The 144,179-nt window shown below is 47.7% G+C and overlaps 5 protein-coding genes and 1 long non-coding RNA gene across 8 annotated transcripts in view; 3 read left to right on the top strand and 3 right to left on the bottom strand.

The window, feature by feature from the left end:
* KIAA0753 (KIAA0753 ortholog) overlaps positions 1 to 14,417 on the bottom strand; it is a 164,617-nt gene extending 150,200 nt beyond the window's left edge. The window contains exons 1-4 of the mRNA XM_075335277.1: positions 14,248 to 14,417; positions 5,140 to 5,704; positions 4,727 to 4,833; positions 1,995 to 2,057 (exon numbers count right to left, since the gene is read on the bottom strand). Coding sequence (XP_075191392.1) covers positions 1,995 to 2,057; positions 4,727 to 4,833; positions 5,140 to 5,704; positions 14,248 to 14,271 — 759 coding nt within the window. The 5' untranslated portion in view covers positions 14,272 to 14,417. The remainder of the gene's footprint in view (positions 1 to 1,994; positions 2,058 to 4,726; positions 4,834 to 5,139; positions 5,705 to 14,247) is intronic.
* A 546-nt stretch (positions 14,418 to 14,963) lies between these two features.
* Positions 14,964 to 38,817, top strand: TXNDC17 (thioredoxin domain containing 17). Its single transcript, XM_075333205.1, has 4 exons — positions 14,964 to 15,165; positions 27,021 to 27,102; positions 36,727 to 36,802; positions 38,564 to 38,817. Exons 1-4 carry the CDS (start codon positions 15,021 to 15,023, stop codon positions 38,630 to 38,632), a joined length of 372 nt encoding a protein of 123 aa, XP_075189320.1. The 5' UTR covers positions 14,964 to 15,020; the 3' UTR covers positions 38,633 to 38,817.
* Positions 38,818 to 43,947: 5,130 nt separating this feature from the next.
* On the bottom strand, positions 43,948 to 58,825 carry MED31 (mediator complex subunit 31). The gene is made up of 4 exons (XM_075335276.1): positions 58,737 to 58,825; positions 56,151 to 56,225; positions 47,863 to 47,959; positions 43,948 to 46,959 (listed from the first exon to the last, which is right to left on the bottom strand). Exons 1-4 carry the CDS (start codon positions 58,759 to 58,761, stop codon positions 46,767 to 46,769), a joined length of 390 nt encoding a protein of 129 aa, XP_075191391.1. The 5' UTR covers positions 58,762 to 58,825; the 3' UTR covers positions 43,948 to 46,766.
* Positions 58,826 to 68,202: 9,377 nt separating this feature from the next.
* Positions 68,203 to 106,501, top strand: LOC142284546 (coiled-coil domain-containing protein 63-like). Of its 3 annotated transcripts, none has more exons than XM_075333204.1 (11): positions 68,203 to 68,286; positions 73,318 to 73,493; positions 75,082 to 75,271; positions 82,596 to 82,700; positions 84,998 to 85,179; positions 85,803 to 85,987; positions 87,734 to 87,957; positions 88,826 to 88,900; positions 94,059 to 94,248; positions 99,853 to 100,047; positions 105,997 to 106,501. In XM_075333204.1, the coding sequence occupies exons 2-11, from the start codon at positions 73,327 to 73,329 to the stop codon at positions 106,131 to 106,133; spliced, it is 1,650 nt and encodes a 549-aa protein (XP_075189319.1). In that variant the 5' UTR covers positions 68,203 to 68,286; positions 73,318 to 73,326; the 3' UTR covers positions 106,134 to 106,501. The 3 variants fall into 3 exon arrangements, with proteins under 3 accessions (XP_075189319.1, XP_075189318.1, XP_075189317.1); XM_075333203.1 differs by having other exon boundaries at positions 73,282 to 73,493; XM_075333202.1 differs by lacking the exon at positions 68,203 to 68,286 and adding an exon at positions 68,886 to 68,980.
* A 12,640-nt stretch (positions 106,502 to 119,141) lies between these two features.
* Positions 119,142 to 126,846, bottom strand: LOC142284535 (uncharacterized). Its single transcript, XR_012746038.1, has 3 exons — positions 126,658 to 126,846; positions 119,734 to 119,824; positions 119,142 to 119,357 (listed from the first exon to the last, which is right to left on the bottom strand). It is a non-coding gene; the product is annotated as an uncharacterized LOC142284535 (long non-coding RNA).
* A 9,815-nt stretch (positions 126,847 to 136,661) lies between these two features.
* Positions 136,662 to 137,963, top strand: LOC142287286 (protein kinase C delta type-like). The gene is made up of 4 exons (XM_075333434.1): positions 136,662 to 136,864; positions 137,059 to 137,121; positions 137,270 to 137,821; positions 137,939 to 137,963. Exons 1-4 carry the CDS (start codon positions 136,662 to 136,664, stop codon positions 137,961 to 137,963), a joined length of 843 nt encoding a protein of 280 aa, XP_075189549.1.
* Positions 137,964 to 144,179: the final 6,216 nt, after the last annotated feature.

The following is a 144,179-nucleotide window of genomic DNA, read 5'->3' as shown; positions in this document are numbered from 1 at the left end:
AGAGAACTCCTATCCTGGAAATACAGCGCTGAAGTCAACTGTTACAACCGCACTCATGCAGTCAGACAGAGGGGGTTACTAATGACCCCAGAAGCATCCCAAAAAGTACCAATGGATTGCAACTGTACCTGTCAGCATAGAAAAAGGACCCATAGGTCCACTATGTGTATATGCCATAGGCAGGGGCTAAAGGCCATACATCACTTATAGGCACAGTACACCGCTATACAATGTGTTACAGTAGGGATTAAACAATCACCATTCATCTTTTGTGCCTCCCCTATTTCCTCATAGACTGTAAAGGCCCCGTCACACTAAGCAACATCGCTAGCAACATCGCTGCTAACGAACAACTTTTGTGACGTTGCTAGCGATGTTGCTGTGTGTGACATCCAGCAACAACCTGGCCCCTGCTGTGAGGTCGTTGGTTGTTGCTGAATGTCCTGGGCCATTTTTTAGTTGTTGCTGTCCCGCTGTGAACCACAGATCGCTGTGTGTGACAGCGAGAGAGCAACAACTGAATGTGCAGGCAGCAGAAGTCGGCTTCTGCAGAGGCTGGTAACCAATGTAAACATCGGGTAACCAAGAAGCCCTGTCCTTGGTTACCCGATATTTACCTTCGATACCAGCCTCCTCCACTCTCACTGTCAGTGCCGGCTCCTGCTCTGTGCACATGTAGCTGCAGCACACATCGGGTTAATTAACCCGATGTGTGCTGTAACTAGGAGAGCAAGGAGCCAGCGCTAAGCATTGTGCGCTGCTCCCTGCTCTGTGCACATTTAGCTGCAGCACACATCGGGTTAATTAACCCGATGTGTGCTGTAACTAGGAGAGCAAGGAGCCAGCGCTAAGCATTGTGCGCTGCTCCCTGCTCTGTGCACATTTAGCTGCAGCACACATCGGGTTAATTAACCCGATGTGTGCTGTAACTAGGAGAGCAAGGAGCCAGCGCTAAGCATTGTGCGCTGCTCCCTGCTCTGTGCACATTTAGCTGCAGCACACATCGGGTTAATTAACCCGATGTGTGCTGTAACTAGGAGAGCAAGGAGCCAGCGCTCAGTGTGCGCTGCTCCCTGCTCTCTGCACGTGTAGCTCCGTGCGGTGGTAACCAAGGTAAATATCGGGTTGGTTACCCGATATTTACCTTAGTTACCAAGCGCAGCATCTTCCACGCTGCGCTGGGGGCTGGTCACTGGTTGCTGGTGAGCTCACCAGCAACTTGTGTAGCGACGCTCCAGCGATCCCTGCCAGGTCAGGTTGCTGGTGGGATCGCTGGAGCGTCGCAGTGTGACATCTCACCAGCAACCTCCTAGCAACTTACCAGCGATCCCTATCGTTGTTGGGATCGCTGGTAAGTTGCTTAGTGTGACTGGACCTTTAGCTTACGAGCAAGGCCCTCACTCCTCCTGGTATCTTAATTTTGTTATTTTGTATTGTCGCATATTGTCTATACATGTCCCCTCTTTAATTGTAAAGCGCTGCGGAATATGTTGGCGCTATAGAAATAAAACATAATAAATAATATTATTATTATTTATTATTAGAAGGTCAAATGCCCTAAAGGCAAGTTACACCTCTCAATGAGGTTACACAAAAATAATTAAAGAAAAAATAAATAAATAAAATCTATGCATTTGATATCGTTATACACATACCAACATAGAAAATATAGTAAAGTCATTTATACCACAAAAAAAAAAAAATAAAAAAAAATCAATGTTTGAGCGAGGTGCAGTTCTTTCCAATTCCCTCCTCAAGCAAAACAAAATGCAAGCTTTTTAATATATGTTAGCTCTACCTCAAACTAAAGCTATAAATTTCATATTGTGACGGAAAAATAAAAGAAAAAACTCATTAGTACACAGAAAATAAGCGTGACCTCGATAGGTTAAAGGAAAACTTTACAAACAGAAGTGGTACAATGCTCATTTGTGTGGGCCCCAATCCTAAAGCTTGACCACCCCAGCGTACATGTCAGTCTCCGCTCTACTTACCTTCTTTGCGTGTTTAATTTTCTGGGGGCTCAGCTTCTCTAAATCCTCTTGAATTTCTTTCACCTATTAAAACATGAAAGTTACAGTATCGCCATCAAGATGAAAAAAAAAAAAAAAAAAAAAAAAAAAAAAAAACAAACACACCAGGACCTGCACATTTTTAGAATTAAATGATATACAGTTGTGCTCAAAAGTTTTCATACCCCGGCAGTTTTTTTTGCTTTCTTGGCCTTTTTTTCAGAGAATATGAATGATAACACAACAATCTGTCTCCACTCATTGTTAGTGGTTGGATGAAGCCATTTATTGTCAAACTACTGGGTTTAATCTTTTTAAATCATAAAATCACAACCAAAAACATCCAACTGACCCTGATCAAGAGTTCACATACCCCAGTTCTTAATACTGTGTATTGCCCCCTGTAACATCAATGACAGCTTGAAGTCTTTTGTGGTAGTTGTGGATGAGGCGCTTTATTTTCTGAGATGGTAAAGCTGGCCATTCTTCTTGGCAAAAGCCTCCAGTTCCTGTAAATCCTGGGCTTTCTTCCATTAACTGCGCACTTCAGTTCTCCCAGAGTGGCTCAATGATATTGAGTTCAGGAGACTGAGATGGCCACTCCAGAACCTTCACTTTGTTCTGCTGTAGCCAATGACAGGTAGACTTTGCCTTATGTTTTAGATCGTTGTCATATTGGAACGTCCAGGTACGTCCCATGCGCAGCTTCCGGGCTGATGAGTGCAACTTTGCCTCCAGTATTTGATGATAACGTGCTGCATCTTTCCTTCAACTTTGGCCAAGTTTCCTGTGCCTTTGTAGCGCACACATCCCCACATCAGCGATCCACCTCCGTGCTTTACAGTAGGAATGGTGTTCTTTTCATCATAGGCCTTTTTGACACCTCTCCAAATGTAACACTTATGGCCAAAAAGGTCGATTTTGGTCTCATCACTTCAAATTACCTTGTTCCAGACGTTTGGAGGCTTGTCTCTGTGCTGTTTGGTGTATTGTAGTTGAGATACTTTGTGGCATTTGCGCAGTAATTGATTTCTTCTGGCAACTCAACTATGCAGTCCATTTTTCTTCAAGTGCCTCCTTATTGTGCATCTTTAAAACAGCCACACCGCTAGTTTTCAGTGAGTCCTGTATTTCAGCTCATGTTATTTGTGGGTTTTTCTTTGCATCCCAAACAATTTTCCTGGTAATTATTGCCGAAATTTTTGTTGGTCTACCAGATCGTGGTTTGGTTTTTACAGAACCCCTGATTTTCCATTTATTAAATCACAGTTTGAACACTGCTGACTGGCATTATCAATTCCTTGGATATCTGTATCCCTTTACTGTTTTATACAGTTCAACTATCTTTTCCCATAGATCCATTGACAATTCTTTTGCTTTCCCCATGGCTCACAAACGTCAGTGGCTGGATGAAAGATGCAAGAGTGTCTGGATCCCAGAAACTAGCTCAGCTTTTATGCACAAACACGGATTACAAGCAAACAGGTCACAGGAGAGAATGTTACCTTTATTAGCCATTCAAACCCATTTGTGTCAACTTCTGTGCATGTTATCAGGCCAAAATCACCAGGGTATGTGAACTTTTGATCAGGATCAATTGGATGTTTTTGGTTGTCATTAGGATTTAAAAAGAGAAAAAACACAGTAGTTAAACAATAAATGGTTTCAACCAACCACTAACCATGGGGGGGGGGAGAATTTGTGTTATCATTCATATTCTCTGAAAATAAGGCCAAGAAAGCAAAAAAATCTGCCAGGGTATGTAAACTTTTGAGCACAACTGTACATACAGGATGCATCAGCACACTGAAATTAATTAACACATGAACTCAACTATTGCTGTAAATATTGAAAATGCAAGTTTACATTTCAGGTGCAAATTCCATTCACGTTCTAGATCAGTGTGATACAGTTAAAGGGAATCTGTCTCCAGGTTTTGCTCTGTCATCTGAGAGCAGCATAATGTATTGACAGCGATGTGTCACTTACTGAGCTGTTTTCTGTCATTTTGATAAAATCAATGTTTTCTCTGCTGCAGATCTAGCAGTTATACAGAGCTCATGATTATGCTGGACTACCTGCAGCACGCCAAGTAGTCCTCCAATGATAAAAATCACTGTTTAATCAGCAGTAGATTATCAAAACTACACTAAGCAGCTCAGTAACTGACACGTGGCTGGAATCAGGGTCTTAGCAGCATAAAGTAGAGACAATTAAAGTAGGCAGCAAAAAACTGGTGATAGACTACCTTTAACGGATTCTTCGGGCTTAGGATAATGATTGATGCAGGCTCCGACAATCCCAGGATGAGTGGTTTTCAGTTCCAGTGTAAGCTGCAAATCAAACATGCACGTATCCAAACAATACCGCTCCATAGACTGCAGCTCAGATCCTATTCACTTCACTAGAAGCTGAGCTGCAGCATCCAAAAGCAGCCACTGCAAAGTGAATGGAGCGGAGCTGCTCGGTTACAGTCATTGTTTACATCCGGCCATCACAAATGCTAAAAACAGCTTTTGTTGAGAGAGCCAGAAGTTGGATCCCTACCGATCTGATACTATATCGGTATAGTATAATGTTATGAATGGACAACCCCTGTAATATTACCAAAACTGACGAAAACCACCTGAACGTATTGCACAGAGTCATGATTGCTCATGGTTATTACCATCCTCCGCTGAACACTTCTCAGCTCCACCTGTAGATGCCATTACCTGCTGCTGTAAGACGTAGAGCATCCGGGCCGAGCGAGCGGCTCGCTCCTGCTGACGTATGCGGCCTCGGACTTCTTCTAATGGATCTAACAAGTCTCTGTGGCGTTCTGGAAGAGGTCAGAAAATAACAGAAAACATAAAGGTCATGTATCATAAATAAATACTTTTAACTATTCAGGTCTCATGCAGAATTTGGAGCAGTTTATTTGCATTTTATTTATACACATAATATGCATCCATTAAAAAAAAAACAAAAAAAAAAAAAACAGAGCATCCATCCTTCTCTACACTGAGATGACCCAGTGAAGAGGATCTCTTCACATATGGAGCAGCTGGAAGGTGGAAGTATTTTAGGCAGCTGCTTTATATGCGCCATTTTTGTATAATCCAGCAAAACATTAATCTGTGCTGACCTTTCTTAGCAAGTTCTTCAATTTTCTGCATGTAAGAGTGCAGGTCTTTCTGGAGCCGCTTCACCTCGTGCTCGCTGGGGTCCATTCCTTTTATAGGGCCTTCTCCAGGTCCAGGATCCTGGGTCGGTGGAGAGTCTGAGACGCCCGTGTCCATCTTGCTTCGATCTGGGGTGTACACATACACTCTGGCCCCAGATCTGGTCACTTCAGGATGTAGTGAGCTGTTCCCCTCCGCCTCTCTGCTCGCCCTCTTCCTCTGACCCATGTCAGTGCTGTCTGACAACCCATTGGATTTGGGATGTGTCTGCTCTTTAGACACCACCTTGTGTCGTAAATGCTTCCGCTTGACATCCCGCTTTGCAAGCTGGACAGCGAGGTTCAACCGTTCCTCAGAGACGACACTCAGCACAGGAGAACGGGAATTCTGGAGCAGGTTTACAGCCGCTAAGTGGTCGGTGTATCTGTTCTGGGGTGTGGAAAGCTTCTCTATTACGATGGGGGAGGGGTTTGTGTACTGGGCGGCTAAATTAGTCGGGTTTGTGAGGACATCCAAATTAAACCGAAGCTGTGGGAAAATCAGAAGAAAAGTAATGTTTTAGAATTGTCCTCTATTTCAATTTTATAAGGAAAAGCGAGAGGACTTCCAACATGGCGGCCACAGGAAGCGATGTCCGACCCAGCCCTTACTCCATTACAGAAATTGATCTTATCAAAACAAGAAAAGGTCAATGTACACGACCAATTTACACATCCCACCGGATTTAAGGGGAATCTGTTACAAGCCATTGTTTCACAGGACCGACAAACATGGCTGCTCAGTGCATCCCAAAGAGATGACTTGAGGGGCGTTTACACACGTGACCGATCAATCCAGATACAATGGGATCTTTAGGAACCCTGTTATCTGTGGGGTGCTCCTGTGATCATACACTTATCAGCTACACTGTGGAAAGGTGATAATGGTTTGTGCCACAAGTCCTTAAAGAAGGTGTGTGTGTGTGTGTGTGTGTGTGTGTGTGTGTGTGTGTGTGTGTGTGTGTGTGTGTGTGTGTGTGTGTGTGTGTGTGTGTGTGTGTGTGTGTGTGTGTGTGTGTGTGTGTACCCTCACCTATCATTGTCTTCTCTGGGATCCAACTCTGTTCTGCTCCTCTTCTCGGTGACATCACCAATCTTCAGACTCTCTGGGTCACTCTGCACTCTCCAGGACCCAGATGCCAAGAAATCACTTTTATAATGTAAGTCTATGGAACCTCAGAACGAGATTTCATAGACTTACAGTGTAAAAGCAATGTGTGGCTCAGACACAGATGACAGAGTGATCCACAGAGACTGAAGAGCGGTGACGTCACTGAGAAGAGGAGCAGAACGCAGATAGGTGATTATATTAACACACATGGAAATATTTTTAATGCAAGTATTTTTTAACCATTAGTTAAGTAAGGACCATGTAACATCGAGAGTTTGTTTTCATCATATTTCCTTTTTGGTAGCATCCTAACTCGGACGCTCCTCCCTCCTCAAAGCATCACAAGACAGCATAGATTACACGTGCCACAGAAACCCCACGAGACCAATAGGGTAAGTATTTTGGAGTGACTAATTGAAGGTTAAAGAATCTGCCAGTACAAAACTAACATACCACTTCTGACAGCAGCTATAGTGGTACGCTGGAGGCAAATTGCTTTTTAAACCCATGCAGAAGTCTACTTGGAATTGCAGCTGCAGGGAGAAAAAAAAAAGGGAATTTTGTTTACTTACCGTAAATTCCTTTTCTTCTAGCTCCTATTGGGAGACCCAGACAATTGACATTGGGGTGTATAGCTTCTGCCTCCGAAGGCCACACAAAGTATTACACTTTTAAAAAAGTGTAACCCCTCCCCTCTGCCTATACACCCTTCCGTGGACCACGGGCTCCTCAGTTTTGGTGCAAAAGCAGGAAGGAGAAAACTTATAAATTGGTCTAAGGTAAATTCAATCCGAAGGATGTTCGGAGAACTGAAGACCATGAACCAAAAGAACAAATCAACATCAACAACATGTGTACACAAAAGAACAACCAGCCCGAAGGGTACAGGGGCGGGTGCTGGGTCTCCCAATAGGAGCTAGAAGAAAAGGAATTTACGGTAAGTAAACAAAATTCCCTTTTTCTTTGTCGCTCCATTGGGAGACCCAGACAATTGGGACGTCCAAGAGCAGTCCCTGGGTTGGTAAAAGAATACCTCAATAAAGAGCCGAAAACGGCCCCCTCTTACAGGTGGGCAACCGCCGCCTGGAGGACTCTCCTACCTAGACTGGCATCTGCCGAAGCATAGGTATGCACTTGATAGTGCTTCGTGAAAGTGTGCAGACTAGACCACGTAGCTGCCTGACACACCTGCTGAGCCGTCGCCCGGTGCCGCAAAGCCCAGGACGCACCTACGGCTCTGGTAGAATGGGCTTTCAACCCTGAAGGAAGTGGAAGCCCAGAAGTACGGTAGGCCTCGAGAATCGGTTCCTTGATCCACCGAGCCAAGGTTGACTTGGTGGCCTGAGAGCCCTTACGCTGGCCAGCGACAAGGACAAAGAGCGCGTCTGAACGGCGCAGGGGCGTCGTGCGAGACACGTAGAACCGGAGTGCTCTCACTAGATCCAAAGAGTGCAAATCTTTTTCACACTGGTGAATTGGATTAGGGCAAAAAGGAAGGTAAGGAGATATCCTGATTTAGATGAAAAGGGGATACCACCTTAGGGAGAAATTCCGGGACAGGACGCAGAACCACCTTATCCTGGTGGAAAACCAGGAAGGGGGCTTTGCATGACAGCGCTGCAAGCTCAGACACTCTCCGAAGTGATGTAACTGCCACCAGGAAGGCCACCTTCTGAGAAAGACGGGAGAGAGAGACATCCCGCAGCGGCTCAAAAGGCGGCTTTTGAAGAGCCGTCAGAACCCTGTTAAGATCCCAAGGTTCCAACGGACGTTTGTAAGGTGGGACCATGTGGCAAACCCCCTGCAGGAACGTGCGGAAGCCTGGATAGACGCTTTTGAAAAAACACGGAGAGCGCCGACACTTGGCCCTTGAGAGAGCAGAGGGACAAACCCTTGTCCATTCCAGATTGTAGGAATGAAAGAAATGTGGGTAAAGCAAACGGCCAAGGAGGAAAACTGTTATCAGAGCACCAGGATAAGAAGATTTGCCAAGACCTGTAATAGATCTTGGCGGACGTTGGCTTCCTGGCTTGTCTCATGGTGGCAATGACATCCTGAGATAACCCTGAAGACGCTAGGAGCCAGGACTCAATGGCCACACAGTCAGGTTGAGGGCCACAGAATTCAGATGGAAAAACGGCCCTTGTGACAGCAAGTCTGGGCGGTCTGGAAGTGCCCACGGTTGACCCACCGTGAGATACCACAGATCCGGATACCACGACCGCCTCGGCCAGTCTGGAGTGACGAGAATGGCGCAACAGCAGTCAGACCGGATCTTGCGTAGTACTCTGGGCAGCATTGCCAGAGGGGGGGAACACATATGGCAGTCGAAACTGCGACCAATCCTGGACCAGAGCGTCCGCTGCCAGAGCTCTGTGATCCTGAGACCGTGCCATGAAGGCCGGGACCTTGTTGTTGTGTCGTGACGCCATGAGATCGACGTCCGGTGTTCCCCAGCGGCGACAGATCTCTCGAAACACGTCTGGGTAAAGAGACCATTCCCCCGCGTCCATGCCCTGACGACTGAGAAAATCTGCTTCCCAGTTTTCCACGCCCGGGATATGAACTGCGGAGATGGTGGAGCCTGTGACTTCCACCCACTGCAGAATCCGCCCGACTTCCTGGAAGGCTTGACGACTGCGAGTGCCGCCTTGGTGGTTGATGTAGGCGACGGCAGTGGCGTTCTCCGACTGGATTCGGATCTGCCTGCCCTCCAGCCACCGATGGAAAGCCAATAGGGCTAGATATACTGCCCTTATCTCCAGAATATTGATCTGAAGGGACGATTCTATTGGAGTCCAGGTTCCTTGAGCCCTGTGGTGGAGAAAAACCGCTCCCCAACCTGACAGGCTCGCGTCCGTGGTGACCACGGCCCAGGTTGGGGGGGGGAGGAAGGATTTTCCCCGAGACAGAGATGTGGGTAGGAGCCACCACTGAAGTGATGTTTTGGTTGCAAGGGAAAGGGAGATGTTCTTGTCGAGGGAAGTCGAACTCTTGTCCCATTTGCGAAGAATGTCCCATTGGAGTGGCCGTAGATGGAATTGCGCGAACGGCACTGCCTCCATAGCTGCAACCATCTTCCCCAGGAAGTGCATGAGGCGCCTTAAGGGGTGTGACTGACTCCGAAGAAGTGACTGCACCCCCGCCTGCAGAGAAAGCTGTTTGTCCCGCGGTAGCTTGACTAACGCTGGCTGGGTATGAAATTCCATCCCGAGGTAAGTCAGTGATTGGGTCGGCGTCAACTTGGATTTCGGGAAATTGATGATCCACCCGAACTGCTGGAGAGTCGCCAGAGTGACGGTAAGACTTTGTTGACACGACACCCGAGAAGGAGCCCTGACTAGGAGATCGTCCAAGTATGGGATCACCGAGTGGCCCTGAGAGTGCAGGACCGCCACTACTGATGCCACGACTTTGGTGAAAACCCGTGGGGCTGTCGCCAGACCGAAGGGCAATGCGACGAACTGGAGGTGTTCGTCCCCAATGGCGAAACGCAGGAAACGTTGATGTTCGGGTGCGATCGGCACATGGAGATAAGCATCCTTGATGTCGATCGATGCTAGGAAGTCTCCTTGTGACATCGAGGCGATGACCGAGCGGAGAGATTCCATCCGAAACAGTCTGGTTTTCACATGTCTGTTGAGCAGCTTGAGGTCCAGAACGGGACGGAATGACCCGTCCTTTTTTGACACTATGAACAAGTTGGAGTAAAATCCGCGACCACGTTCCTAAAGGGGAACGGGAATCACAACTCCTTCTGTCTTCAGAGCGTCCACTGCCTGAAAAAGTGCGTCAGCCTGTGCGGGGGGTGGGGAGGTTCTGAAAAAACGAGCCGTAGTTCGAGAGCTGAACTCTATCCTGTAACCATGAGACAGAATGTCTCTCACCCATCGGTCCTGAACGTGTGGCCACCAGGCGTCGCCAAAGCGGGAGAGCCTGCCACCGACCGAGGATGTGGCTAGATGAGGTCGAGAGTCATGAGGAGGCCGTCTTGGAGGCAGTGCCTCCTGCGGCCTTTTGGGGGCGTGACTTGGACCGCCACGCATAGGAGTTCCTCTGGCCTTTCTCCGGCCGGTTGGACAAAGAGGATTGGGGCTTGGCGGAGGGACGAAAGGACCGAAACCTCGATTGGATCTTTCTCTGCTGAGGTCTCTTAGGTTTGGACTGGGGTAAGGAGGAGTCCTTTCCCGAGGATTCCTTAATAATCTCATCCAACCGTTCGCCAAACAAACGTTCGCCAGAAAAAGGCAAACCAGTTAAGAACCTTTTGGAAGCAGAGTCTGCTTTCAATTCGCGCAGCCACATGGCCCTGCGGACTGCCACGGAGTTAGCGGATGCTACAGCCGTACGGCTAGCGGAGTCCAGGACGGCGTTCATGGCGTAGGACGAAAATGCTGATGCCTGAGAGGTCAAGGAAGAAACATGTGGAGCAGAATTCCGCGTGACGGCATTAATCTCAGTCAGACATGCCAAGATTGCTTGGAGAGCCCACACAGCCGCAAAGGCCGGGGCAAAAGACGCGCCCGTGGCCTCATAAATAGACTTCACCAAGAGCTCTGTCTGTCAGTGGCATCCTTCAGGGATGAGCCATCGGCAACAGACACAACGGACCTAGCAGCCAATCTAGAGACTGGAGGATCCACCTTGGGAGAGTGTGCCCAGCCCTTAACGACTTCAGGTGGAAAGGGATAACGCGTGTCAGTGTGCCGTTTAGCAAAGCGCTTGTCCGGGACCGCTCTGGGCTTCTGGACAGCGTCCCTGAAGTTAGAGTGATCAAAAAACGTATTGCGCGTACGTTTGGGGAATCGAAATTGGTGTTTCTCCTGCTGAGAAGCCGACTCCTCTACAGGTGGAGGCGGGGGAGAGAGATCCAACACCTGGTTGATGGACGAGATAAGATCATTTACTAAGGCGTCCCCCTCAGGGGTTTCAAGGTTAAGGGCGAAGTCAGGGTCAGAGCCCTGAGCTCCCACGTCCGCCTCGTCTTCCTGAGAGTCCTCAAACTGGGATCCAGAGCAGCGTGAGGAGGCCGGGGAAGAGTCCCAGCGAGGCCGCTTAGCAGGTCTGGGGCTGCGATCCGGACAGGAGTCCTCCGCCTGGGACCTAGGGGCTATCCTGGGAGCGCGCTGCGGCGCGGACCGAGAAGGGCCTGGAGGAGACAAATTAACAGGGACCGGGGCCTGTGAAGAGCCCGGTCTGGACTGTAATGCCTCAAGCAGCTTAGATGACCATTTGTCCATAGACTGTGCAATGGATTGAGAAAGTGACAGAGTTTCTCAGCGAAAGAGGCCAACACCGGTGACTCTGTCCCTGCAGCCTGCTCAGGGGGAGCAGGGGGATCTACCTGAGCCGAGGGGCCCACAATTACCCTAGGCTCCGGCTGAGCAAGCGTGGCAGGAGTCGAGCATTGATCACAGTGAGGGTAGGTGGATCCCGCAGGCAACATAGCCCCACAAGAGGTACAGGCCGCGAAAAAAATTCTGTGCCTTAGTAGCTTTGCTCCTTGTGGACGACATGCTGTTGTCTCTTAGGAGAGTGACCACTGAGGGTATATGGGAAAAGGGTATACCGCCTTTCCAGAGGATAGAGATAGAGATAGAGATAGAGATAGAGATAGAGATAGAGATAGAGATAGAGATAGAGATAGAGATAGAGATAGAGATAGAGATAGAGATAGAGATATATATATATATCCATCCCGGCACCTTAGGGGGACCAGCACCGGGTGACCGGTGTGGCTTACCAACCGCTCACGAGCGGAGTGTGTCCTCCAGATTCCCTGTCGTGGATCCCCCGGAGCTGCAGAGCCTTGCTGCTGAATAGCATCCACCAGCAGAATGCTAAAAATGGCTGCCGGAGCTCTCGGGGGGGTGGGGGGGTGGGGGGGGGTTGTGGAGTCGGGGGCGGCGCTAGCAGAGAGCGGGAATCTGGAGTCCCCAAGTGGTCAATGAGGGGGGAGGGAGACATGCAGGATGCTCCAGCCCTCTGTCGGTAATCCCGCCCTTACCCCTGACAGGCAGGCTTGGGGGCGGGATTTTTCGGACTAGGCCGCGGCGAAGCCGGGGGCTAAATTTAAGGCCGCGCCCGACAAGCAGGCACGGTCGGCGCGGAAGTCCGCCGAAAAGATAACGGACGGAACCACCGCGGCTTCCAGGGAGCAGGTGCGACCCCTGTACAGTCCCCACATGAGGATACAGAGTACCTTCAAGTTGCAGGGCCCGGTCCCTGGGGATGAAGAAGCTCCGGTCCGGCAGGTTCCACCAGGGGCTGCGGAGGGAGCACGGTCCCAGCACATGGATGACCGCATAGGATCCCACTTCTCCCAGAGCCGCATAAGGGATGGTGAAGGAGACGGCATGTGGCTCCAGCCTCCGTACCCGCAATGAGTACCTCAACCTTAACAACACCGCCGACATAGTGGGGTGAGAAGGGAACATGCCAGGGACCCCATCGGGGACCTCTTTTCTTCCATCCAACATAGCTATGTATGAGAATGCATGAGTGGATGTGTGCCTCCTTCCACACAAAGCATAAAACTGAGGAGCCCGTGGTCCACGGGAGGGTGTATAGGCAGAGGGGAGGGGTTACACTTTTTTAAAAGTGTAATACTTTGTGTGGCCTCCGGAGGCAGAAGCTATGCACCCAATTGTCTGGGTCTCCCAATGGAGCGACAAAGAAAATAAGGTTATATTCTCCCTGCAGGTGCTCACTCCTCCTCATCAGGGGGGTGCAGGAATGGAGACAGTCACTGCTCACTACACAATGAGCGCACTGTACTCACTCCCGGCTCATTGACAGACATCCTGCCCCGCAGTGTGTATATAGTGCAGGCTGTCAGCAGAGAGCGAATACAGCTCTTTCCCCGATTTATGAGCTCTAAGGTTATTAAAAGGTTTTTATGCCAGAATCCTGAAAAAAAAAAACCTTAAGTTACAAAACTTTGGTGCAACACAGGGTGCTATATAAATGTTGCCACTTTTGCAGTTTTTCATTCAAGTTTTGGCAAACTAACAAAGTGTATATAGCTGAAGCGGGACAACAGGTTCAGGATCAGTTGTAGAGCATCACACATCAGATATTCTTACCCCGGTCAGGGACTGGAGTAGGCTTATAAGAAACACCACTTGTAAAATGTGCCCGTTTTAGTAAGTGATATGAGTCTTTTGGCTCCGCCTTCAATTAAAGCGGTGTGTACAACGCAAGCATTAATTACTCGGGGGCTATATGCTCACATCCCCCAGCACAGCCTTGGAAGTGAGTTGTTATAGGAATAGAACTTCCTTTTCTCCCTGCAGCCGCACTTACAGACACATTGTGAAAAGGGAATCTGTCAGCAGTTTTTGGCTTTGTAATTTAAAGACAGCATGCTGCAAGGATTAACAGATTTCAGTGATGCCTCCTTTCTCACACTGTGTGCCCTTGTTTACCTGCAATGTTTATTTTAGCGTCAGGAGATTATCATTGCTAGGTTAGACACTGTGGTTAGCAGCTCAGTGTCTAGAGACATTGTATGTAGAGAGCCTGGTGTAGGTGTGGTCACCTCTCAGCTCTGCTGCATTAAATATAAAATCTCTGATTGTGTAAGAATGGCTTCACCCAGCAATTAAGTGATACATAGTTGGATTCAGGAATTCTTTCCCTATATCATGCTGCTTTCAGATGCGGTAGAAAAAAACCTGCTGACAGATTCCATTTAAAAAAAAAGGTGTTGACTATCTTTGGAAAAAATATATATATATTTATATTACAGACACACGTATTTTGAGCCAAAATCTCCAGGATGATAAATGAGCTGAGAGGAGTTCAGACCTAAAAAAGGTGCACACTTTCCTATCAGACTCTCAGGAGCTCACCGACAGCTGCTCGGGGGCAGAGGCGGCCATGTCTTCCTGCCATTGCCCCTTCCCTCACACTCCGCTCACCTGAGTCCCCCGGTGAGGCTCCATGATGCGGAGGTCACTCTCCCCGCCGCTCCCCCACTCCGGACCTTCCCATCTCTCTTCCTCCTGAATCTCACGTAAAACTCTCGTTTCTGACTTTCATTTCCTTTCTACACATCAGTTGAAAGCGGCGCCATGACAACTGCTGACCAACTACGGGTCCCCACCCGGGCCAAACCGGCTCGTGGCGGGAGGATCGCGAACATACGCGGGAGCTTTTCAATAAAGCTTTATGTGGAGTTTGAATACATTTATAATAAAAAAAAAGTGACGTCGTGCTGCTCGATTGAACAGAATGTGACGTTTGTAGCGTCCATTTATAGAAATGTGTATTTTATTTACAGCGCTACTTGCCCATAGATACCACAATAAAGATGGCCGCCGGTGCGTCACTGGCATAGTAAATATTTGTATATTGCTGCTCGGCCGATGTCGTGTGGTAAAAATATAAGCACTAAAGTTTCCTGAATAGTTTTATTGATATACAAGTCTTGCCCTTACATACAACACTAAAGATGGCCGCCAGCGCTTCACCGTTATAAGTTTTACTGACTCCAATAGACCTAAATTATATTATTATTATTATATGGTAGAGATTGTTTATGTAGACTGGTTTCCTACTATTGAGCTTGGTGCCGTTATTAGGTGGTACTGGCCCTTTAAATGTAAAAGAAGGAAGTGAGTGTTCTCTGTATTCACTCAGTGTAGGAACGATCCGCCCCCTCCGGTCTCATTCAGTGCTGCGGTCTGCTGTGATGGAGCCGTACACGGAGGTGAAGGTGCGGGGCTACGAGGAGTACTGCCGGGAGGTGGAGAGACACCGGGGGAAGCCGCTGTTCTCTCTGTTCTGTGGTGACAAGAACGAGCAGGGGGTGAGCTGGTGCCCGGACTGTGTGCAAGGTACAGACCCTGCCAGCTATAGTCATGGGTAATGTCTGAGGACAGAGCGTGGGGGGCGACCGCTGCTGACTGACGGAGCATAGGGGGGGACGACCGCTGCTGACGGACGGAGCATAGGGGGGGGCGACCGCTGCTGACGGACGGAGCATAGGGGGGACGACCGCTGCTGACGGACGGAGCATAGGGGGGACGACCGCTGCTGACGGACGGAGCATAGGGGGGACGACCGCTGCTGACGGACGGAGCATAGGGGGGACGACCGCTGCTGACTGACGGAGCATAGGGGGGACGACCGCTGCTGACTGACGGAGCATAGGGGGGACGACCGCTGCTGACTGACGGAGCATAGGGGGGACGACCGCTGCTGACGGACGGAACATAGGGGGGACGACCGCTGCTGACGGACGGAGCATAGGGGGGACGACCGCTGCTGACGGACGGAGCATAGGGGGGACGACCGCTGCTGACGGACGGAGCATAGGGGGGACGACCGCTGCTGACGGACGGAGCATAGGGGGGAACGACCGCTGCTGACTGACGGAGCATAGGGGGGACGACCGCTGCTGACTGACGGAGCATAGGGGGGACGACCGCTGCTGACTGACGGAGCATAGGGGGGACGACCGCTGCTGACTGACGGAGCATAGGGGGGACGACCGCTGCTGACTGACGAAGCATAGGGGGGACGACCGCTGCTGACTGACGGAGCATAGGGGGGACGACCGCTGCTGACTGACGGAGCATAGGGCGGACGACCGCTGCTGACTGACGGAGCATAGGGGGGACGACCGCTGCTGACTGACGGAGCATAGGGGGGACGACCGCTGCTGACTGACAGAGCATAGGGCGGACGACCGCTGCTGACTGACGGAGCATAGGGCGGACGACCGCTGCTGACTGACGGAGCATAGGGGGGACGACCGCTGCTGACTGACGGAGCGTAGGGGGGACGACCGCTGCTGACTGACGGAGCGTAGGGGGGACGACCGCTGCTGACTGACGGAGCGTAGGGGGGACGACCGCTGCTGACTGATGGAGCGTAGGGGGGACGACCGCTGCTGACTGACGGAGCGTAGGGGGGACGACCGCTGCTGACTGACGGAGCGTAGGGGGGACGACCGCTGCTGACTGACGGAGCGTAGGGGGGACGACCGCTGCTGACTGACGGAGCGTAGGGGGGACGACCGCTGCTGACTGACGGAGCGTAGGGGGGACGACCGCTGCTGACTGACGGAGCGTAGGGGGGACGACCGCTGCTGACTGACGGAGCGTAGGGGGGACGACCGCTGCTGACTGACGGAGCGTAGGGGGGACGACCGCTGCTGACTGACGGAGCGTAGGGGGGACGACCGCTGCTGACTGACGGAGCGTAGGGGGGACGACCGCTGCTGACTGACGGAGCGTAGGGGGGACGACCGCTGCTGACTGACGGAGCGTAGGGGGGACGACCGCTGCTGACTGACGGAGCGTAGGGGGGACGACCGCTGCTGACTGACGGAGCGTAGGGGGGACGACCGCTGCTGACTGACGGAGCGTAGGGGGGACGACCGCTGCTGACTGACGGAGCGTAGGGGGACGACCGCTGCTGACGGACGGAGAGCTGGGGGGGGGCGCTGCTGACGGACGGAGAGCTGGGGGGGGGCGCTGCTGACGGACGGAGAGCTGGGGGGGGGACGCTGCTGACGGACGGAGAGGCGGGGCGCTGCTGACGGACGGAGAGCGGGGGGGGGGCGCTGCTGACGGACGGAGAGGCGGGGGGGGGCTCTACTGACGGACGGAGAGCGAGGGGGGGACCGCTGCTGACGGACGGAGAGAGCGGGGGGTGGGGAGCGCTAGCGCTGCTTTTTTTTTTTTAAAAAAAAATATATTATTTTCTTAATTATTTTGTATATACAAATCTCTTGTGCCTGTCCCCGGGTGTAGCGCTGTCTTTGCAACTACTGATTGTATACGGGCTGCACAGTGGCGCTGCAGCCGATCACTGTTGCTCGTGCCGTCTGATTTTAATATTTTTAATTCAGTGACAAAGAATTCATGTAAACAAAGTGGTAAAGTGTAAGGCGTTTACAATCAGTGGCTCTTGTGCGGTTCCGAGCCTGGAGAATCTTGTTTAGCACCTGAAGAATGTGACGAAGTTCCCACGGATCGCCGCCACATCATTAACATTAATCATTGGCGGAATGTCAGCGCTGATCCAGGTTTTCAGTTCTATTTTTCGGATCAGCTAATGTCCTCCAAAAGGAAAATGCTGGAGCACAAAGGTCATGAATGGAGGATTTGGGGAATATTTTTAGATTGACTTGTTTTTTCTTTAACATTTTTTTTTTTTTTTTTTTTTGAAGAGCCTGCGGGAGTCACAGTATTAACCACAAGCATTCCACAATAACTAATGGTTAGATAGATGCTCTGTATGTTGTGACTGATGAAGTAGAACCTCTAAAAAGAACTTATTTCCTGCTGCATGGATATTACTTGAAAAGTGTCAGCTGGGTGTAGACACCATGAGGAAATGTGGAAGAGTCGGCTAAGAGAACCTGATGTCAGCAATGCGTCACTTACTGGGCTGCTGGGTGCAGTTTTGCTACAATCCCAGATTTCTCTGCTATAGATGTAGCAAGGCTATAAATGCTGCGCTATGTATAACCACGCCCACGCCTGTTGATTGGCAGTTTTCTGTGTACACTGTGCATTGTGGGCAAGCTGCCAATCAGGTGTGGGCGGAGTTACACAGATTAGCTGGACTGTATGAGGTTTTCTCAGGCCATTGCAGGGACGCACACACAGGAGTGTGTATGTGTGGCTGCTGGCACAACCAATAGGGGATGTTATGTTCTCCATTGAATGTGCCAGCGAGTATGGGATTGACGTGGGCACCCCAGATTTGGATTACGGCAGACCTGGATTAGGAATTTGACAGGGAATTAAATTAGAAAAGGGGGTGTCTTTTGTGTTTAATTTCTCTTTTTATGTCTTTTATGGTTCAACTTTAGAGAATGTCAGGGGACATCGAAATGGGTTACGGCGGACCTTTTGTATTTTAATACATTTTTAAATAAATTGATCAACGAGGGATGGAGTTGGGGGGGTGGTGAAGGGTTGTTCTAATAAATAACAAAGTATTACTTTCAAATAATGGAATTCGTAATGGATAGACGCTCACCCATTACTAATACCAGGGCTTGATGCCAGCTGGCAATTCACTGCTTGCATCAACCCCATTCATTACCCCCTTTCACACCACACCAGGGCAACAGGAAGAGCCGGGCCCAGCGCCAGAATTGGAGCATCTAATGGTTTCGCCATTTCTGGGGCGGCTGCGGGCTTCTATTGTTAGGCTGGTAAGGGCCAAATAACCATGGACCTTCCTACTCTAGTAATATCAGCACCCAGTTGTCTGCTGTACCTTGGCTGGTTTAAAGAAAAAAAAAAATACATGGGGGGGGACCCCACATCAATTTCTTTCTTTTTTTTTTTTTTTTTTTTTTTTTTTTTTTTTATAAATCAAATAATGGAAAAAAAAAAAGTGAGATCCCCCTCTATTTTTCATAACCAGCCAAAGTACAGCAGATAGCTGAGGGTTGCAGCCTGCAACTGCTGCTGTTCCTGTGCTGGATATGAAAAATGGTGGGGGTGACCACGCGTCTTTTTTTTTTTTTTTTATACCAAAAAATAATAAAAAAAATGAACCAGCTGTCAAAGCTAGCTATCCCTGTATCTATCGAGCGATTTTATTTCTTTCTATTTATATTAGCTATATATCAATTATCCGATCATATTTTTTTTTCTATTTTAAGAAAATGCATTAACAAAAACATGGTAAAACCCGTGTGTTCTTTCATGATTTTTTTTTGGGCTACAAGTGGTGTTTGTGCTTCCCTGCAATGACCTAAAAAGACCTCATAAAGTCAGGGGGCACTCTCAGCAGTGTGCGTGTGTCTGCAGGGGCAGTGACATCACAGGGTCAAGTGAGTTCATTCACTTGACCCCGTGATGCCACTGCCGTGTGATATCGTGACTGGGTCATGGAGCACTGACGTCACGGGGTTAGGTGAGTCCAGTATTACCTTGCCTCACCTGAACCCCCGCCGTGCGATCCGGTGCCGAGTTTGCGGGTCGCTCAGTAGTGACGTCATGGGGTCAGGTGAGATGAACGCTGCTGTCCTGTTCTGCAGCTGATCCGCGTCCTCTGACCAGCTGTTCCTGGGGGCCGTCTCCACTTCTGTTGTGACCGCGCGCGCTCCCACGGTTACAACAAAAGCAGAAGATGCGAGGGTGCATGCATTGCCCTCACATCGGCAGCAAGTAAAGCATAACGTGAGGTCACACTATCTTCACAAAGATGGCGCCGGAGATGAGCGCTATGCATAGGCACCAACTCCAGTGCCATCTTAGTGAAGAAATTAGTAAAACTCTTCTATAATGGAATTTGCATAAATAAATGATGGGGTGGAAATCAATATCAAAACCCAGCTATTAGATATTCGGCAGCTGCTGCCAATCAAAAAGCTGTACGTTTCTGTAACTTGCCTGTATTTCAAAAACTATACATCCGATCTCACAACTAAAGCTATGTATAGAATCCGCATGATTGCACCAGTATCGCACAGGCTGTAGTTTATATAGGAAAATCCTGGTGATTGGCGCTCTTTAAGTGAACTTCACTTGGTTTAATCTTCTTTTTTTTTTTTTTTTCCTTCTTTCTTGGAAATGTGGTTTAGGCTGCATGCGCACGCTGCTTCTTTTTCGTGTTCACAAACTGCAGCCAAAACTGCACCTTGTCAGAGAGAGCCTGGAAATGTCACAAAAAATGTAGGTGCTTTTTTGGTGCATTTTTGCTGCTTTTTTGGTGCGTTTTTGGCTGCAGTTTTGTCAACAATTGTTTCATGTATTTTTCAGTTCAAACAAGCCCATAAAGCTTGTTGAATTGAAAAAAAAAATTAGAAATAAATAAATAATTAAAAAAAACTGGCGTGCGGTCCCCCCCAATTTTAATGCCAGCCAGATAAAGCCATACGGCTGAAGGCTGGTATTCTCAGGATGGGGAGCTCCACGTTATGGGGAGCCCCCCAGCCTAACAATATCAGTCAGCAGCCGCCCAGAATGGCCGCATCCATTAGATGCGACAGTTCTGGGACTGTACCCGGCTCTTCCCGATTTGCCCTGGTGCGTTGGCAAATCGGGGTAATAAGGAGTTATTGGCAGCCCATAGCTGCCAATAAGTCCTAGATTAATCATGTCAGGCGTCTATGAGATACCTTCCATGATTAATCTGTAAATTACAGTAAATAAACACACACACCAGAAAAAATCCTTTATTAGAAATAAAAAACACAAACACATTCCCTCATTACCAATTTATTAACCCCGACAAACACTCCATGTCCGGCGTAATCCAGCATGCTCCAGCGTCGCATCCAGCGCTGCTGCATGCAGGTGACCGGAGAAGCAGCAGACACAGCCGCTCCGGTCACCTCCATGCAGCTAATGAAGGCAGCCGCGCGATCAACTGAGCTGTCACCGAGGTTACCCGCGGCCACCGCTGAATCCAGCGGTGGCCGCGAGTAACCTCAGTGACAGCTCAGCTGATCGCGCTACTGCGTGGAGCCGGCGGCAGGAGCGTGGAGCCGGCGGCAGGAGCGTGGAGCCGGCGGCAGGAGCGTGGAGCCGGCGGCAGGAGCGTGGAGCCGACGGCAGGAGCGTGGAGCCGACGGCAGGAGCGTGGAGCCCGGGACTTTCAGTGGCGGCGGCGGGTGGCGGTGAGAGGGGTCCATCATCTCCCCTGTGCGTGCACGCTGGGGACCGCGGTACTTCGGGGAACACGTGGAGGACGGGACTAACGGCGGCGGCAGCGAGAGGGGGATGGACGTTAGCAGCTGAAAACATTGATTTTTCCCTCTCGCTGCCGCCGCTGCTGATAGTCCCGTCCTCCACATCATCTCCCCTGTGCGTGCATGCTGGGGACAGTGGTACTTCGGGGAACACGTGGAGGACGGGACTATCAGCGGCGGCAGCAGCGAGAGGGAAAAATCAATGTTTTCAGCTGCCAATGTCCATCCCCCTCTCGCTGCCGCTGCTGATAGTCCCAGTCCCGTCCTCCACATCATCTCCCCTGGGGACAGCGGTACTTCGGGGAACACATGGAGGACGGGACGGGACCACTTGCCTGACCTCACTTCCTGACAAATCACCTGCGTTTTTGCTAGCAAAAACGCAGGTAAAAGGCAGGTAAAATGCACCACTTTTGATTAGCATGCATTTTTCCTGCGTTTTTGATGCCCTCATTGATTTCAATGGGTGACAAATGTTGACAAAAACGCAGGAAGAATGAACATGCTGCATTTTTTTTGTCACAAACTTTTGACAAAAAAAACGCTGACAAATAAACTGCAATGTGCGCATGACAAATCTGACTTCTCATAGACTTTGCTGGGAAGTCAGATATCAGAAAGTTCAGCTGACAAAACTGCAGCCAAAAAAGCAGCAAAAAAGCAGCGTGCGCATGTAGCCTTATGCCTTGTGCGCACTAGGCGTTTTTGCCGCGTTTTTAGCGGCGTTTTTTACCGCGTTTTTGTGCTGAAAACGCAGTGACATTGCTTCCCCAGCAATGTCAATGGGTTTTCATAAGTGCTGTCCGCACACAGCGTTGTTTTTTAGCTGCGTTTTTGTGGTGACCACAAAAACGCAGCATGTCAATTATTTCTGCGTTTTTCACCCATTGAATTCAATGAGACGTTAAGGGTATGTGCGCACTAGGCGTTTTTTTCACGCTGCGTTTTTATGTGCGTTTTTGTCTACAAAAACGCACCCGCGACTAAAAAAACGCGGCAAAAACGCATTTGTTTTTGCCGCGATTTGGTGCGTTTTTTGCTGCGTTTTTAATCAGTGCACAATGCCATTAAAGATTGTTGATGAAAAAAAAAAAAAGGGTCTGATGTCATTTCCTTCTTCAAAATGTTCATTGTATGCAGGAGAGCAGACAGCTGCAGAACTAGTGTATGCAGGAGAGCAGACAGCAGCTGCAGAACTACAAGTCTCAGCATCCTCCATTCACTAGTGTATGCAGGAGAGCAGACAGCAGCTGCAGAACTACAAGTCTCAGCATCCTCCATTCACTAGTGTATGCAGGAGAGCAGACAGCAGCTGCAGAACTACAAGTCTCAGCATCCTCCATTCACTAGTGTATGCAGGAGAGCAGACAGCAGCTGCAGAACTACAAGTCTCAGCATCCTCCATTCACTAGTGTATGCAGGAGAGCAGACAGCAGCTGCAGAACTACAAGGCTCAGCATCCTCCATCCAGGACTGTATGCAGTTTTTTGCCCAAAAAGAAAAAAAAAATGACATGGGCTTCGCTATATTTTTGTATGCTAGCCGGGTACAGCAGGCAGGTACGGGCTGCCCCCAACCCCCAGCTGCCTATTTGTACCCGGCTGGGAACCAAAAATATAGAGAAGCCCTTTTTTTTTTTAATTATTTCATGAAATAATTAAAAAAAAAAATGACGTGGGCTTCGCCTAATTTTTGAGTCCAGCCGGGTACAACTAGGCAGCTAGGGATTGGAATCCACAGTGCAGGGTGCCCATGCTTTCTGGGCACCCCCACTGCGAATTGCAGTCCGCAGCCACCCCAGAAAATGGCGCTTTCATAGAAGCGCCATCTTCTGGCGCTGTATCCAACTCTTCCAGCTGCCCTGATGCCGGGTGGCTAGCCGGGTAATAATGGAGTTAGGGCTAGCTGTATATTATCAGCTGGCCCTAAGCCCGAAATTCATGGTGTCACGCCAATATTAGACATGGCCACCATGAATTTCTAGTAATGATAAAAAAAAACCACAACACACAGAAAAATATTTTTATTAGAAATAAAACACAACACAATTAGTGACTCCATCTTTATTGAAATAAACCCCCCTCCGCAGTAATCCTGGGTCAGGGTCCCACGCCGTCCAATCAGGATCCAATATCATCTGATCGGTTGCTGGAAGGCAAAGCGATCAGATGATGTCAGGTTAAACTATGTGAATCCCATCACACATCAGCTGATTGTATAAAAGCCGGTTATACAATCAGCTGATGCATCAGTGCAAAAAAAAAAAAAAAAATAATACTCACTTAAGTGCTGTGCTGATTACCGGCAGCTCCTGGAGCGATCGATTGGACAGGAGTCTGATCCTGTCCGATCGCAGCAGGAGCTGCCGGTAATCAGCTGATGAAGTCCCCTGACGGCAGGATCAGCTGATAGCCGGCCGGGCGCGAAAAAGCCGGCGAGACTACGATCAGCTGATGCGTCAGGTGACTGCATCAGGTGATCCACCGCCAGGTCCTGCAAGCAAGGTCCTGCCCCGGGGAGACTGCACACAGCCAGAGCGGCGGTACCGGGAGGAGCTGGGAGCGGGCATGGCACCGGGACCCTGCAGACAGGTGAGTATATATGACATTTTTTTTTTTCTACTGTTCACTTTGGTTTTCGCCGCTGCCTCCACCTCCCGCCCAGACATGGCGCCGCACGGAGCTGACATGCACAGGACGGGAGGTGGAAGCAGCGGTGACGGTACCGGGAGGATTCCTGCTTCTGTGTTTACCAGCAGAAGGAATCCTCTTCCTGTACACGTCACTGTAGTACCCACCCCTTGCGTTTATAGCTGCGTTTTTAGTCATAGAAACGCGGCTATATGCGTTTTTCATTGCGTTTTTAACATCTCATTGAATTCAATGGGTGAAAAACGCAGTGAAAAACGCAGAAATAATTGACATGCTGCGTTTTTGTTGTCACCACAAAAACGCAGCTAAAAAAAAACGCTGTGTGCGGACAGCACTTATGAAAACCCATTGACATTGCTGGGGAAGCAATGTCACTGCGTTTTCAGCACAAAAACGCGGTAAAAAACGCCGCTAAAAACGCGGCAAAAACGCCTAGTGCGCACAAGCCCTAAAAATGCAATGAAAAACGCATATAGCTGCGTTTCTATGACTAAAAACGCAGCTATAAACGCAAGGAGTGGGTACTACAGTGACGTGTACAGGAAGAGGATTCCTTCTGTTGGTAAACACAGAAGCAGGAATCCTCCCGGTACCGTCACCGCTGCTTCCACCTCCCATCCTGTGCATGTCAGCTCCGTGCGGCGCCATGTCTGGGCGGGAGGTGGAGGCAGCGGCGAAAACCAAAGTGAACAGTAGAAAAAAAAAAATGTCATATATACTCACCTGTCTGCAGGGTCCCGGTGCCATGCCCGCTCCCATCTCCTCCCGGTCCCGCCACTCTGGCTGTGTGCAGTCTCCCCGGGGCAGGACCTTGCTTGCAGGACCTGGCGGTGGATCACCTGATGCAGTCACCTGACGCATCAACTGATCGTAGTCTCGCCGGCTTCTTCGCGCCCGGCCGGCTATCAGCTGATCCTGCCGTCAGGGGACTTCATCAGCTGATTACCGGCAGCTCCTGCTGCGATCGGACGGGATCAGACTCCTGTCCAATCGATCGCTCCAGGAGCTGCCGGTAATCAGCACAGCACATAAGTGAGTATTATTTTTTTTTTTTTCTTCTACTGATGCATCAGCTGATTGTATAATCTGCTTTTATACAATCAGCTGCTGTGTCATGTGATTCACGTAGTTTAACCTGACATCATCTGATCGCTTTGCCTTCCAGCAACCGATCAGATGATATTGGATCCGGATTGGACGGCGCGGGACCCTGACCCAGGATTACTGCGGAGGGGGGTTTATTTCAATAAAGATGGAGTCACTAATTGTGTTGTGTTTTATTTCTAATAAAAATATTTTTCTGTGTGTTGTGGTTTTTTTTTATCATTACTAGAAATTCATGGTGGCCATGTCTAATATTGGCGTGACACCATGAATTTCGGGCTTAGGGCCAGCTGATAATATACAGCTAGCCCTAAACTCCATTATTACCCGGCTAGCCACCCGGCTTCAGGGCAGCTGGAAGAGTTGGATACAGCGCCAGAAGATGGCGCTTCTATGAAAGCGCCATTTTCTGGGGTGGCTGCGGACTGCAATTCGCAGTGGGGGTGCCCAGAAAGCATGGGCACCCTGCACTGTGGATTCCAATCCCCAGCTGCCTAGTTGTACCCGGCTGGACTCAAAAATTAGGCGAAGCCCACGTCATTTTTTTTTTTAATTATTTCATGAAATAATTAAAAAAAAAAGGGCTTCTCTATATTTTTGGTTCCCAGCCGGGTACAAATAGGCAGCTGGGGGTTGGGGGCAGCCCGTACCTGCCTGCTGTACCCGGCTAGCATACAAAAATATAGCGAAGCCCATGTCATTTTTTTTTTCTTTTTGGGCAAAAAACTGCATACAGTCCTGGATGGAGGATGCTGAGCCTTGTAGTTCTGCAGCTGATGTCTGCTCTCCTGCATACACTAGTGAATGGAGGATGCTGAGACTTGTAGTTCTGCAGCTGCTGTCTGCTCTCCTGCATACACTAGTGAATGGAGGATGCTGAGACTTGTAGTTCTGCAGCTGCTGTCTGCTCTCCTGCATACACTAGTGAATGGAGGATGCTGAGACTTGTAGTTCTGCAGCTGCTGTCTGCTCTCCTGCATACACTAGTGAATGGAGGATGCTGAGACTTGTAGTTCTGCAGCTGCTGTCTGCTCTCCTGCATACACTAGTGAATGGAGGATGCTGAGACTTGTAGTTCTGCAGCTGCTGTCTGCTCTCCTGCATACACTAGTTCTGCAGCTGTCTGCTCTCCTGCATACAATGAACATTTTGAAGAAGGAAATGACATCAGACCTTTTTTTTTTTTTTTTTTCATCAACAATCTTTAATGGCATTGTGCACTGATTAAAAACGCAGTGAGCAAAAACGCAGCAAAAAACGCACCAAATCGCGGCAAAAACGCATGCGTTTTTGCCGCGTTTTTTTAGCCGCGGGTGCGTTTTTTTAGACAAAAACGCACATAAAAACGCAGCGTGAAAAAAAACGCCTAGTGCGCACATACCCTTAGGCTTTTCTTATCCAGATGTTTTATTCTAATTTGTCATTTGTGATATTTTGAAAAAGCACCAATTTTTACGCAATTGTAATTGCATTTTTTTTTAATTTTATTTTATTTTTGCAGTTGAAGATTTAATGTGAAACCTTTTGAAGGATCATGGTACCTTTTTGGCCACATTCACATGTTGAATATTTGAGTTTTTTACCTCAGGATTTGCAGCCAAAACCAGAAGTGGTGCCCGCGTCTCTATTATACTTTTCCTCTGATTGTCCCACTCCTGGTTTTGTCTTGGGCTGTGTGCGCACAGTGCATTTTTGTTGCAGATTTGGTGCAAAGAGCATCATTTGATTTTGTGCCTAACGTATCTCCCCACTTGCACCTCTTTGACGAATTTGGCACATAAACCGGCAACCACTGTGACAAGTCAAAAAAAAAAGTCACTTCAGAAAACCCCCCCACAAATGTTGATTCGGGGGCTTGGTGTGATGTGTTCTTGGCTTTCTTGAAGCCCCTCAGGAGGAGAGGTGACCGGACGTTACAGTCCAAGCTGTGGACGTCTTGTCTCCTCAGTGTAGCTGAGCGCACCTGTTGTGTTCTGCCGATAATCGGGGCGGCGGGATGTGTGAGGTGGCTCCTCGGATGGGCCCCGGACCTGACCCCATAGCTTCTGTAGCATCGCTCCGTTATCTGAGGCGTCACTGCCTGTGCTGCTCTGCTCCTACACAACATGTAGAGTAACAGCGGATATAAGGGGACCCACCTGGATAACCGGGTCACTGAAGGCCGCGCTCTGTGTTACATGTTAGCTGGTATACATTTTTTTTTTTTTTTACCATATAATTAGACTTATTGGGGCTGAGGTTTTATATTTATTCCCTATATTTCGTTTTCTAGCTGAACCAGTTGTGCGCAAGGAGCTGACACATCTTCCTGAAGGGGCCGTGTTCATATACTGTCTGGTAGGAGAGAGAGCCTAGTAAGTAACACTCATATCACTGATTCCTGCCAGCTATAGCTTTATGTCCTGTAGGCTTAAAAAATAAAATGGCGGTTACACTTTATTTCATAAATCAATAGTCCACATGAAAATAAACAACTCTGTAATATTTCTTAGGCAAATCTGGTTCTTCCTCTGCCAGAATTGATCAGTTATTATCAAAACTCAATTCTGAGGTAAAATTTGTATTCAGTGAAGACTTTCCCATTACTGAGAGGAGATGGTAGATGGGGCTGATGAGATTCTATGTAGATAAGAGTGGGGCGCTGGAGGCAGGGGAAGGTGTTGGAGGCAGGGGGAGATGGAGGGGGGAGGAGCTGATGGCAGGGGGAGATGGAGGGGGAGGAGCTGGTGGCAGGGAGAGATGGAGGGGGGAGGAGCTGGTGGCAGGTGGGATGGAGGGGGTTGAGCTGAAGGCAGGTGGGATGGAGGGGGGTTGAGCTGAAGGCAGGTGGGATGGAGGGGGGTTGAGCTGAAGGCAGGTGGGATGGAGGGGGGTTGAGCTGAAGGCAGGTGGGATGGAGGGGGGTTGAGCTGAAGGCAGGTGGGATGGAGGGGGGTTGAGCTGAAGGCAGGTGGGATGGAGGGGGGTTGAGCTGAAGGCAGGTGGGATGGAGGGGGGTTGAGCTGAAGGCAGGTGGGATGGAGGGGGGTTGAGCTGAAGGCAGGTGGGATGGAGGGGGGTTGAGCTGAAGGCAGGGGGGGGATGGAGGGGGGAGGAGCTGAAGGCAGGGGGAGATGGAGGGGGGAGGAGCTGAAGGAAGGGGGAGATGGAGGGGGGAGGAGCTGAAGGCAGGGGGAGATGGAGGGGGGAGGAGCTGAAGGCAGGGGGAGATGGAGGGGGGAGGAGCTGAAGGCAGGGGGAGATGGAGGGGGGAGGAGCTGAAGGCAGGGGGAGATGGAGGGGGGAGGAGCTGAAGGCAGGGGGAGATGGAGGGGGGAGGAGCTGAAGGCAGGGGGAGATGGAGGGGGGAGGAGCTGAAGGCAGGGGGAAATGGAGGGGGGAGGAGCTGAAGGCAGTGGGAAATGGAGGGGGGAGGAGCTGGAGGCAGGGGGAAATGGAGGGGGGAGGAGCTGGAGGCAGGGGGAAATGGAGGGGGGAGGAGCTGGAGGCAGGGGGAAATGGAGGGGGGAGGAGCTGGAGGCTGGGGGGATGGAAGGGGGTGCTGAGCTGGAGGCAGGGGGGATGGAGGGGGGTGCTGAGCTGGAGGCAGGGGGGATGGAGGGGGGTGCTGAGCTGGAGGCAGGGGGGATGGAGGGGGGTGCTGAGCTGGAGGCAGGGGGGATGGAGGGGGTGGAGCTGGAGGCAGGGGGGATGGAGGGGGGTGCTGAGCTGGAGGCAGGGGGGATGGAGGGGGGTGCTGAGCTGGAGGCAGGGGGGATGGAGGGGGTGGAGCTGGAGGCAGGGGGGATGGAGGGGCGGAGGTGGGGGGGCGGAGCTGAAGGCAGGGGGGATGGAGGGGTTGGAGCTGGGGGCAGGGGGGATGGAGGGGGCGCAGGTAGGGGGGCGGAGCTGAAGGCAGGGGGGATGGAGGGGGCGGGGATGGAGGGGGGTGCTGAGCTGGAGGCAAGGGGGATGGAGGGGGTGGAGCTGGAGGCAGGGGGAGATGGAGGGGGTGGGGCTGGTGGCAGGGGGAGATGGAGGGGGTAGAGCTGAAGGGAGGGGGTGGGGCTGGTGGCAGGGGGAGGAGCTGATGGCAGGGGGGGAGGGGGGATGGAGCTGGAGGCAGGGGGGATGGAGGGGGTGGAGCTGGAGGCAGGGGGGATGGAGGGGGGTGCTGAGCTGGAGGCAGGGGGAGATGGAGGGGGGTGGGGCTGGAGGCAGGGGGAGATGGAGGGGGTGGGGCTGGTGGCAGGGGGAGATGGAGGGGGTAGAGCTGAAGGGAAGGGGTGGAGCTGGTGGCAGGGGGAGGAGCTGGGGGGAGGGGGGATGGAGCTGGAGGCAGGGGGGATGGAGGGGGGTGGAGCTGGAGGCAGGTGGGCATGGAGGGGGTGGAGCTGGTGGCAGGGGGAGATGGAGGGGGGAGTAGCTGAAGGCAGGGGGAGATGGAGGGGGGAGTAGCTGAAGGCAGGGGGAGATGGAGGGGGGAGTAGCTGAAGGCAGGGGGAGATGGAGGGGGGAGGAGCTGAAGGCAGGGGGAGATGGAGGGGGGAGTAGCTGAAGGCAGGGGGAGATGGAGGGGGGGGGGGAGCTGGAGGCATAGTTCTGCCTCCTCCTCCTCCTCGCTTTTCTAGCTCCATACCGCGTTTCACCCTACAATAAACCCTACCCATAAAATAAGCCCTAGCGGATTTTCCGAGGCAAAAAATAATATAAGACAGTGTCTTATTTTCGGAGAAACAAGGTAGAATCTCAGTTCTGATCAAGAAACAAACTTCTCTGATAAGTTATTACAGAGTTGCTTATCCCCATGTGTACTACTGATTTATGAAATGAAAATGACAATTGCACTTTAATGAAGACCTGTCACCAGATCAAAAGTGGTAATGTTTTTGCTTTCATCCTATTTCGGCTGTTCCCCTGACTAACAAGTATATCTGTCCACCATTGATCTGGAGATGAGATCTATGGGACACATTTACTTTATCTAAATATCTCTGAAATTGCACTGACTTCCATACAAACAATGGCAGTTCTGCCTTATATATTCTGCCCTAAAATAAAAATAACCAAGAAACACTATATTTTTATTTTTTTTCCCCCCTGATCACTGTGACCTCAACAGACCGAGTACTTGTCACAGCTGAATCTCTACACATTTGTATACATGTATGTAACCCTGTACATTAACACATATCCTTGTCCTGCACAGTATGGTAATGGCCCTGTGCACACTGGTCTGTAGTTAGCCGAGCTGCCGCCTTCAGCAGGACCTGCCCACCATCTAATGGGGCTCCTGACTTTCCTGACAGATGATGATGGAGGAGAGGAGACTGGGCAGTGAGTGCCGCCTTCCTCCTAGACTCTGCTGATGGAGGAGCGTGTGACCAGACATTACCGGCCTGGTGAGATGCTCCTCCATTAGTAGACGTTCTTGGTACAGGAGCTCTGTGCATACTGAAGATGGCAACACAAACAAGTGCAGGAGGAGGACCTGCCTTAAGATCATGACACATTTCTTAAAGGGAACCTGTCTGGTCCAATATGCACCCAGAACCACGAGCAGTTCCGGGTGCATATTGCTAATCCCTGCCTAACCGACCCTGTATACACTAGCATAGATAAAGAGAGCTTTAGAAAAAGTATTTCTAAAGATCTTTTACCATATGCTAATGAGCGGGGGGATTAGTCCCCTTGGCATTAGTTCCCGGCCAGTCGCCCCCATTAACATGTTAGTACACCCCTATGGGTGTGCTATCATACTAATGAATATGCTGCTTCACACGATGATCTTACTCACCTCTCCACTGTCATTGCGTCTGACAGGGGATTTCGGCTCAGTGCGCATGACCCCGAAGTTTGGGTCATGCGCACTATGAAACCGGGTGTACGCATCTTGGCTTCAAAGTAAAGTAGTGCGCATGACCCAAACTCCGGGGTCATGTGCACTGAGACGAAATCTCTGGCGGCGGAGAGGTGAGTGAGATTATCCTGTGATGCTGTGTATTCATTAGCATGATAGCACGCCCACAGGAACATACTAACATGCTAATGGGGGCAACTGGCCGGGAACTAACACCCAGGGGGCTAGTGCCCTCGCTCACTAGCATACGGGAAAAGATCTTTAGAAATACTTTTTCTATAGATCCCTTTTATCTATGCTACCGGATGCAGGGATGGTTAGGCAGGGATTGGCAATATGCATTCAAAAGCAAAAAGGGAACCCCAATAAAATATGACTTTTAATCTTATTTAAAAAGTCAGAGACCAATTCCCAAACAAACATACAGTGGCACCTTGGTTAACGAGAACAATCCGTTCTGGGACTGTGCTTGTTAACCAAGTTACTCGTTCAGCAAAGCAAGATTAACCATAGGAAATCATTGCAATGCAGACAATTTGTTCCACAACTTGTTAAATGTCCCATCCTGGTCTTCTATTCTATCATTATATACACACACACACACACACACACACACACACACACACACACACACACACACACACACACACACACACACACCTTACCTTTCGTTCCTTCGCCGCCCTCCTGGTTCTTGTAGTTCGCCGGTACAGAATGTGTATCTAGTAACCATCGCGACCGATGCTGGAGCTTCCGCTGCCAGAGCATTGATGTCAAAGGCAGGAGCCGCTTGCCTATGATTGGTCAGCGCGCTGCCTTTGAGTAGCGGCTGACAGAGGAAGTTCCTCCCTCGTCACGATGGTTACCGATACACATCCTGTACCGGCGAACTAAAAGAACCATGAGGCCGGCGATGGAACGGAAGGTAAGGTGAGCATATGATGTGTTTGTTTGTGTGGAAAGCAAGAGCGGGTTAGAGCGAGGTGGAGGTACGGAACCGGAAGTGTGTGCGGTGAGTATTTTGCTCGTACAGCAAAGCTTCCTCGTAAACTGAGTTACAAATTTACAGCAAGTTTTGCTCGTTAAGTGAAATACTCGCTAACTGGGTTACTCGTTAACCGAGGTTCCACTGTATATCGGTAAAGTGCCGAAAGTGTAATAGGAAATGCTCAGAGGGAGGATGAGGATCTTTTCTGCACCTCTAGTTTGACTTCTTAGGGAGGCTCCTGCATTGGCGGTCTGCTCCTTGCTTCTCCCCTGATGATCCCCTGGTATCGGCGAGATGAAATGCGTCATGACGTCTTCTTAAGGTACCGTCACACTATAGCGACGCTCCAGCGATCCCACCAGCGATCTGACCTGGTTAGGATCGCGGGTGCGTCACTACATGGTCGCTGGTGAGCTGTCAATCAGGCAGATCTCACCAGCGAGCAGTGACCAGCCCCCAGCCAGCAGCGACGTGTGGAAGCGACGCTGCACTTGGTAACTAAGGTAAATATCGGGTAACCAAGGGCTTGGTTACCCGATATTTACATTTGTTACCAGCGCACACCGCTTAGCGCTGGCTCCCTGCACTCCTAGCCACAGTACACATCGGGTTAATAAGCAAACCGCTGTGCTTATTTACCCGATGTATAGTCCAGCTACGTGTGCAGGGGTCAGGGAGCCGGCACTGGCAGCCTGAGAGCTGCGTACGCTAGTAACTAATGTAAATATTGGGTAACCATGAAAGGGCTTCCCTTGGTTACCCGATATTTACCTTGGTTACAGCTTACCGCAGGCTGCCAGACGCCGGCTCCCTGCACATTCAGATCGTTGCTCTCTCGCTGTCAAACACAGCATGTGTGCTTCACAGCGGGAGAGCAACGGCAAAAAAATGAACCAGCACTGTGTGTAACGAGCAGTGATTTCACAGCAGAGGCCAGATCGCTGCTCAGTGTCACACACAGCGAGATCGCTAATGAGGTCACTGCTGCGTCACAAAAACCGTGACTCAGCAGCAATCTCACTATGTGAGAAGTACCCCTTAGAACAACATCTCTAAGATAGATAAGTAGATAAGTCTGTTTGGCTCACCATCTGATTGGGATGGAGGGTCTCCATATATTTCAAGTGGTGTTTTTTGTGCTGTGCAGGCCCTATTAGGGTTATGCAGGGTTTCCCGTCGGTGAAGTGAATGGGGGCGCCATAACCCTAGGGCAGGGGTGGGGAACCTGCGGGCCGTATGCGGCCCGCCATGACCTTTTCTGCGGCCCCCGGGCACATTCCACAGTCCACAGAGCTCGGGAGGCAGCAGCGTCTTGCTTGCTGCTGGCCCTTTAAACCCTGTATGGCTTACGTCCTCATGCTAGCGTGAGGACGTACTTTGTGGGTGGAGTAAGCGCTCAACTCGCTCTTTTTCCACAGAAGAGAAGCTACTACCTCAGCGTCCGACAGGTGTGTTTGTGCTCCCATGCCTGTGTGTGCCCCTGCACATCCCCACTGCAGCCTGTGCTCCGTGCAGCGTCCCATCCACCTTGCGCATCCCCACTGCAGCGTCCCGTCCTCCTTGTGCATTCCCACTGCAGCCTGTTCTCCGTGCAGTGTCCCGTCCTCCTCGTGCATCCCCACTGCAGCCTGTGCTCCGTGCAACGTCTCATCCTCCTTGTGTATCCCCACTGCAGCCTGTGCTCCGTGCAGCGTCTCATCCTCCTTGTGTATCCCCACTGCAGCCTGTGCTCCGTGCAGCGTCCCGTCCTCCTCGCGTATCCCCACGGCAGCCTGTGCTCCTCACTCTCCCCCCCACGGCAGCCTGTGCTCCTCACTCTCCCCCCCACGGCAGCCTGTGCTCCTCACTCTCCCCCCCCACGGCAGCCTGTGCTCCTCACTCTCCCCCCCCACGGCAGCCTGTGCTCCTCACTCTCCCCCCCCCACGGCAGCCTGTGCTCCTCACTCTCCCCCCCCCCCCCCCCCACGGCAGCCTGTGCTCCTCACTCTCCCCCCCCCCCCCCCCCACGGCAGCCTGTGCTCCTCACTCTCCCCCCCACGGCAGCCTGTGCTCCTCACTCTCCCCCCCCACGGCAGCCTGTGCTCCTCACTCTCCCCCCCCACGGCAGCCTGTGCTCCTCACTCTCCCCCCCACGGCAGCCTGTGCTCCTCACTCTCCCCCCCCCCCCCCCCACGGCAGCCTGTGCTCCTCACTCTCCCCCCCCCCCCCCCACGGCAGCCTGTGCTCCTCACTCTCCCCCCCCACGGCAGCCTGTGCTCCTCACTCTCCCCCCCACGGCAGCCTGTGCTCCTCACTCTCCCCCCCACGGCAGCCTGTGCTCCTCACTCTCCCCCCCCACGGCAGCCTGTGCTCCTCACTCTCCCCCCCACGGCAGCCTGTGCTCCTCACTCTCCCCCCCACGGCAGCCTGTGCTCCTCACTCTCCCCCCCACGGCAGCCTGTGCTCCTCACTCTCCCCCCCACGGCAGCCTGTGCTCCTCACTCTCCCCCCCACGGCAGCCTGTGCTCCTCACTCTCCCCCCCACGGCAGCCTGTGCTCCTCACTCTCCCCCCCACGGCAGCCTGTGCTCCTCACTCTCCCCCCCCACGGCAGCCTGTGCTCCTCACTCTCCCCCCCCACGGCAGCCTGTGCTCCTCACTCTCCCCCACGGCAGCCTGTGCTCCTCACTCTCCCCCACGGCAGCCTATGCTCCTCACTCTCCCCCACGGCAGCCTGTGCTCCTCACTCTCCCCCACGGCAGCCTGTGCTCCTCACTCTCCCCCACGGCAGCCTGTGCCCCTGTGGCCTCCACACTGCTGCCTATGCCCTTGCGGCCTCCACACTGCTGCCTGTGCCCCCTGGTATGTCAGAACCCCTAGCAATGTCCTTATATTTCTCCCAGCCCTCCCAAGTGATATATAATCCTCCCCAGTGATGTCTAGTCCTCGCAGCCCTCCCCAGTGATGTCTAGTCCTCGCAGCCCTCCCCAGTGATGTCTGGTCCTCCCCAGCCCTCCCCAGTGATGTCTGGTCCTCCCCAGCCCTCCCCAGTGATGTCTGGTCCTCCCCAGCCCTCCCCAGTGATGTCTGGTCCTCCCCAGCCCTCCCCAGTGATGTCTGGTCCTCCCCAGCCCTCCCCAGTGATGTCTGGTCCTCCCCAGCCCTCCCCAGTGATGTCTGGTCCTCCCCAGCCCTCCCCAGTGATGTCTGGTCCTCCCCAGCCCTCCCCAGTGATGTCTGGTCCTCCCCAGCCCTCCCCAGTGATGTCTGGTCCTCCCCAGCCCTCCCCAGTGATGTCTGGTCCTCCCCAGCCCTCCCCAGCCCTCCCCAGTGATGTCTGGTCCTCCCCAGCCCTCCCCAGTGATGTATTTACAGCAGTCCCAGCTGACACAAACGTGGAAAAACAGTTGTGAGAAGCAATAAGATCAATATTGAATAATATAGCCGCACCAAAAACAAGAAGCTTTAGCCGCCACGATGAGTTAATTGTTTGACTAAGTATAGCAGGGTAATTTTAAGTTGATAGTTTTGTGCGGCCCCCGAAGGTTGGTAGAAAATTCCAAATGGCCCTCGGCATTAAAAAGGTTCCCCACCCCTGCCCTAGGGCGTCATACCCTCCATTGCTAGGTAGGGAGAGGCTGACTAGGGCTGATTTAGGGCCTGTCTGTGTGATCATCCTCCCTCCGAGCATTGGCTATTACACGTTCGGTACTTTATATATGTTTGTTTGTGAATTGGTCTCTGACTTTTTAAATAACACGATTAAAAGTTATATTTTATTGGGGTTCCCTTTTTGTTTTTGAACGTTTACTCCCCCATTTTTCATTGGCTGCGGCCTGGTTATACATTAGTAATATGTACACAGAACTGCTCGTGGTTCTGGGTGCATATTGGCCCTGACAGGTTCCCTTTAAAATGAAGTGATCAGTCCCATTAACTATGTGGTTTTAAATAAGAGGCATGTTGTGTTTTAAAGGGAACCGGACAGCGATTCAAACAACATAAGTCAGATTAGTTTATTCAGAAACTCTGCTGAATTTCAGAGAATACAGACTGTTAAATGCCATCTGTGGATTTTGCTTCTCAGATAACTAGTTAAGGAGGCCAAAGAGCTTCTCCCCAGCCCGCTGTCATAGATACACACTTTTAGTGAGAAACGTGAATATGGGGAGAGACTTGTCACTCATGGTGGCGGGGCGGGGGAAAGTCATCAAGGAGCAGCCTCATGAAATTGAATGCCCAAAATACTATTGAAAATGTGGTCCTGTCATTGGTTATAAACGAAAAACAACTACTAACACATCTGGTCTAGTTTAAAGGGAATCTGTCATCAGGTTTTCGCTATGTAATCTGAGAACAACATAATATAGGGGCAGAGAACCTGATTCCAGGGATCTGTCACTTCCTAAACAGTTTTCTGCAGTTTTAATACAGTCGGTGTATTCTCAGCAGATGATCCTTGCTGGACTAGGTATCTTGTGCAAGCTAGTCCAGCTCCTATGTGTAATCCCACCCCCCTACTGTTTGACAGCTTGCTGACAATGCACATTGTATACAGAAATCTGCCAATCAGTGGTGTGGTTGGGGTTATACAGGGCTCAGCATTCAGAGCTCTGCTACTTCTACAGCAGAAAAAATGAGGACTGTATCAAAACTGCAGCAAGCAGCTCAGTAAGTGACACATCGCTGGAAACAGTGGCTCTGTCTCTAAATCATGCTGCTCTCAGATTACATAGCAAAGACCTGCTGACAGATTCCCTTAACATAATAAAATATTAGATTTCTTAGTTAAAAAGGGGTTGTCTGGTTATATTATACTGGATGGCCAGATCAGTAGGTCGGGGTCGAGGTTATAATATAATGGATGGCCAGATCAGTAGGTCAGGGTCGAGGTTATAATATAATGGATGGCCAGATCAGTAGGTCGGGGTCGAGGTTATAATATAATGGATGGCCAGATCAGTAGGTCGGGGTCGACACCCCCAGCAATCAGCTGTTATTAGCTCCAGCCAGATTTATACATCAGTGTGTCAGCTGCCTCCGAGTGCTGCAGGTCTTTAGTGTTATGGGTCTGGAGAACTCTCTGTTTTCTGTATAGAAACAGTCTACTCAGTCTCGGGGCTAAGGTGGCTCCTGTCGCTTCTGACCATGTATTTTACATTTTGTTTTGCAGCTGGAAAGACCCAAACAATGAGTTTAAAAGAATCTTAAAACTGAGCGGTGTCCCCACCCTCCTCAAGGTGGGAACGGTAAGTGTTGTGTCTCCGCAGTTTGGTAAGGATTGTAGACGTGAGCGCGGTCACACCAGTTCAGGAGTCAGCAACTCGCCACTATAATTATTGGGGGTATATACGAAATGCCAGAAAACTCCAAGCTGATCCTCAGGAAATCCTCTGTATGCGAATTAACTGTGGCCAATGTGGCTATTCCGCCTGCTGCAGGAGCGCTGTAAGGCTGTGCCCACGGGACTCTGTACCCACGGATATATCCGCAGGTACGTCCGCAGGTTTCCCGCAGCTGCTCCCCGGAATCCGCAGCTATCCATAGCTGCGGTATTCCAGCAAAATAGCGGCGGTAAACTTGTGGACATTCGTGCGACTTACCTGCGGAAGTCCCAGCCTCTATCTCCATAGTGGAAGGCCGGGACTTCCGCAGATATTTCCGCAGGAATAATTGACATGCAGTTACATGCGGCTGCGGGACATCTGCAGCGTATTCCGCAACCGCACATACCGCAGCATGGACACAGCACTCCTCATGTCCCATAGGATAACATGGGGAGTGTCTGTACTTGCTAAAACCAGCGGATTTATCTAGAAAATACAGATAAATCCGCATGTTTTCCGCGGCAAACTCCGTGGGTACAGAGTCCTGTGGGTACATAGCCTAAGAGCAGTGTCCGCACCCTGCACAGTCACAAAACGTCAGCACTGGATTTTTCCAAGTGTCAAAATAAAATTCTGCAAGCGAGGTATGGATTTAATAGAGTTGCAATAATCCTTCAAATATGACTAGAGATTTTTTAGCCAAACCAACCTCTGACAAAATGAAGAGGCGCCATCTGCAGGCGGCTGTGAGTGTTTGCTCATCAGTAAAGTGCAGGGTATTGGTTACTGGGGTAAAAGGCCTCCGGTGCAGCACGAAGGGAAATTCTGCTGTCAAAGTTAGAGGCAATGTTTCCTTAAAAAAAAATATTTGCAAATTAGCTGTATTCTAGAAGGAATAAAATTGTTGACAAGTAATGACCTATAGGTGGCACTAAAGAGTTTGTTTTGTTTTTTTTCCTCTCCTTCTGGAGGGGAGCTACGGTATTTTTTGTTTTATAAGACGCACCCCAAATGTAGGGATAAAAAAAGGTAAAAATAAAAATGGGGTCCATCTTATAATCTGGTGTTCTCTTACTGGAGGGGGGCAGCAGTGGTGGGTCACAGGTGGCAGAGGTTGTGCTGCCAACCGCGGCGGGTACGTGGTGTCAGCGGCGGTCAGTGGCGGCAACCGTGGCGGGTGAGTGGTGGAGCAGGCTTGTGCGGTGAGTGTCCCAGTCTGTCCGCTGTCTCAGTTCAAATGATGGCGCCTGGAGTGGCAGATGGAGCTCTCATCCAAGAGCTCCATCTGCGCACGTGCTGACTCCCGGCGCTATCATTTGAAACTGGGACCGCTCACAGACTGTGGGACACCTGCTGCACAGCCACACGCACGCAGGCACAGAGAGGCACCCGGACGCCCGCACGCAACCACAGGCACCCGGTCGCCAGAACTCACCCGGTCGTCGCACAAACAATTCCCCCTGGTAAGCTATATTCGGATTTTAAGACACACCCCTCATTTTCCTCCCAAATTTTTGGGAGGAAAAGTGCGTCTTACAATCTGAAAAATACAGTAATTTACAAACCTTACGTGTGCCCAGGGTGCCATTGCTTGTGCGTACTTTTACACCAGCTGAGTCTCTGCAAGGACAATGTGTGTTAAGCTTAGGAAGACAAGCCCCTAAAAATGGGTTTTATTTACAGCCGCAGAAGCTGACAGAATACGAGTGCCTCAAGTCTGATCTGATCCAGATGCTGTTCTGCGAAGATTAAACTCTCCTTGGACAGTACCTTTTGTATTTACTGTGTAGACAAGGAGGGCGATGAGTGTTCATCCGAATATATCAAGGCTCAGGCTGAAGATGGACGGCGCTAAGTTCTCCACATTCCAAGACTTCACCCGGTTGTACGTCCACAAGACCCTATCAAATGCAATAAAACTGCTTTTTGGTTATGTATTATGTTTCTTGTTTTTTTTACACCACTTTGTGTACATTTAGGTCATGCTGGTGTCGCGCCCCGGAGCAGTCGGGCTGCTTGGATCCGGACGGTCCATGGCTCGAGGGGTTCCGGATCTAGGGGCACCGTCGACCAGTTTTAAACGAAAAGAAAAATAAAATAATAAAAAGTCCGACTAAGTCACTTGCGGTGTTCTTCCAGGGATGGTAGGGCTGCCGCTGCGTGTTCCCACTGGGGATGATGGATGGGGGCAGCGTCGATAGTGGAGCCCTCCGCGAGCAGGGCTTTTCCCCAGGGTTAGGTGAAGGGTTAACGTGGAGGTGCGCAGCAATAAGTCAATCCAGACAGAGAGTGCAGTTTGATAGTCTTTACTTACTGGATTCGCGCTCTGGAGACGTGCTGGATCCTGGGTGCGCCTGTGTCCTTTATAGCTGTGCCAGCCAACCTGGTGCCACTCCACCACCGATGCACTCTGTTGTGCTTGTCGGTTCTCCCTGGCGTGGAGCACTTGGGGGTCTTTCTGGTGTCTGGGTCCTGCTGTAGGCAGCTTGGACTATTTAAAGGAAATTCTCCCGGTCCCCTCTTTGCTGCTGATGCCTTGGACGTTAGTGGTGGCAGATGAATCCTGAAAACCCACGCGCCGGGCAGAGTTAACAGATGGCTTGAAGTCCTGGTCTGTTCTGGGATCTATCTACACCCCGTGCGTGCAAAGTACTGTGAGCCCTGGATGTCCACCCCACAGGATCCCTCTGTCCTTGGAGCTTGCTCTCTCGTTCTCCAGCTACTTTTCTCCTCTGTGTGGTTGATCTTTCTACTCAGGTCTTTGTGCATTCTTTGCTGCTTTCAATGTGTCTAAAGAGTCTGTGGTCTGTCTTGACACCTTTCCTTTTACTACCGCTCACTTCTCACTCCTTCCTCTTTCACTCCTTCTTACTAACTCTTCCTGCTGTTTACCCACACTTCCAGGTCACTCTCTCCTCCCCCAGGTCTGGTCCCTCCATGCCCAATTGGCTGCCTGTTAGCTCACAGTGCCCAGCCCTGTCACCTGGCTCTAAGGGAGGGGGTCTCCCACCCTGGTTTTGAGTGTAAAGGTCCAGTCACACTAAGCAACTTACCAGCGATCCCAACAACGATAGGGATCGCTGGTAAGTTGCTAGGAGGTTGCTGGTGAGATGTCACACTGCGACGCTCCAGCGATCCCACCAGCAACCTGACCTGGCAGGGATCGCTGGAGCATCGCTACACGAGTTGCTGGTGAGCTCACCAGCAACCAGTGACCAGACCTCAGCGCCGCGTGGAAGATGCTGCGCTTGGTAACTAAGGTAAATATCGGGTAACCAACCCGATATTTACCTTGGTTACCAGCGCACGGAGCTACACGTGCAGAGAGCAGGGAGCAGCGCACACTGAGCGCTGGCTCCCTGCTCTCCTAGTTACAGCACACATCGGGTTAATTACCCGATGTGTACTGCAGCAAACTGTGCACAGAGCAGGGAGCAGCGCACAATGCTTAGCGCTGGCTCCCTGCTCTCCTAGCTACAGCACACATCGGGTTAATTAACCCGATGTGTCCTGCAGCTACATGTGCACAGAGCAGGAGCCGGCACTAGCAGCGAGAGCTGAGGAGGCTGGTAACAAAGGTAAATATCGGGTAACCAAGGACAGGGCTTCTTGGTTACCCAATGTTTACTGTGGTTACCAGCCTCCGCAGAAGCCGGCTCCTGCTGCCTGCACATTCAGTTGTTGCTCTGTCGCTGTCACACACAGCGATGTGTGCTTCACAGCGGGACAGCAACAACTAAAAAATGGCCCAGGACATTCAGCAACAACCAACGACCTCACAGCAGGGGCCAGGTTGTTGCTGGATGTCACACACAGCGACATCACTAGCAACATCGCTGCTACGTCACAAAAGTTCGTTAACAGCGATGTTGCTAGCGATGTTGCTTAGTGTGACGGGGCCTTAAGTGTCCTGGTGTGCTAGTGTGTGTACTGACTGGCACAGTGATGTAGGACCTGAGCTATTACCTTGTTTTTATGACACCTGGCTACCACCGGGGCGTCACACTGGCCTATGTCCATGGTGTAGTCTGTAGGATTCATGGGACAAAATCTCATGGAACTTGAAGATATGGGAAGGGAACAGCCCCTGAAAATGGCGTATGTGAATTACAGCACAGTGCTAATTAAAGGGAACCTGTCGGCAGATCCATGAAATACTGACAGGCTCCCTTATTACAAGAAATATGGATTTTAAGTAAAATTGAGACTGTAGCACAGACTACGATGCACAAACTTTCCACAGGTCTAACCTAAACTCGCCAGCCTCAGAGACATGAAGCAGAGTTTGGCTCGGGAGACACATGGCCAGTCTGTGCATCGCGGGTCCGCTCCTGAATGTCGGAAGTAACTTACTCAGAAATGAAGTAGTGATTCAGAAGAAAATATAAAAGCAGATTTGTTATTTAAGATGAGCCAGAATCTGGTCACACAATCCACACCACATTTGACATTTCAGTAACTCCACCTCATCCAATGAAAGGGTGTGACTTAAGATCTGCCAACCAAAAAGTGGTATGTAGTCTAAAGATGCCAAAATATATCGCCAAGGAGGAGCCTTTGTGATCTTTGATATGTTAATATAACTCTAAGGTGCCTGAATTTATATCTGTCCCCAGAGTTTCAAAAAGTATAAGGGAGAAGTGTCAGCTGGTGTCCCCTTCTGGCCGTCTCCCTGTGTGTATAAGATATTACCTGGCAACTATGCCAAGAACAGGACCACCCAGTGCACAGGCTTACTGATCAGAATACGCTGGGAGTCTGGATCTGTGTCACAAGACTTTTTGCTCGTCATTACAGGTTTGTTTGTTTTTTTTCTTTAAAGAAGCACTGGATGAAACTTTATGCCTTAATTGTGTAAATGTATTTTTATACAGTGTGTCCACTGCCATTAACTTGAGAACGACGACAGCTATAGGCATAGAAGTGGTGTCTAGGTATAGTAAAGTAGCCATGTACTATGCAATGAAACCACCTATAGCGCCACCTGGGGGAAAACAACAGTTAGCATTTCTATTTCAAAAACGGAACGAGAGAGAAAAAGAGTGAATGACAAAGTTGTAGAGCATCATCAATTCAATACGAATCCACACCTTGCATACAGAAATGTTATGATTAGAACATGTAAAACTCACAAGGCTTCGGATGTGAAGCGATACCTCATGGAGACCTTCCTACAAGTCATTGTGTATGGTGGCTGCGAGGAGTGGCCTCCACGCTCACCTGACCTGACCCCATTGGACTTCTTTCTGTGAGGTCACATCAAACAGCAGGTGTATGCAACCCCTCCACCAACATTGCAGGACCTACGACGACGTATCACAGATGCTTGTGCAAACGTGTCACCTACCATATTGCACAACGTACAGCAAGATACAGTATGCTGTGCAGTCCAGATGTGCATTGCAGCTGACGGTGGCCACTTTGAGCATAAAAGTTAAATGAGAGCCATACGCATGACCAGCATTCAATGTTTCATATCATAGAATTTCTGTAAGCAATGTGTGGATTCGTATTGAATTGATGATGCCCTACAACTTTGTAATTCACTTTTTTTTTCCTCTATCTTATTCCATTTTCAAAATAAAAATGCTAACTCCGTTGTTTTCCACCAGGTGGCGCTATAGGTGGTTTCATTGCGTAGCGCATGGTTACTTTACTATACCCAGACACCACTTCTATGCCTACAGCTGCTGTCGTTCAAGTTAATAGCGGTGGACACACTGTATACTCTCCAATTGCAGTCTTGCCTGGTTTACAGTGCTGCTCTGTTCCTCTTCTCACTCATGTGACTGCAAATCCAACTCTCCAGGTCACACTGGGGTCTGTGGGTGACCCTAAAGTCACTTTTACATTGTAAGATTACAAAGTGCCATAATGCAGCCCATTATCAATCCTAATGCTCACCACAAGGGAGCAGCAGTGGTGGATCGGCTCAGGAGGGTCACAGATGGGTCAGCGATGCTGCGGGCTCAGAGGAGGAGGTGTTGCGGTCAGGAGGGTCAGCAGTACTGTGGGTTCGGGGGGGGGTGTCGCAGTAGCATTGGTCTGCTGGCGGGCTGTGCGGGTGTCTCTGCAGTGGAGCAACTCAGGAGGGTCACAGGATGGGGTCTCTCGGCGGCAGGTGCCATTGATCAAACTGCGGGCTCCGTTGAATCATCCACGGTTGATGAGATGGATTTCAAGAATATGGCCACGGAGTCCTGTCTGCGTATGTGCCGCCTCCGCAGCCATTTTTTTGAAGTCCATTGCATCAATCTGCACCCGTCCATGTCAACAGCGGGCGATTCAATGGAGCCCGCAGTCAGATCAATACACCTGCTGCCGAGACACCCCGTCCTGTAACCTTCCTGAGCCGCTCCTCTGAGCCCTTAGTATCGCTGACCCTAAATCCTATGACCCCGCTTTACCACTGCCCTAGTAAGGCATATCTGGATTGTAAGATGCACCCCCGTCCCCCCCAGATTTGGGGGAGAAAAACAGTGCGTCTTATAATCCAGAAAATACGGTAAGTTAAGGAAGGAGGTCTAAGAAGCACCAAACTTCATAGTGTGCGCCATTGTGATAAATTTAGAACTGGTTAGGTCTTTCTATTTGTTGGTTTTTTTTTTGTCTGCTACCATCTTTTCAGGGGGGAGCCTGCTGGTATTCTTGCTGTAGCTGCATAGGTCAGCACAAAATCTAATCCGGACACTCGAGCAGCCGCACACACAAATAACCTAAAGCGGAACAAATCTGCTGACCCGTTTCCTTTTAAAAGGAGTTTTACTTTACAAAACTTTCACAAGTGGCTTGAAAAAGAAAAAAGTACTTGGGTTTTAAAGAATTCTGAAGACTTTCCATTTTATAAAAGAGATTTATAGCTAATATACAGGTTTATGATATTAAAAAAAAGGGTGTCTATAATATATGTATGCTTTAATAGCAAAAAAGAAAAATAGTTTCCCAGAGATTTACTATCCAGTCCTTCCATACTGGGCCAGGCCGCTGGTGTCAGGGAAGAACAACGAGCAATCAGAGCAAAGAACCACTGCTCACCCCCATATGCAGTAGATTGATAAATGTCAAGGTTTCTTATAAAATATTTTATTGAAATTAACGTTTGAATAGCTAAATATTGAAAAAAACAAAGCGTGAGGATCAGATCAAAGACGTAGAGAAGGAAGAGTTACAGCCTAGACCTGGCAGGATCCAAAAAAGTGAGGTGCAGGACTGTGCCCAATAATCAGTTTCTCTAATTACATTGCAGCAGGAGCGGGATACTTATGGATTTGCCATAGTGCATTGCTCTGTATCAGAGACCCCCAAAGGTAAATAATATGTCAGGCGATGCGACAGTGTTGGTTCCTGTATGGGATACAGATGAGGACCCCCCCATCATTCAGAGCAGATCGTGGTGGTAATCTGTGTATAATAGCTGTGCATTACTGCCCTAGCATTATTTTCTATATAAGGTACTTTATTATCTACTGTACTCCTCTGGCCAAAGTTATGTGCACAGTGTGTATTAAAATACTTATCACAGCCTCCTTCTGCACCATGTGGCCCCAGTTTTAGACTCTGTGCACACACTGCATTTTTACCTGCTTTTTTTTTCCGTTTTTTGCTGCAGAAATTGAGACAATGGTTGTAACCTTTCTGCAGCCATTCCCCAGCAAAACATATTAAGAAGAAAAAAAAAAAAGCTGTGCACACACTGCGTTTTTTTTCCTCAAGAACATTCTTTCTGCAGAATTTCATAAGAAAAAGTGAGCATGTCCCTTCTTTTCTGTAGGTGCCTGCATTTTTTGCCATAGATAATGGTAAAAACAAACGCAGGGACCAACCCGTGGCAAAAATGCGGTAAAAAACACGTGTTTTTCGGTGTGTTTTTTTGAACGCAGGTGCGCTAATCTTTCAGACTCAAAGTTCTTGAGAAAGATCCTTTTTCTAGTGCGCACACGGCCTTAGTCTACACAGAAGACTATGTGATAGCCGGCCTGTGAGGAGCAGAAGATTATCAGAAGGAAAGACGGCTGCGGTCAGTACATATTTTAAAGGTAACCTGTCACCAGATTTGGCGACTATAAGCAGCGGCCACCAGTGAGCTTTTATATTCAGTATTCTGAAATGCTGTATATAAGAGCCTAGGCCGCTGTGTAGAACCTTAAACACTTTTATAATACCTAGGGGGGGCGGTCCGGTCTGATAAGTGTCGCTGTTCTTGGTCCGGCGTCTCCTCTCTGTGGCGATCGCTGTCCTTCTGAGGCCCAAGTGCATGACATGTCCTATGTCAAAGCAGAAAGTTAGGTCCTGCACCACCGCAAGTTACCTGCAGTATCGCCTGTGCCTGGGTGGAAAGCCTCGGAAAACCAAAGATCCAGGAGCGGGGTGCCCGTCACAAGGAGAACTCCATGGATAATAAGGTGAGAGTATAAAGAAACCGCACTCTGTCCGCTGTGCTGGATGTCATTTATTCAAAACACGTGCAGGGTGGAGGGCTGGAGACGCACTGTGAGCTGGCTCCTCTAAGACGGACGATGGCCGTTTCGCCCACAAATTGGGCTTCCACGGGTCCTATGTCATGCACACTAGCCGGCATTGAGGTCCTGGGTAGGCCAGATCAAAGTATTGCAGTGCTCATGCGGTCTTTAACCTTTCCTTGCGCCTGCGCATTACAGTACTTTGATCTGCCCTCACCAGGGCAGATCAAAGTGCACCTGCCCAGAACCACAATATGGGCTTGTGCGGATGACATAGACACGTCATTGACGCTGGGAATGAGGATGGAGATCGCAGCAGGGAGCAGCAACAGTCATCAGACTAAACCGCCCCTTAGGCGAGTATTAAAGTGTTTTTGCATTATACAGAGCGGTCTGGGCTCTTATGTACGGCATTCCAGAATACTGTATGTAAGAGCTCACTGGTGGTGGTCGCAGCTTATAGTCACCATATCTGGTAACAAATGCCCTTTAACCCTAGAACTACTGAGGTAGTCATTTTGACTACTTTGCACTATATATTTCTATATAGGGGTCACAAGTCCAGTAGTTCTAGTGTTAATACATGGACTGTGCAAATAATGACCATGGGTAAGGAGCTCATAAAACAAAAAAATACAGATGTGCAATTATAAAAGGGTAAATAAATTATAGGAGATACTTTACCTCTAGAGGGGCCAAGCTTCACTGTTAGGGGAATATGGAGAAAAACCTATTTACAATAATAACCACCCAATCCTTATGTAGATTATATATAAACAGGTAATGTACAGAGAACTCATAGTAAAGGTCTTATGATCTCAAAAATGCAAAAGTGAATATAAAGTACCCCTCATACTTCTCAGAGCAATAAGGACAAAGTCTTTCAGTCAGTTTTTCGGGAAAGTGCCCCCCTACAATGATCCTCTAGGGGGCACTTTACTGCCGCAGATATTGTACATGATGAAACTCACACCTCCCTCCAAAACATTGCCTGACATTGCGCAGAGCTCAATCCTGCCGCTTCTCTTGGTTTACACTGATGTTATATTTCACAGCATGTACATGAGATTTCTTAACACGGCTGGAACTGGAAAAGGCAGTAGTTTTCTCCATACTAATACACAGCAGAAAGGTACTGTGACTTCACACCGTGGGAACTTAGCCTGAGAAAAGCCTCATGTCAGTAATCATCTTTAGTAACCAACAAAGCTGATCCGAAGTCGGTGGTCCGCTCCGCAGATCGGCAGGAATATGAGTGATGGATAATTCCAGATACAACCTAAAATGAAAAACCCCAAGTGCAGACCCCAGTGCTCGTGTGCAGTCTTTTGCCCATATACTGTATATGGATATATGCGAATGTTGATCATCACAGTAGACGGGTGCTGGGCCGCAGGCTGTGCCCGATGTGGCAGGGGACAATGTCTTTATTTCCCAATGGCGTTGTTCTGCGGCTGCTGCTCGGCCAGGGCTTGTTGTAGCCTCATCCTCTTGCGGGAGTAATGCTGCCAATGTAAGATTTGCTGCTCGTCAATAAACTTTGCGCACTGAGCGTTCACCAACTCCTTCCGGAAGTGTTCATACTGCAGCAACTCCAGCATGTGCAGACACTGCGGGTACCTGCGGGCAGCAAGGGGCAGAGGTTATAGGACCCTCCTGCAGGTCACACTGACATATCACACGGTTATGGTAGCGATTCCACATTACCAGGAGACGTCTACAATCATACAGCATATTGCAGCACGTCATGCCCAGGTTAACCATTGTATTCTCTAAGACCGATTTCACACATCCGGATCTGGCAAAGTGGCGAAATGCTGGCACACTCCAGTACAGTGCAATGGCATCGGGGCAAGCTCCAGTCACATGACAGCGTGTGACCAAAGCTTGCTGCAATGCCATTGTACTCTATTGCACTGTACTGGAGTGTGCTAGATCCGGCAGAGCGGCTTAAATGCCGGTTGTGTGAAACCGGCCTAAGAAACAGCAATTCTGGAGCATCTTTACTGATCACTTGGCCTTGTATCATTCCTCTTTTACATGGTCTACTGAACTGGGGAAATTTATAGTTTCAGTAATAGCAAAACTATGGTTATTAAAAAAAAAAAAAATTACCTATTAACCCCTTCCCAAAGGAGGAGCTGAGCCCCCTCCATACACAACAGGATCCAGGCTGTGTTATACAGCTGGCGCCTTCCTTTAACAGTTTAGCTGCCACTGTCCCTTTCTAACAACAGCATTTATATGGTTGCAATCCACGTGGGTGCCAATTCGACAAGAATGCCGAATATGTAACCATGGCAACTAAGGGTCTGCTGAATTTTTCATCTCCTATAACAGAGAAACAGCCCCACTATTGTATTGTAATAATTATACCTTTAAATGGCGATGAGAATATTAATCGTAGCCATCTACTGTCAGTATGGGTAGACATGTAATGTTACTAGCCCTCCTTACCATTTATGATCAGATTATAATCTGGAGACCCCCAGTAATCCCACATCAGGGAAATCTCAGACTTACTTTAAATATTTAGCGTATTCTGGATCCTTCCAATACAGGAGATACTTCAGGTAATTCACAAATGGTTTCTCCTTGAAATATCCTCTTTGTGCTAAGACTAAACAAAACAATATACATATATGATGGTGCTCAATATATACAGTGACATTGGTCATTGCAGAAAAATAAAATTATATTTGTGATCTGGAAAATGAAACCAATAAGATACCGGACAGGAGCTGTCTGCGGCCACTGACTCCCATTACAAAAAGAAGACAAAAGCACTATTTATTTCCACCTTTTGACAGGACAGATGTGTTGGTTGTATCCAGGAGAGACCTGAGCCCCCACCTGATGTTACATGGTGCTGCGCAGCCGCCTGGTGCAATAACAGTGCGGGCGGGTGGCTGATAGCCGGCACTGCAGGCATCCGTATATAAGCCATGTGTGATGGTGGCTCATGGACACGCGGGCCACCTCCACCAGAAACCACAGGGACCCGGCTGCACCCCGCAGTGTACTGGTATTCTGTGTATTAGTAAGTGCAGACTTTCTTATTATGATCCAAACCGCAGAAATTAAAAACAAAATACAGTAATGGTTTCTACAGGGAGAGTCGAAGCCAAGATCAATCAGGGGTGTGCCCAGCCACCAAATCCATAAAGAGCAGGAGGAAAGACACAGTCCCCATTTACATCATTACTGTATGTTACTGAGTTGTAACGCAGCCTGTGTGTTTTGTATTTACCCGCTTACCCTATGACAACATTTCTACATTGTTATAGGGCCATGTTATACTGTACAGGCGCATACATTAGGTACTTGGCAGGCCGCCTTCCTCCCGACTCCTCTACACACGAGAGCTTAGCTGAGCTATCGTGTGTTTTCACCAGGTAGAGAAGAAATTCACACCTCATTTTATATCCCCTGATCCTTTTTTCCCCCCAATGTCATCTGTCTGGGTAAAGGCAGAAGACCCCATAAACATTAAATGTATACCTGGCCATATCGAAAATGGTGGGTTCAGCCAACTTTCTTCTAATGTGTACGGGGAACTTAAATGGTTTGTACCAAGTGTAGACGCTATTCTATTGGTAGGGTAGGTGGTAACTGTCAGATCTTTGGGACGTAAACAGATAAGATCCCAAAGTGAATGAGAATCAGCGCTCCGGCTGAGTGCAGCAAGGCTGAGCATGTGCACCTCTGCTCCACTCACTGTCTACAGCAAGTACAGTGCTCCACTATCTTTGGTGGTCCTTATAGAATGAATGGTGCAGAGGTGCACATGCTCAACCTCGACGCACCTAGACGGAGCTCTGCACTGCCCAATTCTCAAGATAAGTGGGGATCTCTGAGGTCAGAACTCCAGGGAACAGGAAGTCATCCCCCAATAAATGTACAGGGGTCAAACTCCATAACTGGTACCCACCTTATAAGCCTCCCACACATTTCACAGACTGAATAGATGGTCACGGATTGTGTTAGGCGTCTACAAATTGAAATCTGTTGTAACGTCTCCATGCACAAATGCTCAGGTCAGCGCATAATGTAATTTATAAAAGCAAAAAAAGAATTTTGTTTACTTACCGTAAATTCTTTTTCTTATAGTTCCGTATTGGGAGACCCAGACCATGGTGCGTGTTCTCCGGATCTATGTGTCTCGCACCGCTGCTCTTAGGCAGTGCACTTCTCTTTTTGTGCTAACCACAGGCCGGCGCAAGGGCCTCTCTGCTTCTAAGCCGACCTTAGCCCGTTGGATTAGGTCGACCATTTCGGACGCCTACCAGTGTACTCAGGTGCCTCCCCCGCCAGGGATCAAGGCACATTCGACCAGAGCTGTCGGTGCCTCTTGGGGTTTTCAGGCACCAGGCTACGGCTCAACAAGTCTGTCAGGCTGCCACTTGGGCTAGCCTGCATACCTTCTCGAAGCACTACCAAGTGCATGCTCATGCTTCGGCAGATGCGAGCTTGGGCAGACGCATCCTTCAGGCGGCTGTCGCCCATTTGTGAAGTTAGGCTCCGCCTACTTCTTAGTTTTTCTGTTTATTTCCCACCCATGGACTGCTTTGAGACGTCCCATGGTCTGGGTCTCCCAAAGGAACGATAAAGAAAAAAGAGAATTTTGTTTACTTACCGTAAATTCTTTTTCTTATAGTTCCGTATTGGGAGACCCAGACATTGGGTGTATAGCTTCTGCCTCCGGAGGACACACAAAGTACTACACTAAAAAGTATAGCTCCTCCCTCTGAGCATATACACCCCCTGGATAACCAAATATAGCCAGTTTAGTGCAAAAGCTGAAGGAGAATAGCCACCCACAAGTAGAGATAGAGCAAGAACCGGAACAACCGGAGCCTCTGTCTACAACAACAGCCGGTGATAACACGCGGAACGAGAAACTGCCAACAGGCAACAGGGAGGGTGCTGGGTCTCCCAATACGGAACTAAAAGAAAAAGAATTTACGGTAAGTAAACAAAATTCTCTTTATCGTTCCTATGGGAGACCCAGACCATGGGACGTCTCAAAGCAGTCCATGGGTGGGAATAAACAGAAAACTGAGAAGTAGGCGAAACCTAACTTCACAAATGGGCGACAGCCGCCTGAAGGATGCGTCTGCCCAAGCTCGCATCTGCCGAAGCATGAGCATGCACTTGGTAGTGCTTCGAAAAGGTATGCAGACTAGTCCAAGTGGCAGCCTGACAGACCTGCTGAGCCGTAGCCTGGTGCCTGAAAGCCCAAGAGGCACCGACAGCTCTGGTAGGCATCGGAAATAGCCGACCTAATCCAACGAGCTAAGGTCGGCTTAGAAGCCGAGAGGAGCTTACGCCGACCTGTGGTCAGCACAAAAAGAGAGCTGCACCGCCTAAGAACAGCGGTGCGAGACACATAGATCCGGAGCGCCCGCACCAGATCCAGAGTATGCAACGCTTTTTCAAAGCGATGAACAGGAGCCGGACAAAAGGAAGGCAGGGAAATGTCCTGGTTAAGGTGGAAAGGAGAAACCACCTTAGGGAGAAAGTCCGGAGTCGGACGGAGAACCACCTTGTCTTGATGAAAAACCAAAAAAGGTGACTCCGAAGAGAGCGCAGCCAAATTAGAGACTCTCCTGAGGGAAGTTATGGCCACTAGAAAGACCACTTTCTGTGAAAGACGAGACAAAGAAACCTCCCTAAGAGGCTCAAAGGGGGGTTTCTGCAAAGCCGTGAGGACCAGGTTAAGGTCCCAGGGATCCAAAGGCCGCCGGTAAGGCGGAATGATGTGAGATGCGCCCTGCATGAAGGTGCGCACCTGAGACAGCCGGGCGATACGCCGCTGGAACAACACTGACAGAGCCGAGACCTGTCCCTTGAGGGAATTGAGGGATAGTCCTAGCTGCAGACCGGACTGTAGAAAGGACAGGAGGGTCGGCAAGGAAAAAGGCCAAGGAAAAAGGCCAAAGGAGCGTGGCCGGAAGAGCGACACCAGGACAGGAAAATTCTCCAGGTCCTGTGATAGATTTTGGCCGAGGAAGACTTCCGAGCCCGAGTCATAGTGGAGATGACTTCAGGAGGGATACCAGAAGTCGTCAAGATCCAGGACTCAAGAGCCACGCCGTCAATCTGAGAGCCGCAGAATTCTGGCGGAAAAACGGACCTTGTGAGAGAAGGTCTGGACGGTCCGGGAGATGCCACGGCACCTGTACGGACAGATGGAGCAGGTCTGGGTACCAAGCTCGCCTGGGCCAGTCTGGAGCAATGAGGATGACCAGACGGCCCTCCATTCTGATCTTGCGCAGGACTCTGGGCAAGAGAGCTAGAGGGGGAAACACGTAAGCAGACGAAACTGGGACCAATCTTGCACCAGCGCGTCCGCTGAAAAGGCCTGAGGATCGTGGGAGCGAGCCACGTAAACCGGAACCTTGTTGATGTGCCGGGATGCCATTAGATCCACTTCCGGAGTGCCCCACTTGCGGCAGATTGACCGGAACACTGCCGGATGCAGAGCCCACTCGCCGCTGTCCACGGTTTGACGGCTGAGATAATCTGCCTCCCAGTTTTCCACGCCTGGGATGTGGACTGCGGATATGGTGGACTTGGAGTCCTCCGTCCACTGAAGGATGCGTTGGACCTCCAACATTGCCAGGCGGCTGCGTGTCCCGCCCTGGTGATTGATGTAGGCAACCGCTGTCGCGTTGTCTGACTGGACTCGAATGTGCTTGCCCGCCAACAGGTGGCGAAAGGCTAAGAGAGCTAGAAACACAGCTCTGATTTCCAGCACATTGATCGAGAGGGCTGATTCGGACGGAGTCCAAGTGCCCTGCGCTCTGTGGTGGAGATATACTGCTCCCCAGCCGGATAGACTGGCATCCGTGGTGAGGATCACCCAGGACGGGGCCAGGAAGGAGCGTCCCTGAGACAGAGAGAGGGGCCGAAGCCACCACTGAAGGGAGCCCCTGGTCTGTGGCGACAGAGCAACTAACCTGTGCAAAGAGGAAGTCCGCTTGTCCCAACAGCGGAGAATGTCCAGCTGCAGAGGACGCAGATGGAACTGGGCAAAGGGAACCGCTTCCATTGACGCCACCATCTGACCCAGCACCTGCATTAGGTGCCTGATGGAATGATGGCGGGGCCTCAGCAAAGAGCGCACCGCCAGTTGGAGGGACTGCTGTTTGACTAAGGGCAGCTTCACAAGTGCCGGCAGAGTCTCGAATTGCATCCCTAGGTACGTGAGCTTCTGGGTCGGAGTCAGAGTGGACTTGGGCAGAATGACAAGCCACCCGAATTGGACTAGAGTGGCGAGAGTGAGCGAGACACTCCGCTGACAGTCTGCACTGGATGAAGCCTTGACTAGAAGGTCGTCCAGGTAAGGGATCACTGCCAACCCCTGGAGGTGCAGAACCGCAACCACTGCTGCCATGACCTTGGTGAATACTCGAGGGGCCGTGGCTAACCCGAAGGGGAGAGCCACGAATTGGAAATGTTCCTCTCCGATTGCAAAACGTAGCCAACGCTGGTGTGAAACTGCAATTGGCACATGCAGATAGGCATCTCTGATGTCGATGGATGCTAGGAAATCTCCTTGGGTCATTGAGGCAATGACTGATCGCAGAGACTCCATGCGAAAATGCCGCACCTGAACATGCTTGTTGAGACGCTTGAGATCCAGGATGGGCTGGAAGGAACCGTCCCTTTTGGGGACTAGGAAGAGATTTGAGTAGAAACCCCTGAACCGTTCCCGGGCGGGAACCGGTACAATTACTCCGTTGGCCTGCAAGGATGCCACAGCCTGTGAGAAGGCGGCGGCCTTGGAGCAGGGGGGAGTTGACAGAAAAAATCTGTTTGGCGGGCTGGAAGTGAATTCTATCCTGTAGCCGTGGGAGATGATATCCCGCACCCACTGATCGGAGACGTGTTGAAACCACACGTCGCCAAAGTGGGAGAGCCTGCCACCGACCAAGGACGTTGCTGGCGCGGCCAGATAGTCAAGAGGAGGCTGCCTTAGTGGCAGCAGCTCCTGCGTGGGTTTTTGGTCCTTGGCTGAGTTAGTGGATGAGGCCGAGGGCTTAGAGGACGACCAGTTGGAGGAACGAAAAGAACGAAACCTCGACTGGTTCCTGCCCTGGACAGGTTTCCTGGTTTTAGTTTGTGGCATGGAAGTACTCTTCCCGCCAGTAGCTTCTTTAATAATTTTATCCAGTTGTTCACCGGACAGCCTGAACCCAGCAAATGGGAGCCCAGCAAGGTACTTCTTTGAAGAAGCGTCTGCCTACCACTCTCGAAGCCACAAGATCCTGCGGATAGCGAGGGAATTAGCCGAAGCCACCGCAGTGCGGTGAGAAGCCTCTAGCATGGCAGACATGGCATAGGATGAAAAGGCTGAAGCCTGGAAGTTAAGGCAACCATTTCGGGCATAGAGTCCCTGGTGAGGGAATGCATCTCCTCTAGAGAAGCAGAGATGGCTTTGAGAGCCCACACTGCTGCAAAAGACTGGGAGAACGAGGCCCATGCCGCCTCATATACAGATTTGGCCAGAAGGTCAACCTGGCGGTCAGTGGAATCCTTAAGTGAGGTGCCATCAGCCACTGATACAACGGTCCGGTCTGAGAGTCTAGACACCGGAGGGTCTACCTTTGGTGAATGAGCCCACTCCTTGACCACCACTGGTGGAAAGGGAAAACGGTCATCAGAACCACGCTTTAGGAAGCGTTTGTCAGGACAGACCCTAGGCTTGGTCACAGTGGCCTGAAAACTGGAGTGGTTAAAGAACACACTCCTTGTTCTCTTAGGCAAGGTAAACTGGTGCTTTTCTGCCAGAGAGGGTTGCTCCTCTGATACAGGCGGATTGAGGTCCAGTACAGAATTAATGGACACAATCAAATCACTAACATCTGCGTCACTTTCGGACAGATCAATGGGGCACATGGAGGTAGCGTCCGAGCCCCCAGTAAAGGCATCCTCCTCGTCCTGCGAGTCAGCTCGTGAATCAGGGCCGCGGGACGAGGAAGGAGAGGGGACCCTGCGTCTCCCTTTAGGAGGACGGGGTCTGAGACCAGATGAAGAATCCTCTGTGAGCTCTGCTGAGCGAGCCGTAGCAGCAGAGGCGCCCTGAGAAGGGGGCTGATGCATGCTCAGCAGAGTCCGGGACAGCTGTCCCATGGAGTCGGCAAATGACTGGGAGATAGACTTAGAAAACAATTCTACCCAAGCCGGGGGTTCAGCCACCGGAGCCGGAGCAGCCGGAGGGACCACTGGGGATGAGATTCCAGGCTGAGGCACCACCATGTTAGAGCAGGCATCACAATGTGGATATGTGCTCGGTTCAGGCAGTACGAGCCTACATGCAGTGCATATTGAGTACAGCCTTGCAGCCTTGCTCCTCGTGTGAGACATGCTGCTGAGGTGGGGGCTCTGAGCCAGAATGACCCCCAGAGAGTATATAAGCAGGTCCACAACCGGAGGTTGTGGCTTACCAGACCGTTTGTGTGCCCTCCAGATCCCACAGCCCGGACCCCCAGAGAGATTCTGCAGCCAGCGCCGATCGCTGTGCAGACATGGCATAAGAACGCTGATAAAATGGCGCCGGAGCGAGGAGAGGGGGCGGGGCCTACTCTAAGAGCGGGAACCGGAGGGCCAAGGAGATTTACAGGGGAGGGAACATTTCCTCAGAGAGGAGTGTCCCTCCCCTGTGCCGAACGGCCGCTGGGCGGAGCCGCACTGTCCCTCTGCATGATTGGCACGCAGGGGCAGTGAAATCGAAACTAGGCCTCAGGCGAAGCCGGGGCCTAAATTTAACTATGCGGCCGGCGCACAGGCACCATCGGCGCGGTTCTCAGGTGAAAACCAGAGAACCGGCCGGAAATGTCAGAATAGATACACAGCCCACTCTCCCCAACAAAAAAGTACAAGGGACCCCCCGAAAATAACTTCTCAGATACTTAGCTTGTGAGACGCAGGGTTTCAAGTCCCTGGGGATGAGTGCTCCGTCCGGCAGGATCCTGAAGGGCTGCGGATGGAGACCGGTCTCCTGCAAGGCAGGGAGAACCGTGCTTGCTCCCACTTCAAGCCAGAGCCCGAGGGATGGTGAAGGAGCGTGGCATGTAAGGCTCCAGCCCTGAAATCAACCTTAACAACACTGCCGACACAGTGGGGTGAGAAGGGACATGCCGGGAGTCCAGGCTTGGACCCGCTTTTCTTCAAACTCTTTCCAAAAATCAAAAATCAGATGAGAATGCATGTGTGGATGTGTGCCTCCTGAACACAAAGCATTGAACTGGCTATATTTGGTTATCCAGGGGGTGTATATGCTCAGAGGGAGGAGCTACACTTTTTAGTGTAGTACTTTGTGTGTCCTCCGGAGGCAGAAGCTATACACCCAATGTCTGGGTCTCCCATAGGAACGATAAAGAAAAGAGAATTTTGTTTACTTACCGTAAATTCTTTTTCTTATAGTTCCGTATTGGGAGACCCAGCACCCTCCCTGTTGCCTGTTGGCAATTTCTTGTTCCGTGTGTTTTTCACCGGTTGTTGTCGTTGACAGAGTCTCCGGTTGTTCCGGCTTTTGCTCTGTTTTACTTGTGGGTGGCTATTCTCCTTCAGCTTTTGCACTAAACTGGCTAGATCTGGTTCTCCAGGGGGGTGTATAAGCTCAGAGGGAGGAGCTACACTTTTAAGTGTAGTACTTTGTGTGTCCTCCAGAGGCAGAAGCTAAACATTTATAAAAGCAAAAAACTAAATACATAAAAAAAGAAATCCTACACAGACTGGAGAACGCCTTTATGTAATATCTAATGGGCACGGTCGGCACCTTTAATAACCTTTAGGCCACTTACAATTAAGGTAATTAGGATTCGCCAAACACTGAACGAATTCCAACTCCAGCTGGAATCGGATTCTCGTCTGCTCATCTGAAAGACAATGACATGTGGATTAGGAGCAATAAGCAGCAAAAACAGTGAGGTTTGCTTTACACACAATTTATTCTTTTAATTCCTAAAACACATAAGGATATAAAGGACACTGTGTGACAGACGCGTTATATGAATGGCTGCAAATAATTGAAATGGTCTCTTCAGGGAGGAAAGAGACAAACTCTAGTGCCACAAGTCAAAAGTGGCCCTTTAACCAGCCTTTTCATATGACTTAGGATTTATGCCAGATCAGAACCCCAATTTGCAGACACTGTGTTTTGTGGTGATTGCCCCTCATCAGTGCAAAGTATGAGATCTGATCTGGCTGTATGAGAAGCTAAAGTGGAGTCTAAGGGGAAAACTTTTCTCCTTGCGGAGACTGACAAACCAATATGGCTTCCAGTGAGGAGTCTTATAGCTGCAATGCTCTGCAAATAAGGAATTCACCCCGTATGAATGGAGTCCAGTATGTGACATGTGTAAGGTCTAAATAAATATCCTCCAAAAATTAAGCAATTACTTACAGCAAAAATGGAACTGCAGCTGTACATTACCTAGGCCAAAAACTAGTACTCTAGAAGGATACAGCCAAGCCCCCACTAGGTGGAGGCATCACAGGTGCAGGAGGAGCAAATCACACACACACTTCCACAGAATGGAGGGGGCAATTGCTGGATGGTAAAACTGCACGCTGATGGCTTGCTTAGAGCGCTGTTCACACATGCAGATACATAATCACAAGCTCGCAGCCTACACTATATATAAAAATAGCAACATAAAGAGGAATAAATATCCTCCAAAAATGAATTGCTTAGTTTTTTGAAGATATTTATTACTCTTTTTGTTGCTATTTTTATATTTAGCATAGGGACCTACAAGCATGAGGGTCTCGTGACGAGGGTTGTAGACTTCCGTATTCTGGCCATAATACCAACTAAAACCTCATATTTTTTGAACAGGATGCAGCCAGGACCCTTTCTGTTGGGCCTTGCATTAGAGTCCCTGTCCCTGTATGGTGCACAGATGGAGTACGGCTTGGTAGCCGGCATGATCTAATTGTGTGGGCGTCACCTAATAGGCTGCGGGCTTATGACTGTTATCTGCATGTGTGAACAGCGCTCTATGCAAGCCATCAGTGTGCAGTTTTATCATCCAGCAATCGCCCCCTCCATTCCATGGAAGCGTGTGTGTGATTTGCTCCTCCTGCACCTGTGATGCCTCCACTTAGTGGGGGCTTAGCTGTATCCTGCTGGAGTTGGTTTTGGCCTGGGAGGGTTACAACTGTCGCCCTTTCTTTGCTGCAAGTAATGTGTAAGGTCTTCTACAAAACCTATTCAGAAAAATGAGCTTATATTTTCTGCAGCAAGTTTCTCAGTCCCATAGAGTTGAACGGTGCTCCAGAGTGTACCTCACTTTGGGATCCCGGCTTTTGGTATCAGAGGTCGGACCTTTACCACCTGTAGAGACGTGATCCAGGTACTACAGAAACCACTTCTGATAATCTGTCATCCCTCCTGCTCAGTAACTTGTCAGAATATTGTTCTGCACTTAGGCTATGTGCACACTGTACGGAGACGCAGCGTGTCCTGGACGCAGCGTGTCCTCTCCTATGGGGCCGTAAATATGGTCCGCAGGAGACTGCAGCTGCCTGTGCCCATGAAGAAGGTTCGGGCCGCTGCTGTCTCTGTTGTCCATGCATAGAACACTTACGGCTCTGCAGCAATAAAGTGACATGCTGCAGCCCGGAAAGCTACGCAACATGTCAGCTTATGCTGTGGAGAAAAGAAACACAGTGGGCAGTCGATTTCTAGAATTCCCATCCACTGTGCTTGTACTGCACACCGCAGAACTCTGGACTCAGTAATAACACGCTGCGTCCAAAATGCTGCAAACCCTGATCGTGGCACGCAGACTCATCTCTCGGATGTGCGGTTTCTGTTATGTATTTAAAAAAAAAAAATATGACTAAATTGACAAATGGGTGTTATTTTGTCAACGGGGTGGATCCTTACTGGCTGACTGTATAATGGCAGATAGTGCAAAGAACAGTGTGGTAACCGGCTGTCAGTGTATTCATGCTTTTCAACGAGGAATAATATGAGGAATGGTAAAAGGCGGAATTAGAATAAAATACGCTGCAGGCGCCGGGGTCCTGGGGTCCGCTGTGACAATCTGTGGGGATAATAGTGCCCCGCTCTGCTGATCCCCCAATGCTCGGCCCCATAGAGCAGGGATTATCCCCTTGCCTTACCCTGTATATCCTGCCCATGTCTATACTGACGTGTTCGGGTCAGCAGAGCCCCTGATACGGATGGAAAGTGTGACCATGGGCGGCCAGACCCCGGACAGAGGCCAAGAGCCCCCATAGCCCAGGGCGACACGTACCAGGCTGCAGGGGGCTCAGCAGCTGTATGGCTGCGCGCGCACACTGCGTCCTACAGGCCTGCGCCTTCCCGGGGTGACGGGGACGTGATCCGCCGCATCTCCTCCGTGGTCACTCACACCTACCTGTCTCCAGTGCTCCCGCCGCCATCCTGCATCAGCGACAGCCTCTGTGATCGGCCGCAAACACAGGAAGCAGCGGAAGTTGTCACAGGTGAATGACGTAGCAAACTAAGGGCGGAAGACGGCAGAGAGCACTATGGGCGGAAGCACCTGGAGCATGCGCAGTACAGTTAAATAAAAAGCGCGCCTGACTCTGGGTGACAATGTGTGTCACATCTGCGGGAGAGGTGTGCTGTGACGTCAGGGACGGCTGCCTGCTGTGTGACCTGTATAATTATGAGGGAGCATAGTCTGAGGCACTAACATAAAGTGTCATGGCTTCTCACAAGGCTGTTGTATTTGGCAAGTGCACAGCATGGGAATTAACCAGTAGAATGGTGTCCCCCAACTGTGCTCAGGCCTAGTGATGAGCGAGTGTGCATGGCACTGCGTATTGCATGACCAAGTATTGGGGTACACGGCGCCATGCCCCAGCCCTCATCCCACATATTTCGCTGTTGTTTGCCTGCCAATCAGTAATGCCGTAGACATGATGGCCGCTAGCATTACTGTGATCGGTGTCTGTACGTCACTGCTCATCACAGTCCCTGGTGTAACCAGGCCTGGATCGGGAATTATGTTGGAGCTTAACTGGACATTTTGTTTAATAAATTAGTAAATGATGTAAAGTGCGGGGAAGTCTAAACTATTATTTTCCTAACTTTACACTTACAGGGTTAGTAATGGGGGTGTCTGATAGACCCCTCTCCCTGGGCTTGTTGACAGCTGACATTACACAAGTGACATCAACCAATTAACTTATTACCTCAATTGCCACCGCACCAGGGCATTTGGGAAGAGCCAAGGCGAAGCACCAGAAGTGGGGAATGTAATGTTATATGCCAATTCTGGGCGGCTGTGGGCTGCTATTTTTAGGCTGGAAAGGTCCAAATAACCATGGACCTTCCCAGTCTGATAATACCAGGCCCCAGCTGTCTGCTTTACTTTGGCTGATTAGCAAATGATGTCTGTGGTGTGGCTCGCCTGGCAAAGTGGCTACACTAAGACACAGGTCAGAATGAGCAGGACCAGCCGGAGACGTGGAGGCCAAAGAGTTAGATAGTTCAAATGCCACATGGAACAGCAGAGATAAATGTGTGGACAGGCTCATTGAAATAGCAGAGCCTAAAGTGTTGGAAGCAACATAAAGCAACAGAGCAGTATACCTAGTGAGACACTTTGGTACAGCAGAGACAAATGTGTGGACAGTAGTTTAGAACACCAGAGTCGTAAAGAAGAAGTACCTTTATATAGTGGAGCCAAAAGTGCAGACAGCCCCTAGAAACAGCAGAGCTATGTAGACAGGTACCTTGATGCAGCAGAGCTGAGTGCGCAGAGAGCACCTCCAAATATAGGGTCAGGTAAAAAGACAGGTACCAGGGTATAGCAGAGCCCATTGTACAGACAGTAACTTGGAATAGCAGAGCTGTTACATCAGGCAGACACCTTAATGTAGAAGAACCAAATGTGCGGATAGCATCTTGGAACAACAGAGGAGTGTTTGTCAGGAGGCATATTTTGGATAACTATAAGCAATATTAAGGATAGATTAGTTAAGGGGCTCGGCTCAGAGAATGTACTTGGTAGTAGCTTTACGTAGTACCATAAAAGGCCTAAGGACATGACATTAGACGTGTACGCAGGGTTACCACGGTAACCAGACGCACCGGAGGGCAGAGGGAGATGACTGCTGTGATTGCAATATACTCCTTCTATGCCTTTTGAACCCCAAATTAATAAGATTTGTTTTACGAGCACTCAGGAAATCATACACAGCCTTGTATCGTGTGACCTATGAGCCAATAAGAACTTTAGGGGCATGAATAGAAATGTGAGACTTCCCCGTCCATCAGTGTTACTTGATCACCATGACATCAGAAGATACGTATAGAACAAGATGGATACCACAGACACAACATGGATTGTGTTGTCTCACACTGCTGAAGACAGAAGATGCAAGGACTGGCTCCGGAGCCAGGACAGATGTGTAATAGACGGGAGGCTCCTGAAGATAGTGAGAGCTCACAGAGGATTTGGCAAGACAGCTTGGACAGGGAGCTCCTTCACTTGTACCCATGTCCTCATGATGCAGAAAGGGTGAAAAGCAATGGCCATCGGCTCCCTGCTCCACCACTTTCTCTGGCAAAGATTGCTGTATGCCAGAGACTAGTGATGTGTCAGTCGCCAACGATCCGTCACAAAGATCCGGCTCCCTGCTGTGACTGACAGTGAGAGCCACTAAATTCTCTTACCGGCTCTCACTGGGCGTAAAGGGTGCTTTACACGCTGCGACATCGCTAGCGATTGCTAGCGATGTTGCGAGCGATAGCACCCGGCCCCCATCGTTCGTGCGACATGTGGTGATCGCTGCCGTAGCGAACAATATCGCTACGGCAGCGTCACACACACATACCTGTTCAGCGACGTCGCTGTTGCTGACGAACAATCCCTCCTTCAAGGGGGCGGTGTGTGCGGCGTCACAGCGGCGTCACAAAACGGCCGCCCAATAGAAGAGGAGGGGAGGAGATGAGCAGCCGGCCACCTCCTTCCTTCCTCCTTTCCAATGGACGCAGGTAGGATGATGTTCGTCTTTCCGGCGGTGTCACAGACAACGATGTGTGGTGCCGCAGGAACGACGAACAACCTGCGGAATGAAACAACAATGACATTATGATTTGGAGCGACGTGTCAACGATCAACGATTTTTGCCGTTTTTGCGATTGTTGATCGTCGCTCCTAGCTGTCACACGCTGCGATGTCGCTAATGACGCCGGATGTGCGTCACAAACACCGTGATCCCGACGATATATCGTTAGCGATGTTGCAGCGTATAAAGCACCCTTTAAACTCCGGTGTTCAGTGGATGAAACCTCGCCCACCTGAACGAAACCCCGCCCACTCTATAATTGGTATGTTGTAAGTGGGTGGGGTTTCAACGGCGTTACTACAATGTTAAATATGTGTTCACCTGGGAAGAACACATATTTACGGTAATAGGGAGCCATGAATAATCTGAAAGATCTTTTTGGTGAGCGGAGCAATGGGAACCAGATCACCAAAAAGAACCGGACTGCCCATCACTACCAGAGACCTGACACAGGTGTGGAGCACTCAGGACCTCAGGCCCCGTGTGGCTGTCACCTCATTGTGTCACCCCAGGCCTTGTGCACACACAGCATATCCCATGCACAGACCTGGCGCTGTTTCTGGAAGGCATCAATCATGTTTCTCAGTTCTGTGCTACCTCTGTAAAGATATTTTGCCTTATTTTATATATGTAATTGTGAAAATGCAAATAAATCCATCACATTATAGTAATTGAAATAACGGCCTAATCTAAAATACAGATTATAGCTATTCACAAGGGGGCTGCACTGCTTCTGTCCTCGGTGCTTTGGGGCCCCAGAGTCAGCGAGACTTCACCAACGAGGGCAGTTGCTGACTAGGAAGTCGCGGGGTAAGCCTGGTCTCATCTGCACGACTGCACACGGTGAATAGTATGAATGAATCATGGGCCTAGTAGTGGCGTTCTCGCTCTCCGCTCCGGATATGTGCCTTACATGTATTGTCAGGGCTCGCTTTTCACTGATCTCAGGGACACCATTCATTGTGCTTAGAGTCCAATGACATCAACAAGTGATGTTTTTGTCCCATAGTTGACCCTTTATAATCAGTTATTCCCATGTGTAATAGGACAAATACTGGCTCTTTAGCTGTAGCAAAATGACTACTCCTAATGTTTGCAGGCACCAGAACATGCTCCGAGCTGTAGCTTTGCAACAGATTTAGTCCTCATTCAGAAATCCGTTTTTCACATATGTGCTTTACCTTTAGTTTACCCATTACAGTCATTGATGCTGTTCACAGATCCGAGGGCTTTTTGCAGATTGTGTGTCCTCAAAAAAACACAGACATGTCAGTTTTTGATCTGCGCCATAGATCAAAATTACTCGTACAGGTTTATAGGTTCGTGAAAATCACAGACAGTACACGAATGGCGTCTTTGTACAGTCCTTGTACTGTCTGTGATTAACATTGTAAGGACTCATTCAGACATCCATGTTGCACATACATGTTGTATCCATGTTTTTCAAAGATAGAACACATACCCACTAAAATACATGCTGCTATTCACATCTGCAGGAGCACTGATGAAAAGCCCGAGTACAAGTCTGTGGGTCTAAAAATCACTGCACACGGATGGCATCAGTCTGCAGTCCGTGATTAAAGGGAACCTCTCACCACCAGGTTTTCCCATATAAACTGCTGCCACTCCCTTTATACCATTATATACAGCACTCTAGAATACTGTATATCACCGCTCAGGACGCTCTGTATAACATAAAAAAAAGACCTTTTATTAAACTCACCTATGAGACAGTCCGTTCCAATGGGCGTCGCTGATCTTGATCCATCGTCTCCTCTCTTCCTTCCATCACTGTCTTCTTTCCCAGCTGTTTGGATGACGTGTCCTATGTCATCTACACAGTGTCTCCACTGCGTTTGTACCGCCCCGCGGCCTCGGCTGCCGCCGCCGAGCCGCTCGGATCCGTGCTTGAGTTCTACGGGTGGTGGCTCGAGCCTCTCACGGACCCGGGGGTCACGTCGCTCTGCAAGGGGGGGGGGGGTTGGTTGGCGCTATGCGTGGTGGATGCGGGTGTTTGGGTTTTGGAATTATTGTTTGTGACGCCACCCACGGGTTGTGGCGATTGCAGACACCACCGCTGCGGTGAAGGTACGGGGACTCCCGGGAGCGGTGTAGTGGCGCAGCTAGGTGTTGACCCCTCCGTGGGTAGGGGGATGTTGGTCCCGGGGCCCGATTGGCGAGGGCCGGGATGCAGGGGCAGTATTGCAGTGCAGCACGGTGTGGTGCCTGATGGCACTGGTGTACTCACTCTGATACAAGACACTGGAGTTGCTGGTAAACCAAATGTTGTGATGAACGGGACCCGCAGCCGGCTGCAGCTTCTCCAGTCAGGTTGGCAATGTCTGCCTTTCTCCTGCACCTGTGTGTGTATCTTGACTACTGTGCCTGGGCACCGGTAGCCCGCTCCCTGGCATATAAGTGTCGTAGGAGCCCGTTTGCCCGCAGACGCTAGCCCTTTGGATCTCTGGCCTTTGGCCGAGGCACTTATCCGGACGGGTTGGGCTGTTGCCTTCAATCGGGACTTAGGTGGGAATTAACCCCTGAGGTCCAGACCGCAATCAGTTGATTTGACTATGGTGGTGGCTTATAGCCTAGTTCGGGGTCTGAGTACCCTGCCTGGTGCTCCGGTATCCAGTTGGCTCCCCGGTTCGGTTCCGGCGGGCCACTACCCTGAACCGGTCCCTTACGGTTCCACCGGTCATATTCCCGGTCTCCTGCAAGCGTCCACTACCGTCTGCCTGCCTGACTGATCGGGGTTCCTAGGCTCCAACCCAGGCCCCGCACAGAACTGTACTCTTCACACTCCTCTCTCCAAACTTAATCTGCTTGTATATCCTGCCTCAGGCCAGCAGACTCCTCGGGGGGCGTGTCTTTCCGTCTGACTCCGGCCACCTGGTGTGCCTGTCTGACTCTAAGGGAGGCAATCAGGTCTTTGGTTGACTGATGGTACCTTACTGGGGTGGGGGTGTATATGGTGTGTGTAGTGACCTGTGACCCCTGGGGTGTCCAGGGCGTCACACGTTCCTGCATACACGCCATTCTCCCTGCTCTGCTGAGGGCAGTGCAAACTACTGGAATGCACAGGTGCGGGGAAAGATCAAAGAATGTCTGCGCATGCTCACTGCAATACCGTACATTATTCTACCCTCTGCAGGGCAGAGAGAAGTGTGCATGGGCAGGAGGGCAATGAAGGGCACTGTGTGGATGACATGGGACGTGTCATCCACATAGCTGGGAAAGAGGACGGCAATTGCAAGAAGATAGAGACCAGCAACGCCCATCGGACCGGACCACACTGTAGGTGAGTATAATAAAAGGTATTTTTTAAGTTATACAGAGTGGCCTAGGCACATATATACAGTACTAGCTGTAGTACTCGGGATAGTAACTAAGTCTCTGTCTCTCTATCTCACCATCTCTCTCCCACGCTCTCTCTTTCTCTCTCACCACCAAAATCATACAGTATTAACTGACACATAAGCTTCTTATTCTAAAAATGTCCTTTGTTGCCTATAGCAACCAATAAGAGCTCCTATTAATGACCTGTAGCAAAATAGAAGCAGAGTTGTGATTGGATGTTATAGGCCACCTGACCAGACTATCTGTCAAAACAGCCAATATATTACCTCACACATCCAAACAGTAAGTATGTTTGGAGGTGAATAACTGTAAAGCTTGGGGTTAAAATTTCCCCTAAAAACATAGTCTATAAAGTTTTCTGAGTCACATAAGGCGCCTGTGCAAAATTACGTGATTGTAAATGTGACGGTGCGGATTCCTTTAGCGGATACACACACACACACACACACACGGTACATACTGTACATACATACACTCAGCTTTATATATTAGATTCTAGAATGGTGTATATAAGAGCTTACTGGTGGTGGCCACAGCTTATATGGGAAAAACCTGGTACGTGAATAATCACTGATGTCTGATTGAAGCCTCAGAGCCACAGCTTGGATTGAACCACTGAAAAAAAATTAAAAAAAAGTTACCAATGATTTTACCAGTCTGCAGTGCAACTTGTGTGGCCACTAGATGTCAGCACATGTTAAATCTGCAATATTTCATTATCTATCCGTCCATCATTAGACAGACCAAACCAAATCACATAAAAAATGTAAAATAAGATATATAGATTATTGATCAGTCTATTACAGCAGTGGAACATTAGCTTGAATTCCTGGTTTTCTGTACAGACAGATGGCGGGACGTCTCCTCAACTTTATACTGATACACTTCAGAATTCAAGGCTCAACCAATGTTATTGTACAGTGCCTAAATATTCAATCAGGGCACGGCACAGTTGGTTATTATTGAGACAAGTATTTCATAATAAGTTTGGTTATGCGGATGCACAAAATATAGATACAATACAATTTACACTATGCTATTACTAAATAACAGATATCATCCAAGTTATCTCACGCCTAGTCTCCCTGTCACTGAAGCATCAGTATTACCCCTAACTAACAATACAATCAGCACACAGGCTTTAACAGGGTTAACACACAACCCCCCTAGGCCACAAGTCCAATTCTAGTAAGTACATTTCCTCAATTAGTACCGTACGCCTGGACAGGAAGCCACGGACCGCCTCTCCTGTATCTTCTTTTGGATACTAAGTCACTGGAAGCGAGTCTTCTTCTGGTAATTGATACTTAGTCTTCTTCTGAAGGTGGTATTTGGTCTTTTGTCTTCTTCTGAAGTCGGTATTCGGTCTTCTGGAGTCAGTATTCAGGTTCTGTCTTCTTCTGGAGTCAGTATTCTGTATTTGGTCTTCTTCTGGATCTGATCGCTCTCAGCTCTTCTTTAGCAATGTTGGCTGTAAGCCTGCCCCACTGCTCACAAGACCACTCACTTCAAACTCTTGGTGCCGCTCCTCCACGTCTTAACCGTCCTGGACTTTCAATTAACAACTGAGTCACAACTACCACCTGATCCAGCATCTCTTCCAAACTCTTTCCTCTAGGAAACACACGTGCCACTCTCTAGTTCCCGCTTGTTCTTTCCAACCAGCAGATGGCAGTCTTTATTTGCAGATATTGTAAGATGTTGGCTGAGCGTGCCTTTCGTTCACCAATCCTTTACAGATCTATTCCTGACAATTACTGATACAAAATACTAACCAGTATTGCAATCAAATAGGTAGGGTGTCCATTTTACATCCAGGAGAAAAGAACAAAGAGATGCGTTTTTTTTTACAGGATTTTAATCCAGGCTTTTACATTACTAAATGAGCAGTTAGATCTACTGGATCATGTCTTGTGCCCTAGTGGCGATTCTCACAATTTTGGAGTTCATTTGACAACTATTGAGTTCAATTCTCCTTTTTTTCCAAAAGTCTCTCAAGAAACATTTCAGTGTGTTGTTTCACATAATAAAGGCTGTTTTGTCAAATTCAGTGCAAGCTGTAACTGCACAACAGGATGGGTGATCCTCACAGCTAGACTACTGTTTCCAGCACAATCTGGAACAAGATGTGCCTGCTGATAGTTATATCTGAACAATGAAACACTATTGTAAGTACTAAAATTATAGTTTCATCATGTATTTTTAAAACATGTACAAATATATTTTTTAAGTGTAACAGCCCTCTAGGCTCTAGCCTTCACTGTATTTATTAGTTCCCTTAGGGGACTATAACTTGCGATCGTCTGTATTTTACAATACCAGTGCATTGCTGTATAGTAAAAATCACAGTCTCCTTTGCAGCCAGGCCACACACAGAGTTCCAAGGGAGCTCTGTAATGATAAGCACAGGGGTCTTCAGCAGACCCCCGGATATCATAGCAATCCACCGGCGCCCTGCGATCACATCACGGGCTCATAGGATGATGCAACCCCATGCTGGCGCACTGTTCATACCGCGGTCAGAGTTTGACAGCAGCATTTAACAGGTAAACATTTGCCGTTGGCACTTCGCAGCACCTGTACTTGTTAGAGGCAGGTTCTGGTTGTAAGTACAGCCATTACCTGCCAAGTATGCAGCACATGTGGTGAAGAGGTTAAAGGGAATTTAAGAGCAGCAGATGTAGAGGGAGAGAGCCAGAGTCCAGCGATGTGTCACTTACTGGACTGCTTGGTGCAGTTTTGATAGAATCTCTGTTTTATCTGATGTAAGTGTAGCAGAGCTAAGACTACTGAGCTGTGTATAACTCCACCCACAACCCTGATTGGCAGCATCCTGTGTACACTGCATTGTCAGCAAGCTGCTAATCAGTGCTGTGGTTGGGGGTTATGACTTGTCTGCAGTGGGACCATTGTCAGGTAGTGATAAGCTCCTGCTGATAAAACACTGATTGGATTGAAACTACAGGGCACAGCCTAATGAATGATACATTCCTCTAATTAGGCTCTGCCCTCACATTATATTTCTCTCAGATTAAATAGTAAAAACCTGCTGACAAATTCCCTATTAAGAGGACCTTAACACATTGATTTTGGCATTGGTATCTACTATGTCCACCTTAGTTTTCTACTACTGGAGCCTCCTTATGTCTAGTAATATTAGAGCTAAACATTATTATTATTATTATTATTATTATTATTATTATTATTATTATTATAATATACTGATTATTATTGTGCTGCACATCCTAAATAAAGTTATTGTTTGAATTAAAAAACCCTCCATAGTTCTTCACTCTATAATTGTGTTGTATGTATTGTATATACACACAAGATAACTATACACTATATATGAGGTAACTATACACATATTAACCCCATGGAATATGGATGATGTCACAATAAAGCACAGTCTTGATTCTTGCTTACAGTGTGTATGGCGCTCATCTATGTTGGATTATGAGCAGGAATCTCACATATTCTGCTTAAATTTGTTATCAAAGCTTAAAGGTAATATATCTATGTGTTTGTCAGGGAGATCAGGAAGATATCTCACCGCCGCCTCTAATTATCATGACAATCACAAGACTGATGGCAGCGGCAATGGCTGGTATTGCTACTAGGCAGGTTAATGGTCGCTTTCACAGTGAACATATAGTATATACACATCCGATCTGACCCTTGACCATCAACCGGCAACACATGGGTATATGCTGGATATGTTCTTCGGTATGGTCATCGCCAAGCTCTACAATAATCCAAGAAAAACCAACCACCACCACCAATCAATTTTTATAGGCTGATTGGACGCCCATTACTGGTAACACGGAGCCTCATGAGATAGCAGGGCTGTCGGTTATAGAGAAGAGGAACAAAGCTATTACATACTATATAGTTAATCCAACAATTAGGCATTTCTCATTAAAAGTATACCAGAGATGCTACAAAGTGGAAAAGACAATAGAGTGTATACAATCACATAAAAATAAAAGGGAAACAAAAGAAAGTTACTAGGCCTGTTGTCATAGCAATGGAGCAGATCTTGAGAAGAGGAGCCCTCTGTGTAGAAAATGGTGCCGTTCTTACAGCACTCTGTATCTCACAGGACTGAACATGGGATCTAGGCCAGAACCTGGTACCAACCACTCCCTTCTACCACCTATGGCGACCTCAGATGGGGCCAGTATAGAAAATGAGGGCTCAGGTACCAAACAATTATAAGATGCCTGATTTTAAGATTAGTATCCCCCCTGGAGGTCCCAGGTGGAAGTTAATGTTAGAGGTACAGATACTGATCTCCAGCTGCAGCACAGCCCCGTGTCAGTTCTCTGCACCGTAACCGCCTCTCTAGTGCAGGGGAATGGTTGCTGGGACTTGTGGTGCGGGGCACTTACTTTCAGGCCAGAGCTGGTCCTCTCTTCGGGACCACCTCCCAGCTGCCAGTTGCAGCAGGTCCCAGCACCCTCAGACACCACACAAGGACACAGGTCTTCTTTAAAACCAACAATTGTTCTTTACTATTCATAACACAAATCCATCTTCCATCATGCCTTCAGCAGGCACATCCTTTCTTAGTTACAGGGGTCACACCAGTCACCTTCCACAGTGCCTTTGTTGTACACTTCAGTCCCCCAACGGGGTTACCAACAGCAACCGGAGTCACTCTCAATTTGCCAGTCAGCCACTTCCCTGGTACTCCGGCTTCCGAGCCCCTCATCCCCTCTCCCAGCTTCATTCTGTTGTGCAGACTCAAACAGTCCTCTGAAAGCCTCGTCATCCCACCCATAGGGATTTTCGGCTATAAGCTAGAACGGGACTCTTCAGGGACATCACTCCTCTGGTCTGCTTCGTTAGGACCTACTCCTGCCGTAAGAGCTCACTGACTTTCTGCTGATTAAGGAGCTTCTCTGGGTATCTGCCAGGGGGTGACCACCATCCAGGCAGTCCAGACTTCACCCACTTGGGACGACGTTAACACAGCCCACTCCCACTAGGGCCCCACAGGTCTGGCACCAGGATTCGACCCAGCGGGTCAGACTAATCTATACTGTTTGGGGGCAGTTAACGTTCACTCTCCTCAGGGACTCTCCTGTCTCTTCCTGTCTGCTCACCATTTTTGTGCACTATCCTCCTCCCACACTAACCCTTTCCTACCCAGCAGTTAGGGTAGAACCACAAAGAAATATAGTATCGAGGTATTATATAGCAAAGGACCACAGAAATAATACCTCTAAAATTAAATATTTTTATTAAACAAAATCTAAAATAGGACTTACAATGTCTCTCTTCAACGAACATGAAGGACAAAACAGTGCCAGTGAATATTGGAAAAAGATAGTTTCAGCGTGAGGAAAAATAGCGATAGGTAGGTAGTCACAGATATGTCAGATCACTAATCTCATAGCCTTTATTGGCCCTTCCTATAAAGGAGGGAGGGAGAGCGTGGGGTGACAGCTACTTTAGCGGGTCTCCTACAGCTCCACCTAACAACTATCATCTAGTTCTGACTAAAGCATTTAGTCTAGTCAGAAACCAAAATCCATAACGCTATTGTGTTTTATGTCTGTATTTACTTCACTTTATCACCTGGGTTTGGTGGTGGACACCCCTTGGTTAGAGATAGGGACAGGGAGGGACAGCCACCCGGAATGGGGAGTGTCCTTCAAATTACGACACCCTCCGTCGATAGGAAGGGCCAATAAAGGCTATGAGATTAGTGATCTGACATATCTGTGACTACCTACCTATCGCTATTTTTCCTCACACTGAACTATCTTTTTCCAGTATTCACTGGCACTGTTTTGTCCGTCATGTTCGTTGAAGAGAGACATTGCAAGTCCTATTTTAGATTTTGTTTAATAAAAATATTTAATTTTAGAGGTATTATTTCTGTGGTCCTTTCCTACCCAGCAGTTACCAGGGAAGTGGCTTTGCCCATGGTGGCCATTTAGTGGCCGCATACATCTAATATACATCAATGCAACTAAACATAGTGTCCCCACAGATAGGGGATTTGCAGGTCTGGGGTGGGCCGAGACCTCCACCTCTTTACATTATTACCGCAATTTTGCCTATCACAATTTTAGCTTGTCATACATATGAGACATGACATATACAACTCCATCCACCTAGCTGATATTAAAGGGAATCTGTCACCAGGTTTTTGCCACTTGATCTGAGAGCAGCATAATATAGAGACAGAGATCCTGATTCCAGCGGTGTGTCACTTACTGGGCTGCTTAGTGTAGTTTTGATAAAATCATTGATTAATCAGCAGTAGATTATCATTAGCGAACTACTTGGTGTGCTGCCAAGTAGTCCAGCGTATTCATGAGCTTTGCATAACTGCTACATCTGCAGCAAAGAAAACATTAATTTTATCAACATGACAGCAAGCAGCTCAGTAAGTGATCATGAAATATAACCTCAGCACCAAAGGAGACAAATTGAGTTCATGAATGCTGCAAAAAGTGAATAATTGTATTCCAAATCGGCACCACAGATAATATCCAAAATCGTCTTTTCGACCTGTTCAAGGTCTTTGTCAAGGATATCTGTGCACAGGGACCCAGGCTATGACAATGTCCAAAAGTGTTCAGGTGGGGCGCTGCATGAGCTGCGGGGGATCCACCATATGTATGGAGCGCTGGATGTCACATGAACAGGTCGTAAAGTCGACTTTGGATATTCTCTGTGGTGCCGATTTGTAATAAAATTATTCACTCTTTGAAGCATTCATGAACTCTATGTGTCTCATTTGGTGCTGAGGTTATATTAGATAACATTGAGGACACAATCACAGCATCTCAGTTGCCAAATCCGGGCTACTAGGTGTTGTGGTTCAGCTACTTGGCGGTTGTTTCCCAGGAAAAAATCCCCACCTCCCTGCTTCATTATCCTTCCTGTCACCTCCTCTCAGCAGCCCAGTCACTGCGTCACAGCTGGCAAATCCCGCGCGTGCGCAGTAGAGTGTTCTCCAGCCTGCATTCATTCACCCCCTCATTGAATCTACTGCACATGCGCTGGTGAGTCAGCTTCATTTCCGTTATCGGTGTGCTGTTCTAAGTTGTCCTCCCAACTTTCTGCTTGCGGGCAGACGGGTAGACAGACATACACACACATACCTGGGGGATTTTGCAGGCAGAAAGTCATCAGGACAACGTAGAACAGCGCACCGATAACAGAAGTGGCGCTGACTCACCAGCGCATGCGCAACAGATTCAATGAGGGTGTGTAATGAACGTAGGCTGAAGAACACTCTACTGCGCACGCGCGGGATTTGCCAGCTGTGATGCTGTGACTGGGATGCTGAGAGGAGGTGACAAGAAGGATAATGAAGCAGGGAGGCGGGGATTTTTTTACTGGGAAGCAACCATCAAGTAGCCGAACCACAACACCTAGTAACCTAATTTGCATATAGCGATCTAAAGTAATATTTGTGGAACAAGCCATCTACTATGAGGCATACAGGTAAGACTACTTTCAACATCCTATTACCTGTATGCCCATATTAATAGCTTAAAACTGTCAAAAGGGGTGACGGAGTCCCTTTAATGTGTTATACTTGATTGATACAAATATATATTGTGCTATTACTCGGCTATCCATATGTGCTACATAGTAATAACTTGATAATTCCTCTGCTGTGGTGTAATGATCAATTTAGCAAAAAGAAACAGGTGTGTTGAAATCCATCTGCCAGATCTGACATGCCAGATCCATCTCTTCCATGGCATTATCTATTGGTGTTGCAAGGCCCCTACACGTTAGGTTGTCAGCCGAGCTGATGGTGAGCTCAGCTGACAACCTGCCAACATTAGTCTAAGGGGTACTTTACACGTTGCGACACTATATCGTCGGGGTCACGTCGTTAGTGATGCACATCCGGCGCCGGTAGCAACATCGCAACATGTAAATCCTAGATGGAACAATGAACGAGCACAGAAGCGTACAATCTCGCTGATCTGTGTAACGTCGCTCATTTTCATAATGTCAGGTCGACCGCAGGTACGATGTTGTTTGTCGCTCCTGCAGCTCCACACATCGCTGTGTGTAAACCCGCAGGAACGACAAACATCTCCTTACCTGCGTCCCGATGGCAATGCGAAAGGGAGAAGGTGGGCGGCATGTTATGTCCCGCTCATCTCCACCCCTCCACTTCTATTGGACGGCCGATTAGGGACGTCGCTGTGACGCTGAACGCACCTCCCCCTTGAGGGATTGTTCGGCAGTCACAGCGACGTTGCTGACCAGGTATGTGCGTGTGACGCTGCCGTAGCGATAATGTTCTCTACGGCAGAAATCACCACATATCGCATTTGCGACGGGGGCGGGTATTAACGCGCTGGACATCGCTAGACGATGATAGCGATGTTGCAGTGTGTAAATTACCCCTAAGTCCCCGCTGGATGTTGATCCCACCAGACCGGCGGGGGATGCAGCGTTGCTAGTCTGGAGGCGACAGTCAGGGATGCTATCACATTCTTTTGATTTTTTCCTATACAGAAATGATGATAATTCCTATATGCATTTTACCTCCAGCATCCAAACATGCAAATTGAGAAGAAGCTCGACTGGCACCTACCAAGCATTGGTAAAAATGAAGATACTGATCCTACTGAAATGGATTTAAAAAAATTAGAACAGCAGTATAAAGTGGCTGAAATTATGAGAATATCCTTCAGAAAACGGACAGAACATTTTCTTCTTAATCAGCTGTAAGTTTGAGTGTTTGATAGATCGTTTCTATCTATAAAATCCATTTCTACTGAGACTGGACACATTTGTGGTAATTTGGTAACAATGGTATCTCTATGGAGCTCGATATGTCAACTGTGATAAATGTAAGTCAGTTTCTGTACATAATATAGTAAATAATTTGGGATTTTAGAAAACTTCATCTCCCCCTAAGATTCGCCAACTTCCCCCATCATGTTTGAAAAGTGGTTGGCGAAGCGCACAAGTCACAAAATGTTTATGCAAATGTTATTTACCTAATAAAATGTTTGTTTGGTTTTCACCAGAAAAGTGATGTTTAAGAAGTTAGCCACTACTCTAACTCATTTCATTCTTCATTCATTAATCTTGCTATTATGTGCCACTTAATGCATCCATGCTCCTATTATAGCAATATAAAACTTTTATCATGCAGATAGGTGTCTGCCAGCAGGAGCTCTGATGTTTACATCAATCCCTTCCTTTCCCTAGACCTGTGATCCAGCACTTAGCTCGCCCCCTCTTTTCTCCCCTCTCTGCTGCTGAAGATATTGGGAGATACCAAGTGTCAGAGCAGCCCAGGCTAAGGGCAAGCCTAAATGGCAATTGCCAGATGATCAGTACAGTCCTGTCACTGAATTTGTGTCACGTCTCCACCTAAACCAAATTTGGGAGGGTTTCAGCTTTCAAAAGAGTAATTTATTAAACCAATGGATGAATTTAAAGTCAGGTTATAAGCTTTTAGTTACATAACATAGATAAGCGACAGAACTTTTGTCAGGGACTGTAAACCCTCCTTCAGCAGCCCAGTGACAACTTCCTTTCATTTGGTCTGATTTCTGTGCTGGAAAAGGAAGTATCAGAGGAGGAATCAGAATGTGCATAACAATTCAGTACTATGTGATCCCTGCTAAGATTCGCTCATAGACGCTATACATCCAATACAAGTATATTACAAAAGGTATTGTTTTGAAGAGCTATGCTATATGACAAGTGAACAAGTAGTGGAAAAACCCTTTAAACCCTTGCTAATTTTCCCCCAATTGTTGTAAATAGGGAAAGATCTCTATTCATGCTTGCAGAAAGACCCACGTAGAAACCACCCTCAATAATATCCACATGCCCTAGTGGGTGTTGCAGGCCATATAACAGTAAAAAAACACTCAGAATACTCACTGTGCTGAACTCCAGAAATCCCCAGTCCCCATCTATTAGGTATTTTCTGGGGACTAAGGAGATGTGACCGCAGTGATTGGCTGCAGTGGTCACATCCTCCCACCGGTCTCTACTTCCGTCTCTGTCTGGACAGAATTGTGTTTACTGCAATCAGTAATTGTCCACAGCATCACATGACAGACACTGGTGGCATTCAACTGTCCAAATTATCTACAATGGGGTTATCAGTTTCCAAATTGGTTTGTCTACCAGAATAAAATATCCCAACATGCTGCACAATTGTTTCAACCCCTTTTAAAGGAATCTACGATGCAGGCTCCTGACAAAGCCTCTGATACAGACGTGACCATAGTGACAGTCATCCTCTATACAATTATCATTGTGTTATTTGACCAAAACATTATATTATTATAGAAATGAAATAAATCTGCTGCAGGAGCAACAGAAAGCGATGAAACTTACAAAATTGTGCGGTGGATCTCCGACAATTATCCTGAAAGATCAAAAGCATGCCAGAAAGCTTTTTGAACTGGCAGAAGCCCAGGACCAATACAACCGTCTTGTAGAAGAGCAAAAGAAACTGATAAGTGACCTGGACATGAAGGTACTGTGTGTGTGCTGCTGTTTATTAACAGAAGGCAAAACTGCCATGAAATTCATGCTGCACTAACTACAGGCAGAATTAATTGGTGTGATTGCCGCCAGGTCTGAAACGCTGCAGTGTTTCTTCAGTGTATAAATGCTTTGAAAAGTTGTCCAAGGACTGTGTGACTCGACTTATGAAGTGGCCTTCATCCTGACTATCCATTTGAATGACAGGTCTCTCCCTAGACACAAACATAGGAAAAGATCTGTCAGTTAACTGAAGTGGGGAGAAGCCAGCCTCGGACTAGTCAGCTAAGCCACATAGGGGCCGATTCATCAAACATTTTGTGGCGTAAGGCCTAAGCCAGACGGCGAGAAAATCGATGCGAGTGGAGTGCGATAAAACATCGCATTCCACTCGGAACAATATTACTCTGTGTGTCAGTGCACATGAGCGATTATTTTCTCAGCCCTAATCGGACCGAGAAAACAATCGCAGCATGCTAAGATTGTAATGCGAGACTCTTTTCTCTCGCACCCATTCAAGTGAATGGGGCGAGAGAAAAATCGCACTGCACTCGCGGTACACCGGTGTACAGCGAGTGCAGGGCGAGAATCGCAATAGCAGGCAACGGAGGAGAGAGGGAGAGAAATCCCTCCCTCCCCTCCTAAATGCCGGCCAACCCCTCCTCAGTGCCTGGCCTGATCCTCCGCAGCTGAAGTCCGGTCGGACCTCAGTCGCATGTGTCATGATGTATTTTACCTTCTCACTGTATTTGCTGTAATACTATGTCAGGATGTGATGTCACTTTCCTTTGGTTGTACTTACTGAACACTTTGAAATGTCTTGGGATGTAAGTAACCATACCTTCCCCCCATCTCCTGTGTCTCTGGGCCCATAATGCAATTATCTCTTGTCCACACAGCCAGGGGAACTTCTCATTGTTTCGTAAGCAGTGGATAACGCCAACTACACAAACCTTGTAGACATCTCGGAGCCAACCTTCTAGAATCTTCTAGTGGGCCCAACCATTGCATAGACCCCTACCCTTGAGGGGCGGGCCCACGAGCTCAAACAATTCACTCCTGTTTCTAAATGCAGTTGGGAGTTGAGTTTTTGAAGAGGAAGGGAGCGAGATCTGAATCTGCGGACAGACCTCGCCGTCCAGTGGATTGTGTGGGATTTCTGGGACTCTGAAAAGGACTATTACGTTGTGATCTGGCACTTTGGATTATCGGGAGGTGCCCCCGAATCTGTTTTATTTGGACTTGTCGTGTGCTGTTCCTGTATTCCTGTTAGTAAACCTGTTGGATCATCCTCGGCCTGTTGTCTCTCTTTGCTCTGATGTACACCCCGTCACAAACTGGTGGCAGCGGCGGGATCAGAGCAGAAGAAATGGAGGACAACAGCCAATCGACGTCTGAAACCAGAACCTCAGGATACAGGAACTGGACTGTGGCGAGTCTACAAACAAAGGCCCGTGAATTAGGTGTCGGCTACAAAGGACTCTCTAAGGAGCAACTAATTGAGGCATTGGAACACGCTTGCCTGCAAGATGGCACCGAGGAACAATTTCCACAGCAAGGGGAGCAAAGACGGGAGCCGGAGGTGAATACCCAAAAAAGTCAATGGGTTGTGTGGTACAAGGAAAAGATGGCACTGCTTGGAGATGAGGCCACCATAGAAGATAAGAGGGAGGCCATGTGTGGAGCTGAAGAGAAGGAGCGCAGGATGGAGGAGATGGCATTGCTGGATAAGCAGCTCGCTGTGGAAGCTGCGAGAGGTTCCAGACAGACTGTAACCCCAGCACCCATCATGAGGGAACTTCCCAGAGTGTCCCGCAAAGACTTCAAGCAGTTTAATGAGGCTGCTGGTGACATTGAGGGCTTCTTCCAGGACTTTGAGCATCAGTGTCGATTAATGGAAGTCCCAGAAAGGGAGCGCGTCCGGCATCTGGTTGGGCTCTTAGAGGGTGGAGCTGCTGCAGCCTATAGAGCTATGGACCCTCGGTGGAACTGTGAGTATGCGGATATTAAACAGACTATTCTAGAACATTATGCTGTAACGCCAGACACTTACAGGACTCAGTTCCGTACTCTAGCATGTGATGAGGAAGTGTCCTTCAAGATGTATGCCCACAAACTCAAACATCTGTGGCATCGTTGGTTGGAGGCAGAGGAGGCCTTAACCTTGGAGACCGTCCTCCAGGTCCTCCTAAAAGAGCAGTTTTACTTCAAGTGCCCCGCTGAGATCCGGGAATGGGTGCGTGAAAGGAGACCAGCCACTGTGGAGGAAGCTGCAGCTCTAGCTGATGAGGCTCTCACCATCAAGCCTCAGTGGAAAAAACTACTACCCAGTGAGAAAAAAAACACCAACCCCCCAACGCTGGTGGCCCCTGGTCCTTCTGGCCCCAATGTTCACCATCACCCTAGACCGTCAACTCATGGGGACCTTCGTGTGACTGTGCCTCGCATTACTCATGCTCCACCTTTGGGAATACGACGCGGAGGAAGAATCCCAGAGCGCAGATGTTATGGATGTGGGCAGCCTGGGCACATGCAATTCCAATGTCCAGGTGTTCGTAGACAGAACAGCTACAGACCGCCTTTGCCTGTTCATTACCTACAGACACCTTCACCAGGAGAAGAGCTGGATTCTGTGCCTGATGACTTGCCAAGTGACTCAGATATCCTGGCTCCCCTACCCGGAGTCTATGGGGTGCGAGCTCCAGCCACCTGTTCTTCTGATCTTCAGGACAAACATCTACAGGAGGTCGTGCTGGATGGCCAAAAAGTTGTTGGCTTCCGTGACACTGGGGCTTTCCTCACCATAGCCGATCCCCGAGTAATTCAACCACAAGCAATTCAAAAGGGACCAGGAATTGCCATTGAACTGGCAGGAGGTACCCAGAGATATATTCCAAGAGCGAGTGTGACCCTGGATTATGGCTTTGGGGCAAAACAATGTGTGGTCGGTGTGATGAGCGGCCTCCCTGCAGACGTTCTTCTAGGAAATGATGTGGGGAATCTTCATTGCCACTTTGTCGGTGCGGTAACCAGAAGTCAAGCCAAGAGAGCAGCCCATGTGGACGTGTACAACCCATCCATGGAACTGAGGCCACCAGAACTGCCATTACAGCCGGTGAGTGATTCTTCTTGTGGGGATAATATGAATGTTACTTGGGATAAAGTTCAGTTTAGACAAGAAGTAGAGACTGACCCCACCCTTGCTAGTTTTAGAACTCGGGCTGAAATAGGGCAGCTAGGGGAAAACGGAGAAAGAATTATCAGAGAAAATGGACTTCTGTATCGGGTTGCCAATGCCGACTCCCTAGATAAGCCCTGGACTTATAGCAAACAGCTGATTGTTCCTCAGAAGTACAGAATTCCCCTATTACACCTGGCTCATGACATTCCTACGGCTGGCCATCAAGGCAAAACCCGCACCGAGAGACGATTGACTCAAACTTTTTATTGGCCGGGGATTTCCCAAGCAGTGGCGCATTTCTGCCGAACTTGTGACATATGTCAGCGTAGAGGGCGACCCGGAGATCACCCAAAGGCACCCCTGCAACCGCTCCCTATAATAGAAGAACCCTTTCAAAGAGTAGCTGTTGATATCATTGGACCTCTGGCTAAACCAAGTAAATCTGGAAAGCAGTACATTCTCACTGTTGTGGACTACGCCACCCGATATCCAGAAGCCGTGGCCTTGTCAAGTATCTCTGCAGCCAAGGTGGCCGAGGCCTTGGTTATTATTTTTACCAGAGTAGGATTCCCCAGTGAGATCTTGTCGGACCAAGGCTCCCAGTTTATGTCAGAGTTGGTCCAGTGTCTGTGGCGCACCTGTGGAGTACGAGCGATCCGAACGACCCCGTATCATCCCCAAACAAATGGACTTTGTGAACGATTCAACGGCACTCTGAAGAATATGCTGAGGGCCTTCACGGACCGAGATTCAGACTGGGAGAAGTACCTACCCCATCTCTTGTTTGCCTATCGGGAAGTTCCCCAGGAGTCCACTGGGTTCTCCCCCTTTGAACTACTCTATGGAAGAAAGGTCCGAGGACCCTTAACCCTGCTCAAGGAATACTGGGAGGGGCAAGTTGAAGATACAGGAACCCCTGTTGTCCCTTATGTCCTAAAGCTGCGAGAAACCTTGGCCCAACTTGCTAGTTTTGCACAGAGTCATTTGCGTATGGCTCAAACCAGACAGAAGACATGGTATGACCGTAACGCACGCTATCGGGAGTTTGTAGAAGGACAACAAGTGTTAATGATTGTTCCCCATCGGCAGAATAAACTGCAGACCACATGGGAGGGTCCCTTCCGGGTTCTCAGAAAACTGAATGATACCAATTACCTTCTTGCTTTAGATGATCAGGGGCTAAGGCAAAAGACTGTCCATGTGAATATGATTAAGGAGTACCATGACCGGAACATTCCAATGATAGCAAGCTGTCGGTTGGCTTCAGAAGATGGTCAAGAGGATGAGGACTCTCTACCTGATCTCGTGGAAGCAGCGAGAGCCCCATCCACTGTGGAACAGGTTCCCCTGGGAGATTACCTGGACTCCTTACAGAAAATCCAGATGCTGGAAGTGCTTCAACAGAGACGGGCTGCTTTCTCATCCCAACCAGGTCGAACCACCGTCACCCAATATCATGTGGACACTCAGGGCATCCGTCCCATACAACTGGCTCCTTACCGGGTACCTGAATCAGTTCGAAACACCATGCAGCACGAACTGGAGGAGATGTTACAGCTTGGGGTAATCCAGGCCTCCCATAGCCCTTGGGCCTCCCCTGTGGTGTTAGTACCCAAGAAGGATGGGAGTACTCGATTTTGTGTGGACTATCGGCGACTAAACGACCATACCGTCAGCGATCCTTACCCAATGCCTCGTATTGACGAACTTCTAGACCGACTGGCTGGGTCCCGATATGTCACTACCTTGGATCTCAGTAAGGGATACTGGCAGATCCCTCTAACGGATGAAGGGAGAGAACGGTCCGCTTTTATAACCCCCTTTGGTCTGTATGAATTTCTAAGCATGCCTTTTGGAATGAAAAATGCCCCGGCCACCTTCCAGAGAATGGTGGATCAGATCCTCCGGGGATGTGATGACTTTGCTTGTGCCTACTTGGATGATATCGCCGTCTTCAGCCACACATGGGAGGAACATCTGAATCAAGTAGCCATTATTTTGGACCTGATTCTTGCAGCCGGCCTAACTATTCGACCCGATAAATGCCAATTGGGGATGGGGGAAGTCCAGTACCTAGGACATAGAGTGGGAGGAGGGAAGCTCCGACCTGAGCCTGCCAAAATCCAGGCTATTAGAGACTGGCCTGTACCCCAAACTAAGAAACAAGTTATGGCTTTTCTGGGCACTGCCAGTTATTACCGAAAATTTGTTTCTCATTTCAGTACTGTGGCCAAGCCTCTTACCGACCTGACCAAGAAAACAATGCCCCGGCTGGTGATCTGGACTCCAGCCTGTGATGAGGCTTTTAACCGGCTGAAGGATGCTTTGATCTGCGATCCTGTCCTGGCTGCTCCAGACTACAAGAGGAGATTCATTGTGCAAACGGATGCCTCTGCTTATGGACTGGGAGCTGTCCTCAGCCAGGTGAATGCAGCTGGGGACGAACACCCCATCGCCTATCTCAGCCGGAAACTGCTGGACCGAGAAGTGGCCTATGCAACTGTTGAGAAGGAATGTCTGGCTGTAGTGTGGGCCCTTAAGAAACTACGGCCGTATCTGTATGGACGGGAATTCACTGTGGTTACTGATCACAATCCCCTCACCTGGCTGAACAGAGTCTCTGGGGACAATGGACGCTTACTGCGATGGAGCCTGGCTCTGCAGCCCTATAACTTTACCATACAATATAGAAGGGGCAGCCAACACCAAAATGCAGATGGACTGTCCAGGCAAGAGGAGCCTTGAGTCCTGTCAGCCATGCCTGCGTGTACTTAACCAGCGACCTGTAGAGGTCCCTAGTACGTACACAAGTTGGGAGGGGAAGGAATTGTCATGATGTATTTTACCTTCTCACTGTATTTGCTGTAATACTATGTCAGGATGTGATGTCACTTTCCTTTGGTTGTACTTACTGAACACTTTGAAATGTCTTGGGATGTAAGTAACCATACCTTCCCCCCATCTCCTGTGTCTCTGGGCCCATAATGCAATTATCTCTTGTCCACACAGCCAGGGGAACTTCTCATTGTTTCGTAAGCAGTGGATAACGCCAACTACACAAACCTTGTAGACATCTCGGAGCCAACCTTCTAGAATCTTCTAGTGGGCCCAACCATTGCATAGACCCCTACCCTTGAGGGGCGGGCCCACGAGCTCAAACAATTCACTCCTGTTTCTAAATGCAGTTGGGAGTTGAGTTTTTGAAGAGGAAGGGAGCGAGATCTGAATCTGCGGACAGACCTCGCCGTCCAGTGGATTGTGTGGGATTTCTGGGACTCTGAAAAGGACTATTACGTTGTGATCTGGCACTTTGGATTATCGGGAGGTGCCCCCGAATCTGTTTTATTTGGACTTGTCGTGTGCTGTTCCTGTATTCCTGTTAGTAAACCTGTTGGATCATCCTCGGCCTGTTGTCTCTCTTTGCTCTGATGTACACCCCGTCACAAACAGCATGGATACTAGCATGACACTTGGCTCCTGCTGTGCTGCCAGCACGAGCCGAGTGTCACGCGAGCATTGCACTAGTGCCCCGTGTGGCCCCGGCCTAAAAGCTTTGAAAAGTTGTAAAAATGTTGTGTACCACGAAGTTTTTACGACTTTTTGAATCATCTCCAGCGAAATGTACTCCATCAAGACTGCACAATATGAGCGTGCCCTATGCCAGTCTTAATGAATCGGCTCCAGAGTTCCCACTGACTTTCCAAAGAATGTGTACTTGGAAACACTGGAGGATTTCAGAGTAAGGAATACCTGGTTGCAATGGCGTATCTGATTATAATCCATGATTAGTATGATGATATCATGACAAATTCCCTTTAAACGGATCCTCCAGGATTTCTACGGTAATAAGTTATCTTTAGCATCAATCGTTTATAGTGACAATGTTATACATGAAGTATCACACAATTTTATCCACACTGTAGAGAATATTGTAAAATGAGTCCTCACATCACATGCACTGTGATCTCTGAGGATTAATCGGAGTCGGGAATGGTGGCCACATAGCCACGAGTATACTATATGCAGACTCCCAACCAAAATCCAACTATAGACCCATCTATTATATATTGCTATATGGATCCAGCTGCTTCTAAAGTGCGACGTGTTAGTTCTAATTTATGGAAATTTATTACAGATAAAAGAAAAAGAAGAAAAGATCGTACAAAGGAAAAAGGCAACGTCCAACACTAAAACCTCACGACAAAGACACACTACTCAGCTGGAGAATGAACTCCAACATGTATGTACCCTTCTCTGCTCACTCTGTACCCACAACACAAGGTCTGCTCGGCCTACACAGCATTGCCACACCAAAGGATCTCTGGCAATCCCATAAGCTCTACATCCCCTTGTCTATACAATGTTTCATGCACTGGCGGACACAGACAAAAAAAGGGTCCCTGTGCAAAAACAATATATGGACCATTTGCAGACCAATAGCTCATGAACATGCACAATTCCACCTGATTTGGAGGTCGAAATGGTCCCTTACCTCTGGGCCACGGGGTCACTTCTGTGGGTATCACGGTGGCGTGACCCGGTCTGTGATCCCAGGCTCCACAGTAAAAAAGGGATTAGGTAAGGGAGATTGTCCGTGACGCCACCCACAGTTGTGGTGATTTTGGTGACACCACCGCTGCTCTGGACGGGGATCCCGGGAGCGGTGAGAGGGAGCAGCTTTGATGTTAGTTCTCCCCTCCGTGGGTAGAGGGTTGGTTGTCCCGGGGCCCGGTGATGGGGTAGGGATGTATGGCAGGCGGGCTGCAGGGCCTGGCGAGGTGCAGGGTCGCAGGGGCAGCGCTGTGCCGCACGGCACGGTGGTACTCACTCAGCCCAATGATGCACACAGAGTCTCTGCTGAAACAAACGGCTGGATGGACGGGTCCCACAGGCGGCTGCGGTGTTTTTCCCCTGACCCCAGGTTGGTAATGTAAGTCCTATCTTGCACCCTCTGTATGCTCCTCCTGCGCTCCGGTTTCCAGCTGGCTCCCCGATTAAGTACCGGTGGGCCACCGCCCAGCCCCGGCTACCTGCGGTTCCACCAACTGTCTGCCCGGCTCCCTGCAGACGGCCACTACCGTCTGCCTGACTCTCTGTACTAGGGCGCTAGGCTCCAACCTAGGCCCCTGTCTGCATCTGCCTCACTGCAGACCTCCTCTCTCTTCCTCTCCTAGACTTGACTGGGCTGTTTCCTGCCTCAGGCCAGCTAAACTCCTGGGTGGGCGTCTCCATCTCCTGACTCCGTCCACCTGGTGTGTCTGTCTGAGCCCGAGGAAAGGAATCAGGTTTCACTGGGGATGTCTGCTGTGAAACTGCTGGGGGTGGGGGTGTGTGTGTGTGTGTTGTTCTCTGTGGCCCCTGGCTTGTCCAGGGCGCCACATGTCCATCTCTGGTTTCATGTAGACTAGATATGTTAGACTTCTGATGATAGCAGCTTGATGATTTGGCCAGTCTGATTGATGGCTATTCATTGGGATCCCCACTAATGCTAATAAATATGGAGCACTCAGTCCCATTTTCCGAGTGGAAGGTAGGTCTCAGCCACATACTCCTTCTTTATTGAGATCTGTGGGAGACATAGAACAGTCACATCTGGAAAATTTGTTGTTCATGAACTAACGGCCACTTTACACATAGCGACATCCCTAGGGAGTGCACCCGCCCCCGTCGTTTGTGCGTCACGGGTAAATCGCTGCCCGTGGCGCACGATATCGTTAGGAAGCGTTAAACGTACTTACCTTCCTAGCGACGTCGCTGTGGGCAGTGAACAACCTCTTCTTTAAGGGGGCGGTTCGTTCGGCGTCACAGCGACGTCACACAGCGGCCGACTAATAGAAGTGGAGGGGTGGAGAGGAGCCGCAGGATCGTCACTCCCACCTCGTTGCCGGAGGATGCAGGTAGGTGGTTGTTCATCGTTCCCGGGGTGTCACACATAGCGATGTGTGCTGCCTCAGGAACCAAGAACAACCTGCGTCCTGAACGAGCAACAACATTTTGAAAATGAACGATGTGCCAACGATCAATGAGAGTGAGTATTTTTGATCGTTAGCGGTCGCTCGTACGTGTCACACGCAACGACGACACTAACGAGGCTGGATGTGCGTCACTAATTCCGTGACCCCCAACGATATCTCGTTAGCGATGTCGTTGCGTGTAAAGCGGCCTTTAATATGAAACTCCAGGTTTCCGGGTATAAAGACACATTAGAGATTAAATTGAAAAGGGCACTGATATATGGTTTCCTATATATGGGAACATGTTAGAAAAATTGACGAAGTACAGTATATGGGTTTTTTTTTAGAGTTGGAGTCAAAGGCTTATGTATTGCACGATATGCCATATATGAGGGCATTATTAGAGGTATACAGTGTAACCGGAAAGCTCCTCTGACAGAAGAAAATTAAGAAATGTGATCACTCTAAATCCAGCAAACTGAAATATAGCGATGTATAGGAAAAGCTCACTTTATAGACCGGACATTTGGTTATTGAGAAAGTGGTGAACATTCAGTTATAACAATGTGATGTATTTTAACAGATTACTCAAAATTATAACATGATCAAAACTGAAAATGACAAACTAAAGGAGATTATTAACCATCTGCACTTCGAGAAAACCAACTATCAGAAGTGTATTAATAAGATGCAGCAGAACATGACCCATCAGAAGGCCCTCACCGAGAAAATACACGAGAGGATCACGTCCATGCATAATGAAAAGTACGTGCTGCTATCTATCTGCTAAGGGGCTGAATGCTGAACAAAGGTCTATTTACAGAGACCCTGATTCCAGTGCTGTGTCATTAACTGAGCTTTTTGCTGTCATTTTGAAAAATCACCATTTTATCTGTTATAGATTTAGCAGTTCTCTCAGCGTTGAGCTCTGTATAACCCCGCCTCGCATCTTTCTCTGTACACTGTGCATAGGCAGAAAGCTGCTAATCAGTGGTGGGGGCAGGGTTATACAGAATAGGAGTACTACATGGCCAGGAGACAACTAGTCTTCCATTGATAATCTCCTGCTGATAAAAGCAAACAATTGTTTGCACTGGTCATGCAATGACACCACGCTATCACTGTAGACACACCATGGCATTGTACAGGGGTCCTTTTTTCTCTTTTGTCTGAAGCCCTGAACCTGCAATTTGCAAAATCTTTGAGAATAGAAAAACTAGTCACCAAGTCTGGGCTATTTGCCAAGGTTAACAATACCAGTAATCTGGTTCCCTTTACCATTATCTATTCCGGGACTTCTGCAGTAGTTTCACTATAATTCAAAAGATATAGTTCAAAAAGCAACTAAACTATCAAACTAATATGTTTTACGTCATATAATCTTATAGAACTGACATCCAGACAGAAACCGCGACCCTCAAAGAAGTAGCAGAAAAAGAGATTAAAAAATATGATATAAAGAGTGAAGAGCTCTATAGATATCTTGACCATCTGAACAAGCAACAGCAATTTATGGAAACAAAATTGTTTGCTCGCTCTGCGAAGGAAAGGGAGCTGCAGAAAATGAGACAAGGTACAGCGATGGCATCGTCCATCAAATGTTTGATTTATTTATATAAAAACCTGCAACTAATTAAGGAACACTTCCATTTTGCAGATATGCTTGTAACTATATGTCCTTTGTGAATAAATAGTAGATTATAATTTACCTGTAGACCTACATGAGAGTTTAGTGTTAGGTCTGCAAGATGTTCTTTTGTTGGTTAGGTAGTAAGAAAACTTAATAGGTTTTTGTTTCAGTGTTCCCGTTACCACCATTGTATAGTGAGATGCTCACTGACGAATCATGTAAAGGCTTGTGCTTTGACCTGTGTTATGAGCTGGTGTATATCTCACTCACCTTCTGAGTATTAATAAACACTATACACAATTAGGAACAACATGCTCATGTATGGCTGAGATACAAGTGTAATCAGGTTATCTCCAGGTCACAACAGCTGCTTGGCATTCAGATAGACAGGGTAGACAGCAATGTGAGCAGCCTCTTCTTACATCAGCACGCCTGGTCTATCCAGTATTAGATCAGATATACAGGGTGGACAGCAGTGTGAGCAGCTTCTTCTAATCTCAGCAGTACTGGTATCTCCAGCAGTACATTAGAAGGACATGGTGGACAGAAGTGTGAGCAACCTTTTCTCACTAAGCTCTCCTTGTATCTCCAGAATTAGAACAGACAGACAGGGTAGATAGCAGTGTAAGCAGCCTTTTCTTACTCAGCTCCCCTGGTATCTCCAGCATTAAGGGTGCTTTACACGCTGCAACATCGCTAGCAATGTCGCAAGCGATACCACCCGCCCCATCGTTCGTGCGACATGTGGTGATCACTGCCGTAGCGAACAATATCGCTATGGCAGCGTCACATGCACATACCTGTTCAGCGACGTTGCGGTTGCTGCTGAACAATCCCTCCTTCAAGGGGGAGGTGCGTTCGGCGTCACTGCAGCGTCACAAAACGGCCGCCCAATAGAAGAGGAGGGGAGGAGATGAGCGGCCGGAACATGCCGCCCACCTCCTTCCTTCCTCCTTTCCGATGGACGCAGGTAGGATGATGTTCGTCGTTCCTGCAGTGTCACACACAGCGATGTGTGGTGCCGCAGGAACGATGAACAACCTGCGAAATGAAACACCAACGACATTATGACTTGGAGCGACATGTCAGCGATCAACGATTTTTGCCGTTTTTGCGATCGTTGATCGTCGCTCCTAGCTGTCACATGCTGCGATGTCGCTAACGATGCCGGATGTGCGTCACAAACACCGTGACCCCGACGATATATCGTTAGCGATGTCGCAGCATGTAAAGCATCCTTTAGATGAGAAAGATATGGTGTACATAAGTCTGCGCAGCCTCTTCTTACTCGGCACCCCTGGTATCTCTAATATTAGATCAGACAAGCAGAGTGAGCAGCCTCTTCTTACCTCAGGACCTCTGGTATCTCCAGTATTAGGTTACAACATCCACTAGTATCTCATCTTCCTGCACATTAGTGGAGTGGATGGCGCTTCGCACTGCATATGCTCACAGTTTCTCTTATCAGTACAGGACCTTGAAGGGTTGTCTGAAAATCACAAATTATCATCTGCCCACAGGATCATAAGAACATGAGTGCCCTGTATGAACACAGCAGAGGTTGAGCATGTGCATTGCTGCAGAGAGTCATATGCAGGACTTGGCTATATGTGTCAGTCTCACAGAGCTACAGAATAGGTGATAAGTAATAATGGTGGGACACTGATACACTGTATATCCTCTTTGTAGAAAAAAGACTGGAAGAAATTAAAAAGACCAACCAGGGAATCATTGACAATTACAACTCCATCTGTGAGGGACTAAGACATATATTTGGAGAGCAGGATGTAGACCTCGACAAGATGGCAAAACAATATATGTTCAATGACATGAAAAATTATTCACTTTTTACATACGTCAACAAATTGAATGGTGAAGTGGAGGAGATTAAACAGGACATCAAGTCTTCTGAGGTGAGGGTCGTCTGACCAGTGGCAAGAACACTCATTTTTTTCTGTATGACTCTTCCTAGTATTGTGTCAAAATCTGTTGCACTTGCCGAGGTCGCGGCGAGCAGGAGTGGACCCACTGGACCACAGGGAGGATCCGCGCTTACCCTGATGTGGGAGGGGCTCAACTAAGCACCTGTCAGGTATTTGGCAGAGCCTTTAATGTTGAGGATTGGCTTGGCTGCTGGTAGACACCAGGTGCCACTCCCTGGGCAGGATCCGGGACTGTGGTAGCTAACCTCCAGAGGAGGAACGGGCTCAGGTATGGACAGGTAAAATCTTTGGTGCAGACAGGTGCAGCCGGGACAGATGATGAAGACTGAACAGCTGTCAAAGGTAGGTATGGAGATTATAGCAGGTACAGATAGTTATGGGAAGGCAGGCACAGGGACAAGTAGTGGGAATAAGGTACACAGGACCTGACAACTAGCTAGCAAGTGGGTAACTAACTAACTAAACACGTTGCTCAGGCACCTCCCCTAAGGGGAGGATGCTCTGACCACCTAGTGCCTCTCAGACATAGGCTGAGAGCAACTTCCTGATAATAGTATGCTGGCCCTTTAAGAGCAGTAAAGGCACTTGTGCGCCCTAAGTGTGCTACCTGGGACCTGTGCAGTGTGCACAGGCCCGGGGAGCAGGAGGCAGCAGGAAAGCACATGGACGGCCGAGGAGAGGTGGGGAGGACGCAGTCCGGCTGTGGTGGTGAGTGTGTCGGCGTCCCTGCTAAAGGGGAGAGGCACGATAGCACAGGAATGCCAGCATTACATACGTCTATATCGTTTACGTTGACCACCATTGATGGAGCTGATTGTTCTTCTTACTTTTTAACTAGGATGAAATTTTAAATTTGGAATCTCTCAACAAAAATATATTGGATGATCAACTCATCAGCCAACAGCAATTAGAGGTAACACATTGTTATTGTGGAGGATTATTGGGCTCGCTCTAGTGCAACGGAACACATGGGATGGCATGGATATATCAAAATTTCAATATAGGATTGTACTATGCTTTGTTTTCCCAGCAGGAACGATACCTTTCCTTACTCATAGTCCTGCAATATAAAAATGGACGGTCCCAATAAAGCAATTTCCTTAAACCCATGCATAGGGGTATTAGCTTTATGTTAGAAAACACCTCTCTCAATTCATAGCTATTACTTTTCGGTAGTGCTGCTTACAACAGCTGATATAAACTCTTCCTTGACCATCCTGATGTCTTGATGAACCAGCCTTTGTACCATTGATTGATTTGGATGACGCTTCTTATGGCATCTGCATTCTGCTAGAAAATAGAACCGGCACAATGCTACTGGGAGCAAAGATTTTATGTTGGTTTTGCAATGGTACCGCTCTGACATTTATATTATCAGAGAGAGAACTAGTGCATGCACCGAACAAATATGCTGGTTGATTTTTACACAGCATCACATAGAAGACATAGGAAGCATCAGTTAAAGGGCATTTGTCAGCAGATTTTTGCTATGTAATCTACGGACAGCATGAACAAAGGGCTGAGTCACTGTTTTCAGAGATGTGTCACTTATTATGCTCTATAATCTTGTTTCCATACAATGAAGGTTTTATCACAAGGCTATTATCATTGCTGGACTATATGGCATGTCCTGGTTGAACCATGCCCCCTCCTCTGATAAACAGCTCAGTCAATAGACAATGTACACAGTAACTGGAGTGTGGTTGTGGTCAGCTTTCTGAGCTCTCTTACAAAGTACATCTAAAGCGGGCTTTACACACTGCGATATCGGTCCCGATATCGCTAGTGTGGGTACCCGCCCCCATCTGTTGCGCGACACGGGCAAATCGCTGCCCGTGCCGCACAACATCGCCCAGACACGTCACACTACTTACCTGCCCGGCGACGTCGCAGTGACTGGCGAACCGCCTCCTTTCTAAGGGGGCGGTCCGTGCGGCGTCACAGCGACGTCACTGAGCAGCCGCCCAATAGCAGCGGAGGGGCGGAGCTGAGCGGGACGTAATATCCCGCCCACCTCCTTCCTTCTGCATAGCGGCCGGGAGGCAGGTAAGGAGAGCTTCCTCGTTCCTGCGGTGTCACACTGAGCGATGTGTGCTGCCGCAGGAACGAGGAACAACCTCATTACTGCTGCAGTAATGATTTTTGAGAATGGACCCCCATATCACCGATGAGTGATTTTGCACGTTTTTGCAACGATGCAAAATCGCTCATCGGTGTCACACGCAACGGCATCGCTAATGCGGCCGGATGTGCGTCACCAATTCCGTGACCCCAACGAGTTCGCATTAGCGATGTCGTAGCGTGTAAAGCCCCCTTAAGACCTCTGATTATGTCACAACTGCTGCACCCAGTAAACGAAGCGATACATTTTTGGATTCAAGATGTCTTTTCCTACATAATGCTGCTTTCAGAAGAGGTTGCAAAATCCTGGTGACACATGCTCTTTAAGGAAAAAAATGGCTTAACAGATAAGATAGAACTTTACACTAGAGCTCGTACTCCTATATATACAGTGGGGTAACTAAAGTCCGATGGGCCCTGGTGCAGCGTTTGATCCTGGGCCCTCCCACACATGTTGGTCAGATGTATGGGCTGTTGTAGCATTCTAAATCCTATAAAGACATATAAGTTGACCCCCCCCCTTCATTGTGTAGTACTGACCCCCATCCTGTACTAATGTCCTCCATCCTGGTCCACATCCTGGTAAATATGTCCCCCATCCTGGTGTATGACCTCATCACGGCTACATACTGGAATATATGGCCCTATCCTGGTATAGATATTCCCAAGATGGCCTCGTTGTGGTACAGTCATATGAAAAAGTTTAGGCACCCCTATTAATGTTAACCTTTTTTCTTTATAACAATTTGGGTTTTTGCAACAGCTATTTCAGTTTCATATATCTAATAACTGATGGACTGAGTAATATTTCTGGATTGAAATGAGGTTTATTGTACTAACAGAAAATGTGGAATCCGCATTTAAACAAAATTTGACCAGTGCAAAAGTATGGGCACCTCAACATAAAAGTGACATTAATATTTTGTAGATCCTCCTTTTGCAAAAATAACAGCTTCTAGTCGCTTCCTGTAGCTTTTAATGAGTTCCTGGATCCTGGATGAAGGTATATTTGACCATTCCTGTTTACAAAACAATTCCAGTTCAGTTAGGTTTGATGGTCACCGAGCATGGACAGCACGCTTCAAATCATCCCACAGATTTTCAATGATATTCAGGTCTGGGGACTGGGATGGCCATTCCAGAACATTGTAATTGTTCCTCTGCATAAATGCCTGAGTAGATTTGGAGCGGTGTTTTGGATCATTGTCTTGCTGAAATACCCATCCCCTGCGCAACTTCAACTTTGTCACTGATTCTTGCACATTATTGTCAAGAATCTGCTGATACCGAGTTGAATCCATGCGACCCTCAACTTTAACAAGATTCCCGGTGCCGGCATTGGCCACACAGCCCCAAAGCATGATGGAACCTCCACCAAATTTTACTGTGGGTAGCAAGTGCTTTTCTTGGAATGCCGTGTTTTTTGCCTCCATGCATAACTCCTTTTTTTATGACCAAACAACTCAATCTTTGTTTCATCAGTCCACAGGACCTTCTTCCATGTAACTGGCTTGTCCAAATGTGCTTTTGCATACCTCAGGCGACTCTGTTTGTGGCGTGCTTGCAGAAATGGCTTCTTTCGCATCACTCTCCCATACAGCTTCTCCTTGTGCAACGTGCGCTGTATTGTTGACCGATGCACAGTGACACCATCTGCAGCAAGATGATGCTGCAGGTCTTTGGAGGTGGTCTGTGGACTGTTCTCACCATTCTTCTTCTCTGCCTTTCTGATATTTTTCTTGGCCTGCCACTTCTGGGCTTAACAAGAACTGTACCTGTGTTCTTCCATTTCCTTACTATGTTCCTCACAGTGGAAACTGACCGTTTAAATCTCTGAGACAACGTTTTGTATCCTTCCCCTGAACAACTATGTTGAATAATCTTTGTTTTCAGATAATTTGAGAGTTGTTTTGAGGAGCCCATGATGCCACTCTTCATAGGAGATTCAAATAGGAGAACTACTTGCAAGTGGCCACCTTAAATACCTTTTCTCATGATTGGATACACCTGCCTATGAAGATCAAAGCTCTATGAGGTTACAAAACCAATTTAGTGCTTTAGTAAGTCAGTAAAAAGAAGTTAGGAGTGTTCAAATTAAGAAATTGATAAGGGTGCCCATACTTTTGCACTGGTCAAATTTTGTTTGAATGCGGATTGCACATTTTTTGTTAGTACAATAAACCTCATTTCAATCCAGAAATATTACTCAGTCCATCAGTTATTAGATATATGACACTGAAATAGCTGTTGCAAAAACCCAAATTGTTATAAAGAAAAAACATTAATAGGGGTGGTCAAACCTTTACATATGAATGTATTCATGGCCGCATCCTGGTATACATGTCCCTATAATTCCCCAATCCTGGTATATATATGTCCCCATACTGGTATGGATGTCCTCATAATGGCCCCATTCTGGTATATATGTCCCAATAATGGCTCCATCCTGGTATGCATAACCTTATAACGTCCACATCCTGGTACAGATATCCCGTTATCCCTATAATGGCCCCATCCTGGTATACATGTCCCTATAATGGCCCCATCCTGGTATACATGTCCCTATAATGGCCCCATGCTGGTATACGTGTCCCCAAAATGACCCCATCCTGTACTAAATACCTTTTTTGTGTAAACTGAACTAAAGGTACAAGATAAAAATAAGTTTCACCAATCTTAAACCACATTAAAGGGAACCTGTCAGCAGAAATTTCGTCCAAAACCTAAAAGATTCCCCCTCTGCAGCTCCTGGGCTGCATTCTAGAAAGGTCCCTGTTATCATTGTGCCCCATGTGAGACCAAAATAAAGACTTTATAAAGTGGTACCTTTTTGTATTCAGATACTGTAAATGTGACACGGGGGCGGGCTCTCTGGCGTCCGTTATTCTGCCTCCTGGTCCTGTATGCCGCCCCCATCGCTCCTTTCCATAGCTGATGCACCGCCCACTGCACCAGCCATCCCCGCGCATGCCCAGTGCCAGTCTCACGGGACTGAGCAGTTTAACCGCTGGTGACGTGTGCGCAGGCAAGTGATTATGGGCGGGGCTGTGATTGTTATCAGCAAGTACCCGCCCATAATCTCGTGAGCGCGCAAACCTCACCAGCGGTCACACTGTGCTCAGGGTAGATGCTAGACTGTATGGGCTGCTTCCAGGGATGACGTCCCTTTTGTCACGTGATAGGGGCGTGTTCAAAATACTATCACGTGACAAAAGGGACGTCATCCCTGGAAGCAGCCCATACAGTCTAGCACTACCCTGAGCACAGTGTGACCGCTGGTGAGGTTTGCGCGCTCACAAGATTATGGGCGGGTACTTGCTGATAACAATCACAGCCCCGCCCATAATCACTTGCCTGCGCACACGTCACCAGCTGTCACACTGCTCAGTCCCGTGAGACTGGCACTGGGCATGCGCGGGGATGGCTGGAGCAGTGGGCGGTGCATCAGCTATGGAAAGGAGCGATGGGGGGCGGCATACAGGAATAACGGACGCCAGAAAGCCCGCCCCCGTGTCACATTTACAGTATCTGAATACAAAAAGGTAGCACTTTATAAAGTCTTTATTTTGGTCTCACATGGGGCACAATAATAACAGGGACCTTTCTAGAATGCAGCCCAGGAGCTGCAGAGGGGGAAGCTTTTAGGTTTTGGGCGAAATTTCTGCTGACAGGTTCCCTTTAAGGCTATGTTCACACGTTGCTTTTTTGCAACTTTTTTCTGCAGGTAAAACCCTTTTCTCTTGTCAGTAAAGAAGATGCTTACAAAAAGCAGGTTCTGCTGCGTTTTGCTGCTTTTTTTGTGTGTGAATTATATGTGTCATTTGTCTACAGTATATGTTTAATAAGCTTTTTACACTGTTCTAAAATTCTGACAATTGTGACTATTTAGGAAGATCATTTCCATTGATACACTGACTCTAATCTTTATTCCTTCTGCAAAATTTTTACAGGAAAAACTGCAGAAAATTTCCGAAACAACAGATAAATATAAAAATAAATATTGGCAAATGAGAGGAGAACTTCTACTAATAACATCGGCAGCTGAGGATTTGGTGAAGAATCTGGGATGTGACACATCATCAATCAAGACGACGCTTGGGTTTGAGAAACTCACATGTCAGGACAAATTACAGTATTTCAGTAAGTGTTGTGCAGTATACAATTAACACATCCCTCACTCCAGAAAGTGAAAGATTATAAAGGATTTGTTGAATTATAAGTCTCACTTTAAGTTATGTACAGTGCTGCACACGTAGGTGAGCCGGCCATAGATGGGAAGGTTCTCTACTATGGTAATAAGACCTTAAGACCGGCCGGTTTAAACGATCAGCTGATGCTGTCAGGTGACCGCATCAGCTGATTACTGGCGGGTCCTGGAGTGATCAGACGGGAGTCTGCACAGAAGTGTGTATTTTTTTTTTCTACTGATGCATCAGCTGATTGCATAAAAGCAGTTTATATAATCAGCTGATGTGTCATGTGATTCAGGTCCTTGAACCTGAAACATCATCTGATCGCTTTGCCTTCCAGCAAACCGATCAGATGATATTGGATCCGGATTGGACATCGCGTGACCCTCGACCCAGGACTACGGCGGAGGGGGGGTTCTTGAGTTCAATAAAGATGAAGTCACTAATTGTGTTGTGTTTTATTTCTAATAAAAATATTTTTCTGTGTGTTTTTTTTTTAGCTTTACTAGAAATTCATGGTGGCCATGTCTAATATTGGCGTGATACCATGAATTTTGGGCTTAGGGCCAGTTGATAATACACAGCTAGCCCTAATTATCCCTGGGTAATAATTCCTTATTACCCAGCGAGCCACCCAGCACCAGGGCCACTGGAAGAGTTGGATACAGCGCCAGAAGATGGCGCTTCTATGAAAGTGCCAATTTCTGGGGCAGCTGCGAACTGCAATTCAAAACAGGGGTGCCCAGAAAGCTTGGGCACCCTGCGCTGTGGATTCCAATCCCCAGCTGCTTAGTTGCATCTGGCTGGACACAAAAATTGGGCGAAGTCCACGTCGTTTTTTTTTTATTCATGAAATAATAAAAAAAAAAGGCTTCCCTATATTTTTAGTTCCCAGCAGGCTACAACTAGCCAGCTGGGGGTTGAGGGCAGCCGTACCAGTAGCATACAAAAATATGGCGAAGCCCACATCATTTTTTTTTTTTTCACATTTTTGGGCAAAAAACTCCTGCATACAGTCCTGGATGGAGAATACTGAGCCTTGTAGTTCTGCAGCTGCTGTACCTCTCCTGCATACACTAGTGGATGGAGTATGCTGAGCCTTGTAGTTCTACTCCCCCTGCCTCACCCTACAGCATACAGTCCTGGATGGAGCATGCTGAGCCTTGTAGTTCTGCAGCTGTTCTCTCCTGCATACACTAGTGGAAAATAAAGGCGAACAGATTAAAGAAGGAAATTACATCAGATTTTTTTTTTTCTTCACCAATCTTTAATGGCATTGTTCATTGATAAAAAAAACGCATAAAAATGCAGCAAAACACAGCTAAAAACGCGGTAAAAACGCATGCGTTTTTGCCGTGGATGCGTTTTTGTGCATTTTTAGCAGCCAGAAATGCAGCATTTTTAATGCCACAAAAAATGGTTAGGTGCACACATACCCTAAGGGAACCTAGACTACAAGATCTAGAAGATATTAGCAAGAATGAAGACACAAAAAACATACGGTATATACTGTGTTCTAGTATAAAAAGATAAGTATATAAAAAATAATCCTGCTATTACGCAGTGAACTGTAAGGATACACACTATGTACGTGGACTGTGTAAACAGGATTTGAAGATGCAACAGCTCAGAAAAAAATAACTCAGTGGTAACTTAAACAACAAATATTTATTTTACACAAGTAACACACAAGTACATTGAGTCTGCGGTCAGGGAATGGTACCAATGGTGAAAATTAAAGCAGATTATATTACACGAAATTCGTCAATGCTGATATACAAGTTATAAACACAATATTATCACTGCTATCATTAAATAACCAGTATTGTCAACATTGTATAAATCCTGTTCTCTCTGTCAAGGAAGCGTCACTGTAAAGCCTACTTTAAACGTATCAATTTCTCGTGCGAACGCACCCGCCCCCATAGTTTGTGCGGCACGGGCAATTTGTTGCCCATGTCGCACAAAGTCGTAAACCCCCGTCACACTCACTTACCTTCCAAACGACCTCGCTGTGGACGGCGAACATCCACTTCCTGAAGGGGGAGGGACGTTCGGCGTCACAGCGACGTCATACAGCGGCCGGCCAATAGTAGCGGAGGGGGTGGAGATGAGCGGGACGTAAACATCCCGCCTACCTCTTTCCTTCCGCATTGCTGGCGGGACGCAGGTAAGCTGCAGTTCACCGTTCCCGGGGTGTCACACGGAGCGATGTGTGCTGCCCCGGGAACGATGAACAACCGGCGCGCAGAAGGACGTGCGATTTTTAGAAAATGAGCGACGTGTCAACGAGCAATGATAAGGTGAGTATTTTTGCTCGTTAACAGATGCTCGTAGCTGTCACATGCTACGATATGTCAAACGGCGCCGGATGTGCGTCACTAACGACGTGACCCCGACGACATATCGTTTGATATATCGTAGCGTGTAATGTGCCCTTCAGGCTATGTTCACACACTGCACCTTTTACTGCATTTTTGGTGCATTTTTGAGGTCACAAAGATGCACCAAAATTCATGCATTTCCTTCCCCCAAAGTCTATGAGATTTCTATTTTGCTGTCCACAGAGTGCATCATCTTTTGGGTGTGTTTTTGAAGATGCAGCATATCAATTCTTTCTGCATTTTCGCCAGCATTTTTGAGCCCTCCCAGTCAATAGATTTGACTTAAAAATGCAAATGCAGTGGGCAAAATGCGGTAAAAACGTGTCAAAATCAAATGCGTTCTTTGGATGCGTTTTTGCCACGGGTGCATTTTTTGAGACAAAAACGCTGCATCTTTATGTGAACATAGCCTTAAGCCTGCTTTACACATATCAATTTATCGTGCGTTCGCATGTGCGATCGCACCCGCCCCCATAGTTTGTGTGATACGAGAAATTTGTTGCCCGGGTCGCACAAAGTCAGTAACCCCCGTCACACGCACTTACCTCCAGAATGACCTTGCTGTGGGCGGCGAACATCCTCTTCCTGAAGGGGGAGGGACGTTTGGCGTCACAGCGACGTCACACAGCGGCCGGACAATAGAAGCGGAGGGGCGGAGATGAGCGGGACGTAAACATCCCACCCACCTCCTTCCTTCCGCATTGCCGGCGGCCGCAGGTAAGCTGCAGTTCATCGTTCCCGGGGTGTCACACGGAGCGATGTGTGCTGCCTCGGGAATGATGAACAACCGGAGCACAGAAAGACGTTCGATTTTTTGAAAATGAGCGACGTGTCAACGAGCAACGATAAGGTGAGTATTTTTGCTTGTTCACAGTCGCTCATTTGTGTTACACACTACGATATGTCAAACGAGACCGGATGTGCGTCACTAACGACGCGGCCTTACCCCTTTTTCTATCACTGTCACTAACTTCCTAAGAAATGTACAAAATAATATGAAGGCCACAACGGGAGTTACACCCCGACCCGCTAGGCCACAAGGCCAATTTAAGGGGAACTTCTCTCACTGAGTACACCAACCACCTCCATTCACTGAAGCACGGCCCAGTCCCTACCAAATACCATACGTCTAGACAGGAAAAAACGACCCAGCTTACTCGTTATTGGGATATTCTTCAGGAATTGGTCTTCTTGAGGACTCGGTATTCCGTCTTTTTCTGGTTGTAAGCTCCGCTATTCAGACATCAGCCCTGGTACAGGTTCAGGCGCCAACTCTGCCCATTCTCTGCCATCACAGGCTTTTATATTTAGTAACTGCGCCACTAATGTCACCTGACCTGGTGTCTCCTCTTATCTGCTTCCTAGGGAACGTTTACTTTTGTTCTTTAGTTCCTCTTCTTCCTGCCTACCCGAGTTTTACTGACTTTGATCAGCAGATGGCGACGTTTACATGCAGACACTCAGTGTAAGCAGTGCTGTGTGTGTCTCCTTACCCCTGCATCCCCTTACAATGGCAAACAAAACCAGAAAATCGGTACTAACCATTAAAGTGAAAAAAAAGAAAACCAACGCAACCAATAAAGCCCAGTGTAATAAAACAAATGTAAAACACAATTAATCAGAAAGGCAAAAAATAGATGTAGAAAAATGACAAAGGGGACCACAGTCAGAATAGTACAAATGACATTAAATTTGAGTCTCACATCCCAGGTCAAGTATAATTCCATTACATATGGGAAACCACAATGGCAAAATATAAGGTTATATCTTTCAAATAGGTATATACCACACAACATCTAGGTGCAGAAGTGTGCTATATAAAATGCTAGTAAATTACAAGAGGACAAGAGTAAAGTGCAAAAAATACATATGCTTTATTATGACGTACACAACACAGAGTAATTAAAATGGTGGTACACAACTATAAAACAAGGAGGGACTGAGAGCCAAAATCCAAGTATGACGAAGAGGGCAGCCACCTACAGTGTGTCAATCTGTAGAATATACTATTGTGAAGAGTTAGGGGCTGTCACAGAAATAGTTCAGGGTTTTGAGGCAAATAAGTGGTAAAGAGCTAGGACACTGGGAGGGGGGCGGCACAAGCCGTAAATCCCCTGTAAAAACTCCAAAGGAGGGGGACAAATTTTAGTGGAGCCCAGCCTGAGGTCACAAAATCGTAGTACAATTGTGAGGAGAGAACCAGACAGAAAAAGTACATATAATACTATCCTCGGTCTCTTACCTAAAGTGCTAGTGCAGTGAGATATTCAGGATAATGCTCCAAATTCAGCCAGCCCAAACAGTGTCCAAAAGCTCAGTGTAGGCCCTGAATAGCGCCCAGGATCTCCATCTGACGCGCGTTTCGCGGGGTCAAGCTTTCTCAAGGTGGGGAGCCAGAGTGATCACTCTGGCTCCCCACCTTGAGAAAGCTTGACCCCGCTAAACGCGAGGATAGTATTATATGTACTTTTTCTGTCTGGTTCTCTCCTCACAATTGTACTACGATTTTGTGACCTCAGGCTGGGCTCCACTAAAATTTGTCCCCCTCCTTTGGAGTTTTTACAGGGGATTTACGGCTTGTGCCACCCCCCTCCCAGTGTCCTAGCTCTTTACCACTTATTTGCCTCAAAACCCTGAACTATTTCTGTGACAGCCCCTAACTCTTCACAATAGTATATTCTACAGATTGACACACTGTAGGTGGCTGCCCTCTTCGTCATACTTGGATTTTGGCTATCAGTCCCTCCTTGTTTTATGGTTGTGTACCACCATTTTAATTACTCTGTGTTGTGTACGTCATAATAAAGCATATGTATTTTTTTCACTTTACTCTTGTCCTCTTGTAATTTACTGTCATGATGAGTAGTGCTGGCACCGCCTTGCCTTACCATGGCAGATTTGGTGCTCATAACTAAAGCTGTTACTATGAGAATTGTTTTGTATAAAATGCTAGTGGCAGAAATAAAATAAAAAAATTAGGGCTGTACTTACTTCAACGTAATAGAGAAGTTGGAGACTCCCGTTCCTGGGTGGCATCCACCCCAACGCACATTTCAGTGTTGGCGTTCGTCAGGGTCGTCTGATGGATGTTGAGTTTGTAGCACTAGAAACGTCATCTTATTTTAATTATAAAAAAGTGTGACTTAAATTTATTTTTCTGTTTTTCTTAGAAATTCTCGAAATGAAAATGGACAACCTAATACAGATTCTCAATTATTGTGCATTAGGGAACATGGTTGGGGAGAGTCTTTCATCTACCTCTATTAGCCCCGCTTTGATTGCATCTAAAGTGTCTTGTGCTGTGGGTCACAAAAAGATTTCTTTACCATCTATGCCAAAAACGATCAGACCCACTGATGATTCCGGTGAGTTCTCTGTATTTCATTATAAGCAATGTAAAGATTACAGTGGGTACGGAAAGTATTCAGACCCCTTTAAATTTTTCACTCTTTGTTTCATTGTAGCCATTTGGTAAATTCAAAAAAGTTCATCTTTTTCTCATTAATGTACACTTTGCACCCCATCTTGACAGGAAAAAACCCAGACATATAGAAATTTTTCCAAATTTATTAAATAAGAGAAACTGAAATATCACATGGTCATAAGTATTCAGAGGAGGAAACCAGGTGATCCAGCTCTACTGGGGCAAAGTCCGGCATGCACGGATACACTCTGACAGTGCAAGGGTCCAATGAAAAAGAAGAAAAAATATCCAGCTTCCGGAATAATAGTAAAACTGCTGCAATTTTATTTTGGATGTGAAAAATGACACAATGACAAAAATAGGGAGCCCATATGTGGCATAAGGCTACGCGTTTCGAACGCTGCCCGCGTTCTTTGTCAAGCCCATTGTGTCATTTTTCACGTCCAAAATAAAATTGCAGCAGTTTTACTATTATTCCAGAAGCTGGATATTTTTTCTTCTTTTTCATAAGTATTCAGACCCTTTGCTCATTATCGAGTAGAAGCACCTTTTTGAACTAGTACAGCCATGAGTCTTCTTGGAAATGATGCAACAAGTTTTTCATACCTGGATTTGGGGATCCTCTGCCATTCTTACTTGCAGATCCTCTCCAGTTCCATCAGGTTGGATGGTGAACATTGGTGGACAGCCATTTTCAGGTCTCGCCAGAGATGCTCAATTGGGTTTAGGTCAGTGCTCTGGCTGGGCAGCATGGTGCCTCACAGCGCCCATGCTGCAAGGCGAAGCCCCCATGGCTCCAGGCCCCAGTGACACAAAACCACCACAACAGCGGCCACCACATAGCACCAGCACACAGTGAGAGGAGCTGCGCACTCACCCCCCATGTGTTAACTGGGAGCAAAAAAAGCTGACCCCTCTTGCAGTCTCCTGCTGACTAAAATCACCTGTGCCAAATGGGGGGAGTGCAGATCCAAGCAAAAAACAGAGGGGGATAGAATGTTGTATAACACACTATGAAGAAAAAGACATGGATCGCACATCCCAAAAAATTGTTGTGGTGGTGTAGTGTCAGTGGGGCGGGGCGGTCTGGAGCCTTGGGGGCTTTGCCTTGCAGCATGGGTGCTGTGAGGCACCAGGTCACCTGCCCTGCTGGTGCTTTGTCGCTGCAGCAGTGGTTAATGCACAGTGCCGCACTACAAGGTTAAGAATAGGGACCCACTCAGAGGTTCGCTGTGATGTGGCAGTGGGCTTAATGCAATCTGATCAGAATGGTAACAAAGAACCTCATGTTCTATTTAATTTTTTGCCTAGCGGCTTTAGATCATTGTATTTTTTGGGATGTGCGATCCATATCTTTTTCTTCATAGTGTGTCAATACAAGTCTATGAGAGCCTAGTTCTGGCCTCATTCTGCCTCTCATAGACTTGTATTGAGCGCTTGGGATGTAACTGCTTACTTCCGGCCACTTGGAAGTTACGGGCATAAGATGGCACCAAAGGGCTGGAGGGGTGCCAATAAAGGATGAAGCCAAAGGAGTGTAAATATAAGACCAGGGCATGGGACTTACATTTGATAGTGCTGAAATCCCTCCCCGAAAAACTCTGGAGTGGTGCTTTAACATTAAAGGGAATCTGTCACCAGATTATGGCCTTTTAAACTAAAACTAGCACCTTAAGCAGCGCCTGTGCTGTAACCAACCCGATATTTACCTTAGTTACCAACGCACACCGCTTAGCGCTGGCTCCCTGCACTCCTAGCCAGAGTACACATCGGGTTAATTACCCAATGTGTAGTCTGGCTATGTGTGCAGAGAGCAGGAGCCGGCACTGACAGTGAGAGCGGCGGACGCTGGTAACGAAGGTAAATATCGGGTGACCAAGGAAACGGCTTCTTGGTTACCCGATATTTACATTGGTTACCAGCCTCCACAGAAGCCGGCTCCTGCTCACTGCACATTCAGTTGTTGCTCTGTCGCTGTCACAGACAGCGATGTGCGCTTCACAGCGGGAGAGCAACAACTAAAAAATGGTCCAGGTCATTCAGCAACAACCAGCGACCTCACAGCAGGGGCCAGGTTGTTGGTGGATGTCACACACAGCAACATCACTAGCAACATCGCTGCTGCATCACAAAAGTTGTGCCTCAGCAGCGATGTTGCTAGCGATGTTGCTTAGTAAGACGTGGCCTCTAGTCTTAGTCCAAATTTGGTTACCGCAGTTTGACCACATGTACTCTACAATACTGCCCTAGGGGGTCCTAAATTATCACTAATTACACTAGCTATACTTGAGGAGAGCAAAAACCTGGGCATTGACCTGTTATCTACACAATAACAAAACAATCACTGATCTCGGGGAGACCAGCCAGAGAAAACACTGCTGGCAGCCAGTGAGGGCGCTCAACACAGTGAAATCCTAGGTGCATTGCCCCCTGGGAAGTAAGCAAATCAAAAAGGCTTGTGGAGCCTCTGTTAGGAGTCTAGACATAGATAATAGCCAGATATCCCTCCGGGAAGGGCCTAGCCAAGCAGTGGCTCTTTTTAGGAGACCACCATAACCACATTAAGTGGCCCTTTCAGTCAATATCGAGCTCTTGACGAGTTTAAAGATATGACAAGTGAAATACCAAGGCCAGGTATCCATCCACAGACAGCTGCTTTGGGGTATTGCCTACACAATAACGACAGAGCAATCAACTTAGAAATGCAGTAAGGCTATGTTCACACAGGGCTTTTTTTGGTAAGTTTTTTCCTGACCAAAACCTGATCTTGTGGCAGGAAATCTCCTTTGAGTCATCTGCCTTTTTGGTGCGTTTTTCATGCGTTTTTTTTAGTGGCGTTTTTGCTGCAGATTTGGTGCGGATTTGCTGCTTTTTGTCTACAAAATGGGTTGTATCAATGAAAAAACGCAGCAAATCTGCAGAGCAAAGAATTGACATGCTCATTCTTTAAAAACCTGACCAAAAACGCAGGTATTTGACAAAACAGTCAGGAAAAAAACCTGATGTGTTTGTGTGTGTGCATGAGATTTCAGAAATCTCAGACTTTGCTGGGACTGTAAAAAGCAGCTTTTTATTAGCATGGATTTGCATAAAACTAAGGCAAATCTGCAGGTAAAAAACACAGCAAAAACTTACCAAAAAAGCCCTGTGTGAACATAGCCTAAGGGATCAATTTGTTTATGGATATGTGACGCCCTGGCAAAACCAGGTAGTCACAGTTAGGCCCCCGCATTACACCTTCCCTCACTAGGAAACACATAGCCAACCAGAAAACCCTAGTCACCCCCCTTAGGGAAAGATAGACACACCAGTGGGCGTGACCAGGCAGTTGGGACATGCCCACCTAGGGGTCTAGACAGCCCGGGGCGGGAAAACAAACAGTGAAGCTTGAGAGTTCAGTTTGGAGAGGAGTGTGGGCTGGAGCTAACTGTAGCTCAAGCAGGAGAGTTCAAGTTGAACGGTACCAGGGTAGGAGCCCTGGTGCCTCTGGCTAGGAGGCAGACGGTGGTCTCCATGAGCAGGAGACGGGAAGATGGCTCGGTGGAACCGAGGTGGACCGGGACAGGGTTGTAGCCCGCCGGTACAGACATGGGGAACCGACCCGGAAACCGGAGCACAAAGGGGGGTACTCGGACCCTGAAGCCAGGACCAGAACCAACTGGAACTGGTTAATTAACCGATTGAGGCCAGGACTAGAGGTCCTGTCCCACCCAAAGTCCCTCATCTCATAGAAGACAACAGCCCACCGCCAGGGCCCATAGATCCCACGGGCCAGTGTCTGCAGGCACGGCTCCTTAGGCCACATCCAGCCGGGAGCGGATTCCTGAGTTTCACACTAGGAAAGAGACCACCTTACACAAAGCAGTGCAGGAAAAGGATAGAAACCACCAGCCAGGTGGGGGACCCGAACGCGACCGGCCGCGGCACCGGCCACCATCACCTTGGTTTACCAGAGACTTGTGTGTTTTACTAACAGTGAATATACCAACATCCCCTGCAGTCGACAGCCCCTGCTCCAAGCCACCAGGTCCCGGGGCCACCATCTCTACCCGCGGAGGGGTTAACAACTTGCTGCACAACATCTCCCCTGGGCGCCCCGTAACAGCAGCGGTGGTGTCCCACCTCACCACACACTGTGGGTAGCGTCACAAACTTATTACGGCCTAGCCCGTACATCTACGCCCCCCTTTTTATTCGGCATGTCCGCGAGACCCCTGGGTCCGGAGACCTTTGAGCCACCACCCCTGAAGTCCCGGACCCGAGCAGCGCCGGCTGCTGGCACGGGGGCGGCACAGATATATTTACCGCAGATGATTTTGAGTGTGTGGTCAAAACCACATCAGTAAAGGGCTTACGTGGATATTGATTGTTTTGCATGCGGTTTTCAGCCATGATGGTTTTTGCAGATGAAGCTTGGAAAATGAATGTGTTTTACCTGCATAAAAATCCCCTGCTGAGACCTGTATTACCAAATGTTGCCAGTATAAATGCAGTTTTGCCTTAAAGAGCCTCATGTTAAATGCACCTTTTTCGAGAGGGTTCACACAATGCGACCATGGTTCTTATTTCTTGCAGCGTTCCAAAAAAAGCTTTTCCTTTAACATTTATTTAAATCTGCATTAAAAACAATGAAACCACAACGAGGCAGACAAACAGGTATCTAAACAGGTATCCGGGGGGAGCTGAGAGTGTGTGGGATGCCACCTACAAAACCGGTTGATGTGTGACTCCATGATACTGGATAAACGCATGTCCCGTATCATCAATCCCACGCACCTTCTCAGTGTTGTGGATTTAGTGTTTTAAATGCAGATTTGAGTAAAGGTTAAATTTTACTGTTCAGCCATTTTTGTGGTACCTTTGTGTTACTTGGACTGATACCATTGAGTGGAGGGTATTCAGGCTCACAGTTTTATTAAACCTATTTTTGTGTGATTTTCTGAGCTGCACTCTTTGTTCTCCTCGGGGATGGGTGGTGCTGGTGGAGTCTTGTAGTTTTCTTCTCCATATCAGTCCTGATTCACACATCTGCATTTCACAGTCTGTGTATGGACCACAATGTCCGGACCAATACCCTGATCTTAACGCATTAGCTTCATAGGCCTATAGGAGGCTGATAACTTCAGGCCAAAAAAATCTGCATTCCAGACATCATGGTCCGTGTACAGACTATGGAACTCGGATGTATGAAGTTGGCTTTATAGTTAAGCCATCCGACAAACTTAGGTATCACTGAAAAAATATTATTGCCATTAACAAAAGGGTTAGATAGCTATGAGCTGAAGAATCCAGAACAATGGCTATCTAAACCTTTTGTTAATGGCAATAATATTTTTTAAGTAATATCCAAGACAAGGGGTATTCCCATCTCCAAGATCCTATCCCAATATGTAGTAGGTGAAATAATAATATTAGCAAATGCCTCCAATTAGGAACGTAGTATAGTCCTCCCGATATAGCCATGTCTTTTACCTTATGTGCAGGGCATTGAAGCTTAGGTATCCATGGTTATGACCACGAGCAACTAACTGTTACAATATGAGTGGAAGTAACCATGGATACCTAATCTGCAATGCCCTGCACATGAGGTAAGAGACAAGGCTACATCAGGAGATCTATACTACATTTCTAATTGGAGGTATTTGCTAATATTATTATTACACCTACTACATTTTGGATTAGGATCCTGGAGATAGGAATAACCCTTTAAGTGTATTGAGTATCCCTATGTAAAAAGTGAATAAAAATGGATAAATATGAAGAGTATAAGCGCCAGAATGTATGATGACTGCTGAGGATTATATTACCTAAATAAGAAAGACGTTGGGAAGGACATTATTGGTTATCATCTAAATTAATGATTGTGTTTTTAAATTTTTCATTTTTAAAGTTCTGGGATTTGAAGAACTACGGGAAAAAGTCCTGAATCATGCGATATTCAGAGAAAAGAAGACCATGACAAAGAGAAAGACACAAAGTCTGAAAAATACGACAAGTGGAAAATTCCAGAGGCGTAGCAATAAATAAGTGCTATGCATTACCTTTATTCATGTACCAGTGTAATAGAGTGACCAGTGCCCTCCGCCCATACTTCTCTTCTGGTAAATGATGGAATTGCATTGTATTGGATTTTTGCAAACTGTCTGCATTAATGTACCTTTCCCTAAGTAGTACGGCCGGCTACCAAAAGAGGTCATGGGTCCCGAGTCCCTCAGAGAGCTCTTCAGCACAGGAAGATATATAGGAGAAGGAACTTCCTGTTAGGCTGGTTTTCAGACGTCCGTGTTTCAAGTACGTGTGACATCCGTTTTTAAAACGGATACCACACGTACCCATGTTATTATTTGCTGTTACTCACACATCCGTGTTTTCACATGAACCGTGTGACCTCTCATGGCCCCGCACATTCACACGGAGGCATGTCCCTTTTTCCTCCGGCAGCACGGGTGTCAAACGGATCACACACTGATGTGATCTGTGTGACACGTACCGGAGAAAACATGGGTCTTTTTAATAAAAAGATTTTCTATATTTACCTCTCTCCAGCGATGCTATCTCTGGATCTGCTGCCTCCCACTCCTGACCCCCGCTCATTATACTCACTGAATATTCAGTGCACGGAGGAGCTGGAAGCAGGAGCAGCGCTGGAGACTTCAGTGCCGGGGACCACATCGCTGCGTGAGTATACAGCAGTGTGTGTGTCAAAGGAGAAAAATATCCAGCATCCAGTTCCAGAATTCTTTAAAAAAACTTAAATTTTATTCCAAAATCGTTAAAATTACATGTTCTTTGTTTATGATAAAAAACGCATCATGGCAGTGTCTTGTTGGATACGTGTTTCGGACATGTGCGTCCTTAGTCTGAGCAACACTATACAGAATCGGATTGGATTGTTTCCTCACTTCCTGTTCTCTCCTTTATAGTGATATGTCATATGTTTTTTATCATAAACAAGGAACATGTAATTTTAATGATTTTGGAATAAAATTTAAGTTTTTTAAAGAATTCTGGAACTGGATGCTGGATATTTTCCTTCTTTGATTCTGGCTGTAGTAAGGTCTTGCTACTTTAATTCCGTGCACCGTTATGGCGAAAACAGGAATCTCCTACAAAACAGTGAGCTGGTATTTCTTTTTCCTTACTAGCAGTGTGTGTGTGTGTGTGTGTGTGTGTGTGTGTGTGTTGTGTGTGTGTGTGTGTGTGTAGTGAGAACCTGGAAGCTGGATCATCGCGGGGACAGCATCAGGGACTCACAGTTCCCAATGAATTCTGATGAACCTGTGAAGCTGTAGCGCGGGTTTCACAAGGTCATCAGGATGTCATCAGAGTTCATTGGGATCTCCGATGACTTCCTGGATGTCACTGTGCTGGCAGAATACTCACCTGTCCCCGCGGTGCTGTCCTCGGCGGTGCTGTACCCGGCGCTGCTCTGACTTCCAGGTCCCGAGTGCGGTGAATAATCGATGAATATAATGAGCGGCGGTCATGAGCGGGAGGCAGCAGAGCCGAAGAAAACAGGTAAATATGAAAAATCTTTTTATTTCACAGACCCGTGTTTTCTCCGGTACCTGTCACACGTATGCAAACACGGATGTCACACGTGTGACACACGTATGACACACAAATGACACACGTGTGACCATAACCATGCGTGTGACTGGTACCTGATTATACACGGACGGTCTGAAACTGGCCTTACAGGCTGTGAAAGAATGCAGATCAAGAGAGAAGTACAGGAGGGACAGAAGAAGCAGAGTGGAGTATTGAAGGGTGGCGGTGACAGGGAAAGGATTTAAGGAGTGAAGAAGCCCAAACCTTTTCCATCCCCTGGTCCCTGCTACAAGAACAGCAAGAGAAAGAAAGAGAGAAGAGCAAAGTTGTCAGAAGAGGCTCTATTGCAGCAGGACATAAGTTCAGAGTGTCATGGAGACATAAGGAGAAATTGGGGTGCTTCTACTACCTGAGGCGTTATCTGCTGGTACCTGTGGGAAAGCAGTTGGGGCATGAGGGCAAGTGGGTCCATCTGTCCGTTAGCTGAGCTGAACGTCCCACCACCATGCTGGGGGAGTGGGTCCGAAGCGGGCGGTTAAGTCGCCCCATTACGGCCGTCCCTGCAAAGCAGAGCCGGATATCGGAGTTAATGTACCTGAAAGATAATGATGATGACAAGTCTGGTGTGAACCATTTGAAACTGTCTGCCTGCAAGTTACTCAGTAAAGTGAAGCAAATGTTACCAGTTGTCTCTCTCCTTCCTGACCAAGCGGGGCACAAGGCCCATGGAAGTGCACGGGAGCTGGAGATGCTGGCTGAAGAAACTGAAGTGCAGCAGTCAGCAGGTACCACCTCCTCACCACATAATACCTCCTCCACTCTGCCCCCCGTGTCTGTACTGTGGCGGGGTAGGTTGAGGTCTGCCAAGACCCTCGCCCATGACTGCCCCTCTCCGTCACTTTACACCGGTAATGTAAATTCTACATATATTCACGAGAGCCTTGTATCCATCAGTGCAGAGTATTTACCTACAGCAGGAAAGGGAACACCACGCTCTAGTCCCAATGTAAGGAGGTTCTCCAGTAGAGGAGACCTACCTTATACACCATGGTGGAAAAAACTCGGCCTTATTTTTGAAATTATAAAAAAAATTGTTCTATTTATCACTAAAACTAAAAAAAGTGACATTTTTGGAAAGTTACATGATCGCTCTCAAACATTGCAGATAATAATAAATAATGTATTCATTTAATAATAATAATAATAATAATAATAAATATAGATGATAAATAATAGATTTTAAAAAAAATAATAGATGATAAACATAATACAAAAGAGAGGTGCAGTAATGAGCAGTACGACCGCCCTGGTGAGAGCCAATGTACTTTTCAATGGGCTGACCGGTTAGTAAAAAAAAGTTATACTCATCTTCATTGAAACCCACAGCTCCAGCTCCGATGCATACCTACCTGGTCTATGATCACACAGGTCTGGAAGGGTAAAATTATTTAACCCCTTTACCCCCAGGCGATTTTTCATTTTCGTTCTTTTCCTCCTCTTCTTCCATAATGTTTTTTATTTTCCCATCAATATTGCCATATGGGACTTGTTGTTTTTGCAGGACGAGTTGTACTTTTGAATGAAACCATTAGTTTTCCCATATAGTGTACTGGAAAACGGGAAAACAATTCCAAGTGCGGTGAAATTGCAATCAAAGTGCAACTGCACGATTGTTTTTTTGAGTTTTTTTATTTACTATATTCACTATATGGTAAAACTGACCAGGTGTTATGATTTCCAAAGTCGGCATATAAAGTCATAAATTCATACGAGTTCATAAATACCAAACATGTGTAGCTTTACTTCTGTTTACTGTAAGTGATGAAAAAAATTCAAAATTTGGTATAAAAAAAAAAAAGTTTTCTTTTTCTGTCCCACGTAGCGTTCTCATTTTTCGGGATCTGGGGCTCAGTGATGGTTTAGCTTTTGCATTTTGAGCTGCGTTTTTAAATATACCATTTTTGCATAGATGCAATGTTTTGATTGCCTGTTATTGCCTTTTAATGCAATGTTGCTGCGACCAAAAAAACGTAATTTTGGCATTTGGAATTTTTTTTTCCGTTGCGCCGTTTACCGATCAGATTAATTGATTTTATGTTTTGATAGATCGGGCATTTCTGAACGCAGCAATACCAAATATGTGTATTTTTTTTATTCACAATGTGGCAAAAGGGCTGTAATTTGAACTTTTAAGTTTTTTTAATAATATAATAATAATAATAATAATAATAATAATAATAAAATAATATTTTTGAAAACTTTTTTGTTACTGATTTTACTAGTCCCCCTAGGGGTCTTTATGACTGCAGTCTCTTAACGCTTCTCCTTCAGCTCTGATCAGGAAAAAGGCTGTGATACTGCCGGCACTCACAAGAAGCATGTTATGGTAGCAACAGGGGTCATGATCTGACCCCGCACTGCCAGGTCAACCGACTGGCGCCCTGTGATTGCCAATTGTGGCATTAGATTGTGCCGTCAGACTTAGATAGCGCCATCTAAGGGGACGACAGGTGCACATATCTGTTGATCAGCAGACATGTGGACGACCGCAGTAACCAGGGGAGGCAACCTAGGACAAATTATATATATCTATATGAGCTTCGGATGAGAAGGAATGGCGGCAACTCACTGGTGAATATTAACGGCAACTTTATTGCACAATCTGCGGCATTGTTACAATGTAACCAGGGAGGGGGGAGTGCAGGGGCGCCGGACGACGGCCGTTTCGCACCGTAGCAGGTGCTTCCACAGGTCCGAATACATATATATATCTATATCTACACACAGTACAGACCAAAAGTTTGGACACACCTCATCTCTAGAGCGACTGTTAAGAGGAGACTTTGTGCAGCAGGCCTTTATGTTAAAATAGCTGCTAGGAAACCACTGCTAAGGACAGGCAACAAGCAGAAGAGACTTGTTTGGGCTAAAAAGCACAATGACTGGACATTAGACCAGTGGAAATCTGTGCTTTGGTCTGAGGAGTCCAAATTTGACATCTTTGAATCCAACCACGGTGTCTTTGTAGAAAAGGTGAACGGATGGACTCTACATGCCTGGTTCCCACCGTGAAGCATGGAGGTGGAGGTGTGATGGTGTGGGGGTGCTTTGCTGGTGACACTGGTGGGGATTTATTAAAAATTGAAGGCATACTGAACCAGCATGGCTACCACAGCATCTTGCAGTGGCGTGCTATTCCATCCGGTTTGCGTTTAGTTGGACCATCATTTATGTTTCAACAGGACAATGACCCCAAACACACCTCCAGGCTGTGTAAGAGCTATTTGACTAAGAAGGAGAGTGTTAGGGTGCTACACCAGATGACCTGACCTCCACAATCACCAGACCTGAACCCAATCGAGATGGTTTGGGGTGAGCTGAACCGCAGAGTAAAGGCAAAAGGGCCAACAAGTGCTAAGCATCTCTGGGAACTCCTTCAAGACTGTTGGAAAACCATTTCCGGTGACTACCTCTTGAAGCTCATCAAGAGAATGTGTCGCGGGCGGGGAGGAGGGTGTCGGCACACTACGCTCACCCCCTTCTGCTCGGGTCCGGCGGCCGCTGCTCAGTGGTGGCTCGAGCCGTAGGCCGGATCCCGGGGGTTTCTCGAGCGGCACTCCTCGCCCGTGAGTGAAAGGGGGTTGTTGGGTGTGGGGATGATTATTGTCCGTGACGCCACCCACGGTTGTGGTGATTGCACCACCGCTGCTCAATACGGGGATCCCGGGGATGGTGATGCGGAGCAGCCAGGTGTTGTGTTGCCCCTCCGTGGGCAGGGGTTGGTGATCCCGGGGCCCGGTGAAGGTTGGTGAGGTGCGGGGCCTGGTGGACGCAGGGACGCGGGGGCAGCGTTGTGCCTTGCGGCACTGTGGTACTCACTCAGCCTGAGACGTGGACACAGTTTTACGGTAAACCAAACGGCTGGTAGGACGGTCCCACAGACGGCTGCACCTGCACTCCCGGTAGGTGACGGTGATGTCCCTCTTCCTTGCACCTATGGTTGACTTGTGGTAGCGGTGGATTCCCTCCGGTTACCCGCTCCCCGGCTTCAATCTGGGCCGGAGGAGCCCTACACTTTGCCCGCAGGCGCTGGCCCTGAGAAACTGGTGCCGTGGCGGTGGCGGTGTCTCTCCGATTCAGGTTGGGCTGTTGCCTTCAATCGGGACTTGGTTGTTGGGGGATCTACGTCCCCTTCACTGACGGATTCGGCAAATTTGGCGACTCCTAGCCTTGCCGGGGTCCGAGAGGCCCCTGCCCTGGCGCTGACTGTCCTTCGGAACACTGCTCTAGACCACCGGGCACACAGCCAACGGGGTCCTTCCAGGAACTTCCAAACGGTCCCCCTCCAGACAGTCACCGCCGTCGCTGACCTTGCTGATCTGGCCCTCCACAAAGCTGGACCCTTCAGGCTTTCCTTCCTTCTTGTCACCTCACTTGCTTTTCTCCTTTTCACTTTTCTTTTCTTCACTTTCACTTAGCTGTTTACCTCTTCACGCCCCTAACTGTTCTTTACTCGAGCCCTGCCTGGGCTAATCTTCCACTCCTTCCACTTCCTCCTCCTAAACTCAACTGCCTGGTTTCTCCCGCCTCCAGAGCTGTGTCCTCCTTGGTGGGCGGAGCCAACCGCCTGGCCCACCCCCTGGTGTGAACCATCAGCCTCTGGAGGAAGGCAACAAGGATTTGTAGTTTAGCTGTGATGTGCCTACCTGGGGTGTGGGGTGTGGTGGTGTTGTGACCTGTGACCCCTGGCTTGCCCAGGTCGTCACATTCCCCCTTAGCAAAATGCAGACCGTCCGCGGGCTGCCGTCCTACACCGGTTTTATTTTTCTGAAAAAGATAACATTTGAAATTAACATATTTACATTTTTAATAATAACTCTCCCCAAAACGGGAGGCACATTTCTTTTAACGTTGCAAACGGTTTACGGTTACGGTTTCCGCTCTCTCCCACCCAAGCAACCTGGCCCTGATGCTGCCCCTAAAACCCAGGCAGCACCCCTTGACCCACAGTCCAGCACAAGTTACCCGAGCGGGATCTGTCCTTCCCCTCCAGAGGGTAGCCACCGGTTCCTTTGGTGGCTGGGCCCCAGCCTGCTCTGCTGAGGGCCCTCCCTCCAACCTGCCTCTCTGGAGGCGGCATTGCGGAACCCGGTAACGGTAAACAACTTATTTACAAGCCACTAACGTTTGTGGTTGCCCTGCAAGTTCACGGGCTTGTCCATAAGGAGTCCCTTATGCAACTTTTAAACGGTCCCCACGGGGACAACGGTGCCGGCTCCGGCCGGTTCAATCACTACAGACAATCAAGTAACTTCTTCTTGGATCAATCATTTTTCATTTTCAACTTTTAAACAAACACACAACAGGTGGTCCCAACGGGGACTGCTGCAGCGGGCATCCACCGCCCTACTCGTACTTTTCTGCTGAGGCGGACCCGTCCTCTGCCACCGGCACATCAAACATGCACTGACATGCCTGCGGTGACAGGGGCACCCGGTACCCATTTCCACCGGCACGCGGGGTATGGACAACCACGGGGTCTCTTACATAGCGGGAACGCTCACTTGCCTCTTCAAACTCAGCAGCAGACCCGGGACTAGGGCCGGAGTCGTCATCTCGTGTTCCTGCGTCAGGCGGGTTGCCGCCAGCTGTCGCAGCCTCCTGGCCTCCAACATCCAGCACTTCAGCCCCTTCTGCGGTAGCGCGGAGCAGCAGATTAGGCTAGCTGACATTAAGGCGCCTCATAAGTAACGGCAAGGGTGATGCATAGGCCGAGACTAGGCCGGGCCCCTCAGCCGCAGCGGCCGGTCCTGGTAGGACATAGGGACGTGGGTCACCAGTCGACTCTGCTACATCCATTCCCACTCCGTACCTCGGGGCAGTTGTAAGCAGCTCCTCCACCTCGTTGGTCCACTGCTCCATCATCCGGAAGATCTGATCCTGCTGACGCTGGTGGAATTGCATCACCCGGGCCTTCATCCAGGCCACGGTCTCGGGCTCAGGGTCTGGCACAGTCTCTATTGGGACCTCTGGCACCATGCTGTTAAGGGGTCGCGGTTCCAGCGGTTCCCCCTGGTATACTTCAGGGACGTCCCGGATGTCTGCAGACGGCTGGTCCGCCGGAGCGGCCGGGCAGGGTATCGCTACCGGTTGAGCAGGTAGCGGGCCTAATGGCGGGGCGGCAGCAGCTACTACGGGTAGCAGGGAGAGAGGCAGGGTGAGCGGAAGCCGGCCGGGCCCCTCAGCTCCAACGGCCGATCCCTCAGGAATACAGGGGCGTGGGTCGCTTACCCGCTCCTCCAAATCCTCTTCTGCCTCGCGTCTCCACATAGCAGCCACCACATCCGCCATGTCGGTCTCCCACTCCTCCAGGAGGAGTTGCATATGGGCCTGCAGACGATTACTCAGCGGGACAGTCCGGTCCTTCAACCACGTCGCCGTGCCGGGCGCGGGGGCTTCCTCGTTGTGAGCAGGGTTTTGCATCTTGATAACGAGGTCTTCCAGGAACCCAATATCGCTGCAGAGTCCTGGCGTCCCTGCTTTTATAGCTGCAGCTACATGCGTACAGCCGCCATCGCGTCCCCCTTAGCTCTTTCCGGCCCCTCCTCTCTCGGGGCGGAGTTTTGGCCTTCGCGCCTCTACTGCTCGAGAAGACGCTCGAGCGGGAACTTTTCGCGCCAAAGATGGCGGCTTCTGAAATTTTTCTGCCGGATGCCTCCGGCGGTAACAAGGCGCACCTCTACCAGACGGCAGAGCGGTAAGATCCTGTTCGTGACGCCAAGTTGTCGCGGGCGGGGAGGAGGGTGTCGGCACACTACGCTCACCCCCTTCTGCTCGGGTCCGGCGGCCGCTGCTCAGTGGTGGCTCGAGCCGTAGGCCGGATCCCGGGGGTTTCTCGAGCGGCACTCCTCGCCCGTGAGTGAAAGGGGGTTGTTGGGTGTGGGGATGATTATTGTCCGTGACGCCACCCACGGTTGTGGTGATTGCACCACCGCTGCTCAATACGGGGATCCCGGGGATGGTGATGCGGAGCAGCCAGGTGTTGTGTTGCCCCTCCGTGGGCAGGGGTTGGTGATCCCGGGGCCCGGTGAAGGTTGGTGAGGTGCGGGGCCTGGTGGACGCAGGGACGCGGGGGCAGCGTTGTGCCTTGCGGCACTGTGGTACTCACTCAGCCTGAGACGTGGACACAGTTTTACGGTAAACCAAACGGCTGGTAGGACGGTCCCACAGACGGCTGCACCTGCACTCCCGGTAGGTGACGGTGATGTCCCTCTTCCTTGCACCTATGGTTGACTTGTGGTAGCGGTGGATTCCCTCCGGTTACCCGCTCCCCGGCTTCAATCTGGGCCGGAGGAGCCCTACACTTTGCCCGCAGGCGCTGGCCCTGAGAAACTGGTGCCGTGGCGGTGGCGGTGTCTCTCCGATTCGAGTTGGGCTGTTGCCTTCAATCGGGACTTGGTTGTTGGGGGATCTACGTCCCCTTCACTGACGGATTCAGCAAATTTGGCGACTCCTAGCCTTGCCGGGGTCCGAGAGGCCCCTGCCCTGGTGCTGACTGTCCTTCGGAACACTGCTCCAGACCACCGGGCACACAGCCAACGGGGTCCTTCCAGGAACTTCCAAACGGTCCCCCTCCAGACAGTCACCGCCGTCGCTGACCTTGCTGATCTGGCCCTCCACAAAGCTGGACCCTTCAGGCTTTCCTTCCTTCTTGTCACCTCACTTGCTTTTCTCCTTTTCACTTTTCTTTCCTTCACTTTCACTTAGCTGTTTACCTCTTCACTCCCCTAACTGTTCTTTACTCGAGCCCTGCCTGGGCTAATCTTCCACTCCTTCCACTTCCTCCTCCTAAACTCAACTGCCTGGTTTCTCCCGCCTCCAGAGCTGTGTCCTCCTTGGTGGGCGGAGCCAACCGCCTGGCCCACCCCCTGGTGTGAACCATCAGCCTCTGGAGGAAGGCAACAAGGATTTGTAGTTTAGCTGTGATGTGCCTACCTGGGGTGTGGGGTGTGGTGGTGTTGTGACCTGTGACCCCTGGCTTGCCCAGGGCGTCACAAATGCTAAGAGTGTGCAAAGCAGTAATGAAAGCAAAAGGTGGCTAATTTGAAGAACTTAGAATATAATACATAATTTCAGTTGTTTGACACTTTTTTGTTAAGTATTTCATTCCACATGTGTTAATTCATAGTTTTGATGCCTTCAATGTGAACCTACAATTTTCAGAGTCATGAAAATAAAGAAAACGCTTTGAATGAGAAGGTGTGTCCAACCTTTGGTCTGTACATTATATTTTCAATCTCTGGACTCAGTAAAAATTCCATCATGTACAGGTTTTTTCCACAAAATTTAATTTAATGGTTGTAGTGGATTAAGCTCCTGTTTCCAACACCATGTCTGCAAATTGAGATTCTGGTTTGGCGTATATCCTAAGTCATATGGCAAGGCTCGTTCAAGTCCTTTTCCTCTCTAAAGAGGCAATTTGCATATTTAATTTCCCAGAGAAATATGCAAGGCATTTAAGTCTCCTCATACTGGCATGTCACTCTCCACAAGCTGAAACCTTATTCCTTAGGCTAGTTTCACACTTGTGTTGAACGGCATCCGTTGCATTGCGTTGTGTGACGGATGCAATAGATGCATTGCATATAATGGCACAACAGATGCAACGGATCGTACAAAATAACGGAAAGCTTTTTTTTTCTTCTTTACAGTTTTACCGGCGGCAGACTATTGTGAACGATCAGCTGATCACCCGGCCGCTGGGTGATCAGCTGATCGCTCTCAAAAGCTGGTCGTTCGGCCACCGAGAGACAAAATAAAGTTTGCGATTTAAAAAAAAAAAAAAAAAAATGATGAGCATGCGCAGTGAAAAAATAAAGGATTACACTGCTCAAAAAACGTTACATCCTGCATTCCTTCCGCCTGGCGGAAGCAACGCAGCATTGTCCAGCAGAAGCAACGCAGGTACGTTTGGCACAATCCGTCATCCATACAAGTCTATGGGAAACAGCGGAATCCGTTAACGGATTCCACTGTTTTCCAAAAGGGCGGATTGTGACTGAAGGTAATTAACGCAAGTATGATAGTACCCTTAGGCCGGAGTCACACTTGCGAGTGCCTTGCGTGTAACTCGCGCGAGTCTCTCATTTCATCACCCGGCACGGCCTCACACTCTCCTGACTGGAGCGGGTCGGTTGCATGTATCTTTATGCAGCTGAGACGCTCCTGTCCGGTGAGTGTACGGCCGTGCCGGGTGATGAAATGAGAGACTCGCGCGAGTTACATGCGAGGCACTCGCAAGTGTGACTCCGGCCTTAGATAACAACGTGATTGAAATGGCTACAAGGGGGTGTTGTAATTCACCCGACAACTTTTGCTATCTTTGCGGTTGTTTAGTAGGGAGGAAGCAATGAAGGAACATTACGGACTTCATTAGAAAAATTAGTCAACAAGGAATACCCTTTAGTAATCAAATAACAGGCCATGAACTAATAGCAAACAACAACACAAGAACAACGTATATGGCCAAAATATAGATATTTTTATTAACGCATATTAAATAATCATTAAAAATTAATAAAGCATAAAATTGTGGTATAACAGGTACAGTATAAGGATCGGATAGACCAAAATGATTACAATTAATAATATACCATTAATAATGTACCATATATAATATACCATTCAAAATTAATAAAAATTGATAAAGTGTCAAGTGACAAAAAAGGAAAATTATCCAATAATATCAAGATAATGAAATTGGTATATTAATATAGTAACATTATAAATAGCAGTCAGTAAATATTAAATTATATTGTATTATACCAATAAACTATTTGTAATATAAAAATTGCACTAATCTCCTCTTCAGTCAGAATATATGTGCAAAAAAAACAATAAAAAAAAAAATTAAAAAAAAAAAAAATCGCAAAGTATAGATTCTGCACTGACCCAAAAAAAATAAATAAAATGTGCAAAGTGCTATATAAAACCTTTGTGAATTAAATACAATATAGAATGACTAGTATAAGACAAGCCCAGGACTGTATATACAAAGTGCAAAGTGCTATTTGCACTAATCCCCTCTGCAGTGGCCGCAGCTTATAGTCGCCAAATCTGGTGACAGGTTCCCTTTAATGTTGTATGTATCCCAGGACCGATTTATGTAACATTGTTATTCTTAGGTGTTTCATTCTTTTATAGGTTAATATTCCGATTAATCCAGACTCGCATTGCTCACTCCAGTGTTTATGAGGTGACTTGCTGGAGTCAGACACTCCTGACTCATTAATAAGTGCAAGCCTCAGGGGTTCTGAAAAGTGGTGTGACGCAGCTTGTCATGAATTAGGCGAGCTGTGGTGTCACGCTCCTGTTGTGACCCTGTCCGTAACCAACTCAGCCCATTTTGGGAAAGCTAGCCAAAACTGGTGTGAAAACCTCAGGATGCACAAAAAATGTGTGAGTTATCCAATAGTTTTACATTAGATGTCGGCCAAAAACACTTTGATGAATTGGTGCCATAGTGTATATTCTAACATCAGTGCACATAAAAAATACTCAACCTCACTACCCATGGAATAATACTAGCCCCTGTGACTACATAAAATTATCATGGTACAATCGGCCACATGCTCATCACATAGTGCAAATGTGAGAACAGAACCAACCAAAGTGCCTTATATCAGTGCCCGTCAGATCCTCTGTATAAGTGTCTGTGCCGTCATGTACCCCAGCACACAGGAACCCCAGAAGCTATACAATAACTATAAGACCCCATCCACACTGTACATATAACTGACAATGGCACCTCTCCATTCTGATGTATGAATGTTTTGGCAAATTAAATGACCCATTCTCTTTTTCTCTATTGGGCACCATGACTGGCACTGTTAGGAGGACATAGTTGCTGATAATGGTAAGAGATAATAATTGGTAGAACAAAGTGTTGGTTATACAGAGTATATACCAGCACAGGTAGACTGTGCAGCTCAGTGTATACGGTACATGGGGATACAGTGCTGGCTGGGTAGTACTGGGGGTAAAAAGTGCACAACACGTTCATAGAATAAACATTTAGAAAAAATATTAAATAAAGAAGAAAGGGAAATGTAAGTAAAATGTGATGAGAAAGGTAGAAAAACTGTGCAAAGAAAACTGTAGAGGAGAATAAAATGAAAGTTTCCATGAAGTTCTTTTTTTGGCCCAATGGACCCTAAATTGTCAGCCATGATGCCCACATCACACTGTATAGGGCAGAGCCGGTCCATGCGCCGCTGCCTGGCAGATGCCACCTGAGGGTTCCGTCACCCCTGACAACACGTCACCTGCACACGACCAACTGCCGTTTACTTTCAACTGTCGACCGAAGTGATTGCACCGAAGTCTGCGGATTGTGAGAAATCTCTGAGAATGGCGTCCACTGGACATGGAGAAGAGAGCGAAGAGAAGAGAGAAGAAAAGAGGAAGAGAGAAGAAGATGACAGCGCAACCGGATTCAAGAAGATCCCGAAGAAGAGGAGACGAGTGGAGAGAGGATCAGAGGATGAGAAAGCAACACCTGGATGTAGTGAAGACCCCGGATCATCCAGCCCCTACACCAGCATCAACTTCAGCCGCTTCAACATCCACCAGGTCCTGGGTAGGGGCGGCTTTGGCAAAGTGAGTATATTTCTTTTTTTCAAAATTCAAGAGTCACTGGCGCTAAATAGAGGGGAGGGGTGAAATGAGAGCAAAAAATGTAAACGGTTATGAAAAAATGTTAAAAAGATATTTTAGTCAAGAGTATTTATATAAAAAATATTTATTAATAAGATGACAATAGAAACAGCATAAAATAGGAAATATAACATATGCCAGGGGAGAATGTGAATGAAATGACAAAAATGTTTAAATAAGGTGAAAAATAGGAAAAACATAAGAAAAAAGATGAAAAAATAGTCAGTAATGGCCCACACGGAAATGTATGGAGCTGCAGATAGTAGGCAGGATCTGCACCGGTCCTGTCATACAAGGAAATAGTTCAGAAAAGGACTCTTACCACAGTACCAATTAGAGGACACTGAGAAATGATACATACCTGATAGATAGGAACAGGGGCTAAATGCTGAATCTGAAGTTGTCAAAAGGCTGATGATGAAGAAAATGTGTCTATTTGAATGAAGGGTAGCCTGCAAGGGGTTAAAAATAAAAACATGGTATCAGATGTGAATAAAGACTTGGATAGAAGTGTATAGGGCTCCTCGGTAATGTTACACTAATTACATGAAATGCAGGCTTTTCTTCTGGGAGTAGGTCTAGATCCTATAAAGTGGGAATGGGGGTCCCCACTAAATAACCATATACTGATGGTGGGTAGATAACTGATTATAGCTGGAGAAAATAAGAAATGCAATAATTCGAGGGTAAGGTACACCCAACCACAGGAATTGAAAATTGATGGGTGGTTATATGATGGAAATGGTAATGCTGTAGTCTGGATGTGGCCTTTATCTGGCCCTGAGATGATGGGGTTGGAGGTATAGAACTTTGTGTTAAATGATGGTGAGTAAGCAAATGGTGATAGCTGGGGATATAAAAGGTAAAAATATATGTATAACCGAAGGGTTAAAATCTGATTTAAAAATATTACAATTGTATATAGTAAAAACAGAGAGAATAAGATCCCAGAAATAAGGAAATGGTGACCCGTAGTGTCACTGCTGGCATTGAGTAAGTGACTCTAATATAGAGACCTTACTCCTTTCCTGTAATATTCCAGTATGGGCGGCCCTGTAATGTCGGCCTAATGATGCTGGGATCAGCCACTGATTAGTCGCAATAATAGTCTGTGGGAGGCAGGTGGGATGGGGAACTGTAATAAGAGTGATACAGCGGAGAGGCAGAATGGCTGAATACTGCAATAAACAGTGATGGAGCTAAACCTTTCTGTGGAGGAAACCACTCGCCTTCTCCGGTGTTCTCCTTCGATGGGTCGGGGTGCTGTGCGCCCGCAGGGAGGCTGGCAGGAGCCGCGCGTATGTGGCAGAGAGGGGAGTGAAGCGGTGCGCCTGCACAAACACCGGCACGAAGCCACATGTGTGCGGCAGAGCAGGAAGTAGCGGTTACTAGGCAACCGGGAATCCCAGCCGGAGATGACCCTGTCTCACAGCCGCACGCTTCACAGGCAGAGGGACGCCACTTAGCTGAAAGCAAAATGAACTGCCAGAATAGCGGGGATATGCCGATCAAAAGATAAAGTAACTAAGAAAAATACAAATGAAAATATAATCTGAAAAATAGAAAATAAAAAAAATAATAGATATAGATTAAAAAAAAAAAAAAAATAATATAAATTATTTAAAAAAGGGAAAAAAGGGAGTGGAATGGTTACTGTTGGGTATTTGAAACTGTAGTAAAAATGGTGTTAATAAACATTATAGTGGGTGTTTGATCCTTATTACTTTGTATAATAATTACGACATAGAATCAGTGACGACTCTTCTCGCACTATCTTAGTAAATTATTTTAGTATATTAATAAGTAATGGGTTACAGGTTATTAATTATTGATAGTGAAAAAAAAACAAAAACTTACACATGGATATGGGAAGGGGAAATGAGGAGGGAACATGAAAAGTGGGAGAGGTTAGGGAAGATGGCTGTAACACAAAGAAACAAAAGTGAAGAGAGCACATTAGAAGATATAAGATTCAATGTCGTGATTGAGGCCCTTAGATGCAAGGGTGTCGAGTAGAGAAATATACTTGGATTCGACTCTTGACATTTGTCTGATCCTCAGCCTGGCTCCAGGACATCAAATAGTATAAAGTATAGACCCCGATATTCTGGCATGTGAGGTCCTGGTGAGGGCATCGGATCAGTCAGTGCACAAATCATTATATATCTGTGCACAGTACAGTGTACACATTGTTATATACAATCTGATGTCTGTAGCCACGATATACTATATACTAATCTGAATCCTGACTGTACTGTACGCTCTTCACCATCTGATGTCTGTGCATAAATATGACCCAGGTCCCCCACCTGCATATTAGTCAAATCTATAGGCCCTATCCTATAATAAGGTCCCTTATCTGTAACAATGTCCCCTTCCTTGGCCCTGTATGTATTAATGACTCAGTCCTGTAATAATGTCTTCTTACTGTGCTCCAAATGTAATAATGTCACTATCTTATAATGTGTCTGTCCTGGCCCTGTATGTAATAAAGGCTCCGTCTTGTAATAACGTGTCTGTCCTGGCTCTATCAGTGGCATAACTAGAGATTGATGGGCCTTGATGCAAAGTTTGGACCTGGGCCTCCCCCAAACGTACACCGACACTTGGGGTATAGGATAATGACAACGACAATTGTACAAGATAATTACTCTGACACTCGGGGTACGGGACAATGTTGCTGACACTTGGCTCTTTCCCTCAGCACCCCTGTTTCCCATGATCTCAAATCCCTCTATCAGCACCCAGCTTTCCTCAGCAAGCACCTTCCCCATGCTCTGCTGCACATCTTTCCCTCAGTACCCAGCTTTCCCATATCAGAGCATGGGTGCTGAGGGAAAGCTGTATAGCAGAGCATGGGAAAGCTGCGTGCTGAGGGAAAGCTGTATAGCAGAGCATGGGAAAGCTGGGGGCTGAGAGATGTATAGCAGAGCATGGGAAAGCTGCGTGCTGAGGGAAAGAGCCTCTTTCCCTCAGCACAAATCTTTCCCATCCCATGCTTTTATCTTTGTCCCCCTCGTGTATAGCTCTCCAAATACTATAATGGCCCCCACATAGCCTTCCAAATAGTTTACTGGGTTCCACATAACCCTTGATATATTATAATGCACCCTGTAGTCCTACGTATATTATACTGCACCCCCATAGTCCTCCATGTATTATAATGCACCCCTATAGTTCTCCATGTATTATAATGCACCCCTATAGTTCTCCATGTATTATAATGCACCCCTATAGTTCTCCATGTATTATAATGCACCCCTATAGTTCTCCATGTATTATAATGCACCCCTATAGTTCTCCATGTATTATAATGCACCCCTATAGTTCTCCATGTATTATAATGCACCCCTATAGTTCTCCATGTATTATAATGCACCCCTATAGTTCGCCATGTATTATAATGCACCCCTATAGTTCTCCATGTATTATAATGCACCCCTATAGTTCTCCATGTATTATAATGCACCCCTATAGTTCTCCATGTATTATAATGCACCTCCCATTGTCCTATTTATTATACTGCACCCTGTAGTCCTCCATATATTATACTGCACCCTGTAGTCCTCCATATATTATACTGCACCCTGTAGTCCTCCATATATTATACTGCACCCTGTAGTCCTCCATATATTATACTGCACCCTGTAGTCCTCCATATATTATACTGCACCCTGTAGTCCTCCATATATTATACTGCACCCTGTAGTCCTCCATATATTATACTGCACCCTGTAGTCCTCCATATATCATACTGCACCTGTAGTCCTCCATATATTATACTGCACCCTGTAGTCCTCCATATATTATACTGCATCCTGTAGTCCTCCATATATTATACTGCACCCTGTAGTCCTCCATATATTATACTGCACCCTGTAGTCCTCCATATATTATACTGCACCCTGTAGTCCTCCATATATTATACTGCACCCTGTAGTCCTCCATATATTATACTGCACCCTGTAGTCCTCCATATATTATACTGCACCCTGTAGTCCTCCATATATTATACTGCACCCTGTAGTCCTCCATATATTATACTGCATCCTGTAGTCCTCCATATATTATACTGCACCCTGTAGTCCTCCATATATTATACTGCATCCTGTAGTCCTCCATATATTATACTGCACCCTGTAGTCCTCCATATATTATACTGCACCCTGTAGTCCTCCATATATTATACTGCACCCTGTAGTCCTCCATATATTATACTGCACCCTGTAGTCCTCCATATATTATACTGCACCCTGTAGTCCTCCATATATTATACTGCACCCTGTAGTCCTCCATATATTATACTGCACCCTGTAGTCCTCCATATATTATACTGCACCCTGTAGTCCTCCATATATTATACTGCACCCTGTAGTCCTCCATAAATTTTACTGCACCCTGTAGTCCTCCATATATTATACTGCACCCTGTAGTCCTCCATATATTATACTGCACCCTGTAGTCCTCCATATATTATACTGCACCCTGTAGTCCTCCATATATTATACTGCACCCTGTAGTCCTCCATATATTATACTGCACCCTGTAGTCCTCCATATATCATACTGCACCTGTAGTCCTCCATATATTATACTGCACCCTGTAGTCCTCCATATATTATACTGCACCCTGTAGTCCTCCATATATTATACTGCACCCTGTAGTCCTCCATATATTATACTGCACCCTGTAGTCCTCCATATATTATACTGCACCCTGTAGTCCTCCATATATTATACTGCACCCTGTAGTCCTCCATATATTATACTGCACCCTGTAGTCCTCCATATATTATACTGCACCCTGTAGTCCTCCATATATTATACTGCACCCTGTAGTCCTCCATATATTATACTGCACCCTGTAGTCCTCCATATATTATACTGCATCCTGTAGTCCTCCATATATTATACTGCACCCTGTAGTCCTCCATATATTATACTGCACCCTGTAGTCCTCCATATATTATACTGCACCCTGTAGTCCTCCATATATCATACTGCACCTGTAGTCCTCCATATATTATACTGCACCCTGTAGTCCTCCATATATTATACTGCACCCTGTAGTCCTCCATATATTATACTGCACCCTGTAGTCCTCCATATATTATACTGCACCATGTAGTCCTCCATATATTATACTGCACCCTGTAGTCCTCCATATATTATACTGCACCCTGTAGTCCTCCATATATTATACTGCACCCTGTAGTCCTCCATATATTATACTGCACCCTGTAGTCCTCCATATATTATACTGCACCCTGTAGTCCTCCATATATTATACTGCATCCTGTAGTCCTCCATATATTATACTGCACCCTGTAGTCCTCCATATATTATACTGCACCCTGTAGTCCTCCATATATTATACTGCACCATGTAGTCCTCCATATATTATACTGCACCCTGTAGTCCTCCATATATTATGCTGCACCCTGTAGTCCTCCATATATTATACTGCATCCTGTAGTCCTCCATATATCATACTGCACCTGTAGTCCTCCATATATTATACTGCACCCTGTAGTCCTCCATATATCATACTGCACCTGTAGTCCTCCATATATTATACTGCACCCTGTAGTCCTCCATATATTATACTGCACCCTGTAGTCCTCCATATATTATACTGCACCATGTAGTCCTCCATATATTATACTGCACCCTGTAGTCCTCCATATATTATACTGCACCCTGTAGTCCTCCATATATTATACTGCACCCCCATAGTCTTCCATATATTATAATGCATCCCATAGTCCGCCATGTATTATATTGCACCCCAATAGTCCATATATAGGGTGTCCTTCATGTTGTATTATGCAGCCCACATACTGTTTAATGCACACCCATAAGCCTCCATATAGTATAATGCAGCCCCCTAGTCCTGCAAGTGTTATAATGCACCCCCATTGTCCTTCATATTATATCATGCAGCCCCAATACCATCTAATGCACCCCCATAGGCCTCCATGTATTATAATTCACCCCCATAGTCCATGTATAAGGTGTCCTTCATATTGTATTATGCAGTCCCCATATTGTTTAATGCACCCCCATATGCCTCTGGCCACCCTGTACTCACTGATTAAAAAATATATATTATATATATATATATATATATATATATAAACAAGTCCTCACAGGGGCGGACACTGAGAATAAAGGGCCCCTGTGCAAGAATTGACTATGGGCGCCGCCCTCCACAAACCCCTCCCCCACCCCCGCCTCGTGGGGTCTTCTATTCTACCATTTTATGTTATATTGTGCTCATCATCATCTTGCGCTGGGAAAAAAAAAAAAAAACAATAAAATCAGAGTTACTAATTTTCACCTGATCCAGTGATGTCTCTGCTACTCGTCCATCTATATTTGCAGGCTGCAGTGATGATGCCACACATGATCGCTTTACCTAATCACAGGGCTCCGCAGCTTGTGACATTACCTTGGTGTGACGGCGGAGCTCAGGGATTGCCTCTGACAGTCACTTATTTTAGTCATGACATCAGTGCTGCAAACATAGACCAGAGCAGTAGCAAAGAGGAATTGCTGGTCCTGAGGAGAAGTGACCCTGAAATTATTGATTTCCCTAGCACTAGCCTAAGGGCATTAAAAAAAACAGAAAAAAATATATATGCACACAGGCACATACACATACTATTTATGCACAGAGATACATATTCTAGATACACGCATGCACATATACATACTCACATATACCGTATATACATACAGGCACACACATTGTGTGTATATATATATATATATATATATATATATATATATATATATATATATATATATATATATATATATATACACACACACACACACAAAGATACATATACACAAGCACATACTATATACTGTATGTATACACACATGCACAAACTATATATACATACAGAGGTGCATACACATATACAGGAACATACACAGGCACATATACTATATATACACATAGGCACATATACTATTCATGCACAGATGTACATATACTATATGCGCAAATCCACACATATATACATTCACATGCACACATACTGTATATACTGTAAATACAGATACTGTATATACACACACACACACACACACTATGTATACGTACACACTGCATATACAGACACACATACTGTATATATACATAAACACATGCTGTATACACCCACACTGTATACATACACACACTGTATATACACAGACACATGCACAATTACATACAGTACAAGCAACAAAGGTATGTAAAAACAGACAGACAGATGTAAGAAGTATATACTCACCTCTCTGCTTCTTCAAAGTAGCTGATGCCCCTCTGATGTTTGTCCTGTTCCTCTCCTGCTGCGGATGTGGAGCTGTGCGGCCTCCATCTTCCTGCTGCCCCTCAGCTCTGCCTCCTGTCCAGCAGGAATCAGCTCCTCTTTGGCTGCGGCCTCCATCTTCTCCTGAGTGGTGAGGGCCGGCATCTTCTCCCCCCGCTCCCTCAGCCGGGGGAGGGGCAGAGTGAGCTGCAGAGCTGCAGGGAGCACAGGAAGGGCCTCTCTTACTGGTTCCGGGGCCATCGGCTTCACCAGTTTTCTGGGAGTCAGTGACCCGGAAATGTATAATTTTTATTACTGTGCATGGCCTTCTTTTATTGTGGGGGGGCGCAGAGCCCACCCTCCCCGGGCTCCCCCCTTTCCCTCTGAGCCCAACAGGCAATATATCCGCCACTGAGTCCTCACTTCTCCTCGTTTTCCCGCTGCTCCGGTCAGAGCGTCTTCCCGTTCTGAGTCCTTCATGTCTCAGCACAGTAGTCGTGCAGTAGGGACGTCACCGCGCTCTGCTGCACTGAGACTCGAGCGCAGGCACAGAGGGAGAACGAAGAGGGAATTCCTCATCATTGCTGTGTGTGATGACAGCAGGGGCTCCCAAGCTAGAGGGGCCCGGTGCCACCGCTGACACCAGGCCCCCTGACTCACGGGCCCCATAGCGGCTGCATGGCTGCCACTGAACAGCGCATCTCCTCTCTCACAAAGAGGAGCAGACATCTTCTCTGCAGAGCGGGCGCTGGGCCCCTAACCCTGCCGGGCCGGTCACAGTCGTAATTTCTGTGACCACTATCGTTACGGCCTGTATGTAATAAATTCTCCGTCCTGTAATAATGTATCTGTCCTGGGCCCTGTATGTAATAATGTCCCCCGTTATGATATAATGTCCCCGTCTAGTGACCTTCATACAATAATGTCACCGTCATGGTGATTTCCTCAAACGCATTTAAACACAAGAAATAAACAATTCCTCTCCCCTTTTCTTGATCTCGCTGTGAGCAGATTCTTCTTTCTAATCCAAAATGGGTGCAGAGGGGATGGTGAGCGGCACCTGGCAGTGACGTCATGCACCGTATACAGCGGGCACGCCAACGTCAGCTGCCGACATCTGATACCCCAGCGGTCACTACAGCACATTCAGGTGCAGACAGGGAAAGCACCGGCAGCCTCCTAACTCCACAGGCCTCGTCATGGTCTCTCCCTCTGCTACTATGATCATTATGCCCCTGCAGATAGATATTATATACAGATATTATATACGGGATAATATTCGGCCAGTATAGTTCTGATGCTCTGTGGTTATCACATATTGTTTATAAATACAGATGCGAAAATCTATTCGCAGGACGCTGGTCCAGCAGCCACATCAGGGCCCCTTCCGGACCTCCTCCTACCTGCCAGCATCTCCTCCTCTTTTGATTTGCAGTCCTGTGACATATACATGACATGAGGCCAGGTTACAATTTAAAGGAAAAGCCAAGTGTGTCAGTGGGTAGGAGGGTTCACAGGGGAGAGCCTGCGGGCACAGAGTACTGGCCTGTCCCCTAACCAGGAGCCTGCAAGGTAATTCACTTTCTATGTACACCAGTCATATACCCTCCTATATACTGATATACTGTGTGTGCAGACCTTGTTATGTGCAGATAATATGCACCTGGTATAATATCTGATGTCTGTACTCATATACCATCACATATTATCCTATATAAGACAGCTGATTTTATGTACAGATAATATGCGGCTGGTATAATATCTGATGTCTGTACTCATATACCATCACATATCCTATATATCACATCTGATGTCTATAGTCACAGCAGATCATACATCATTCACATATTCTCCTGTATCCCGGATGTAATATACTATGTGCACAGACATGCTTTGGTATATACAGTACAGGATTATTTATGACTGGTCCTATACTTGGACCAAGTGGCGTAACTAGCGTTCGATGGGCCCCGATGCAAAATTTGGACCTGGGCCCCCCAACTGTACACTGATACTCGGGGTACGGGATAAGTACACCGACATTCGGGTTACAAGATACTGATGCTGACACGTGGCTCACTCCTCCAGCACCTAGCTTTCCCATCTTAAAGCCCTCTATCAGCACACAGCTTTCCTATGTTCTGATATCCAACTTGTCCTTAGCACGCACCTTCTCCGTGCTCTGCATCTTTACCTCAGCACCCAGCTTTCCTATATTCTGATATCCATCTTGACCTCAGCACCCAGCTTTTCTTTGATATCAGAGCATGGAAAAACTGAGTGCTGAGGGAAAGAGCCTTCTTCACCCAGCTTTCCCATCCCATGCTTGATTCTTTGTCCCCCATCCTTGTATATATGTCCCCATCCTAGTACATATGATATCCATCACGCTGCACACAGAAAAAAAAATGTAACAATTATACTCACCTTCCCTCTGCTGCCTGTTGCATGGTGTTTTCTTCTGATACAGTTTTTCCACAAGCACTCAAATACCCCTACAGAGAAACACACACTGTATACTGTATATGCAAAGTATTACATTTACTGTGTACCATATACACACACACACACATATACAATACAAACTATTATATACATTATATGCCCATTTCTCTACACCATACACTACCCATATAGACACTATATACTGCCAATATAGACCTATAGACACTATATACTGCCAATATAGACACATATACACTATATACTACCCACATAGACACCATATACTACCCATATAGACACCATATACTACCCATATAGACACCATATACTACCCATATAGACACCATATACTACCCATATACACACTGATATACACCATATACTACCCATATACACCCTGATATACACTATATACTACCCATATACACACTGATATACACTATATTGTTGCTACACACCGTTACATGTACTTACCTATGCAGAAGTCAGTCTCCAGGAGCAGAGGGTCCTTCTCATCCCTGCCCCATCATAAGGCAGCAGCCATGACCAGTGAAGTCTCTGGTCTGCAGGATATGGAGGACACAGCAGAGAGCAGGACTCAGCAGAACCGCCTCTGCCACTGGCTCTGCTGCCACAACTACCATGTCCTCCTCCCTCTCCCTGTGCTCTCAGTCCCGACAGCTTCAAGGGGGAAGAGGGAAGGAGAGGTTGGGCTGCACTGACCATTCACTTTCCCTGTAGCTCACAATGGCGGCAGTACAACCCCCCTCCCCCATACAGGCTGGTATACAGGGTGACAGAGCCCTCCCCTGGCTCACCACAGGCCCCGCACAGTGTGATTGCTCCCTCCAGCAGTGCCCATGTCTCCTGCACAGACCCTGCAGAAGCAGCTCCATTAGGAGCAGGGGGTAACAGCATCATCTGCAGAGTGCGGCCCTTATATCTGCAAATGACGCTGGACCGGCCCCTGCTTCTCTGCAGTCACTGGGGAAACTGCGTTTTCTGCAGTTGTTTCCCACCCCTCTCCATAGGGGCCCAGTACAAATCAATGCACCTGTCTCTCCGCCGGTGGTTCTCTTTAATAGTAGCACACCTGATCACGCTGCAGCTGCAGGAAGCCGGCAGCTGAGCTATCAGTGTGCTGATATTACCCCCTTCACCCCCGGCCACTAAAACACCCTAATGGCCGGGCCATTTTTTGCAATTCTGACCTATGTCACTTTGACAGGTTATAACTCTGGAACGCTTCAACGGATCCCGGCGATTCTGAGATTGTTTTTTCGTGACATATTGTACTTCATGATAGTGGTAAATTTAGGCCGATATTTTTTTGTGTTTGTGAAAATTTCGTAAAATTTTGGAAATTTTGCAATTTTCAAACTTTGAAAATGTATGGCCATAAATCCGAGAGTTATGTCACACAAAATAGTTACTAAATAACATTTCCCACTTGTCTACTTTACACCAGCGCAATTTTTAGAAAAAAAAAAATTTCATTAGGAAGTTAGAAGGCTTCAAAGTTCATCAGCAATTTCTCATTTTTCCAACAAAATTTACAAAATCATTTTTTTTAGGGACCACATCACATTTGAGGTGACTTTGAGAGGCCTAGGTGACAGAAAATACCCAAAAGTGACCCCATTCTAAAAACTGCACCCCTCACACTGCTCAAAACCACATCCAAGAAGTTTATTAACCCTTCAGGTGTTTCACAGGACCCAACTCAATGTGGAAGGAAAAAATGAAAATTTTACTTTTTAACACAAAAATGTTACTTTAGCCATAAAATTTTGCATTTTCACAAGGGAGAAAAGAGAAAATGCACCATACAATTTATTGTGCATGTTTTCCTGAGTATGCTGATACCCCATATGTGGTAAAAATGAATTGCTTGGGTGCACAGTAGGACTCTGAAGGGAAGGAGCGCCATTCGAATTTTTGAGTGCAAAATTAGCTGGACTCATTAGTGGATGCCATGTCGGGTTTGGAGACCCCTTGAGGTGCCTAAGCAATGGAGCTCCCCCACAAGTGACCCCATTTTGGAAACTAGAACCCGCAAATAATTTTTCTGGATGTTTGGTGAGCACTTTGAACCCCTGGGGGCTTCACAGAAGTTTATAACATTGAGCCGTGAAAAGACAAAAAAATGTTTACCACAAAACTGCTGCTTCAACTAGGTAGCTTTTTTTTTCCTCAAGAGTATAAGGAAAAAATGCACCATAAAACATATAGTGCAATTTCTCCTGAGTACGCAGATACCTCATATGTGGTGGAAAGTAATTGTTTGGGTGCACAGCGGAGCTCAGAAGGGAAGGAGCACCATTTGACAGCAAAATTGGTTGGAATCATTAGCTGACGTGATGTTGCATTTAGAGACCCCCTTGAGTGCCTAAACAATGGAGCTCCCACACAAGTGACCCCATTTTGGAAACTAGACCCCTCAAGGAATTTTTCTAAATGTTTAGTGAGCCCCAAGGGGCACCACAGAAATTGATAATGTTGAGCCAAGAATACATTTTTCTTTTTACCCCAAAACTGTTACTTGAACCAGGTAGCTTTTTTTTCACAAGGGTATCAGGAAAAAATGCACCATAAAAAGTATTGTGCAATTTTTCCTGAGTACGCAGATACCTCATATGTGGTGGAAAGTAATTGTTTGGGTGCACGGTGGGGCTCAGAAGAGAAGGAGCACCATTTGACAACAAAATTGGTTGGAATCATTAGCGGACGCCATGTCATGTTTGGAGATCCCCTATGGTGCCTTAACAGTGGAGCATCCCCACAAGTGACCCCATTTTGGAACTAGACCCCTCAAGGAATTTATCTAGATGTTTGGTGAGCCCCTTGTATCCCTAGGGGCTCCACAGAAGTTGATAACGTTGAACAGTGAAAATTATTTACTTATTTTTTACCACAAAATTTTAGCTTCAACCAGGTAACTTTTTTTTTACAATGGTATCAGGAAAAAATGCACCATAAAATTTATTGTGCAATTTTTCCTGAGTACGCAGATACCTCATATATGGTCAAAATCAATTGTTTGGGTGCACAGCAGGGGTTGGAAGAAAAGGAGCGCCATTTGACTTTTCAAACGCACAGACGCGGTGCACTGATCGGCCACTGCAGGACGCACGGTCGGATGAGATACAAAAAGCGTCGGGGATTCGGAAAAAAAAAAAAAAAAAGTCACAATGAAAATTGATCAAGGATGCCGATCAGTTACGCACATCCCTGATCAGCGTTTGGCCGCTGCAGGACGCACACACGGATGAAATGCAAAAAAACAACGTGACATACGGACAAAAAAAAAGTCCCGACGAACATTGACCACGGATGCAGATACGTTATCTGCATCACTGATCAGCGCACGGCGGGACGCACGGACGGATGAGGTGTAAAAACGGACAGGGGATATAAAAAAACCCAAAAACATTATACTCACAGTACCAGAGGATTAGCAGGAGGATCACTGACCAGAGGAACTGCAGGAAGAACAGAAGGCAAAAAGTGGACAGCTACAGGAGCAGCAGGCATGAAGCTGGACAGCTCATCAGAAGAGCCAAGAAGGACCCAGGAAGAACCCAGCGATGGAGGCAGATGTGATCGGGCCAGTGAAGACATCGGACGACCTGGTGGAGGCAGGTAGGGAACATCGGAGAGGGAGAGCAGATGGGGAGGGGGAGACCGGAGAAGCAGAGGCAGGAGAATGGGAGCAGAGTAGAGATCGCGGCAGGGGGGGGCACATCGGCACAGGCAGGGGACATCGCGGGAGCGCGCAGGGGACATCGAGGGAGCGCGCAGGGGACATCGAGGGAGCGCACAGGGGCTACAAGGGGAGCACAATACTTACAGTGGGAGCAGGAGCGGCGGCATTAACAGCGGCAGCGGCGTGGTACTACAAGTACCAGCCAGTGCACGCTGCAGACATGTTGGGGGAGGGATTCCCAGACCAGCACAGGCCTGGGGAGGGCGGTCACCTGCAGATCAGACCGCCCCACTGCACGCTGATTGGAGCGATTGCGCGTCATAGCACGATCGCTCCAATCAGTGCTGCAGGGGCTGGGGGGAGCCATGTTTGAGCTCCAGCTATGATGTGTTGTGGCTGCTGCAGCACATCATAGCAGGATCTCACAGTATCGCACTGATTCAGGCATTGTTTTAGCCGAAATCAGTGTGAACGATGTGGTTGGCGGTTCAGATTTGAACAGCTAATCACAATGATCGTCGATGGGGGGTGGCGATGCCACCCCCCTGGGGTCAAGCAAAGATCCCCTGCTGTAAGAAACAGCAGGGAACATCATTTGAAAGCCGTTGCTATGGCCACGGCAATCAAATGAACTTTAGGCAGTAAAGTTACGTCCCTGGTGGTTAAGTCACGTTAAAATAGGACGTACCTTTACTGCCCGCGGTCGTGAAGGGGTTAAAGAGAATGTATATATGCACTGCTCTCCACCCCCATAATCCAGTTCACCTCTCAGCACCGTCTTCAGTGGAAAGAGGTGGGCGGCACTAAGGGCGTGGGGAGCAGTGAATATGCATTTTTTAAGTAGCCGGCACACTGTCAGCCTCAGAGCCGCTGCTGCTTCCTGTAACCTCGCGGCACTGCAATTTGCACTGCAGGGTCCCGACCGGTCACTGTGCTGTAATTCAGCTGGATGTCCTGTAGCAGCAGTTGAGGTCAGTGGGCCCCCTGAACCCTGGGCCTGGTCGAGCAGTTGAGGTCAGCGGGCCCCCTGAACCCTGGGCCTGGTCGCAGTCGCGACCTCTACGACCGCGATCTTACCGCTTACCTGCTTGGACCTTTTTCCATTGGTGTGGAGTTTGTATTCATTGGTGACACAAGTGTTTTTTGGGAAAAAAAAAACACAGAAAGGTACTCAGAGGTCCAATAACCATGTAGAACTTGTTTACTCCCCAGTTCTCCAAATACTGGGAATCACCCCCTACAGTGCTTCTGTCCCTAGGTTTGGGGGAGGGGGACCTGGAATCCACCGAAATTCTCTGCTCACCTGGGGGATTATTCAGTCTGTCTGAGAAATTCAAGAGAGAAGCAGAAAGGCCAGCTCCCCAGAGAGACTCAGACATTTATTTCTTTCTGGATTACATCCGTGTTTCTGGACTATTTTACCCTCTGTGTGGTGGATTATTTTATTGGCCGTTTGATTTTGCTTGGAATAAATATTCTTTGGAGCGTATGTACTGTATGTAAAGTGCTGTGGAATTAATAGTGCTATATAAATGAATAAAATTATTATTATTATTGTTCATCTATCTCTCCCTCTGTTGATTGTGTGAGATTGGAGAAGGACCCCGTGACAATGTTGATGATTATGGCTTACATCCAATGAAAACTCAAAAGTCATTATCTCAGAAAATTAGAATATGATATAAGACCAACTGAAAAAATGATGTTAACCTCAGAAATGTTGGCGCCTACTGAAAAGTATGCACAATAAATGCCTCAATACTTGGTCGGGGTTCCTTTTGCATGAATTACTGCATAAATGCAGCGTGGCATGAAGGCGATCAGCCTGTGGTGCTGCTGAGGTGTTAGGGAAGCCCAGGATGCTTTGATAGCAGCCTTCAGCTTGTCTGTTTTGTTGGGTCTGGTGTCTCTCATCTTCCTCTTGACAATACCCAATAGATTCTCTATGGTGTTTAGGCCAGGTGAGTTTTCTGTCCAATCAAGCACAGTAATACTGTGGTTATTAAACCAGGTACCGGTACTTTTGGCAGTGTGGACAGGTGCCAAGTCCTGCTGGAAAATGAAATTTCCATCTCCAAAAAGCTTCTCGGCAGAGGGAAGCATGAAGTGCTCTAAAATGTCCTGGTACACGGTTGCTGTTGATAAAATACAGTGGTCCTGCACCAGCAGATGACATGGCTCCCCAAACCATCACTGATTGTGGAAACTTTACACTAGACTTCAAGCAGCTTGGATTGTGGCCTCTCCACTCTTTCTCCAGACTCTGGGACCTTAATATTCAAATGAAATGGATAATGTACTTTCATCTGAAAACAACACCTTGGACCAATGAGCCACAGTCCATTTCTTTTCTCATTGGCCCAGGTAAGACACTTCTGGCGTTGTCTATTGGTCATGAGTGGCTTGACACAAGGAATGCGACACTTATCCATGTCCTGGATATGTCTGTGTGTGATGTCTCTTGAAGCACTGACTCCAGCAGCAGGCCACTCCTTGTGAATCTCCCCCAAATTTTTAAATCGCCTTTTCTTAACAATCCTATCAAGGCAGTGGTTATCCCGATTGCTCGTGCACCTTTTTCCACCACACTTTTTCCTTCAACTCAACTTTCAATTAATATGTTTGGATACAGCACTCTGTGAACAGCCAGCTTCTTTAGCAATGGCTTTTTGTGGTTGCCCTCATTGTGAAGTGTGTCAATGATACATTCTGGATATCTGTCTGTCAGCATTCTTCTTTATACTACTTTGTTACATCATACATATTATCTTGTCGTCATTCACCATAGTTAGGTCTAGTGTTGCTATAACGTGGTATTCTTATATACCGAATGATTGATCAGGGATCACAGCTGTACAGGATAGGAGACATTGGTTTTCTTAATGTCATCGTCAATATAGGCTACTATCAGGCTGCCATATTGTACATACATAGGTCTGTGGGTTTTTATTAAGTCTAGATAGACAAGGATATTTGGACCACACTGGTGCCAACTCAAAGCACCAACTAATGTCTGCTCTATTTATTTCCATATGGCAACAGTGGAAAACCCTGTAAAGAGCGGCTGTCATTTTAATTTTCATTTCCAAAATCAATAATACACATGAAAATAAGCAACTGTGTAATATATCTTACCACAGAACACCGCTTCTTTCTCAGCTAGGACTGATTTTTATTTTTAAAATTCTCTATTTCCGGGTAAAATCTGTGAAGGCCGATTGTAACATTACTGAGATAGGTGACAGTTGGTGCTGATAATATTCTATGTAAGGGAGAGTAAGGAAGAGGGAAGAGCTAAATACAGAACTCCTCCCTCCATCTTCCTCCTCCACCCTCCCCCTCCACCTTCCTCTTCCTCCTCCACCTTCCTCCTCCACCCTCCCCCTCCTCCTCCACCTTCACCTTCCTCCTCCTCCTCCACCCTCCCCCTCCTCCTTAACCTTCCTCCTCCTCCTCCACCCTCTCCCTCCTCCTCCACCCTCCTCCTCCTCCTCCATCTTCCCTCTCCTCCCCCTCCTTTCTACATAGAATATTAATCAGTAAGAAATGTCACCTACTATTATTTTATGTGTTTTTCTGATTCATTATATAAAACTTAAAATGACAATTATACCTGGAGCAGTCAATGCATTATTCCTATAAATACTGTATATTTGCTCATCTACATGTTCCTGATTACTACAGACTGAGCGACCACTCATTTTACTCCTGTGTCTTTTGTAGTAGGAAATCCACATCCCGTCCCCCCCCTGCAGACATCTAAGTTTTTTCCATCTATTTTTCTTAGGTGGTCCTGGCATCAGTCCCCGGCCAAAACATCCAAATGGCTGTCAAAATGATCAGCAAAAGGGACAATGAGGACATCATCATGAGAGAGCGGCAGATGCTCCTGGCGGCCAGAGACTGCCCGTTCTTATGCCAACTCTATGCCGCACATCAGTCTCTGTGCAGGGCCTATTTCATCACGGAGTATCTGCCCGGTGGCAGCCTGGAGAATTTGATCAGAATGTGCGGCTGCCTGAACATCGGCAATGTTAGGTGAGAAAGCGGGAAAATACTTAAAAAGAACCAAGAGGATGGAAAAAAAAACGTGAGGTCGGGGTGTAGATAAGGGAGTGTTAGCAGGACATATTTTTACAATTTTGGATAAAGGAGGTGGGGTGCCATGGTATTTGGGGATTGTGTTAGAAAGATTTGATGACATTGATACTACATTCTGTTCTCTCCTTCAGATTCTACACTGCAGAGTTGGTGTGTGGCCTCCAGTTCCTCCACGGACAAAACATCGTCCACCGGTAAGCAGAAGTTTGCATTTTCTCTGTCCCCTTTACATGCTAGAAATATTGCCCCGCTTTCCAGGAGTGCTGTCTGCCTATTCTACCCATCACCCATCTCTTGTATCACTGAGCTCATTTCTTATTCTGTTTTCTTATTTGATTGCAGAGACATCAAGCCGGAAAACATCATGTTGGATGCAGATGGCCACATCCGTATTATCGACCTGGGCTTTGCCCATGGTGGCGTGACCTCCTCCGATACCATCTCTGGAGTGACAGGAACATTCGCTTATATGGCCCCTGAGGTGCATCGTAGAAAACGATATGGCGCAGCAGTGGACTGGTGGAGCCTGGGGATTGTGGTGTCCAGGATGGCAGCAGGACGCTCCCCATTTTACAACGGCCCCGTCAAGCAAATGGCTTACAAAGCCATGACCACCGAAAAGCCAAAGTTTCCATCCTGGCTTGATGCTGACGTTAAACATCTCATCAAGAAACTGCTGCGCAAAGACCCTCAGAAGCGGCTAGGTGTGTGCGGTAACATCAGAGCGCATCCATTTTTTAACACCATCGGCTGGGAGGAACTGGAGAGAAGGAGAGCACAGCCGCCATTTATTCCATTCAGGCCAGTTCTGGAGAACCATCAACTGCAGTGGCCGGAGCAACAAGTCCTTCACCCTGTGGCCGGATTTACCTATGTGTCACCAAGCTGGGCCCGGTAAGAGCCTCTGGGGAAAACTCCCATCAGGAGTTGTTCTCAAAGTGCAGTAATCATCATCCATTTTGTCTTTTACCCTTTTTCTGCCAATAACTTTATTGTTTCTGATTTCCTTAGGTGGATGAAAAGATCTGGACTGTGAAAGAATCCACGACCATCTGGTGAGTGACCACTGTACATACAGGACACCTCTCATATCAGTACATTGTATATGATGTTACATAGGGGAATGGTTCATTATAAAGACCATTCCTCTAAGTTAACAGAACATTTAGTAGATAGAAGATTTCATGTCTTCCTTTTATTTCAGGATGAGCCCGTGCCAACTGCTCAGAACTTAGTGCCTCCTGACCCATGCCTCATGTCTCTGCTGCTGTATATCACCTTGGCTGCCCATCAACACCATCTCTCCGTACCATCTTCATGCCGGACCATTGCCATCATTCTGCTGCCCCAGACCCTTGACTTGGCCTCCTCCGATCCTGGGCTGGCATCGGACATCACTCCAGCCTGAAGAATCACTCCAGACTGAAGATCTTCAACTCCCAGGAGCGGCCTGTGCTAACTGTCCATCTAGTGAGTTCAGGAATAATAGTTTCATCCTATAGTCCTGGGGCAGCCGAACAGCAGAATATACCCGAGCGGGTATTATCCCTGAACTCACCATAGCACAGGCCTGGTAAGTAACGCAACCACCACACATCACATGACACACTACATAATAAGTATAGGCACACACATATCACACAGTACATGTCGGCACTTAGACTAAAGCCCGCTTTACACTCTGCGATATCGGTACCGATATCGCTAACGTGCGTACCTGCCCCCATCGTTTGTGCGACACGGACAAATCGCTGCCCGTGGCGCACAAAATCGCGTGGACCCATCACAAGTACTTACCTGCCTAGCGACGTCGTTGTGACCGGTGAACCGCCTTCTTTCTAAGGGGGCGGTTAGTTCGGCGTCACAGCGACATCACTAAGCGGCCGCCCAATAGAAGCGGAGGGGCGGAGATGAGCGGGACGTAACATCCCGCCCACCTCCTTCCTTCCTCATTGCCAGCGGCCGCAGGTAAAGTGAGGTTCCTCATTCCTGCGGTGTCACACATAGCGATGTGTGCTGCCGCAGGAACGAGGAGCAACATTGTACCTGCTGGAGCAACGATAATTGGGAATGGACCCCCATGTCACCGATTAGTGATTTTGAATGTTTTTGCGACGATTCAAAATCGCTAATAGGTGTTACACGCAACGACATCGCTAACGCGGCCGGATGTGCGTCACAAATTCCGTAACCCCAACGACATCACTTTAGCGATGTTGTAGCGTGTAAAGCCACCTTTAGTACATAGATCGGCTTTGATCCTGGGATTTAATCTGATCGCCATATTTGGGGTCAGGAAGGAATTTTTCCCCCTAATATGAGGACAATTGGCTCATTCCTCCTAGGGGGTTTTCGCCTTCCTTTGGATCTATGCGGCCTTAAATAGGTTTGGTATAGTAAATTAGTAAAGAGAAAGAAAGGTACAAAAAATAAAAAAATTAAAAAAAACATTTTTTAGTTTAAAAGAATAATTTGTTCCTACAAAAATAAATAAAAATATTTTTTTCCCTTTTCATTTGTTACATAGGTTAGGTACAATACACAGGTTAGGTACAGTACACAGGTTAGGTACAATATACAGGTTAGGTACAATACACAGGTTAGGTACAATACACAGGTCTTTGATCTTGGGATTTACTCTGATCGCCATATTTGGGGTCGGGAAGGAATTTTCCCCCCTGAAATGAGGACAATTGGCTCATTCCTCACAGGGGGTTTTCGCCTTCCACTGGATCAACATGTCCTATACACATATGTAGTGGGCTAGAATGATAAATAGGTAAACACACTTTGAGAACATTAGATAAAAGGTATAAAATAAAATGACACTAGTTGTAAAAAATGTTATTTAAACCAAACGTAGACAGAAATTAAAAATAGTCCAAATAGGCAAAAATAATTTTTTTTTTTTTAATTTTCACAGGTTAGATATATAAATGAATGCTAACTAGAATAAAAATGATATAACACATTGTTTACTTCAATTTAATCAGTTAAGTGTCAGCCCTTGATCCTGGGATTTATTCTGACCGCCATACTTTATTTGGGGTCGGGAAGGAATTTTCCCCTCTGATATGAGGATAATTGGCCGATTCCTCACAGGGGGTTTTCGCCTTCCTTTGGATCAATGCTGCCCATAAATAGGTTTAGACTGATAGATAAATAATTTACACACTTACAATATACAAAAATATTAAATAACTCTTAATTATAAATAAAATCTTTTTTTTACCCCTCTACATCTTTGTGCTTGTCTTTATTTCCTTGGACGTCCATGATGTCATTATTATACTGCCCCCTATGTCTTATGACCGCATTCACCAGTGTCTCCCAAACTCCAGTCCTCACGGCCCCAACAGATCATGTTTTCTGGATTTCCTTAGTATTGCACAGGAGAGAGAACCTGCGGCGACTTTTGATGCCTCCATAATAATCCCATCTCCTGCAATACTAGGGAAATGCTGAAAACATGATCTCTTGGGGCCATGAGGAGTGGAGTTTGGGTTCACTTACATCTGCATGTGCCTCGGATGAATGTTATGTTTTATCGGATAGCCTGTGCTTCAATATTATTCTATGGAGCAGCTCTGATTAGTGTTTTTTTTGCTTGTGCTGATTTGGTATAAGAAAAAAACTGCAGCATTCTCTGATTGGCAGAGAACATTGGACGGCTCCCATTCAGGTCTATGGGTACATGCAGAACATGGGACTGCGCTCGGATAACATCTAAGTGCAGTCCGATATACGCCTAGGCAGACAATGGAGAAGATGGATAAATGAATCTCTCCATCTTCTCCTCCCCTGTGCTCCCATTCTCACATATGTGAGAGAATTGAATCTCAGTGATTGACACTCAGCACACACTCGCAGCAGAGTTTGTCTTAGCCATCTACTAGGGATATGTGATTTATTGTCACTTTATATTTCGGTAACTTCATGATTATTTTTAGATTTTGTCAGCAATTGAAAATATCGGGCTTTTTTAGTACCAGGGCACCAGGCAGTCAATATCATTTTGTGAATGTCCACATTTTAGCGCCATTTTGTTGTTTGTATCAACATTCAGTGTTAAAAAATGTTCTCACATTCCCTGTATTTCATTCTTTTTATCCGATCAGTCAGAAGCTCATGTCATCTGCATCTTGGAAACATCTCCAGAATGTGTCCTTTATTTCTTGTATCACAAAAACACTTAGATCCCGATTAATCAAAGTGCTAATACCAAAAAACAAGCATAAACCACTTAGAAAAGTCTGAAACGTTTTGGACTATGCAAATTATGCAAAATGTCGGAATTTTGTCATTTTTATGCCGTTTTGGGCAAATGCGTGGTTCCAGGGAGGACCCAAGGTAGAATGAGGCGTGGAGACATCGGCACGGCAAATTCTTCTAAAGTGACTCTGATTCATATGTCAGATATGTAACTCAAGTCCTTGAAGTACCTGACTGATAAAATGCGCTAAATTCATTTAGGGACGTGCGCTTCTTCTTCCAAAGCCCCCCAACAGTTGAACCGCCAAATTAGCCTCCCCCCCCAATCCAGTCTGGAAAATTCACCAAAATGGGGGTGATAACTGTAATTACAGAAAAACGGAGTGGTGCCAGTGGATTGATTAACCCAGTTATTGATCGCAAATTCAGCCACAGGCAATGAGGAACACCAATCACCCTGCAGAGACATGGCCAAATACAGAAAAATCTGTTCCAGTGACTGATTGGTCCTCTTCATCTGCCCGTTGGTCTCGGGATGGTAGGAAGAAGAGAAGGTCAATCTGATACCCAATCTCTTACAAAATGCCCTCCGAAATTTAGAGACGAATTGCACCCCTCTGTCAGACACCATGTTCCGAGGCACATCATGCAGCCGTACAATATGGTCAATAAACAATTTGAACAGTGTTTCTGCATTAGGTAGTTCTGCCAAGGGGACAAAATGTGCCTGATTGCTAACTCTGTCCACCACTACCCAGACCACAGTCTTGCCATTAGAAAGAGGGAGATCGGTGATAAAATCATGGACAAATGAGTCCAGGGTCTATCTGGAATTGGTAACGCTACCAATTCCCTGGCCGGCCGGTTATGGGAGACTTTAGCATGTGCACACGTATCACAAGCACACAAACCCGGCGACATCAGAGGACATGGAGGGCCACCAAAATAACCAGGTAATAGCTCTCAGGGTGGCTGAGATACCTGGATGACCCCTAATCGCGGAGTCATGGAGTTCCTGGAGAACTTGTAGCCTAAATTGAACAGGAAGAAAGAGCTTGGTATCAGGCAACGAAGGAGGTGGAAGTGAGTGGGCATCGCAAATTTTAGTCTCCAATTCGGAGGATAACCCAGCAACAATTACCCCATGCGTAAGAATGGAGGAAGGAGGTTCGAGAGGTGATATCGGATCCAAGCCATCAGATAAAGGATCGGCTTTAACATTCTTGGAACCGGGTGTTACGGTGATGGAGAAATGGAAACATGAAGAAAAAAGTGACCACCTAACCTATCTGGGAGTTAATCGTTTAGCAGACTCAATATAAGACAGGTGTTTATGGTCTGTAATCACCATAATCCGATGAACAGCCCCCCCTCTAACAAGTGCCTCCATTTTTCAAAAGCCAATTTTATGGCCAATAACTCCCGATTTCCCACATCATAATTCCTCTCCACAGAAGAACACTTTTTGGAGAAAAAAAAGCACATGGTCTTAAATTAGTTAGTGAAGCGGGTCCCTGAGAGGGTCCTGCAAGATAGGAGCTTAAATCCATACCTTGTATACCCGTCACCGGGCCAGTGGTTTGTAGAAGTCGTGGGCTGACCCAGTTCCGTGGCCCCATGGTGCACAGTAAAAGGGAGGCAAGCAAGGATTGTTCTTGGAGAAGCTGTCACCAGTTACAGTGGTGACTGGGGTCCCGGCCTCCTCCGCTGTGGACCCTTCCTCCGACCTTTCCTCCTCCAGGAGTGGAACGGATGATGTCGACTACGCCACCTGTGGTGTGCGGCCAGGGATAAGGCTGCCGCTGCAGGGTACCTCGCCAGGAAAGATGTTGGGGTGCAGCCGGGATGATATCGCTCCCCACAGGTGGAGTGGTCCCCGGGAGACAGAATGGGGAACTGGGAATCGACGGATCACAAGGCGACAACAAACAGAGTCAGAGTCACTGGGTTGCGGGTTTCATATTTTGTTTACTCACAGTTCTTTCTTTACTGCAAACACTCCGGTCGTTCCCAAGCATGGCAGAGGTCAAAGTCTGGTAGAGCAGCCTGTGGTTTTCTCCTTCTGTGCTCTCGTGTGGTGGTCCCTGTGGAGACACGGGGCTCAGTGGTTGCTCTTGTCCGCTTGCCCAGCCGCCTTTAGAAAGACAGCGTGGCTCAGGGCTCATCCCAACTGAACGCATGACCTCTTTAACCGTGGGCGGAACACTACTCAGACAACACAGGGTGAGGGAATCACAATATTAAGACTTTATTGGATCCCCAAAATATTAACGGCACATAACACATAACCAGCAAAACACACAAATGTAACAGGCAACAGAGTCTCACCCTTCCGCTGGCTCACCAGGGATTTAGAATGTCCATGCTTCAAAGGTCCCAGGGCTATTTACTCCAATCCAGCAGCACCTCGCTTTCGGCGGGCACCCACCGAGAAAGGAATAACGCCAGATTTAGGAAGCTGGCTGAGGACTGCAAAGTCTGTAGTCAGATGACTGGATTGTCCCAAGCTGGATTCCTTCCTTAGGTAGTCCTTGGTATCACAGCCGAATCCTTGCATTCAATGCTGAAGTCCATATAGTGTTATAATCCAGGTTATGGCTTGCCAATCGGATCCGCAGGTCCTAGATTGGTAAGCATGTATCAAGAGTCTCTCTGGGCAATGGACAGTCCTCCTTCTTATATCCCTGAGCTCTCCATTCAGACCATTTGGGGTCTTCACAATTGGTGGATAAGACTGGGCTCTTATTGGCTAGATTTCAAGCCGTATACAGAATATTGCAGTAATAATGGTCAATGGCAGAGAGGAGGAAGAGACAGCTAAGTTACATCGCATCCAGCAAACAGATCTTAATACAATGAGTGCCTGGCCTTCAGTGGCCAAACAATTACATGAGTCAACAAAAACTTCAATACTAAACTCTCAAGAGTCTTGTAGAACAATGAGGGCTTATCCCCCATCTATGCACAAACTATCTTCATGTCTGGCTGAATTTTAAGAACGTTAATCCATGCTAGGCATTGAGAGTCCATGTCGTCACAG

This window comes from Anomaloglossus baeobatrachus, chromosome 2, assembly GCF_048569485.1.
Source record: "Anomaloglossus baeobatrachus isolate aAnoBae1 chromosome 2, aAnoBae1.hap1, whole genome shotgun sequence".
Taxonomy (NCBI): domain Eukaryota; kingdom Metazoa; phylum Chordata; class Amphibia; order Anura; family Aromobatidae; genus Anomaloglossus; species Anomaloglossus baeobatrachus.
Note: the sequence above shows the minus strand (reverse complement) of the source record. Positions and strands in the feature narration are given on the sequence as shown.

What these genes read in the sequence shown, in the direction of transcription:
- LOC142284546 (XM_075333202.1), top strand. An exon ending in TAAGTGACCTGGACATGAAG is followed by an intron (nt 75,272 to 82,595) that starts GTACTGTGTGTG and finishes AATTTATTACAG; the next exon opens with ATAAAAGAAAAAGAAGAAAA. An exon ending in TGGAGAATGAACTCCAACAT is followed by an intron (nt 82,701 to 84,997) that starts GTATGTACCCTT and finishes GTATTTTAACAG; the next exon opens with ATTACTCAAAATTATAACAT.
- LOC142287286 (XM_075333434.1), top strand. Translation starts at nt 136,662, where the DNA reads ATGATCAGCAAAAGGGACAATGAGGACATCATCATGAGAGAGCGGCAG. An exon ending in GGACAAAACATCGTCCACCG is followed by an intron (nt 137,122 to 137,269) that starts GTAAGCAGAAGT and finishes ATTTGATTGCAG; the next exon opens with AGACATCAAGCCGGAAAACA. An exon ending in GTGTCACCAAGCTGGGCCCG is followed by an intron (nt 137,822 to 137,938) that starts GTAAGAGCCTCT and finishes TGATTTCCTTAG; the next exon opens with GTGGATGAAAAGATCTGGAC.
- MED31 (XM_075335276.1), bottom strand. Translation starts at nt 58,761, where the DNA reads ATGGCGGCGGGAGCACTGGAGACAG. An exon ending in GGCGGGAGCACTGGAGACAG is followed by an intron (nt 56,226 to 58,736) that starts GTAGGTGTGAGT and finishes ATTGTCTTTCAG; the next exon opens with ATGAGCAGACGAGAATCCGA. An exon ending in GAATACGCTAAATATTTAAA is followed by an intron (nt 46,960 to 47,862) that starts GTAAGTCTGAGA and finishes TGCTGCCCGCAG; the next exon opens with GTACCCGCAGTGTCTGCACA.
- TXNDC17 (XM_075333205.1), top strand. Translation starts at nt 15,021, where the DNA reads ATGGAGCCGTACACGGAGGTGAAGGTGCGGGGCTACGAGGAGTACTGC. An exon ending in GTGCCCGGACTGTGTGCAAG is followed by an intron (nt 15,166 to 27,020) that starts GTACAGACCCTG and finishes TTCGTTTTCTAG; the next exon opens with CTGAACCAGTTGTGCGCAAG. An exon ending in CTGGTAGGAGAGAGAGCCTA is followed by an intron (nt 27,103 to 36,726) that starts GTAAGTAACACT and finishes TTTGTTTTGCAG; the next exon opens with CTGGAAAGACCCAAACAATG.